Source organism: Sander lucioperca, chromosome 4 (assembly GCF_008315115.2).
Source record: "Sander lucioperca isolate FBNREF2018 chromosome 4, SLUC_FBN_1.2, whole genome shotgun sequence".
Classification (NCBI taxonomy): Eukaryota; Metazoa; Chordata; class Actinopteri; order Perciformes; family Percidae; genus Sander; species Sander lucioperca.
Window position 1 is genome coordinate 4,614,660 of NC_050176.1, and position 124,781 is coordinate 4,739,440.

The 124,781-nt window shown below is 39.8% G+C and overlaps 8 protein-coding genes and 1 long non-coding RNA gene across 19 annotated transcripts in view; 6 read left to right on the forward strand and 3 right to left on the reverse strand.

Moving 5' to 3' along the window:
* si:dkey-237i9.8 (platelet endothelial cell adhesion molecule) overlaps window positions 1-13,234 on the forward strand; it is a 23,258-nt gene extending 10,024 nt beyond the window's left edge. The window contains exons 9-16 of one of the 9 annotated variants that reach the window (XM_031284580.2): window positions 653-754; window positions 875-905; window positions 2,612-2,691; window positions 5,094-5,147; window positions 6,848-6,937; window positions 7,490-7,546; window positions 9,334-9,356; window positions 12,960-13,234. In XM_031284580.2, the coding sequence (XP_031140440.1) occupies window positions 653-754; window positions 875-905; window positions 2,612-2,691; window positions 5,094-5,147; window positions 6,848-6,937; window positions 7,490-7,546; window positions 9,334-9,356; window positions 12,960-13,061 (539 nt within the window). In that variant the 3' untranslated portion in view covers window positions 13,062-13,234. Of the gene's footprint in view, window positions 1-652; window positions 755-874; window positions 906-2,611; window positions 2,692-3,179; window positions 3,776-5,093; window positions 5,148-6,847; window positions 6,938-7,489; window positions 7,547-9,333; window positions 9,357-12,959 lie in introns of those variants that run through there. The other 8 variants (XM_031284581.2, XM_031284583.2, XM_036000330.1 and 5 more) reach the window with 8 other exon arrangements.
* LOC116039663 lies at window positions 1,242-2,032 on the forward strand. The gene is made up of 2 exons (XR_004102477.1): window positions 1,242-1,730; window positions 1,763-2,032. It is a non-coding gene; the product is annotated as an uncharacterized LOC116039663 (long non-coding RNA).
* A 15,550-nt stretch (window positions 13,235-28,784) lies between the features above and the next one.
* p4hb (prolyl 4-hydroxylase, beta polypeptide) lies at window positions 28,785-63,890 on the forward strand. 2 transcript variants are annotated; one of them, XM_036000341.1, is made up of 12 exons: window positions 28,785-29,114; window positions 31,417-31,623; window positions 33,353-33,486; window positions 33,816-33,953; window positions 40,069-40,173; window positions 40,286-40,411; window positions 40,659-40,859; window positions 40,968-41,088; window positions 42,317-42,498; window positions 45,855-45,965; window positions 48,801-48,898; window positions 63,857-63,890. In XM_036000341.1, the coding sequence occupies exons 1-11, from the start codon at window positions 28,976-28,978 to the stop codon at window positions 48,867-48,869; spliced, it is 1,533 nt and encodes a 510-aa protein (XP_035856234.1). In that variant the 5' UTR covers window positions 28,785-28,975; the 3' UTR covers window positions 48,870-48,898; window positions 63,857-63,890. The 2 variants fall into 2 exon arrangements, with proteins under 2 accessions (XP_035856234.1, XP_031140461.1); XM_031284601.2 differs by lacking the exon at window positions 63,857-63,890 and having other exon boundaries at window positions 48,801-50,368.
* Window positions 51,843-54,768, forward strand: ppp1r27b (protein phosphatase 1, regulatory subunit 27b). The gene is made up of 3 exons (XM_031284611.2): window positions 51,843-52,446; window positions 52,579-52,729; window positions 53,954-54,768. Exons 1-3 carry the CDS (start codon window positions 52,200-52,202, stop codon window positions 54,075-54,077), a joined length of 522 nt encoding a protein of 173 aa, XP_031140471.1. The 5' UTR covers window positions 51,843-52,199; the 3' UTR covers window positions 54,078-54,768.
* On the reverse strand, window positions 61,036-63,470 carry LOC116039662 (anaphase-promoting complex subunit 11). The gene is made up of 3 exons (XM_031284612.2): window positions 63,239-63,470; window positions 62,991-63,108; window positions 61,036-61,580 (listed from the first exon to the last, which is right to left on the reverse strand). The coding sequence occupies exons 2-3, from the start codon at window positions 63,097-63,099 to the stop codon at window positions 61,435-61,437; spliced, it is 255 nt and encodes an 84-aa protein (XP_031140472.1). The 5' UTR covers window positions 63,100-63,108; window positions 63,239-63,470; the 3' UTR covers window positions 61,036-61,434.
* A 1,133-nt stretch (window positions 63,891-65,023) lies between the features above and the next one.
* On the reverse strand, window positions 65,024-68,704 carry LOC116039570 (anaphase-promoting complex subunit 11-like). The gene is made up of 2 exons (XM_031284453.1): window positions 68,700-68,704; window positions 65,024-65,188 (listed from the first exon to the last, which is right to left on the reverse strand). Exons 1-2 carry the CDS (start codon window positions 68,702-68,704, stop codon window positions 65,035-65,037), a joined length of 159 nt encoding a protein of 52 aa, XP_031140313.1. The 3' UTR covers window positions 65,024-65,034.
* Window positions 68,705-74,591: 5,887 nt separating this feature from the next.
* LOC116039652 (excitatory amino acid transporter 3-like) lies at window positions 74,592-96,576 on the reverse strand. 2 transcript variants are annotated; one of them, XM_036000340.1, is made up of 14 exons: window positions 96,363-96,576; window positions 93,716-93,856; window positions 91,798-91,890; window positions 84,358-84,475; window positions 84,040-84,082; window positions 83,890-83,952; window positions 83,603-83,784; window positions 83,181-83,288; window positions 81,834-81,956; window positions 80,441-80,635; window positions 79,834-79,965; window positions 79,262-79,357; window positions 78,778-78,779; window positions 74,592-75,387 (listed from the first exon to the last, which is right to left on the reverse strand). In XM_036000340.1, the coding sequence occupies exons 1-14, from the start codon at window positions 96,484-96,486 to the stop codon at window positions 75,221-75,223; spliced, it is 1,587 nt and encodes a 528-aa protein (XP_035856233.1). In that variant the 5' UTR covers window positions 96,487-96,576; the 3' UTR covers window positions 74,592-75,220. The 2 variants fall into 2 exon arrangements, with proteins under 2 accessions (XP_035856233.1, XP_031140458.1); XM_031284598.2 differs by lacking the exons at window positions 74,592-75,387; window positions 78,778-78,779 and adding an exon at window positions 78,801-79,053.
* Window positions 96,577-99,825: 3,249 nt separating this feature from the next.
* Window positions 99,826-104,370, forward strand: LOC116039657 (THO complex subunit 4-like). Its single transcript, XM_031284608.2, has 6 exons — window positions 99,826-100,137; window positions 102,288-102,446; window positions 102,543-102,690; window positions 102,807-102,873; window positions 103,620-103,818; window positions 103,925-104,370. The coding sequence occupies exons 1-6, from the start codon at window positions 99,946-99,948 to the stop codon at window positions 103,937-103,939; spliced, it is 780 nt and encodes a 259-aa protein (XP_031140468.1). The 5' UTR covers window positions 99,826-99,945; the 3' UTR covers window positions 103,940-104,370.
* A 1,121-nt stretch (window positions 104,371-105,491) lies between these two features.
* LOC116039659 (rho GDP-dissociation inhibitor 1-like) lies at window positions 105,492-121,568 on the forward strand. Its single transcript, XM_031284610.2, has 6 exons — window positions 105,492-105,640; window positions 109,531-109,719; window positions 113,205-113,288; window positions 117,371-117,447; window positions 118,724-118,787; window positions 119,551-121,568. Exons 2-6 carry the CDS (start codon window positions 109,533-109,535, stop codon window positions 119,748-119,750), a joined length of 612 nt encoding a protein of 203 aa, XP_031140470.1. The 5' UTR covers window positions 105,492-105,640; window positions 109,531-109,532; the 3' UTR covers window positions 119,751-121,568.
* The last annotated feature ends 3,213 nt before the right edge of the window (window positions 121,569-124,781 follow it).

Here is a 124,781-nt window from a genome sequence, read left to right on the forward strand (position 1 = left end):
CTTGTTTTTGGTGGAACACAATACAGTAACGTGAGCCATTTAAATAAGCTGGATACATGGTTAAACGTAATTTGCTCTTGCCAGTGTAGCATTGCTGTGTGTATTTTGTCGACAGCATATACCTGCCAATCTGTCCCAAAACGTCCCAGTTAGAGAGTAAATCCCGTAAACATATTCTTTGTAAAACTTTACAATCATTCACCAAAAGAACCAAGCAGGCCTGCCTTGTTGCACGAACCACATTTTCTTCAAAACATGACATTTTCAGCTTGCTAGCTCGGAGGTTCTGGTTGTTGTTTTCCGAAGCTAAGGGAGTTAAGAACGACAACACAAAAAAAGCAGAAGATGAGGGACATCCGGTGGAACTTCCGGAGTCGCTGGAACTATCCTCTAAATGAACCGTCGATCCAGACTAGGGAAAACATCAAGCTTTGCAAAAAAGAGCAGAAATGTTGTTTGTTACTTTGACCTTTGTGCCTTTTTTTGTATCTTTTCAAACCTTTTTTAGTCTTCTCTTCCTTTCTCTGTCTTGAACAACCTTTGTCAACCCTGTCCCATTTTATTCTCTCCCCTTCTTTCCCCTTGTGTTGTGGTTTGTCACTGACTCTCTCTCTCTCTCTCTCTCTCTCTCTCTCTCTCTCTCTCTCCGTAGTGCGCCTGGCGTTCTGGAAGAAAGTGGTGATCGGGGCGTTCTGTCTGCTGGCGGTGTCTGTGTTGGTGGTGGTCTCTGTGCTGTGCTTCATATCCAAGAGAGGTAGAGAGACCTACAGTCCTCCAGCAACTCAGGCCGTTTATCTCTAACTGTGTATGAAAACCAACCTTCCTCCACCTACTTCCTCCTGCTCTTCTTCTCACCTCTCCTCTCTTATTGTAGGTAAAAGAGAAGCAGCTGCTGAATTATCAGTGTGAGTTGGCTCGACTACTTCCTCTGCTTCCTCTGAATGTGACAGATGCTGTAGAAGTTAGTGACAGCCTATGTAGTTTTGTAAACTGGCTTAGATGGGGGTATTTGAGTGTTATGTTTCTGTTATTTATAGTAATAATAATAATAATAATAATAATAATAATACATTTTAATTATATGGCGCTTTACATTGTACACATTGTACAACACTTTACAGTAAAACCAGCACATATAGCACATTAAAAACAGATAAGCAATAAAACCAACACATAAAACAAGCATATTAGAAGCAATTAAAAACAATAAAACCAGTAACCATCAGGTGAGAAATGTAAGATTATTGTATGTGGAAAGCTAATCTGAAGAGGTGTGTTTTGATTAGTGTTTAAATGTGTCCAGGTCAGTACAGTCACGAATGTGTACGGGTAGGGCGTTCCAGAGGGAGGGGGCTGCAATGGTCTTTGAAAAAACACATACTGGTTGTTTTGCATGTGTTTACTCTAAACCCAAGGCCAAGAAATAATGATTTTTTTTTACCTAAGTTTTTGTGCAGATTAAACAAACGAGACATAACGTGTTAATTAGTGAGCTGTTTGGCAGATTACCTCAGGACCGAGCCCTGTCTCCTGAGACCAGCTTCATATTTAGCGTACACACACATAAGAGTGGTATCGATCAATCAATCAATCAATCAATCAATCAACATGACACGAATCAACACGAATAAAACATAACATACAGTAAAATCAGAAAAGGATACATTAAAGCAGGAGGAAGAATGGAAAATGTCACAGCGTGACTATGTATTAAAAGCCATTGTAAAATTGTAAAAAGTTTTGAGGTTAGATTTCAAAAGAGCTACGTTTATAATAGTGTCAATCTGTTGGGTAACCTGTTCCAAAAGTATCGGAGCCAAAATCCAAAATGCTGGGGCCAGGCCATTGATGGCCTTAAAAACAAAATCTGAAACTCGGCTAGAAAGCAAATAAGCATATTTATTATCGTTATTTATATTATTATTAAGTTATGAATCCCTACAGGATATTGCAGTGTTACAGTAGCCAAGTCAATCAATAAATCACAAAAAATAGATAAATACTGGTAGGTAGGTGTGACACTATATACAATTATTAAAAATGACAAATAACTATAAAACCTAAAAAATAGGGACTAAAAGTAGGACCATGACCTTGTGTCAATTTAAAAAAAAAATATATATATAGTACGATGGAAGTGTTCGCCATATCAACTTAGAAGGTGATCATATGTCAGGGTCGTCTTCACGGCTAGTTTCTCTTTCCCCCCAAGTGGCCAAAATCTACTATCTATTAACGTTAAATGAAGACATTGATGACAAATGAGCACAAAAAGCATAAAACTAGCTAGGTTACGTATACCATGTGGGAATATTGTGTGCACATTAGTAGTGCAAGTCATGAAGATAATGTTAGAGGTGCTTGGATATTAAAATACCCACTGGTAGAGGTATGTTATGTATTAACTAAAAAGGAGTTGTTTGGCAGAATAAAAGTGCATGAAAAACTCCCAAACTTAAAGGCCACCAGTATGGTTATTGAAGTTCATTCTTAGCTTGTATCAGAATGTATTGTATATAGTTTTTCATGCTTTAGATCATTTTGGCATTTAGCAGATTTTTTTGTTCACATCACTGCTGCCCGAGTTGACTTTATTTTCACCATCTCTCAGAAAGCCTTCGAGCCCTAAATCAGATGACTCTTTAACAGTGAATCTAACCCACGACACAGAGGTTTATAAAGCAGCCACAGGTAGCTTGGTTTTACTATTCTCCTGTGTACCACTGACTGTCATCACTCAGTCATCATCTTAACAGCCATGTCTCTCGCCTCAACAGTCATAGCATGTTTCCTGTTGTAGCCACGGCAACCCATTTTCATCCAATGATCCATGTTCTAATATGCATGCAGGGCCCATGTTTCTGTTTATGTAACTGTCTATGTCGCTTTCCTGTTCAAGTTTATGTGCACGCACAACATGGGTATGTTTAAGCGTATTGCCTTCGTGTGTGTCTGACTTTTTTTGCATGTACATTGTGTTTGGGTCTAAGTATGTAACATAACATATCTGCAGAGGCAGGACGAGTAGGATGTTGTTAGAATACAATTGTTGTACTGTGGGAAGTAAACTCTCTGAGGGACAGGCTGTGTTTATGGAGGAGCAAGCTGCTTGAGTAGTTAAATTATTATTTGTCAATTGTTGTAAACTGCTCAGAGCGTCAACTATCATCTTCTTCCAGACGCAGCGCCACTCTATGATGGCACGGAGGGGAGAGTGACCAATGGGGCGCGAGATAGTGTGGCGTCGCTTCCCGTTGACATCAGCAACAGGAGCAGCTACAGTATCCCAGCCACAGTGTAGAGATGCCCCACAAGTGACTTGAATTCAATTTTTTTTTTTTTTACTTTCAAAGAAAAGGAAGTTCTAAGAAAGGACTCTGAGGGCAAACATGGAAAGGAACACAAGAGGCAGTAATCCTATTGATGTCCGGTGTTGTGGGATTTGAACACTTTCTTCACTGACGACTTTCCTCAGTGAAAAGGAGGGGTGTGTTATAAACAATTTAAACTAGGACCCGCTGCTCCCTCTCCCCTCCTCCTGCGCCTATGATTTTCAACGTACCATTACTGTCTTTGTTTCTTTCGATCACCATGTTTGTGTGATTTCATGTCCTTTTATTGTTGCAACAGCTCCATTTGTCTGATGTGCATGTTTAAATGGCCTTGGTGACAGATTGATTTGTATATACATTTTATCACCATCACAGGAAATGTGTGTATATATTTTTGGTTCATCTCAGAGACACCTGTAGAATAAAGACGTTGGTTTTATTTAGAAATGTGTCAGTACCATTCATTTTGCTCCAGTTGTTGTATCTGAAGCAACTATTTATACTGCAAAAAAAATGCGGTCCAAGAACATTATTATTATCATCATGCCTGTATTAAACTTCCATTACACTATGTGCTGGATGGTGCACAGACCCAAGTGCACCATCCAGATCCAAGACAAGAATACCAACATAACATGAAGTTGATTCATTTCCTAAAAAAGGAACATACCACAGAGACTTCCTTGAAAAGTCGAAACAATAGAGTCTGCAAAAAACTTCCTATGTTGTCACAGAGCAGATACAATTGGTGCTGTTGGGAAGGGCGGGGCTTATTTGGTCTCAGGCCAGGCAAGTTTTGAATGCATGCAGCAGGTGGAGGAAATTAATCACATAAGCCTCGCTTGAGCTGTTTGTGAGATTACGTTACCAACTGGGAAGTTGTTTTAGCCAGAACTTATTGTGCAGCCGCTGCCATATTAACGGCCTATTGTGCACAAGGCAGCAGGAGTATTCTCTACGTACCAGACCAAGACTTGGAATCTACTCCTTTGTTACTGGTTTTATTTTGAGAGCAAGAAAGCCACCACTGAAGGCCAGGTTGTGGAGATGTGCCACAAAAAGTGTGTCTTATCTCTCCATTATTGCTTTCAGAACAAAACATAATCCTGATATCTGACTTTTGGTCATGTAAAAAAGTAGTTAGACATGTTGGGAAAATAATGCTTAGCCACATGCTTGCCGAGAGTTAGATGAGAAGACTGATTCCACTCTCACGTTTGACTGAGCCAGGAGACGCTTAGCTTAGCTTAGCATAAAGACTGGAATGGGTAAAGTGCTGGCCTGGCCATGTCTAAAGAAAATCTAAAGTGTAAAAATGACAAGTGGCCTCCCTGTAAAGCTGCACACTTTACGTTTTCACAGCCAAAAATGAATTAGCTGGGTTCAGAGACTGGCATTTGTTTTTACCTTTGAACAGAGCTGGTTTATCTGTTTCCAGTCTTTATGCTAAGCTAACTGCTTGCTGGCAGCAGCTTCATATTTAGCACACAGACTAAGAGTGGCATCGTTCTTCCCATACAATTCTCAGCAAGAAAGCAGAAGTGTGTTTCCTAATAAAATTCTTAAGGACTGACTCAAACACGCATCACCTACTACCTACGGTGATATTCATCATACATGTGGCTCTGTAATGTGTAATTATAGTGCTAAGTAGCCTACCTATTAAGGTATATGTAATATGCATAATTCTTACAACATAATTAAAGTCTGTGTTTTGCAGCCCACCTTATGACCTGATGTTTGTCTCTCTGTGTTTCACAGTAAGGGTGAACCGAGCTGCAGTCAGCGTGTGGAGCGAGCGACCACCTGAAGCAGGTGAGCTGGGCTTGTAATATGTACCATTATATTAATGCTTTTCCTGAAAATGTCTCCGTGGACGCATGCTTATTTAACACAGGTGGACCTATTGAGCATTGGGCACCGAGAGCTTGAACTTCTCTTCCTTAAAGCAACATGTCAAACAATTGACATTGATGTGATATAGGTAAATGTTCAAATGTAGTGTAAAAGATGCACAAATATAGAGTCATAAAGTCAGCAAACTGATTCAGTAACATCAGTTGCATAGCAATATCTATCTGAAGTGTGTTAACATTAGCTAACATTAGCCACTGGTTATACTTTCCATTTGTAAGATTCAGAATGTGTCATTGTTTTTTCAAAAGTTACATAGTCTTGCTAATAAGTTCCTGAACCAGTTCTGGGAGGTAAACTCTATCCACCTCTGAAAAAGTAGATAAAGAAAGAAGATACATGAAAACAGTATTTTCACAAAACAACACCAACTCAAGATCCACTTAGTAGCTTTTTCCAGAGCTTTCAAATTTCAGTAGGTGTTATAATTTTATCCATAGCTCTTTTAGGACATCTCTCCCATGTCCATGATAAGCATAACGAATCATTCTTGACCTAAAGTAAAACTAACACAACTCAAGGTCTTTAGCACATACAGTCAGTCATATGGTTGAAAGCTCGGGAAAAGACTAGTAAGTGTAGTAAGTAATCTGGAAGATTTTCATTTAAATAAATGTCTGTTAAGTGCATTTTATTTCTATGGTTAAGTCACTATCTATCGCTGAATGAGGTAACACAATGGTGATTGAGCCCATGGTCCACTGATGAAAACCCTTTGCATTTGCAGTATTACTAACTGGGTGTCTGTGGCGACATTACCGGGGAAAATCACAAGTGGTACACAGTTAGTGACGCATTTTCCGTCACGCCAACTGTGCTGTTGGTATGTAAGAGAGGGTAGGCGGAGCTAATGCAACAGACTCGCTTTTCAACTCACATGTGTGTGAAGCGGTGTACTGTTTTTGATCGCGTCTGCTATCGTTGCAAGCAAACAGCCCAGGTGCCAACTGCCAACTGACTGACACAGGCGATACTGTTTGGATCAGTGGGGAGAGACATCCAAAAACACTCCTGCAATTACTGCTTATCGCCGCAGGTGTCACCAAAGAGAACGAAACCGAGATCTTCAAGATTGTAACTTTAAGAAAACAGTAAAGCCTATATCGACGATGTTTCATTTCTGAGATTGTCTGGGAGGCCAGATGTCCATCACCTTCTGCTTTCTTTGTGTTGGCATTTTAAACTCTGGTGGATTTATGAGGACTATGGTTAACTGCTCCTCAGATCTCTGCAGGGTAAATCCAGACAGCTAGCTAGACTATCTGTCCAATCTGAGTTTTCTGTTGCACGGCTAAAACAACTTTGGAATGTACACGTTCCACCAAAACAAGTTCCTTCCCGAGGCTATTTTGCAGCGGCACCGTTGCTCCGTCCTGCACTTAGCGACGCCCAAGACAATTGTAATTAGTTTAAAGAAATGCCAATAAACCAGAGCACGTTTTTCTCTCATCCCGGAATGCTGTGTAGACTAGCCAGACCCTCCTCTGCAGCGCTGTGGAGGAAGGTCTGGCAATGCGAGACTAAGTAAACAGTAAAATAATATGAAGTGCAGAGGGTTCAGCATGTTTTACAGAGAATTGTGTTCATGTGTTTGGGTGCAGCCAATGACGAGGAGAGCAGCATGGTGTCCAAGGAGCCTGATGTGGAGTACACTGAGGTGGTGCATCCCCGGCCGGTAGATCCTGCCAGAGGTGAAGAAAAAAAATGATGTTGTTTTGAGTCCATCTCTCAGCCAATCTTTTTTTCCTGGTTTGTTTTGTTTCTTATTCTCCAAACTCCATTATTTTGATAACTTTTTGTCCCTCTATTTATTACCATATTGCACATTCTCTCCCCTCCATTCCAAACCTCCTCGTACATTTTTTTTTCTCTGCTGCCCACATTCCTTTACAGTTGATAATGCAGAGCAACACTTCCTGGGAGGGGCTGTATAATTACCCATCATTTATACATCTCCTAGTTGGTGTAACTGCAGAGATAACTGCTGGGATTTCCACAACCATTGTAGACTTCATAAACAGGAAGGGCTGAGCTAATTGCTAGGCTGGTTTCTGATACTGGCCCCCTCTTCGTTATGGTCCTGTGCTCAAGGTCCCGACAGGCTGAAGATGGCAGAGACAGAATGTGACACAACCCGCCTTCTTTTAGATTTCTGCCAATGATTGAATAAGACAGACAGTATCTGCTAAACGTTGTCTTTTGATGTTCATGAAGGCTAATGTGTTGCTTTTTTACATTAACAGTCCCACTGAGAAAAGGCACAGACACAGTGTACAGTGAGCTCCAAAACTCTCCACATGGTGAGTTTAACATCTTTAAAGCTGCACTGATGACTATTTATATTTTTCCGATGGATTAAATGACGCTTGTAATTGCGAAAGGGGGTCGTTCGTAGTGGCAAATGAAAATGATCACGCAACTCCAACACAGTATCACTCCCAGCGCGTCAAAAACCGAGTCTTGGTCATGTGTCTTTTGCGTTAGTTACTGACGCAAAAAGTCTCCTTTAGCATCTCAGTCAGACGCAGGGGGCTTTCAACTAATTCCAATGCAACCCTGTCCGCGGTGATATTTGACGCTCTGGGTACCCCTTTGGCGTCATTTATTTAACGTGTTTGGTCAGGACCCCTTGGCGCAGGGCTGAACTCTATATACTCTAATACCCTCTATATTGACAGTATTAAATTGGTCCAGTCTGACGGCCACGCCAGAGCTCCGATTTGCGAGGTCTGCGGATGTAAGAGCCAGGCCAGCCCATGTCACGGCTGAGGGCCGTACTGTCACCTGTTAGCATACGTCCATGACTGTAACTAACATCTGAAATTGAAATGTGACCGCTGCTCTGGAAATCTCCCGAACCTCCCGATAGCCAGTCCGCCTCTGCCTTGGCGTCATTTTTAATTTTAATTTTTAAGTGATACGTGGGACAACAACTCTGGTCTCCTGGATAAAAGTCCTGTGTTGTTCGACCCATCCACCACCCCAACCTGTCTAATGGGGATTTTCGGTTTTTCATACTACTCGCTACCGTTGTCGATCTTCATACTATGTCATCTTACAGCGCCGTGGCGGTAGAGCTGCTGCTATGCCCGGTGTGTCCCATAAAAGGGGCCTTTAGCGTTGTATCTGACGCTGACAGCCACTGACCATGCATCGCTTTTTGACGAGTTGGGAGTGAGAATGGGTTGCCAACTCATTTCCCTTCAGCTCTGCAGAGCGTTTTAGCTTCTTTCGGCTCATTGTTTTGGTTTTCAAAATGTTACAGTCTTGGTTCACGCTAACCGCTCACAGTTTCTAGCCACAACCAGAGGTGGAAAGAGTATACAAACATATTCTACTCAAGTAAAAGTACTATTACTTTGATGAACTTTTACTTAAGTACGAGTAAAACTACGACTCAAGTGAAAGTTTTTGTTATCAGTAATGGATGTGATTTTAAAAGTAGCAAAGTACAATACTTCAAACAGAACATACTTAAGTCAAAGTAAAATTACAGATTTTTTAAAAATACATATAATTAAAAAGTAAAAGTACACAAAAAAACTACTTAATTACAGTAGCGTGAGTAAATATAATTTGTTACTTTCCAACTCTGGCCACAACAGATTAAACCCACTGACTACACTACCTGCCCACAAGTTAGCAACTAGCTAGTGGAGATAGTGGAGCATCTGGCAGCTAAAGAGCTAGGTATTTGGATGGACAGTTTACCCAGGCCAGCTATAGAACCGTGACCATATCCTGTTACTGCTGGCAGGAACTTCCTGTTATTAAAACAGCAGCCAGACACTGGATGTGTCTATCAAGCAGTCCATCGTAGTCCTAATGTTTCCTGTTCAACAGTGACAAAAGAATCCCAAATTGTTGAAAGAAGCATCTGTAAGAGTATGAGGGAATATTCTAAGTATTGATTCAGTCGACAGAAACAGGAATGGCTGAAACAAAGGCCTCTGTAGTGGAGGGAACAAGTGGGTCAGCAATCTCAGCCACGTCATCATAACTGTCAAATGACTAATGAATAACTCTGAGGTGAGCCAGTGAGTTAGCAGGATACGCGTTTAAACTGTGATGCTTTTTTTTCCTTTAGGTGCTGCTGACCATCATGACTATGTGAGTAGTCGCTGCACAATTACACTCGTGTACTTCTCGCTTCTTATTTTCATTATTATGCTTCTGTGCCTTTTTTGCTCACACGTAACTTAAAAACGGTTTACACTACCTTATACCTATAGACATATTTAATTTGATATCCCTAATAAACAGGATTTTTTTTAAATATAGATGAAATTCTGTATAACTGTTATACACTGTTTAACTTGATGTGATTTGCAAACTGAAAATCAATAAACACATTGTTACAAAAAAGCTAGATCAAAGATAAGATTTGCATTTCCTACTACAGTTTAATGCTATCATAACAATTCATGTGTCAAATCTGCCTAGAGATGTTGTAGATGCTATGACTTTTCCAGATTGACAACTTTTTAAAGAATTCAGTTTCAAAAGCTATCCCATATACAAAGTTTAGTTTTTAAGTTTAGTTTTTAAGTTTAGTTTTATTGATGTGTCATGCCAAACATTTGGCCCATCCCATGGGATTACAAGACACCACAAACTTATTTAGAAAACGTCTTCCTGTCGCATATACAAATCATTTGGAGAAATACATGAATACAAGTATACAGTATATATACAGATATACACACATATATACATACATATTGTGACAGTTTGTCTTTATCCGTTTCATGTTTTGTTTATGCGGTCATGGGGTGCCAGCCAGGTCTCTCTCCTGACATCTAAGATAGTCTTAGTTGGTTATTAAACATAGTTTTATGTCAGTAGTAATTTGTTAGGATATAGATCAAACCACACAAGCGTGCACATATAAAAATGTACACCCTATACACATTAAACGTAAAGATAAACCCAACAAAACACAAACACACAATTCAAGATTCAAATCAGATTTTTCTATATTTAACACAAAATTAAGCAAAGCACTCAAAAATCCCACAGAAAAAACAGCTGATACAAACTGGTGATATCTTCCAAGTTGTCACAATATACACACATACAGTATGCATACACATATACATACACACAGCACACACACACACACACACACACACACACACACACACACACATAGTATGTTTACTATGTGTGTGTATACGAAAATAGGATGTTCTATCCTATTTTCCTTTATTTTACATTGATTTGCATAAAATGAGCATAAACACAGGGTTTATGCTCATTTTATGCACTTTGTGCTGCATTTCTTGTATAAAAAGATGCTATACAAATAAAGTTATTATTGTTAATATTATCCATTGTATTGAAATCTCGGACCATTATATATAGTGCAAACTCCTTTTAATTTAAAACAAAAAGCCCAGTATAACACACTAATGAACTTTACATAAGCTTTTCATGATAGCATACAGTTTGTGAGTTATTATGTATTTTTACCTGTGGTATATTCCTGCTGAGATTCAGAATCTCTTTTACAAGGGAGTCCTGGCTGAGACAGCAGCACATAAAAGAACTTTAAAAGAAACTTTAAAAGCACTTTCACCAAACACAGTAAGGGTTCGAGGAATCAGGTACATAATTGGTCCATGCGTCCGAAGGTTGAAACTACCCATAGTTTTAGGCGTTAGTAGAACAACATAAATAAAGAGGCAGTTTTTGTAATATGGCTTTATAAAGAAAAATGCACCATTGTTCCATTCTACGGTTGTATAAGGAAGACAAACCAACTTTCTCATAAAAACTGCAATTATGTGTGCGGAAATCAAAATCAGAGACAAATCCTATCCCAACATGGTACACTGAATCTAACATTTTCAGATTATGAGATATTACAAGTTATATAATGCATAAAAGACTCTGAAGGCCCCTTTCAGTCCCATTGTATTTGTAACTCAGCACCTGTATACAGTACACACTCCATTCAATTTAAAATAGCCACTAGTGCACAATTACATATATATATATATATATATATATATATATATATATATATATATATATATATATATATATATATATGCTGTAACGCTTTGAATGCTAATGCTAATGTGTTTTAAAGCATCTAATCACTTCCGTTACATCTATAACTCAGGTAATACATTCGAACCAAAGTCAATGAGTGATCATTATAAACTCGTGAAAAAATCAACCAGTCATGTATTTTAACAGGAAACACTTCACTAGTTCCACCTTTTAATTCGTCCTGTATGTTTTATTCAAAGGAAATTATACATTATATAAGAAGCCTTTTGACCAAACCTAATTTACTGCTGATTAAAGTGACATGTTAGGTGGTGATACAATTGTTCTTCACCATTAACTTGACTTAGAAAAGGAGTTTTATACAGTAACAGTACTCATGTATGCAGTGGTGAAATGTCACTAAGTACATTTACTCAAGTACTGTACTTAAGTACAAATTTGAGGTACTTGTACTTTATTTGGGTCTTTTCTTTTCATGCCACTTTCTACTTTTCAGAGAGAAATATTGTACTTTTTACTCCACCACATTAATCTGACAGCTTGAGTTACTAGTTACTTTACAAATTAAAATGTTTGCTCACAAAACACATGTAGTTTATAAAAAAGTGTTTATTATAAGATAAACTACCCAACAATATAACGGCCTACAAGTCCAGCTGAAATGATAGGCTGATTAAACACTTAATTGATTGACAGAACTGTTTGGATCGTTTCCAGTTTCTAAAATGGGAGGATTTTTCTGCATTACTACATGTACTTTTGATACTTTAAGTACATTTTCCTGATGATACTTTCACTTAAGTAACATTTTCAATGCAGGACTTTTACTTGTAACATATTTTTACAGTGTTTTATTAGTACTTTTACTTAAGTAAATGATCAGAACACTTCTTCCAGCACTGCATGTATGTTACTTGTATGTGACTTAAACCATCGCTGTCTCTGCGCTGGCCGCCTCCTGGTCACAGGGATCCTTTGCAGGCCGATAATCCAGAGCAAAAGGGAAACGACCGTCAAAGTTTCCAGACAAGAACAAAGGCACTTGGGCTGGGGCTTCCTTCCCTATCGCCCGATCAGATCAGCGCTGTGGCCCAGTCAAATTACCTCCAAGCCCATCTCAGTCAGCCTACTGTCCCCCCCCCCCAGCATGCCTTAACCACCGCTGACTGCACTGTTTTATCCCTACATGGTGTTAGAGGCAGTTAAAAGAGAGGAATGTGAAATAATAAGCTAAGGATGTGACATCATGATCTGAAAATGGTTGATCCTTTCATCAGTGGATTCTGCGGTTTGGCCTGATAGTAGTCTTATAATGTTTTTTCTGCTCCTCCGGAAACTGATATTCAGTGGACAATTTCAAGTTTGTGTTATGGAGAAAAAACAGAGCATCCTCCAGGAGTGTGTTATTGGGTTTCACTTCAGTAAAAATGAGGATTAGCACTTAGGTAGTTAGGGAGATGGATGCAAACAAAGTTTAAAATCCCATTTGAACTCACGCAGGAGCGGTTGTTTTTTGCACATATTACCAGAAGCTACAAAAGTTATTTATGACCTTAATGCCTGCGATAGTTTTAAATATCACAGAGGACTGAGACAGCCTTAACTGCTCTGTGTTGTGTGCCAGGGTCTAAGGATCAGGATGATAAATGTATCAGCCGTGACAGGGTTTAATGGCTCTGCTTTGTGTGTCAGCAGGGTTCAGTCGAGTACGCTGAGCTCAACAGTGAACATCCTGAGACCAATCACTACCGTCCAGAAGTCAACGGCCACCAGGAGCTGCCAGCGCCGGTGGATTAGTGACAATCGCCTTCTTTTGTTTCCATTCCCATCTCTTATCCACTTTTTTTCATTGCTACAAAGTACATTCTCAGTTTCCAATCTGTGAAATAATTGACTGCTAAAATAGCTATTAACCCTTGTGTTGTCTTCCCGTCGACCTGCAACTTTTTGTTTTTCTGGGTCGAACTTTAAAACTAAAATTGGTCGACACTTTTTCTCACTTTTCCTGTCGTTTTTGTCACTTTTTTCCAAGTTTTTGTCACTTTTTCCGATGTTTTTGTCAGGGGTTTTTTGCGTTTTTTGACGCTTTTGTTCTTTTTTTCCCACTTTTTAAAAATGGACATTTTGTCCATTTTTCAATGTTCAATGTTGTTTTTTCTTCAAAATGCTATAAAATTGAATAAAACACCCAAATGCAATGAAAGTAGTGAACTGATCATGTATTTTACGGAACCATCCATGTTATTTTATTTTTTATTTTTTTGACAATGTGGTTGAAAGAAACCCCAATTTTCTAATATAGAAACTTTTTGAAAACGGGTCAGATTTGACCCGAGGACAACAGGAGGGTTAATATTGTTTTCCATAAATAAAGGCATGTCACGTATTCTTACTGTTTGTTGGTGTGTTTTTCCTGTGTGTGACGGCGGGCCAGCATAGTACAGCTGCAAAGAAATTTGATTAGCAGAAAGTAACTCGGCTATTACCGTCATCAGTAACATCCAAAAGTGCTTCTTTCTTAACTTCAGTTCAAGTGACTTTATTTGCCATTTGCAGTGGCACAGAGTACAAACACTGGAATACCTGCATGGCTCTCTTAGTCATGTCAAAAAGGAAAATGCAAGCAGAAGAGGGTGGTGGGTATAAAATGAAATTAAGGTTAAATAAAAATACAGAAACAGATATACATTATTATTACACAAACTTTGTAATACCACTTTGCAAACATATATTGTGTACATTATTTTTTATAAGCTATTGTATGTGTACTGTCCAGGTTTGTTTTTGCACTATATGTTGAGGCCATGTCTAAGATGATTTTCTGTCATGACAGACAATACATTTTCTGAATCTAAATACTATTATGTACTTTGTATATTGATTCAGAATACTTTATTACCAAGGGGTATTTCATTTTTACAGTCTATCCCATCCATGTAAATAAAATAACCCTGCCAGCCCAACATGCAAATCACAAGTGCACATCAACGGGTTATGTTAAGTATAGCTGAAGGAATAAAATCATTTTGAATTGATTTGTTTTTTCGTGCAGGCACATAATAGCGCCGGCCTGACGGCATAACTAAGAAAAAATAAAATAATGTATTGTGCCTTTGTGGTGTGAGCATGTGCACTAGCTTGCACAGGTTTCACCAGTAGGCTAATTGGACCTTACATGGACCGTTGCGGTTGCTCTATTGCACCAAAATGCATGTGCTTTGCACCGGGACAATTCCGGGACAATTTCCTGAGGTTACTTAGATATATGTGACACGACGATGATATATTACATACACATACAGTGTACAGTGCACAGCATAAATGAGTACACCCATGCTAAATTTGACTAAAAAGAGGAATAAAATCTTTTGGAAATTGATCTTAATGCCTTAATTAAAAAATGAGGAAAAATCAAAATAAATAAATGTTCTTCCTTATAATACAGGGAGCATAAGTCAGTACACCCCTATGTTAAATTCCCATAGAGTCAGGCAGATTTGTATTTTTAAAGGCCAGTTATTTCATGAATCCAGGATACTCTTCTTTCTTCTTCTCCCTGTCTCTGTCTCTGTCTGTATGTTTCTGTTTCTCCCTGTCTGTCAATTCAATTTGCTTTATTGGCATGAACAAAGAAAACATGTTGTTGCCAAAGCAGTTTACAGAAAATGCATATATAGTACATATCACATATTAAATACTGTCTCTGTCTGTCTGTTTCTCTCCATCTGTCTCCGTCTGTCTGTTTCTGTCTGTCTGTTTCTGTTTCTCCCTGTCTCTGTGTCCGTCTGTCTGTCTCTGTCTCTGTCTCAGTCTCTGTCTCTGTCTGTCTGTTTCTGTTTCTGTTTCTCTGTCTCTGTCTCTGTCTCTGTCTGTCTGTTTCTCTCTGTCTCTGTCTGCCTGTCTCTGTCTCTGTCTCTGTCTCTGTCTGTCTGTGTTTGTCTCTGTCTCTGTCTCTGTCTCTGTCTCTGTCTCTGTCTGTCTGTCTCTGTCTGTCTGTCTCTCTCTCTCTCTCTCTCTCTCTCTCGCTCTCTCACTCACCACTACTGCAAACCCTTAAGTTTAGGGTTAGGTGCCTTGGAGGCAGCGGTCGCAGTGCTGCCTGGAAGGAGACGTTGGGGGCAAAAAAACACCATTGAGCTCCGGAACTCGGCAGATAGTCAATATTTTAAAAACTGGATTGGGATCGGGGGCCAAAAAAGCTGATTGGGACATCCCTAATTACAACTTTATTCTCAAAATATCACAACTATTCTCCAAATGTCAGAGAACACAGATGGTTATAGCCTATTTTGAATGTGCAGAACGTTTTGAACATGAACAGACATTTTGCTGAAACACATTAAAGACCAGAGGTGTATAAATTCATTAAAGGTCCAGTGTGTAACGTTTTTAGTTGTTTATTATCAAAATCATGAATATCGACCACCACCATCAATTCCAAGTATTCCTATTGGTTTGAAATTTTACATTTGTGTTTGCATGAACTGGGGTAGACGCTCCATATTCATGCACCTTGATCAAACTGTGCATCGTGAAATACGTTAGACGGTAAGGGACATACAGGACATACTGCTCCGCCTTTTGTGTTTTCGCTGTCACATGATAAACTCACAGGTGCTGCTAATGGGTATCGTAGGTTCCCAGCCCCGGCAAGTTTGAAGAAGGAAACATGGAGGACCACACATATTCAAAATCCAGTGTCAAGAACAGGAGTCTTCTTCTTCGCCCAGAAAAAGAAAAAGGATACTGAAAAGAGCAAGAGAACAGTGTCATCAGAAAAAAGCGTGAAGGCTACCGTAGCTGTAATACGTACTTTGAACTGCGTGGCACAAGAGAGTTGATTGCGATATATGATCTCAACGCTAGATGGGAGAAATTCCCACACATTGGACCTTTAAAATGTATTTCAGGCGCCATGTGCACATTTAAATTGGTTACTTCCCCCAAACAAAAGACGCAATGGAAGACAGGGAACTAAATCATGCCTACATGTGTGTTGGCTCAGCAGAGAGATAACATTAAATGAGAAAAAGTTTATCTACAGGAGAAAAAATATTGGAAAGCAATACAGAATGCCTGAGAGCCTTATACTGCATTGTATTCCATTATATTATTTTGAATTAGCGCCTAAATGTTGTGTTTACCCTTTACATAATTAAAGACATTTCCACCATAAATATATGCAGAGAAGGCAGACATTTGTGCATAAAAATGAACCAGAATGCAAGAAAATAGGTAACCCGTCCTTGGTTTCAATCAATGTGATGTATGCTTCCACAGTATGATTTCCCTTGTATTCACCACTAGGGGACGCCATTATATCAATAATGTTCAGCAAGTAATTATTCTTCCCTTACACAGTTTTCAGTGTAGGTGGCACATGTGCATGGATCCATGTTGTGGCAGAAAATTGAAGTCCACAACCGGATGTAATGATGAATCAGTTCTTATGATATATGAACTTGAAAACTTTGCAAGGATTGCAATTAGCATCAGCTTTGAAGGCCCCTTTCAGTCCCATTGTATTTGTAACTCAGCACCTGTATACAGTACACACTCCATTCAATTTAAAATAGCCACTAGTGCACACTTGCATATATATATATATATGCAGTATATATACAGAAAACCTACACTGATATCAGATAATCCACAAAATCTTTTATTGTTGTCATAGGGATTTTATTTAAACTTCAACCCTTCATTATTCAGTGTCATTAATAACCATTTCTAACTTGTAATGATGATCTGGTAAATTTCTCATATTTGTTGTCTGTTGACAATTGACATTTTATGTCAATTTTTGGGGGCAGCTCGTCCTTGAATGACAGGACAGTTCACCTGCCTTTAAAACATCAGTCCCTCTATCAATCATCTTCATGCGCTGACGTTCTGCACTACACATCGCCGTCTGGAGCATGTTTCAGGACATCACCGCCGACGTCACAGATGACATCAATGGATTCACTCAATCTGTGGTAGATTTAATTTGCAAAACAACAGAAGCAACTGTACCCAAAACTACAGTTAAATCATTCTACAACCAGAAACCATGGATTACCAGAATCATCCTGTAGGCCATAAACACACACACAGCAGCCTACTGCAGTCTCAAAACATGGACAAATATAAAGCAGCAGCCTATAATTTGAGAGCAGTAAAGGAGGCGAAAAGGGACTACAGGAAGAAACAATTCTAGGAGTGCAACCCCAGAAGCATGTGGCAAGGTCTAAGAACTATGAAAAATGGACTCTGCAGGATGTCCTGGTTAATGTTTCTCAGGACTCTTTTGGCACTAGACGATTACTATGCACACCTCTTCCACCCTCATCCCTAACACTGGAGCACCCCAGGGCTGCATTCTGAGTCCCCTGCTGTACTTCATGTGACCCGCTGGTGTCTACTACTACTCATGAATGACTAAAGAGACTAAAAAAAAAAAGACTAAAGAGATGATGGTGGACTTCGGGAAGAAGCAGGGAAGTAATTACGCACCCCCCTCAATATCAACAGGTCCTTAGCGGAGAGGGTGGACAGCTTCAAGTACCTTGGTGTCTACCTAACTGAGGGTCTGACCTGGGCGCTGCATACTGACTCATTGGTGAAAAAGGCAAGGCAGTGACTGTTTCACCTCAGACACAAAATTCCATGTATACCCTTAAATGCTCAAGAATGTATGACTTCACGTTCAAAAGCATGACTCCAAATTCATTTTAATGTTGCTTTGTGTCTGCTTGATGTGTAATTAGGCAAACACACCAGAACAACTTATAATGTGATAATATGTCTGTATTGTTTATTCTGCTTGTTCTGGTGCCATGGAGTGCCCAGAAAAATCTATTAATGCAGCCTAAAAGTAGGACTTACAGAATTTGGTTATTTTACATGAACATAGTTTCTAAGATTAGAATGTGCACATAGGCCTACATTATTATTGTAAGCACCTTGTTCTGTGGGAAGCTGCAAACATCCATTTAATCACAAATATCATATCACCTTTATTTAGTCAGGGAGGGCCAATTGAGAGCAAGTTCTTATTTCCAATGATGCCCTGATTACATGCCATCTTAAATTACAATACACACAACAAGTACTGAACATAGTAATTAATATACCATTGCAATACACACTACACACAGTTTTCTCTCTAAGACACACACACACACACACACACACACACACACACACACACACACACACACACACACACACACACACACACTTACACAATTCAATTTGACTGCATCATTTTAAAAACTAAAAAACCCAAATGATTATCTCACAACAATCTTATGCTGTTGTGTCACTGTATTTACGCAAGACCATTGAGCAAACAGAGCAAAAAGTAGAAGAGGCACACAGATATAGTGATGCAATGCAATATAACCCTGAGAATCTGTAGGATGTCCTTGTTAATGTTTCTCAGGATTCTTTTGGCACTAGACGACTACTATGCACACCTCTTTCACCCTCATCCCTAACACTGGAGCACCCCAGGGCTGCGTTCTGAGTCCCCTGCTGTACTCCATGTGACCCGCTGGTGTCTACTACTACTCATGAATATTAGCAAGACTAAAGAGATGATGGTGGACTTTGGGAAGAAGCAGGGAAGTAATTACGCACCCCCCTCAATATCAACAGGTCCTTAGTGGAGAGGGTGGACAGCTTCAAGTACCTTGGTGTCTACCTAACTGAGGGTCTGACCTGGGCGCTGCATACTGACTCATTGGTGAAAAAGGCAAGGCAGTGACTGTTTCACCTCAGACACAAAATTCCATGTATACCCTTAAATGCTCAAGAATTTATGACTTCACATTCAAGAGCATGACTCCAAATTAATTTTAATGTTGCTTTGTGTCTGCTTGATGTGTAATTAGGCAAACACACCAGAACAACTTATAATGTGATAATATGTCTGTATTGTTTATTCTGCTTGTTCTGGTGCCATGGAGTGCCCAAAAAAATCTATTAATGCAGCCTAAAAGTAGGACTTACAGAATTTGGTTATTCTACATGAACATAGTTTCTAAGATCAGAATGTGCACATAGGCCTACATTATTATTGTAAGCACCTTGCTCTGTGGGAAGCTGCAAACATCCATTTAATCACAAATATCATATCACCTTTATTTAGTCAGGGAGGTCCAATTGAGAGCAAGCTCTTATTTCCAATGATGCCCTGATTACATGCCATCTTAAATTACAATACACACAAAAATTACTGATTAATAATTCATTAATTATTATAATAATTAATATATACTATTGCAATACACAGTACACACAATTTTCTCTGTTAGACACACACTCTGCAGGATGTCCTTGTTAATGTTTCTCAGGACTCTTTTGGCACTAGACGAGTACCATGCACCTATTATACACTCTTGAAAAACATTATTTTCATCAACCGCATAAAATAATAATCTATCAATCAATCTATCAATATATATATAGCTCATCAATCTATAAATGTAATCAATGTCATTTGTGAAAACATACATCTGATGATTTTCAACACAGTGTATATATTCATAACCTCGTGTTCATCCAATGTGTTGAAAATACAAAACGTGTGCTGTCAGACACATTCACAAATGTGCTCAAATGTATTCTTTAGCTCATAATAGTTTTTTTCATGCCATCCTCTCACATGGTGCACATTATGAATGGAACACGGCAGCACCCACTCATTTCAGCTATGACATCAGCGTCCACCTTGTTTATAACAAACTGACCTTATATTTAGAGTTCCCTGTAATTGAATGTTCTGCATCCAATAACCTCAATGACTCCAGGGGCCTGCACTGATAGTGTTGGCATGACAACTGCACTTTGAATAAATGTATTTAAAGGTGAACGTTTCTCTCTCTCTCTCTCTCTCTCTCTCTCTCTCTCTCTCTCTCTCTCTCTCTCTCTCTCTCTCGCCGACAACATCCTTATTAAAATCCCATTAAGCTTTAATGACCTGTATTCATCCGTTTTGGTGAAAACATGAGCTCAAACGCGGTGTACGCCGATTAGCGTGTACTCGTCTTTCATTCGGTCCTGCTCTGAATTCATCCAGCTTATTACTGAACTTCCTGGTGCAGTCATTCATAAGAACAATTACATTTCCTCTTTGCCAGCTTTTTTTTTGTATGTCCTTTTGGGTTAGTGCAGCTCAGAATCTCCTGTTGTTCATCCCTACTGAGAACAAAACGCAGAGCTGATCAATCTTTCATACATAGAATATTTTATTTATCTTAAAATTACAATACAAAAATTAAAAAAAGCTTATTCCAGTGTTAATATTATACACACACGGGTGGAAGGTAACTAATAGAATGTTATATAACAGTCGTATTTCTGTTATAAAGCTTTATTGCAGACACAGGTCCATATAACACATAATACAGTATACATAGTATAAAAAGGAGATACAAAAATACATAAAAAATTGCATATTAACCTATAGGATACACAATAATACATAAAAATTGCATTATGGTTAATTTACATTTCAAATTGCATTATGGGACCTTTATCTGTGTTTCGACAACTTTTCGCGGCTGTGGAGGAGAAAGCAACAATTTTATCCGTCTGCATTTCAACGGTAAGTAGGCTAATTGGATTAGTCAAAAGCATCAAAAAAAGCCTCAAAAGAGCAAAAAAAGTGTTGAAACAAACATAAAGAAGCCCTTCAAATTATATAAAAAACAGATGTCTTTTCAGAAGTTTACTAACGGAGCAGCTGTGGCTGAGAGAATTTTAAACAATAAAGTTTCTGTGTTTTACTGTAGCTACACACAACATATCTGTGTTTAAAGACCAAGTCTGGGTAATAAACTGCCAGAACTTTTTCTGTTATTTTACGGATTTATTTTTTAGAGTGCAGCACACTCAGTGACTGCACAAAATATTAGAGACATTCAAAATGAACCTCTAGCGCCTGTATCTGGATTCATTTGATATGATTACCTCAATATTTAATCTAATCAGTGCACATCTCTAATCTGGAGGTATCCAGCAACACTTATTAAAAACAACATTATTGTGAGTCTCACACAGCCTGAAAAGCCACACCCACATCAAGATGTTGGGTCTGGGAACTCACCATTTAAAGGGCTCAATCCGGTTGTCTTTCAAATTCCCTCTGCACGCAATAGGATAGCGCTACAACCAAGCAGAGCAACGAAGAAGGTAGCAGAGCTAGTTGATGGATTAAACTTTTGCCGTATCCGGTTGGCAAAACTCCGAACACATCTTCCTTTTTTAAGAATGATTTCAGTGCCGTTCTTTGTTCTTTTCTCAAAGAAAAGCTTAACTCCAAGTCTTCCAGAAGACCGCTGTTCCCAGCAGCAGCAGCAGCCATAAGCCCGCCCACCGACTCTATACACAATGTGATTGGCCTGACCAGAGTTTGGTTTTTCCAGCTTGCAAGCCAACCCTGGCTGCAAATTAAATTTGCTGCCGCTAGGGTGCGTCTAGATTTCTAGGCTAAGTCTCATGAGTTTGGTGGCCTAATAAGGTCCCATTCAGGTTGGTATTCATATACTACACTATACTTTCCCTTCTTGCACCTTATAAGAAGTCACTCAAAAAAAAAGCATACTGACATCATTTTATTTTAATCTTCTTCATCTCCCATCATTACACACAGCAGACTGTTCGGGTTGACCTGCCTGCTACATAACAGTTAAGAAAATTATAAAAAGGAGATGACATTTGCTGAACTGCTGTTAGGGAGGGCAATATTTGCATTTAAAAACCACCCCTGATAAAATAAACAGATAGCCTCTCCCTTTACCACACTTCATTGTTTCAGTGCAGTAAAAAAGACCATTCACCAGGATTACTTGCTGTAAATCAAATTTTACAATTTGTATTCATTTCATAATATCAGTGACTTTATTACTATATAAATGTGTTGTGTTTTATGTATTTTAGCATGATGAAGATATTTGGGTTTCTCTTCTGTGACAAATTGGAGGCTGTGGTTAAACCAAGTGTAAGAGTGACAAACTGTTAGATTGCTTCAGCCAATCGGCTCGCAGAGCTCGTCGCTTTGTCATACCGAGCAGTGCCAGGTGTTCATGACTCGTACGGTTTGAATTTAACGAGGAGAGGGAGGCCATTTGTCTTTTTGTCCTTGCTAGTAAGAAAATGTAAAGCTGGCACTGCTTTATGAACACTGTTATTGCATCAGCACACACCAAATATTGACAGAATCTAGTTGGAGCAAAGTAAACACCAGTTCACAGAGTACTGCAGTAATTTCATGAACACCTTGTGTACAAAGACTGTAGGTAAACATGATATTAGCAACCTTAACTGATAACTTATCCATACGATTCTATGGCAACCATGTTATATCACATTTCACAACAGCTCCAAAGTCAGAGAGGTGGAATTAAGGGGCTCTGAGGATGAATACTAATTTGACTTAACACTGCTGTTGCTTCATTTAGAAAAGCGTGTTGCCAGGAAACTGAACCCACTTTTGATCTTCACTCACACTTTAAAGCCCACCCAAACAAAATTTGACCTGGTGGTGTGTCTCAGCCAAATAGTTTAAACCAATCATTCATCGCCCATCTTCTCTTGAAATGCAGTAAATTGGGGCACCTTGGTAGCTCACCTGGTATAGTGTGTGCTGCATGTACAGAGGCTCAGTCCTTGCTGCAACAGCCGCAGGTCCGATTCCAACCTGCAGCCCTTTGCTGCATGTCATTGCCCCTCTCTCTCCCCCTTTCCTATCTTCAGCTGTCCTGTCTAATTACGTAAGGCCTAAATGCCCAAAAAATGCAGTAAATTGGATTAACACAGAAATGGTCTTGTAGTACTTGTGAGGCAGTAATTATTCAGGAAAGTATAGTTGGTCTCCACTTTTATTCAGTTGGATAACATGAGCCAGTTTCCAAATAGTGTAGACGTTATATGCAATGTAAAGATTGAATATATATAATACACTTTATAATATTTATCACGTTCATAAAATCTTGTGGGACCTTTAGTAAAACAGTTAAAGGCTGAATAGAAAACAGAGAGCTGGCGCTGGCTGCATGCCCAGAACTGCTGTTTGCCAGAGGAGTCCCTGAGTAATCATACTCCAACACAAGGCCTGTGGCAGCACAAAGTCTTTTGAAGTCTTGATGTGATGATTAACGTGTCAGATTTAATCACTGGAAGCAGCAGGGTGTGAGTAGGAACGTCTAAGTTCATCTAGTATCCTGACTTAATTGAGTTCTGACTGCAGTTGTGCATTTATCCCTTAAAATACCTAAATACTGAACAGCTGGTTGGATCATCCAGGTTATATCCTCTACTTAAAGAGTACTACTAAGTCCGGTGGTCATGCAACATTGTCGTATGTAGTTACAGTGGCACTCATAAGTTTATGAACCCATGCTAAAGTTGACTAAAAAGAGGAATAAAAAAATCATCTTTTGGAAATTGATCTTAATGCCTTAATTAAAAAATGAGGAAAAATCCAACCTTTAAGGACACAATTTTCTTTGTGAATGAATAATGTATGGGGTACTTTCCATAAAATCATCTCTCAATGCAAATCAAACCAGTTTTTAGGTTAACTGAAATAAAACCATGCTAATCTCTAGGTATGGTGAAGGGGATGTGATGATGTGGGGCTATTTTAATTCCAAAGACCAAGGGAACTTTATCAGGATGCATAGTATCCTGGATATGCAACAAAGCTAAAAGTTGACGTCAACTCCTCAACTCCTACCTTATTCGGCTCTACCTTCTATCTTTGTAACGCCCCAAAATTTACATGGGCCACTGAGTGATCTGGGACCAGTTTGTCTTGTGAATCTAGGTCGCGTAGATCTCAGAAATGTTATACATTGTTCGTCTGCTATTTCATCACTAAATTCACTTCTGAGACTTTTTTATGCGAGAAATCAACTATGTAGAGGTCAAATATGGGCCGTTTTACAAAAATTGATGGCTAATTGCAAATTTTGTCCGACTGTGTGTTGGAGTTCAGGAGCTCCACAGGCTAACGTGACAGCGGCCGGTGCTGCCTGGGTTGCTGCCTCACCGCCCGGCCTGTCCTCCTTCACAGACCCCGGCCCGCTGTGAGCTAGATGGAGCTCTATCACTGCTGGCCATTTCTGGGTTACTGGACTACCAAATGCCGAGGCCCTGATGGAGCTCCAGGGCCTGCAGCTCACTGCTCTCCCTCCCCTCTTCCTGCTAAATGGCCGGTGTGTGTGAGTGAGAGCGCGGTCAGCGAGCTTGTTACGTCCGCAATCTCTTACCACAGGTTCCAGATAATCTTATAATAGATATGTGTGTTGAGTTATTTAAACAAATGATCGGGGAACTAAAACCTCTTGTCCGTGAGTCTCATTGATAGAGCCTGCGGTGAGCTGGATGGAGCTCCATCAATGAGAGCTAGCTAGCCTCCTCCTAACGAGACCCCTCAAATTCACAAAAATGCATTAAATAGAAATTGGACAAAAGTGTTAGCTTTGTAAGACCTTAGGGTAGCTGAGATATAAATGCCGTGACGAAATTCTAACTGTAAATATACTATAGTTATGCCAAAAGTGTACCTGGGGTCTGTGAAAGGACAGGCTGTGCGGCGAGGCAGCAACCAAGGCAGCACCGGCCGCCGTCATGTTAGCCTGCGGAGCTCCTGAACTCCGACACACAGTCGGACAAAATTTGCAATTAGCCATACATTTTCGTAAAACAGCCCCGTGGAGCCCCAAGCTCCAGTAACCCAGAAACAGTGACTTTGCCTTGGGTATGGAGCGCAGCGGGCTGCCGCTGTCTCGTCAGACTGTGTGGAGCTCCTGAAGTCCGACACGTCTTACCAAATTTGCAATTAACCATAAATTTTCGTAAAACGGCCCATATTTGAGCTTTATATAGTTGATTTCTTAAATATCCACAATATGTCTTTGATCTCCTTTAGTATGTCGTCTTTCACACTGTTGTACAGTTGTGGAATTGCCGTTTGTGACACGTATGTTCTCCCAGGCAATTCGTACTGGCTGTCAAATGTTTGCAGCATTCGTCGAGTGTTTGTGCGATAGACTACAGACTCTGTACTACATTTAACAATTATTTATTAAACACTAAATATTACATTTAAATAATATATAATTAATACATTTTATATATATATATATATATATATATATATATATATATATATATATATATATATATATATATATATATGTGGCTATCTGCCACATGGCGAGTATGTTTGTATCAAAATAGTTCTGTTTTTCAGTCTTCATTTTGGCGAAGGTGCAGCTACTTTCTTCTGCTCCTCTGCTGTCTGCAGGTTGGAGTTTCGTGGGGGCGGGCCGACACCCACACACACCCACACCCACCCACACCCACACCCACCCACACCCACACACCCACACACCCACAGCCATACCCACACACACACACACACACACACACACACACACACACACACACACACACACACACAAAAAAACTGGTGCACACACCAGACCCCAGCCACCAGTCACTTCTGTTTACTGATATCTATTGTTTACCTCCTGCTAATTAATTAGCTAGTAAGTGGCGATTTTTGGCAGCCAGCCTTCCAAAAGAAAGCACCATGAAATTAAATAACCGATCATTAACCGTTGAACGACAAGCAGGTAACAGAGACTCAGTTCACCGTCTGGGAGCCTCTGACACACTTTCCGCACTCCGTGTTCGCGGGCAGCTATAGGCTTGTACCAGTTAATGTTCTGTGCATTTGTAACAGAGTTATTTAGTGATTCCACTTGCCAGGGTTTAATCGTCCAATACCAAGAGGTTGCATTGACATTCTGTATTGTGGTTGGTCAGTGGGCGTCCCCTCTGTAGATATATGCCCTTGTATGTGATTTAGCGGTGCCAGTGCACGAGGAGTGTGCCCGTGGTAGGTTGGATCGCACCCAGTCATAAGCACATTTGAATTGTTTCTTTTAATAATATTTAATTTACATGCCATGCTTTTTTTTTTTTTGGCATCTTAACTGCAAAGTGCTGCGGGAAACCCTGCTCCAACAACTAGCGTTTTCTCCGTCTCTCTCTCTCTCCGCCAGGAGTCCCGCCTCCCCACACAAAGACCACGCGACTGACAAGAGGGTTCACTCCACGTTATGCTAAGGAACTGAGAGTGGTCATCCAGTCTCTTTGGTAGAGAGAGAGAGAGAGAGAGAGAGAGAGACACAAGGAAAACAAACAAGCATGCAAATGGAAATTATCGCGGCCGGAGAAATTATCGAGCTCATTTTTTTTATCGTGCGATTAATTGATTTATTGACTATCGCGACAGGCCTAGCCTAAATGCATCATGTAAAATGTCACACCATCTCTCCTTTCTGTACAGTCTACAGGGCATTTCCCTAAACCAGCAGTGTACTATAACTGGACCAACAGACTAACTGTCCCTATATAGATCATCAGGGGCGGACTGGCACTGTAGTCACACCAGCCCACATTACCATGCAGCCCCACCCACGGCATTCACTAATTACATTTGTGTACAGATGGTGAAATAATATAAGCAGTACCTTATGTAACAGATTTTTAAACATTTAATGTAAGTAACTGGCAAACAATGCTTACTACTTTTTAAAGAGCACACATTTATAACAAATCTGTTTATGCCGTTTGTATGCTGTTACTGTCATTCTCTACAGTATGTTGTTCTTTGTTGTCACTGTCTGTCTGTTTGGTTGTCCGTGTTTCTCTCTGTTGACACTGTACATATTGTCCGTCTGGTTCTCCATCTTTTCATCTGTTTTAACTCTCTAACTCTGCCATTTTAATGTTTTTATGGCTGTCTGTGATTATACTTCAGGGTTTTTCCTTGCTCAGAATTGGCCTTTGGGGGACACATAAAGCAGGGGGGTCTGGTCTCCTCAGGAAATTTTGAGGGTAAAAGACTTCAATTCCTGCATTCCGATACATTTTGGGCACCAATTTATGGTACAAATGTCTATATTTATGGCAAGGAAATCACAAAATTCTGGTGGCAGGTAACAATTTAAAATACAAAATATAATGGAATATTATAATAATCAATAGTCCAGTAAGGGGGCTTTCACGTCCGGGACATGGGCCGGACAGACAAAGTCCAGTTGTTTTATGGGCTTTATGGTAACCTTTTTCCCCCAAAGAGCACGTTTTGCTCCCAAGTTGAAAAATGTAGGATTGACTTTCAGAGGCTACTGCTTTTACTGCTAAATTGTAGAATAACACAATCATGTTATGGATACAAAACGTTATGAAGTGTGTTTTCTACATTCTATTGATCAAAAATTATCAGTGATGGTGCATGGATTTTGAGACTACAGTGTAACGGACCACCACAATTCATGCATACATGTGAACCGCGGATTAATTGCAGAGTTAAACCTACAAAGTGTAAAATGTGACACTACGTGAACAGGGCACAGCAGAAAGACAGAAGAACAGAAGACAGCAGAACGACGCTGCTTGTTCAGGGTTGTCATGTGTAGGCTACTCCTCTTCGCATCAGGTGTTAAAACCAACTGTACCAAAACACTGAATTAGACTACTATTTAACGCGACAACGAGACGTTTTTAACCGGTAATGAAACTGTCAATTTAATACTGATGCCGTCAGACGGTCGCGCGGACCGACAGCAGTCGGAGATCCGGCGGAGCTCTCTGCCCGTCAGCCGGTCCCCCAGAGCAGCATGATCACTGGGAGAGTCCGGTACAGCCTGAACCCTGCAAACGGAGATCCCGTTTGAAGGTGAAGTACTTGATTTTGACTGAACGTCCCAATTTGAGTAACTTCTGATTGGGTCGGTCGGTCCATCTCTGGACCAGGCCGACATTTGGCCGACTGGCCAAATGCTTAATAATAATAATAATAATAATTAATATTAATATTATTATTATGATTATAACCATAGTGAAATCGCGCAAGCGATAAAAAAAAACGGCCTATGCGCTGTCGGTCTGTAAAGACAATTCATTTGTATATTTTTAAAAAAAAAATCTGACCGGCCCACATTAAAAAAATTGGTCCAGCCCCTCTGGCATTTGCCAGATTTGTCAATGGCCAATCCGCCCCTGAAGATCATATTGCAAGGAGATGAAAAGTAGTAAAACAAAGAGAAAAAAAACCCTAATTCATTTTTTACTAGAGTGTAAGCAGAGTTGTTAATAAAAACGTCACGTGGCATATGGTGTGTAAGTTAGACTTTGGCCCTTTGCAAACACAACACACACATTTCCAGACACCTCCCCTCCCCATAGTTAGGAATACTGCATGATGTGTAGGCTATACAATATGATTGAAACTGTGCTTAAATATAGATTAGCCTACTTTGTTCGTTTAAATAGTGTGGGTGTTTAAAAAAGATTTATTCCATGCAGTTTTCCACGCTCCCTGTGTGTTATCACCCAGGCCTGATGTGTGTGATGTGTAGGCATGCCAGCAGCCGCTCATTCACTTCCAGGTACAGTCTGCTGCGGTCCAGTCACATTTCAACACGAACTGCTTTCGGCCTGATAAATACGCATGCGCACTACGGCTGACCCCTCCGGTTTCTGCGTGCAATGCCACGTTAGTAGCGGTAGACACAAAATACCAGCTACTTTCCCAACCCTATCAAGGAAGCAGAACAAAACTAAGACCAATTTCACAGCTAAACCTTAGCCGACCGTGTCTGCAGCTCTCGTCTCTCTGTCAAGAAGAATACTCGACGGCAACTATGTTGAAGTTTCTGCTCATCTGCACACTGGCCGTGGCCAGCAGAGCTGAGGTCGGCGAGGAAGAAGATGTCCTGGTGTTGAAGAAAAGTAACTTCGAAGAGGCTCTCAAAGCTCACCCTAACATCCTGGTTGAATTCTGTAAGTAACATCAGCTACAAAATCTCTCCAGCTAGCGCTAGCCGTCTTCAGCAGGCTCACCGGTTGCGCGGCTAGCTAGCTAACTTAACGTTAAATGCAGCCTGGGTTAATGTTAGCATTACACTTGGACACTTTTGACAAGTTAAAGTCACTGCTGTTGGTGGCGAACTTAATGATGTCGTGCTCAATTTGGCATCTATGCGTGAATCTATTCCACCTAGTTTCACACCAGCTATTTCTCTGTAACGTTAGTTCAAACTGAGTAAGAAATGTACGGGGCATTGCTTACAGACTGCGTTTTCTCTTTCTCAGACTATGTTCCATTAAATTTGACTAGCATCCTCAAAGTGTGAACGTATTCTGATGGGGATACGGAATTTGGCACAACGCATTAACCCCCCAGCGTCATTTACTACTACTATGTTAGCTAATCATATTGCAAATTATGTTTATCCATATGCTTGCTTTAACTTGGTTATAGTTAGCTCCAGGGTGTTATAGTAGAGCAGCGCACCATATTGCATTTTTAGAAATCGGCCACGGCGTGCATTATCCCTTTTGCCGTTGGGATAAGACTATTAACAACATAACCATTAACGCCATAAGTAGCCATAACCGAAAATGGTTAGGTTAGGTGAATCCGTGCGTGGCTATTATTTTCGATTGCCTGCTGTGGTTTCATACTACATGTTTCAGTTTTAGTGCAGCCCGGTCGTCTCATTTACTGTAATTCCCATGCAGTTATTGACTTATTTTCAATAATAATAATAATAGGAAGCATTTGTGTCATAGCACAGGCTGTATTAAGTCATTTCTCCTTAGCCTGCTGGCCCATCCCGCTATGCTTCGTCAGATTGTTGACCTGCTCACATACTGTGTGAAAAATCCGTGGACCAGTCAGAGATGGCCGTTGGGAAGATTATCCAATGAGCTCAGGATGGGAGGGATGAAGGCTTTTTTTTTTTTTGCCCTCGTATTTGTCAACTGGGCGGGATTTTGAGTGTGATGTGGAGCTAGGTTGACGTGTACTTTACAAAAGTTCATCTGTACGTTGTTTATATTGGCTGGACTGGAACAAGGAAGTTTTGTTCTTTGTCAAGAATTTTAGGTGATGCAATGCAGGTCATTTTATTCGACGTGTCGTTTTTTGATTAGGAGATTATGTGTTTGATCTTTGTGCCTGTACCTTTTCTATGTACAATTGGACACCATGGCTTACAAATCAACATGTGAAACCCATAGACTGTAGAAAAATAAATAAGGGGGAACCACAGTGGCAATTAAATTATACCTCATTTATATGACAGCTTGCTCTGGTTTCCCCCAGTCACTAGTCCTCAAATGAGTTATTTTTTTAAGTTGAAACTTTTCCTTTTTAAAAAGGTTGCAAATGAACTTCACCACAAGTTGTCTGGAAACATCTGTGTGTGTGTGTGTGTGTGTAGTTTAGTTTATGAAATGTCAGAAAATAGTATAAAATGCTGATCGCACATTCCCAGATCCCAAACTGACATTTAACTTACAATTGAAGATAATGGAGAAAAACAGCACATCATCAGTTGTGTTTGGTGGTGAGCAAGTAACCCTTTATCAAAACAGCTGGTAATGACTTCTATCCATTGACCGATCGATTAATCAACTAATCGTTTCCACCACTTTATTCTGCTCAGTATAAGCAGTGTCTTGGTCCAGTGCCTTTTATAAATAAACCTGTTTTTCAACAATATTATAAGAGAATTTAAGTCATCCTGAAGGATTTTTTTTTTTGTCCCAAAAACGATCAACCCTCTATAGCAGGGGTTTTCAACGTTTTTTTTAAGCCAAGGATCCCTTAACTGAAAGAGACAGAGCAGGGACCCCCTACTACATATATTGTATAAAATGAAGTTGCATATTGGGCCTACAATAACTTATATGGCAGCCTACGGCCTTTATACCTTTTTTTTTTTTTTTTTATTTTTTTTTTTTTGCATAGAATACTAAGCTATTAAAATAATTGTTGGCATGAGTATTTTAATCATCTTTCAATGTTACACATACATGTGGCACAGTGAATCCTTACAATTAACTATATTTGTGTATGGCTGTCTTAGTGAATACCTTACCTATAGGCCAGTAATATGTTGGAATTAAGTCAAGACATTTTAATTTTTTGAAAACTTTCAAAAATTGACTAATTTGGAGGGGCCCTCCCCTGCAGTGACTCTGGGGACCCCCTAGGGGTCGCGGACCCCCTGGTGAAGATCTCTGCTCTAGAGCAACAATGTAAACGTGCGTGTGTGTCCTCCTCACACTCCTGCAGATGCCCCATGGTGTGGTCACTGCAAGGCCCTGGCTCCAGAGTTCGCCAAGGCCGCTGGCTTGCTGAAGGCCGAGGGCTCCGAGGTCCGCCTGGGTAAGGTGGACGCCACAGAGGAGACCGAGCTGGCCCAGGAGTACGGCGTCCGGGGATACCCCACCATCAAGTTCTTCAAGGGCGGAGAGAAAGAGTCACCCAAAGAGTACTCCGGTGAGCATTTATTGGGATTTTCATTCGTACAGTTTTGCTTGCATGAGATAGATTTTCTTAGAAGTTAGAGGCAGTGGTGGGAAATTACCTCCCGTTTATATACTGCAGACGTGTGGATTTGGTGTTCTATATTAGTATGTTAGGTTAAGATTTGATGTTTATAATGTTACCTTTCTCTTATGCTTAGTCTCTTTTTCTCCTAAAAAGGTTTGGTTTCTCTCCAACTTGGTTTTTCTTTACCCATTGCACTTTAATGAATGGGAGAAATTTTTCTCACAAAGCGATGTAATCTTGAGTAACTCCTGCCATAGGAAAGTGAGTGAAAATTATTTCATAATACAATCTCATGAAAGCCTTCATGGATGGCATCAATAATCCGTTCTGACAACTAAAGGAAAAGCCCTATTGAGTGATTTTTTTTTTTTTTCTTTTCCCCCCCTCATCCTGGTAATATGATCTGTACAGCTGCATAAACTGTGAGTCAGCCAGTCAGCTTTGTGCAACACCACTGAGACAAAATGTGGGCTGGGCCTACCCTGCACGTTCCTCTCATACTCACTCTGAGCCAGCAGAGATATGTGCAGTCCTTCACGTCGCCTTTTCTCTGCTGGCCTAGGCCAGTCTTGGTTTGGAAAGGAGGGGAGAGTAGGTTGGGAAGTTATTTTTAGTTATTTTTTTTGTGTGTGGGAATAACTACCACAAAACCTCACAGCACTGACTAAATGCTGTATCACTTCATCAGTGTGCGTTTCTCAATGAAATTGCTACTATGTTGCATCAGCGGTTCAGTCTGACAGCTAGGTCCATCCTAAGTCCAGTTTAATTGCAGCAGTATTACTCCAAAGAAAGATGTTTTTGCAGCTTCAAAAGGTTGGCCTAGTGATTTTAAAAAAAAAAAAAAAAAAAAAAAAAAAGCAAAATCAAATAACAAATAAGCAGTGTTTTCTATTGCCGTCGGGCTATCAGCTCTTACACCGTCAGAGGTTTCACAAATGCAAATACTTGGTTTGTTTTTGCTGTAGACATATTTTCGCTTTCAAAATGCACCTAAACTTTCACACCAGAAAATGTGCGAAGGGCGTCTGTGTGTCTGCACATATTCCATTTGACCACAGTAAGGCAGTGTAACTTCACAGAACATCTGCGCAGTAAGTATTTAAGTTGAGGTCAGGTATATCCCCATCTGTCTGAGTCAAGATGTCGTCTCTTTGGCCTATTTGGCCTAGGAAAGCTTTTATTTTACCAGGAATATTCCCATTGAGACTCAGTCTCTTTTACAAGGGAGTCCTGGCCGGCAGACGGCAGCATAAAAAGTTTCAACATAAAAAAGAAACTGACTTAAACAGCAAATTACAATCAATGATTAGAGTTCAGTAACGGGACATGTGCATTCAGTGGTCAGAAAGTCCTTAATCCTGTTTTTAAAATCTTCCATGCTAATAAAATAATGTAGTTTACGGTGACTTTGTAGCTCACACCAAGATGACGGAGTAAAAACTTTAAAAGCACTTTGACCAAACACAGTACGGGTTTGAGGAATGACATACATAATCTGTCCGTGTCATAAAGGTAAAATAAAAAAACTAAGAAACATGTACAGTTCTCTACGTTCCTAATATGGACGAATGAGGCTGTTTTTAGCATTTGACTTGTGGCTTTTGACCAGACCCATGCTGTCTGTGCATACAAAAGTGCTTGAGTCATTGTGTTCTGTTGTGTTGTGTTGCAGCTGGCAGGCAGGCCGATGACATCGTCGCCTGGCTGAAGAAGCGCACAGGCCCGGCTGTCGCCACCCTGGCCGGAGTCACCGAGGCCGAGTCTCTGATCGCTGACAACGAGGTGGCAGTCATCGGATTCTTTAAGGTACGACTCTGATCTCTCAAGGTCTGAAAATAACAAGTCAAGATTTAAATAAAAGACATTTCTGTAAATAAAGCCTGCTTTTGTTTATATTGTATACACACTGAGTTTATTGTTGGGCAATGCTTTGTCATCTCAAAAGCACAATTAATACATGTTTGGCTATTTATTTAATGTCTTCATTATTCAAATATGATTGTCTGGCATATTTCTCATGCTATGTTGCTTTCAAAGCATTGAAAGAAAAATGCTGCTGTTTAAAAGTTAGTTTAATAATTGGGGATCACTTGCACAGTGCTTTATCTTAAGGAAGGTTTTTTTCATGTGTGTAGGATGCTGACTCTGAGGGGGCCAAGGCCTTCGAAAAAGCAGCTGAAACCACAGACGACGTTCCCTTCGCCATGACCGCCGACGATGCCGTTTTCGCCAAGTTTGAGGTGTCCAAGGACAGTGTTGTCCTCTTCAAGAAGGTGACTTCAAGTTCTTAAGTTTAGTTCTTCAATGTAGCATAATAATTCATGTAGATGTCTTAGTGACACATAGAGCATCAATCTAACAGCACACACATTAAATATATACGTACTGTATATTCATTAGGGGTGGGGGGGGGGGAGAAATCGAAAATTGTATGTATTGCGACAAAAAAAATTAGCGACGATTTTTAAAATCATTTCTTTTCCCTAGAATCGGTATTTAAATTTTTTTTTTTTTACCAATGATTCACCTAAATATGCATTCTTTTTAGAAAACAATTTTTAGTTTTTAGAAATGTCTCTGGATATATTCTCTAGAAGTGTATTATTCAACTTTTGTTTTCTTTAAAGAAGGAAAAGAATATCGCGATACTCAAAACTATCAAATTGCAGTACTCGTAGAATCGCAATAAATGAAAATCGCAACACAAATCAAATCGACACCCATGTATTGTGAAAGAATCGAATCGGGACAAAAGCATATCGTCCCAGCCCTAATATTCCTACCTATGAACAAACTGTGGTCACAGGACATCTCATAAGATACAAATTCCTTATTGGTTGACATCGTGATTATTTTAAGTGTTTACTCATTGCCCCAGTTTCAGTCATATCATATTGTGAACAGGTTATTAGTGGCCTTGCATCAGCTTATGAAACACGCTCACATGTGTTTACGAGCCGCTGAAGACACCCCAGTGTTTTTGATATACATTTTGGTAATGTGATGCCTTCGACCTCACAGTATCCGCTCACCGTTGCTAATCTTGGCTCGTCTAAGGTGCTTTAACGTTTTAGACGTGCCTTTGGGCCCGTGGCTCCACTTACCCGGGAAATGACCTCAGCATGTTGAGCTAACGGTGATGATCGGTGAATGTTGAGCTAATGGTGATAAATGGTGAAGAGCTGTATCAGGTGATCATTAAACTATCCCCATTCGGCTATGAGCAGAATGAATGGCAGCTGTGTGCTCTCTGTCTAGCCTGAATGGGCCAGCTTTCATTCCTCCCGTGTTGTTGCCAGACTTCCAGGAATTAGGCCGGGCATTGAAGCCAAAGTCTTTAGTGTTCCTGTATTATGGGCAAAACAGTGCGGACGCAGTGCCGATTCTTTCGGGTAATTTTATATGTGGCAGTTAACCTTTTTTGGCTTTATGTGCCACTGAGCAACTTTTATGGGAATGAACAGGGCCTCCGACTCTGTATCCAGTTCTCTTTATACATCCATGGTTGTAGCTCGTTGAAACATACACAAGATGTTTTTTAAACGGAGGTGATGCTTGTCTTGAATCCCAGTAACTGACTACAAAGTCCCTTGCGTAATAGGTTAGAAATCATTTAGCTTACTTATCAGCACAACAGTATCTCAGTCGACGTGTGGGTTTGTCAAATTGGGTCAAGGTCCAGTATGTCAGTCAATAAAATATTAAGCAACCGAGCGATGTGTAGGTGTACTTCTAATTCTTGAAATCCTTAGTTCACAACAGCAAATATCCCCTCATCCTACAGCCTAAGGCTATGATGGTTGCTTTACTCAGCAGCAACAATAGGAAAAAAAAATCCATTTCTTTTTGCCATTTGTGGCTCCCAATTAGGGATGTAACGGTATGAAAATTTAACCTCACGGTTATAGTGACCAAAATTATCACAGTTTTTCGGTATTATCGCGGTATTTTTAAAAGTGTGTTCAATATGTTCAGAAAGCACTGATAGGCCTACCCAAGCTGAAATGGTTTCAGAAAGTACAACTGAGCAAACGGTGTAATACACCTTTTAATAGCTAAGCACGTGGCTCCACAGCGCTAGGCTGTTTACCTTTCTTTTACAGTCTATGCCGTTTACTGGCGATTGCACCTTGCTAGCAAACACAACCTGAATATCAACACGTGGCTTCACAAGTAATATTAAACAATCTGCACATCTATCAGCTATGCAATAAGAAACAAGAAGCAATATTATCAAGACGATAATATATATATCTCTCTCTCGCCAAATAAATGTCATGTCGTAACACGGGCAAAACTTAATCCACATCGTAGCTGAACACTTATTGAAATATGAAAGTAGCTTTAACATTTACACAGATAACGAGGCAGTAAAACCCATGACAGTTTAGCAAGCTACAGAATAGTTTAAACTTACGTTCTTACGGCTTCAACAAGTCCGAAAACAGGAAAGGAAAAGTCCGTTTACAGCTGTTCTGTCCCCTTCTCGAGTCTGAGTGCGAGTGATTGGCAGGAGATCAAAGCGATGACTCTCGGCAATGATTGGTCAGTCATCTCAGGAGAGAGAGCGCAAGTGTTACTATGGCTTTTTTTTACAAGGCTGATAAATGACCTGAGCACTGTCATCTCCTCCTCACGCCATGATTCCAACTTGAAGAAGCGCACTGTAGGCTCCGCAGTGCGCCCGCGCGGCAACTTCAGGAGCCTTGGATTAAGCTGGGAACACGCGGTTTCCACACCGTGGTAATCCACCGTGATAATAATCATATTTCAAATGAAAACGGTAATTGTTATCTTCAACATTTTTACCGTGGTTTACCGTTACGCCGGTAATCGTTACATCCCTGCTCCTAATGCTCTGAGCTGGATCTGCTTAAATATGACCACATCTCTTAAGTGTTTCTTGTAAGAAGCTTTGAAACTTACAAGCTGCTTCTCAAATGCAAATAGTGACCGATGGAATTAAAATAAATATTCAAATGACAATGTGAAAGGGGTGATAAACCTACAGACTTTTCAGCTCAAAACTGCAGCTCCCTGGGCTTAAAGGTCCCATGGCATGAAAATGTCACTTTGAGGTTTTTTGTGTTTGGTTCAGTGGCTAGAAATGGTGATAGGTGTAAACCGAGCCCTGGGTATCCTGCTCTGCCTTTGAGAAAATGAAAGCTCAGATGGGCCGATCTGGAATCTCCTCCTTATGAGGTCATAAGGAGCAAGGTTACCTCCCCTTTCTCTGCTTCGCCCGGGCAGAGAATTTGGCCCGCCCATGAGAAAGAGAGAGACATCATAGCTTGCAAAGAAGCAAAGCATGGCAATTGGTCAAGGCCGCCCCCCCTTCTCCTCCTCAATAGCTACAGACACAGGCCGTTTCCCAATACCAAGAATGCAAAGAACAGACTTGTGTTCTTGGGGAGGACGTTCTTGCTAGTTGTACCTGGAAGAATGAACTTGCAAGTTCACAAGCACAGAAAACACTGTTAAGAGTTTGAGACGATGCATACTTCCTGTTATTGCTCAACCCCCCCAGCACAGAGGCTACCAGCAGGGCTCCAAAATAACAGCTAGAAATAAAAACCACAACAATATAACCACTTTATATTAAAACAATCTCCGGACAAGAAAACCTCACAATGTTACAACTATTGCAATAATATTGAAAAATAAATCTTATTGAGCTTTAATTTTATTGTTTATGGTTTAGCTCAAACACTCCTTACTTATTCAAAAGAGTGGAACGTGATCCCTACTATTATTAGTGTATAAGTTTAAGTCAGTTTAAATTAAAAAATAAGTAGGCATGCACTGGTGTGTCCTATGTGTTCATGATCGTGATCATTTCTATATTATTGTAGTGCCCTGTATATGCCCAGGGAGATGGACATTAGCAATTCAAATTATAAAGGTTGGTGTCTCCCCTTTAGTCTACATAACATGTCAGCATGTTACCACTTTATGTACAACTCTTAATTTATCATACAGACTGAAACTCAACTTCTAATAAATCAGAAAACAAATACACCAAAAAAAAACTAAATCTATATATACATAAATGTATAGCCTATGGCATAATTTAAACAAGTCTCCCGAAAAGAAACGTGTATATATCTCTCCCCCTTGTGTGTGTGTGTGTGTGTGTGTGTGTGTGCGTGCGTGCGTGTGTGTGCTTGTGGAGTTTAACTCTGAAAAGACAGTTAACCACAGGTTCCCATTAATCTTATGATGGACATGTGTTGTGATATTTAAACAAACGATCCGTCAACGGCGAAATAAAAGCCTCTTATTTACGGGACCGGTCTAAAAGACCTCCGGCTTCCAGCGGGGTCTCTGAGCGTGACTATCCGAGCGACGAGCTAGCGGCCGGGGCAGGCGCAAGCTGGCGGCCGCCTCACTTCACGGAGCTCCGAAAACTCCGAAAACCTTGGAGCAAATTGTCAATTCGGCAAAGATTTTCGCAAGACTGCCTATATTCGAAATCTAAACCGTTCATTTCTCGCCTAAAATGTGGTCAGAAGTTAATTTGGTGATGAATAAGATGGCGAAAATTGTTAAAATTGTCCCATTTTTGGGCTGTCTATGTACCGGAAACCCGACCATCATTGAATGCCGAAATGAATGTTGGGATACGGTTGCAGCGAAGTTCATACAAGTTACCAACCAATGCATCCTCGGTAAAATGGGCGTGTCAAGAACATTTCCGGGAATCTTAACTGTTCTTGGTGAAATGCGAACTTGTGTATTGGGACAGTACTTGGGCAACACGAGATGACGTTTCACAGGGACACAAGAACACAAGTCAATAAAAGAACACAGATTGAGAAACTGCCACAGAAATGGCACATCCTAAGGAAAGCTCATTGTGGGACTGGCTCTAGTGGCTGTAATTCTGCACCAAGGCTGAATTTTGGAAAATAGACTTCAGATACAGTATTAGGGGACCACTAAGGCCTATATAAAAGAGACTTCAGATACAGTATTAGGGGACCACTAAGGCCTATATAAAAGAGACTTCAGATACAGTATTAGGGGACCACTAAGGTCTATATAAAAGAGACTTCAGATACAGTATTAGGGGACCACTAAGACCTATATAAAAGCATCCAAAAAGCAGCATGGCATGGGACCTTTTAACAGAGCTTTATAGTCAGTTCAGCTCATTGGTTAGCTGTCCACAACTGTGAACACTGCTGTTTTCAGTGAAAAGCTTCTGAAAGCTCACTGCACACTACCGTGCTGCACCAAACGGAATCCGAATCAGAAGAGGATTTATTGCCAAGTAAGTAACACTTACAAGGAATTGGCTTTGGTGGTTAGTGTGTAAATAAACAAATATATTAAACATTAATATGAAATAAATGATAAATGCAGAACAAATAGCTGTTTAACACTAAGAGGGGAAAAAAGAGGCTGTATTGAGCAGCAGACAGATGCAGTTAGAGACTAGCTGGTGAACATAGCATGCTTTTAGCAGCTGAAGAGTCGGATACTTCCTTCATCAGTTGGTAAACTGTGTGTAATTAATCACTCACAGGGTTTGTGATTCAATCACTGGCAAGACACTGAACCCCTACCCACACCTCCTAACGTGCAGACCAGATCCTTGCATGGCAGCACTGCTCAGTGCATGTGAGGCATTGTAAGTGCTTTGGACGGCTTTTAGGTGCTATATAGTTATAGTCCAATCACCATATGTTTCTTATTGTTTCACACGTGATTTCTATATACCGTGTACATAGTGTTTATTTAACAGTCATGCCTTCAGTCACTTTTTGCTGTGGTGCCTCATGACGGGCATCATTTTATCATTAAACTTGCAGTAGATCAGTAATGAAGTAATAATTTCATGCAGTCCCAGCTGCTTCAGAAACAAAGAAACATCTCTGTGTTTTCTGTAGTCCTTTTGAGCTATGGACGATCTTTCATTTTGGCACACGAACCAAGGCTCAGTCCTCCCACTGCTATTGTCTGGCCTCTGATCCGTGCTGGTAACTTTACCCTGATCCAAACACCGCTGACATGTGGGCTCGTTACCTACAGTGAGACAAACCCTCCCACAGCAGGGGCTCAGTCCCAGTAAACAGCTGGGCTCTTTCACTTGTTGATTGCAGCGGGGTTTAAGGTTTAGGCTACGTTCCAAAGCCTTGGTCAGTGGCCGCAAGGCTGGCAGTATGCCAAATGTCCTTTTTCCTATTGTATGCCAGTAAGGGTTGCTTGGCAAGGCTGTACCACTGCTATTCTTAACACTTAATAAAAGCTTGTTTGTCAGCTTGGGGGCTACTAGGGGATTTTTTTTAAAAGTGGTTTGTCTGGTAAATCTATTTGTGGTGTTCACAGGCAGACTAGATGGGTGGTTAATATTTGTTTCTAAATGTTTCCATGTTTCCCGTACAGTTTGATGAGGGGCGCAATACCTTTGACGGAGAGCTGACCAAAGAGAACCTCCTGGCCTTCGTCAAGGCCAACCAGCTGCCTCTGGTCATCGAGTTCACAGAGCAGGTAATGACCGGGGCCATGCACATCTCTTTTCCCCGTGACTGTCCACTACAATAAGACGTACTAGTCCAAGTGTTATCCCCACATGTCACATGTATATCTAATTTTCCTGCAGACCGCCCCTAAAATCTTCGGTGGAGAAATCAAGTCCCACATCCTCATGTTTCTGCCCAAGACTGCTAAAGACTTCCAGGACAAAATGGACCAGTTTAAGAAAGCCGCAGAGGGATTCAAGGGTCGGGTAAGTGAAATGTATAAAAGCACCCACCAATGCACTTGTCTTTAACCTGTCAAATGTGATTGATGTGTTATTCTGTGTAAACACACTGACTCTGAGGGGGCCAAGGCCTTCAAAAAAGCAGCTGAAACCATAGCCGACTTTTTTAAATTGAAGACTGCTCCGACAGGATATTTTGAATGACCTGTGAAGACACAATCAAATATTGATTTTTATTTATTTTATTTTTTTTTTTGTCTCCCCTGTCCAGATCCTGTTCATTTTCATCGACAGCGACGTGGACGACAACCAGCGCATCCTGGAGTTCTTCGGCCTGAAGAAAGAGGAGTGCCCCGCCATCCGCCTCATCACCCTGGAGGACGAGATGACCAAGTACAGGCCCGAGAGCGACGCCATCACAGCAGAGAGCATCATCAGTTTCTGCGAACTGTTCATTGAGGGCAAACTGAAGGTGAGACCCAAAGAGAGGAGTGGTTCGTTATGGCAGCACATGCATGTCATAGATATATGTGATTTAATGTTGAGTTGACTTTTTTTTTTTTTTCTTTCTCTCTCACAGCCCCACCTCATGAGTCAGGACATCCCTGAAGACTGGGACAAAAACCCCGTCAGGGTTTTGGTCGGCAAGAACTTCGAGGAGGTCGTCTTTGATTCGTCGAAGAACGTCTTTGTGGAATTCTGTAAGAGCCTCCTCTTGTCAGCAGACACATCCGTTTCAAACAGTAGGGCTGAGTATCGCCACTGGTTTTTCCGATTCCAATTCACAAGGTCCGGCTTAGATAACCAATCAATTAGATTTCCGATTCAATGTTGATTTGGGATATTTCACTTTGTGTAATCTCTTTAATTTCCAAGCAATTACAAGTACAAGGTTCCCTCTAACCTGGTGAATTAAAAGTATCAATGTTGACATTAAAAATGTAACCCCTTTCCCAGCAAGCTAGCATGACATAGTTGGTACCAATGGATTCCTTAGGTCTTCTAGTTTCATATGATACAGAAAAAGATTGATTCTAGATTGTATGAATCCTAATTGGTTCAAATATCGATTTAAATTGGTTATTTCTTTAAATATATTTTTAAACCCAGCCCTATTAAACAGCATTAAAATATATTCATGAACAATCTGTTTGAGGTAATAAAGGGGTTCACCTGTTTAAAGGGGTATTTTGCAGTCAAAGCTCAGTTGCTAATCTGATTATGGGCCTCAAACTCAAATGGTTCCCTTCTTTACTTTTCCCAATGCTAAGCTCTTTTCAAATACCAAGAGGTGATGCTAGAGGCACACCCCCTCTCAGACCACTCCGCAAATGACTTTGTCACCAGACACTGAAGTTTAAAATATCCGGTTAAATACAGCTGTTGGATTTGAGGAGGAATTTTCCATCGCTGGCTGTTAAGTACAGATTATGTCCAGTCATGCACAGCAGGGTCGGCCCGTATTCCCCGACCCGTGGAGAGGAGGGTGGGGGTTTCCTAGCCCGTCAAAAGGGGAGCGGGGTCATGAAGGCTAAGGCTGCATGGGATATGATCAGTGTGCACTTGCGTGCTTCCAGCTATACATGGCAGCAGAATGTACAGACCTGTCTGAAATCAAACCTCCACACTCCACTCCAAAATTCTGTGGTTCATTAGTACAGTTGAGCAAAGCAAAAATGTCTATTTTGAAAAGATTTAATTTAGTAAAATATTAAGTTATTTAAAAGAAAGTATTGCACATTTTTTTGTGGTATTTACTGCTTTTTCCTTGATAATCAAGCAAGTAGACTCGTGAAACCATTATATCGCTAACGCAGTATGACTTTTTCTTCAAATCATGCAGCCCTTGTCAATACGTAACTGAGCTAAAACCAATCAAAGTGTACTGTATATGTAGTCTGTAATGGCTTTGTTTGTGTGGTATTCCAGATGCACCTTGGTGTGGACACTGCAAACAGCTGACTCCCATCTGGGAGAAGCTCGCAGAGAAGTACAAGGACAGCGCTGACATTATCGTGGCTAAGATGGACTCCACAGCCAATGAGATCGAGGCAGTTAAAGTCCACAGCTTCCCCACTCTTAAGTTCTTCCCTGCAGGTGAAGAGCGCAAGGTGAGTGTTTCTTTTCTCTGTTACATTTGCTCCATAAGCAGAGAGAGATTAAATGTGTAGTTGGCATCGTCTCTCTCATCTTTACAATCTTCTGTAAACATCTACATTTGTGTTGACTGAGCTATAAGCCTGAATCTCCTTTCCACCCCTTTTGGGATTTGTATATTCCCTTTATTCCTTCAATACTGTAATAACAGAATCCTTTTAATTAAACCAAAAGACGTGTTGCAGCGCAGTGTTTCCATTTCAGCTCAGTGTTGAGAGTCTGGTCTACAGTAACTTGTTGCTCTCGCTACCAATATTAGCTGATCCGTTTCAACAATGTGAGGCTGAAAAAAACGTTCATGCAGGCTAAATTCCACTGTGGTTGTCGGGATGAAGCCGCTAGCTAAATGTCCGCCAGCCCTCTGGCTAATTTATGCAGTGTTATTGAAACACAGCAGCGCTATGCCTTCCAGTTCAGCCGAGAACGGAGAGATGTTGAGTTCTAACCGACCAGTCTGATGTGTGTAGAGCTGTGTGTGGTTATACTGCAACAGCCTGGTGTAACTTTCAGGCGATTTAACGAAGGTAAACGTAGCACAGTCGTGCATAATGCAGCTGTGCTCTGGTGCTGCGCTTGGCTGGCTGAGTCCTGATCAGCCGCCGCTGCTGTTTGGTCAAGTGGAGAGTTCCGTACAATGCAAAACGACATTAGGGTGACTCCGTCACGGGTGGACCTTGATCACAAATTAAATCTAATCTTATTTTACCCTTGTAAAACAACGTGGTTACAACAAGTGATATCAGAATTTTCTAAATCGATATTTAATTGGGACATTTTTTTTATTGCAATGCGTTGATTAATCAATTTTTTTTTTTTTTTACCCAGCCCTAATAATCAGGTTTGCCCGCTTATTCATTACACACCTTTGCAGTAGTGAGTTATGTTAATCTGGGTGGTTATTTGGATCCAAAATCATTGCCATACTGGCCTCCCAAGTGTCATTAGTGCCTCTTGATTTAGCAGCGTTAACCATTGACAGGAACCTGAGCTCGCTGGCCTCGTAAGGTTCTGCACCATTATGTTGGTGTTTGGTTCTTACAGATTCCTGCTCGATGACTTCACTCGCATAAGACTCTCCACTCAGCCTGCGCCCGCCTCGCTCCATAGCGCTCCTTTGACCAGGCATTCACGTGCCAGCCTTCATGTTAAGCAATCTTAAATGCGTGGTGTGTGCACCGGGGCAACCCCATAGTAAGTCTGAGGATTATCCCATGACCCCAACTCGGATGAAGCACGCAGAGGACCCAGAAGAAGGCTAAGAAGGGATGGAGCTGCAGTGCTGTGGAGCAGGCCATTATGGCCAGGTTCAATAGCTAAAAACTGAACGTGTTGCTTTCCAGATTAGGGCTGTGAATCGTCACTGGTCTCCCAATTCGATTACGGCTTTTTTTTTTTTTTTTTGGTCAATATTGAAATCACGATTATTAAACACGATTACTTGTTAGCGATCCATCTGATTGGCTATTCAGCTTTAGTGAATTAGTGCATGAGAAGAAAAGCAGTAGTGAGAAAAGCAAGCAAGATTTGTTTAGGGGCCAGTAAAAATTGACTTTGGCCAAGTAGAATTTCTTTTCACTTGCTAGACCGGACAAGTGGGGGGGAAAAAAAAAAAACCTTAACGTTGAGCCCTGTGGTCTGCCACTGCATCGGTGCAGAATCGTCCGCATCGCGATGCATCTATGCAATGATTAATTTCAACACCCCTATTGCAGATGTCCTTTTGATTGTCCCTTTCACATGCTAACTTATTTCAGCATTTATCCCACTAGCTTGTTGCTGTGCTACTGTTCATAGATCAAGCAACAACCAGGTGACTGTTTTTGTGTGTGCCGATCTGACGGCCACATTCTACTTTATGCAGAGTCATGCAGCAAGTTGAAGGAGCTGATGGGATTACATTTCACTGGAATTGTACCTCGTACGATTTCATGTGACAAATAAAAATTGATTTATTGATAGACTGACCTCTGGAAAAGTTATTGGGACAGTTTTGAAGAGAGAGTGCCAAAGTTTATTGGCTGCTTTTAAATGGCACAGTTGGGTGTCAAAGGCTCAGTGTAGGGGTGGGCGATATAGACCGACTCTTCCATTACGTTATGTAATCGTTTATCACTGTAACGGTAAATGTCAACCATACCGTACTTAATCACATTTAATTATTTTCTTCTTTATATTTGGAACTTCCATACAAACAAAAACAACTCCCCCACGTGAGACAACACTTGAGTTTAAATCAAAAGTACTAAAACTACAATTCTTTCAAAATGGAAGCTTTTAGGTTACCGAGAACAAAAATTACTTGTAAAAAAAAAAAAAAAAAGTGTTACAGGTTTTAAGGTTAACAGTGCAAATAAATACCAGCCTGACTTCAGTTAGTGCAATATAAAAATCACACATACTGTATTTGTATTTTAGGAGAAGGAGATCGTCGGGCCATTTTGGGCCGACTGTGATCGTCATGGTGCTAGTCTTTGCGGTGTAACACGCACCGCCGCTGCTCGTCGACGCCTGACGGCCCTCTTCGGCTTCTTTGCATCCGGTGTCTATGAGAGAGCGATCCATCTGATTTGGCTATTCAGCTTTAGTGAATTAGTGCATGAGAAGAAAAGCAGTAGTGAGAAAAGCAAGCAAATAACTGAAGTCAAGAGGGCACACACAGAAGGCTCTTCAAATCTTTCATCTTTATCTCATCAATCCAATACACAGAGCTGTCAAAACTGGCCAAAAAGGATGTTTGAATGTTCCTTCTATAAAAACACAAGTTCAAACTATTAGAATATCTGTTTTTGCACATTATGTCCATAAGAGGGCAAACGTACAACAAGATGCGTAACTACTTGCATAGGTATATTTATTTCAACACAAACGTGTCTTTTGAAAGATCTACATACCTACACATTACAAAACAAACTAATAAAATAATGTCCTGTACCGTAAAACTTAATTTAAAGTAGACCGTAGAAATCTCTCCCTCTGTGGTTGGCCGTGGTTGGTGCTAGACCAAGCAAGCCAAATCGGTATGAAAATGAGTAAATTAGGCAGTGAATTCACGAGATCGTAAGAGAATCAGGAGATCATGCAAACAAGAATGAGTCCCACGGTGGAGACTGTACTGCCAAATCTCTACCGGTGAAAACATTTCTACTGTCGCACGTTATATGTATCGTCATATCGCCAACCCTAGCTCAGGGATATTTTTGTTTCTGCAATTAAACCCATGCAATCATGTTTCTAGACGTTTTTTGTTTTGGGGTGGGGATAAAACGTAACACAAAGCGGACGTTTATCAGAAATGATGTCTGATCAACAGGTGATTGATTACAACGGGGAGAGAACACTGGAAGGCTTCACCAAGTTCCTGGAGAGTGGCGGTAAAGAGGGCGGTGCCCCTGCCGAGGACGAGGACGATCTGGACGCAGAGGTAAGATCGTCTCCACTGTCTCCCAGATGCATTGACACAGTTACAGCACAGTTGTAGCCTCATAAGAAGACACTGTCTGAGCTTTAATAAATGTAGCTCATCTGTTCAGGCCATTATTATTGGTTCCTTTTTGAGAGAACATAAAATAAGCAGCATTCTTAGTAGGGCTGCACAACTAATCGCAATTTTAATCGAAATCGCAGTATGAACTAGTGTAGGGCTGCAACTAACGATTATTTTCATAGTCGATTAATCTGTCGATTATTTTCTCGATTAATCGATTAGTTGTTTGATCTATAAAAATGTCAAAACATGGTGAAAAATGTGGATCAGTGTTTCCCAAAGCCTAAGAGGACGTCCTCAAATGTCTTGTTTTGTCCACAACTCAAAGATATTCAGTTTCCTGTCACAAAGGAGAGAAGAAACTAGAACATATTCACATGTAACAAGCTAGAATCAGAGAAATCTTATTTTTTTTAATAATAAAATGACTCAAACGATTAATCGATTTATCAAAATAGTTTGCGATTAATTTAATAGTTGACAACTAATCATTTAATCGATTCATCGTTGCACCTCTTAAACTAGTGCAATATCCAAATCGCAGGGGGGCGCAATATTTGTTGAAGGCAAAATATATGTCGAACCATTCTAAAATAAATGATTGTGGTGCTGCAGGGAAGTCCCGGCCTACAAATTGTATCCTACAGACTAAAGCAAAAAAATCTTTATTTCAATGAGAATAATGATACAAAAATGATCATTCCCTCCAATATCGTGAATCATATCGCAATATCAGTCAAAGTAATCGCAATTAGATATTTTCCTCATATTGTGCAGCCCTAATTCTTAGTATTCTAACCGCACAGCAGTGCTCTGTTGAACTGTAATGACTGTGTCCAAATGAGTATGTATACTCAGTAAAGCTTTGTTTGTGTACTGATACCCAACACCAGTGGGGACATATTAATAATGAGGAGGTAGCCATAAATGAGGGAAACTGGAGATGATGGTGACTAAAACAAGAACAACAACAACAACAACAACAACAGCTGCTGCATTGAAAGAGTAGTTTCAGTGTGAGGACTTAAAGGCTGATTGTTCTCATCTAGAGTTGTTTATGAACAATTAGTGTTTAGGGAATGGTTTTATTACATTTAGGTTTTTTTTTTTTTTTTTTTTTTTTAAACCCAAAAAATCCAGCCAAAGCATATCAGAAAAAAACCTTGCCATAAAGTTAATCTGCTTTAATATGGATTCATTTTCAATAACCTGTGCATTATTATTCATTATATTATTGACATTCCTTTTCTTTTTTTTTATAGTCGAGTACTAATGTATAATACTGTGACAGTCAAGAAATTAGATTCAGGTGCATGCATATGTCTCATTGAAACCTCAGTGCTTTCTGGAGGCATATTCAGCATCGTGTCTGAACGCTACACAAAGTAAAGTTCAGACTCATGAGGATTTTATGCTGTAACCTTAGAACTAACCCACTTGGCTTAACTGAACATTAGCAGGCATTATAAGGTCTCTGGGTTAAACAGCTGTTTGAAGAAAACCTCCATGCTGTTTTTAGAAAATGTGCCAAAAATAGCACCTCTCCTAAACTTACTCTCGGTGCAAAATGTTAAGACGGATGTTGTGAGCGATCCCTCGGGAGATACTTGCCACCTTATCTTGGTTAAAGATGTAGAGGATGCATCGTCCTGTGTGCCCCCAACTCGGCTGCATCCAGCGCGCATTCGAAGGGTATCCTCTCTACTAGTAGCTTTCCACTTTTCACCGGGCCGTGCCTGGAGACCTGATCAAAGCGGCATGTGCAGCGCTGCAGGCAACATTAGGGCCTTCCTGTATCGGACTTATCTCCTCACACACCGGTCCTCAGACTAGAGGAATTATGAAGGAATGGCTGCGCGGAACCAAGACGTCATCTATGTGTCGACTGCGAGCTGTGGTTGTGACGGTGTTGATTACACATTGTGATTTGATTTGTTAGACCTCACGACGGCCCCATGCTACCACAAAAACATTGTCTTGTAGCCTTGCAAAAAAGAGGAAATTGATAATTTGACTTCTCCACTCTGTTAAGAGCGTGAGAGATGTTCAAATGTCCCTTGGCCCTGAAGAAGGTAAAAAAAAAAAAAAGTAAAAAGATAAGTCCCTAACCCACAATTGTACCCAAAGTTTTGGCGTTGTCAAGGTATCGTAATGTCGCAGCCATGTGCTGTCCATTCCCATTTCTACCGTTACGTACCCTTGCAGCCTCTTGCACTCCGCCTACAGGTGACGACCGTACAGTCAGTGAGGGTTCAGGGCTTAATGCCTTAGGGTGGAGATTGGGATCGCTCCTCTGTCTTAATTAGGCCTGGGTCTCGTTCAAAACATTTCGATACAGATACCAATACCGTGACTTTGATACCGGTTCCTGAAGGATACTTTTTTCGATACCAATTTTTTTATGAAATCCATTTTTAACAAAGAAGTTACAGCATTACACATTATGGCTCAAATGTTTTTCATTTATTTTTCAGCCCCGTTTCTCTGTGCGTAACGTAGTGTTTTTCCGGCGTGTCTCTATGACTATGACGTGTAACGTTAGACAGCCAATCACAAACATCATCTGATCTTGGTAGAAGCACGCTGCATGCTTATTGGCTCACTGACGCTGATGAGAGTTACTCCCTAGGTATTGGAATTGGGTAATGAATGACGAGGCATCTTTCAGTACTTAATACTAAGGAGGCAATTCAGTCGGTGCCTTCAAAGTATTGAATTCGGTAGCCAGCCCTAGTCTTAATAAACGACCCTCTTTTCTCCTCTGCTCTCCAGGATTTAGAGGATGTGGACGATGAAAAGGACTTGGACTCTGACGACGACGACGAACATGACGAGTTGTAAGAGCTGGCAGAGGAGAGAGAGAGAGAGAGGAGACGAGTCCCGCCCCGCCCCGCCCCAACCCTTCCAACCAGTCACCATCACCCCCTTCACTTCTTTGTGGACCTTCCCAGTCCTGTGAACATTAATACTTCCCCTTTAACTGCCTCTACGTCAGTCAGCCCGCCAGCCAGCCAGCCAGCCAGTCAGTCCATCAGTAGCGTGGCGGGGCCTTTCTTCGCCAGCCACATCTCTAACCTCGCAACGTCTGGCCAGACTCGTCTTGTCCCACCTGGGGGGGGGGAGGACTCTGTGGAGCACCACCTCTATGGGAGACCTCAATGCCTTCTCTACGAAGCTCCACATCAGCTGTTTGCCTTGTATATTTTAAACCAAATGTAAAAATGGCATTGGGATTCAGTTTTCAAAAATGTTCCTTTTTTTTTCCTGTTGAATTTGCTCCCCTCCTTTAAAGAAAAGAAAAAAAAGCCTTGCCATTGTTCAGTGTGGGTATGAGCTAAATGAGTGTTGTAACCTGTATTCGTAGGTAAGTGGGGGGCTGCCAATGTTCTTTTCCCTCTGATAGAAATCCAGAGGACCAGAGTTTTGTGTGATGGTTTTGTAAGGACTGATCTCTCAGGGGACAAGGGGCCATCCAATAGATGGGGTTATTTAGCAATGTCTTCACTAAAATAAACCCCACAGTTTGGCCAGTGTAGCACAAAGGACACCCCCCTCCCCCCCCCAGCATCTGTAGCTAAGACCAGTTGTTTTCTTTCTTTTGGTGGGGGGGGGGGAGAGAAGAGAGTGTTCTTTGTTTTTATTTCTTCATTCCCAAATAATCTCAGTTTAGTCTCCTCATTTCCTCACGGCTACTGACTATTTTTCCAAAAGGAACTTTTCAGAGAAACTCCTATTTTATTTAATTGCTTTCACTATTTTTTTTTTTTGTTTTGTTTTCTTTTTATTTAGGATTTGTCATTTTTAATAATGTACCATAGTCTCAGACCTGGGAGGGTTTTTGGAGCCAGTTCTGATAGGTCGCACTGCATTCATGCCTAATCAGAGATTCACTGTGGTTACTAAAGCAGACAGAGATTGGTACAGTTTACTGGTCAGGTTGGTCTGAGGGAAGGGTCTATTATATCTGAAGTGGGGAGGGAACAATTGCACAGCCCCACCCCTCACCCATACTGTACCTCCTGCATCCCTTTTGGCTCTACCCAACACCCTTGTTGCCACAGCAGTGTGTGTGTGTGTGTTGTGTGTGTGTTGTGTGTGTGCGCATATTGTGTTGTGTGAATGGTGTTTAAATGGTGTGAGTTGAATGACTGACTAGTTCATGTTTTTGGTCGTCCATGAACAGGAGGATGAATGTACTGCGTGTTTGGCAGGGAGGGGAGGCATGAGTAGAGCAAGGTGATGGGTTTGACAGCTGCAGCAGTGGGGGAAACTTTACAAAGCATTCCATCATATCCAAATTGATGTGGAAAACGTGAAATGGTGGCCAATAAACAAAAAAATTAGAAAAATACATTTGTCTTCAGTTTTGTTTTTGTTTTTTGACGTGTACCTCCAGATTAACAGTATATATATATATATATATATATATATATATATATATATATATATATATATATATATATATATATATATATATATATATATATATATATAAAAAAATATATATATATATAAAAAAATATATATATAATTTAAATTATAGGGAAAATGTCATTTCACTCAATTGGAATTTAGAATTCATATGGGTGGACAGTTCTACAACAGAAGCTTCTAGGCTACATTTACATTGCTACATTTTGGTTTAAAATTGAATATATTTTGCTACATTTACACCTCGCGTTCACACTGCCGTAAATGTCCCCGTCTACATTATTGTCACTCTACAATTTAGTGTTGTGGGACATGGCAGTGGTGGAATGTAACTAAGGACATTTACTCAAGTACTGTACTTAAGTATGAATTTGAGGTACTTGTACTTTCCTTGAGTCTTTTCTTTTCGTGCCACATTCTACTTCTACTCCACTACATTTCAGAGAGAAATATTGTACTTTTTACTCTACTACATTAATCTGAATGCTCATTACTTTACAAATTAAGATTTTTGCATAGAAAATGTATTTATTTAAAGTTTATTGACGCCTTTTACACTTTTGACGCTATCTACCCTTTTTTCATTACCAGTCTCTAAAATGTGAAGGTATTTCTGCATTGAGTACTTTTATTTATTTATTTATTTTTTATATACTTCAAGTACATTTTCCTAACGATATTTAAATACTTTCACTTAAGTGAACATTTTCAACGTAGGACTTTTACTTGTAACTGAGTATTCTAAACACTGTGGTACATAAGTAAAGGATCTGAGTACTTCTTCCACCATTGGCCAATGGAAATCAGGGCTGAAACGAACAGCTATTTTTCTTGTTTTTCTTTTAATGTGTAAATATATATTTCTTTAATCCTTAGTCTATAAATGGCAGCAAACAATGCAATAAACTACAGAAAATTAGCAAATCTTCACATCTAAGAAGCCTGAACCAGACAATGTTGGGCATTTGTGCTACTTTGAACAATCTGTTTTTTAAATCTAACATTGCTGATTTCCCACCAGTAATAAAGAACATGATGCAAACCATTCAGTCACTTGACAATGACCCATACTGTGTCTCTCATAGAGATTAAGATAGAATATGACTATGAAGACATGAGCCTTACTTGACTGTTTATGTCTGTGCACTTAATGGGCAACAGCCTACACATTGACCCATCCCTGCCCCTGCAGCTGGCACTGGCACACTCCAGCAGTAAAACCGCTTTTATCCTTCCTGGTGTTTACTAGAAGCTACCCCCCCCCCCCCCTCTCTCTCTCTCTCTCCCCTCCCAGCTTCTGGGATATCACCACTATCTTTAGGTGGGCAGCATCTGGGTATGTGGGTGTGACAACCAAGGCCGGGGGTTACTGGCTGTCGTGTCTGCAGACGTGAGTTGTATCAGAGACTTGTGACATGCCAGTTGGAGGGACCTGGCCAGAGGGCTACTCATCTTCCAAATCTCGCCACTGGATCTGTGAGGTGTCGCGTCCAAAAATAGCCCGACAGAGAGCATAAAGAGACTCACGAGGGTGGCCTGCGGATACACAGGGGGGGACGACACTGGATAGCAAGAGAGCCACACTAAGAAGCACTACTTGATCTTTCTGCAGGAGAACGGCTGAGCTCTTTAAGAAAATCTGCTGTGAATTTCTGAAGACTTGAAGAAAGTAGAAGTTAATATTTGTGAAAGTGTTGCTGGATTTGACCAGTTTTTTTTTCCCAGCGAGACCCAAGGTAAATGGATATTCTGAACAGGATGAAGTACTACAAATGCCCCGGGTCCCAGACCATGGGAATCAAGGCTTACAGCCAGGACTGTGGCATTCCAGTCAGCTGCAAGAGCTCCGCATCTCTGAAGCCAATCCGCAGTGTGCACTTCCCCAACGACATTGTTTTCCAGGACTACGTGCGACACGGCGAGCTGGAGAGGATTGGACTTTTCATCCGAGCCAGGAGAGTCAGCCTGGACACCATCTACCCCTCCGGTGAGAGCCCCATGAAACATTTAACACCACCCTGATCTAGTAAACGCTTATGCAGTCACAAATCTTTGCTTAATAAAAAACAGGATATTGTACTATGCTGAACTGATGGTTATTTCTCACTGCCGTGTGCAGGCATGGCTGCCATCCATGAGGCCGTCCTGTCGGGGAACCTGGAGTGTGTGAAGCTGCTGCTCCACCACGGAGCCGATATCCACCAGAGGGACGAGGAGGGGTGGACCCCACTGCACATGGCCTGCAGCGACGGCTTCCCTCACATTGCACGGTGAGCATCTGTTTGTTTTTGTTTTTTACATTACGCAAGCAAAAGGTCACTAGACAAATCTCTATCTCAGTTTAAAGCGAGTCTATGTGAGTGTATTTAAACAGTATCCACTGTTATTACTAAGTGAAACGGGATAATGGTAAATGCTGAAACATCGAGAAAATGAGGAGAGTCTGCAAAGTGGCTTAGTGATGTGTACATCACTAAGCCACTTAGCAAAATTTAGCTAGTTTGGAACCGCTAATATTTAGCAAACTCGCTAAGTAAGGCTGTCCAAGTCACCTTGGATTGTGGTGGCACCTGGATCGTGGTTGCAGCTGCCTCCGTGTTTAATGCCCTGCACCGCTACTACTATTACTTCTAGTCATAGTTCAATTGTCTTTATTGTTACTATAATTGTAGTCTATATCCACAACGCTCTACTCTTGGGATTGCTCCATTGCCAGATTTCACTCTTTTTGCCTAGATGTCCGTTACCTTCAGCTTTCTTTGTGTTGAAATTTTAACTCTAGCCGATTTCTCAGGACTATGGTTAACTGCTCCTCAGATCTCTGCAGGGTAAATCCAGACAGCTAGCTAGACTATCTGTCCAATCTGAGTTTTCTGTTGCACGACTAAAACAACTTTTGAACGTGTTACATCTGTCAAAAGTTATGTAGTTACCGCTTTAAAGCCTACACTTTTGGCCAAGGCAAGGCAATTTATTTCAGCTTTATTTGTATAGCACATTTCAGAAACAAGGCAATTCAAAGTGCTTTACCTACAGCAGTTAAAACAATTAAAAAGAGATTGTAAAAACCGCTCAAACAGGTATTTCAGACAGGTATGAAATACAAGACTAAAAGTTACAGTGCAGTGTAAGAAATCAGTAACTTAAAAAAGGCAGCATAAAAAAAAAGAGAAAAAGAAAAAAAACCTTTGCTGCATGTCATCCCCCACACTCCCCTTACCTGTCTATCACACAAAAAGGCCAAAAAAGAATCTTTAAAAAAAGTAGTAGCCAGTAGAAAGCAGCTTACATAACATGTTTACACATTTGCAAGCACATACCAACACATACACACGTACACACACACACCACAGCTCTCCTACGCCACAGAGGTAAGAGAAGCTGGAGGATCCATTGGCCTTCCTAACACTGAAGTATGGCAGAGACTCGCATTGAGGCAAAGCAGCGCAATTTCAACTCTTTTAGTAAGCGGGGTTATATTGTGTTTCTTCCAGCTACCTTCTGTCGCTGGGTGCCGACCCTGAGCTGGAGAACGACTGCGGGGAGAAGCCTGCCGACCTCATTGAGCTGGACAACAAGGAGCTACAGGAGCTCTTCGGGCTGGCCATCAGTGACTGAGATCAGGGGTGTCGGACTGGGGGTGGAAGGGGGACGGAGTACCCAGGGCCCTCAGGTGAGGAAGGGCCCAAAAAGATTCAGAATGAATAGCTGTGGATGTGGGGAGGGGCCCATAGAGAATGTCTTTCTACAGGGCCCAGAATTTTGTGCTACACCCCTGACTGAGATCATGTTGCCTTTTAAAGCCACAAACTGGTCTGAATGCTACTGGCCAGTCAGCCGACTGTTCTGTAGGGATGGACACAAAAGGACACAGTAGGTCCAGCATCCTGCTTTAGTGAGCTGCCTGAGCTCTGGGTGTGGAAGGCTGTGGATGTCTGGCGGACGTAGGACTGGCAGCCTGTTGGCTGCCTCCTGAATGGAGGGAACTTCTGCTGGCAGGGGCTGTCCCCTGATCTCCAGCAGTACAGATTTACTGTATCCTGCAGGAGCTTCTGGTCCTTTCATACTGTAATGAACTGAAGGAATCATTTTGATTTTTGATTTAATCTGGCATGTCGCTTCTGAACGCTGTGAAACTTCAAACTGTTGTTTCAACGTCGGCTCATTAGCACCTGAAAGCTAACATTAGCTTGGGTTGACTGCCTTACTAACAAATTTGTTTACACATTTAATTAATTTTGGACTTAGTTTACTGTATTCATTAGTCGTTGTTTGTATAAGGCTTTTTAAAATAAAAAAGTGTATCAAACAATTTCAGCTTGTCTGCCATTTCCTTTTGGTCCCAGCACTGTGTGAGAGCAAAACTGACCAAAGCGCTGCCATTAACATCTGAATGAGCATCACTTTTAGCTCAAAGTCAACAGATCTGAAGGTTTCTGGCACAACTTCACCTACTAGCAAGGGTGGTCATCTTCAATATCAATATCATCTTCTTTTGTTGTTTTTTTTCTGCGCACAAACACCACTCTCATCACCCTCTTTTTCAGCAGCATTCAGAGTAGGGGTGACCCCAAATAGTCGAAGATTCGATGCGTCGATACATGGAGCCTGATTCGACCACCAATCTCACAGTCGAATCTTCGCAGGTGTTATTATGAAACGAGGATCATACCATTTTGGCAATATGGGAGTGCTCAATGTCTAATTTCACACAGAACTACTGGTTTTGTACGGTTATATTAAGTTATATACAGCCTTTAATTATGATAATGCTGTAAAAAAAAACGCTCCACACTATTTTTTACGTGTGTGTGTGTGTGTAAATCCAACCACCCCTGTGACAGATTTAAGTTTGACTTTCCCTGATCCATGACAGACGAGGAGCATCTTGGCGGCAGGGATTAACGTTACTTAACAATGTCTGGAAAAAGAAAATCTAAAGTGTGGATGCACTTTGAAATGGTAAAAGATGATCCAAAAAAAGTAAAATGCAAGTTGTGCCAACAGCTCATGTCCTACCACTCGTCAACAACAAACATGGCTTTCCACTTAAAACGGGTAAGTTTATTACCAATAAAGACGGTTCACTCTTTCATATATAATGGCGCTTTTAATTTACAAATAGCAATATCATATGTTGGGACTTAAAATATGTTCGTCTTTTTTCTAGATCCACCCACAGTATCAGACTGACAGTCTGAAAAAGAAAATAAAAAAATTGTTTTACCCTCCTGCTGACTAGTGTCGTGCCCCTCCCAACCCATTCACACACACACATAGATGATTCGACTATCAGTCGACTATAGAAAGATTCGACAATTCTGATTCGAATGAGTAAAGTAATGAGTAATGAGTAAATCCTTAGTCGGGGCCTCCCTAATTCAGAGTATTTTTTATTTTCTAACATAAAAGCTCTGATCAACCCACTGAACACTACCTGAAAAAGCGAAACAGTGACAAATCATTAAGTTCACCTTCACTCTTCCTCTCTGTCACTCTTTCTCTGTGCTGTGGCACTCAGTACTTGTCTCAGCAATCGGCCCCGGCAATTGTGCTACTATAATGCATAAAGTTGGCAGTTTGCCTTGGTGGTCACCAGCTCTTAGTTATGCTGCTATAGTTTTAGACTGCCAAGGATATCTTTTGACACATGTCCCAGTAATGCTTGTTACTAACTTAGCTTAGCTTAGAGTCTTTAAGTTTTCTCGCCTTGCAGATTTCCTTGGCTTGTGGTGGCACCTGGATCGTGGTTGCAGCTGCTGCCCTGCACCGCTACTACTATTACTTCTAGTCATAGTTCTATTTTCCTAATTGTTACTATAACTGTAGTCTATATCCACGACGTTCCACTTCCGGGATTGCACCGTTGCCAGATTTCACTCTTTTCGGCCGGATGTCCTTCCGTTTCCTTTGTGTTGGAATTTTAAACTCTGGTCATTTAATGAGGACTATGGTTAACTGCTCTTCAGATCTCTGCAGGGTAAATCCAGACAGCATGCATGCTCTTGGGGGGAATTGTTGGGTCTTGGTAAATCAGGGTTTCCCGCAGCACGGCAGCAAGGCGGTCGCCTAAGCAACACACGCCTGCTGCCTTAACTACGTCGTCAAAAAAAATAAAATAATAATAATAAATAAATAATAAAAAACATGCCATGAACTGGAAAATAATCAGTTTTTACAATCTTTAAATATGTGATATGCCTCCGAATCGAGTGATGCGTCCGAACAGCGGCATCTGGTGGTTGAATGTCATCGCGCTGTCATCGTTCGCCAAACATTCTACAACATTCTTTATCTGGGGAAAAAGAAAAAGAAAACATTTTTGGGGGAAGACGTTCATCTGGTATTTGGATAGCCGACAATCAAGCTGTCGCATCGAGGTAAGATAATTATTCTAAATGATCTAAATCTATAAATTCTAGAATAACATGTCAACTGTTCGCTCGAAGTATCTGAAATTATTATGATAGGCGTAATGTTTTCTTATCAAGGCTAGTTGCGTTTACACGTGGTTGTCTTATAGCTATACGTTTGACGATTGCACGTGATTTTCTCTCGCATTGTACACAGCAAAATGGACCGAAAAACACAACCTAAAATTGCGGGCTTCTTCATACGATGAAGCAGGCCTACCTCACCACCCGCACCTAAGCTATATTAAATGAGTTATTGCATTATTCCTAGGGATGTTTTGCAGACTGTGCAGGATGCACCGTCAAAGAGCATCAGGTGGCCCCTCTCAAAGGCCTTTCATAGAGGTCCCCTGCACTGAGTTGTTCAGGAAAAACAAACTACGGTGATTTAATTACTAAATTTAAACTAACAGTGACAGCTTATTGAATGTTTGTTTATTAGGTCTGCCAATCAGTGAGGCATTTCAGCCCATGAATGTGGAGCACAAGGCCATAATTGGTGGCTTTAAATGTCTTTACAGACTGGTAAAGCATGAAATCGTGCACCATACAAATTACCTGGCATCTGGCAGACCTCCTAGGCTGCAAATATTTTGCCAAATTGAAGGTAAGAATTTTATTTCATTACAGTGTACATTTGCTGTCATGGATTTGTAATGAAATGAACTATAATTTAAGAATATATTTTCCTAGATTGATCAAAGGACCAACTACAGGTCCCACAGGATTGTGGATGAAATGCTACAGATTCTGGGTGAAGTGGTTGAGGAGCCCATTTTAGAATCCATTAGAACATCAAAGGTTATTGGCTTGGAAATGGATGAGTCCATAGACATCTCTGTGACAAAACAATTAGATATCCATGTCAGGTACAGTAGCGGTCACCTTCTTATTCATTTTTAAATGGGTCGTGATGATGTCCTGTATGTGTAACAAAACCAGGATTAGACACATTGTTTTTCGTAAATATTTCAGGTATACAGACAAGGAAGGACAGCTGTTCTGTCAATTCCTGGATCTTGTATCCATTCCAGATGGCAAGGCCAGAACTACTGCAGAAGCTGTGAAGCAAGTCATAATAAAAAAAAGAAATGCCTCAGGACCGCATCTTTGGCCTTGGCACAGATGGAGCAGCAGTGATGACCGGTAAAGTGAATGAATGAAGGAAAAGGACAGTTAAGTTAAAGTGCCCATATTATGAAAAAATCACTTTTTCTGGGATTTGGGGTGTTATGTTGTGTCTCTGGTGCTTCCACACACATACAAACTTTGAAAAAAATCCACCCATGCTGTTTAGAGTGAGATACAGTTTCTGAATGTGTCCTGCCTTCAGTCTCTAGGTGAGCTGTTCAAAATCAGCACGGCTTGTGATGTCACAAGCCGAAACGAGCTGGCTAACCGCAACCATTAGCTCGTAGCGTTAGCATGCTAACGCTAGCATGCTAACGCTAGCATGCTACCTCGTTCTCAATAGCAAAGCACTGCTACAACACACACAAGTTCACCATAATCTACAAAAGAACTACTTACATGTGCGCCCTCATTTAGAAGTCTCCCAGCTAATCCTGCCTTGTAACTGAGCAAAGTTGTAGAAACAGCCTTTCTTTTACTGTCTATGGAGCTAGCTAGCTGACATGATCTACATCTGAGCTACTGGGCATGTGCAGTGCAATCAAAGATAGTACAGAAGAAGAAGAAGAAAAGAGGTCTCACTCTGTAGCTAAAACAGAGACCAGCTGAAAAGAGGATCTGCAGCAGTGAGAGAGAGCACTGCAGTACAACACAAATATGGTGTTTTTTGAAAATTAAACCATGTAAACCTATTCTGGTACAACCTTAAAATACAATTATGAACCTGAAAATGAGCATAATATGGCTGCTTTAATGTCGAAACTACTGAATAGGTTGCCTTAAGCTAAAACTTTTTTTAATTTTTATTTTAGGAAAACAGAATGGCACAGCAAAATTGTTGACCGGCACTTGGCCAGGATTAGTGTCGGTGCACTGTGCTGCTCATCGCCTGGCCCTGGCATGTAAAGATGCAGCAGAGGGAGTGCCATACATGAAAACTTTCAGAAAGCACCTTCAAAACCTGCACCTTTATTTTCGGAATAGTGCAAACCGCACTAGTGCTCTAAAAGTGTTCTCCAAGAAAGTCACATTATGTGAAAACATTGTAGGCTACACCAAATTCCTTATAAACTTAGCACAAAAAGTAAGGAAATTTGTGTTTGGTAGATTATTTCTCTGTGGTAACAATGCTTTTTAGCAATAAATCTTATACCGTTGGAAAGCCTGTTTAGTTCCCTTTCAAATGGTGCCCCATTTGAAAGGAACATGCATTTGTGGGATGAGCAGCAGCGCTGAGTATGTGGGTTGCGCCCATGAAAAATTTGCCAACTCTTCTCTGCCAATGCCAAACAGCTTATTCTGCCATTGACTCGTTTGGATTGGTGGAGGATTGGATGATTGAAGTTTGAAGAAACAAGACATATTGGCAATTGAACAATTTATTCATTTCACAAACAGGAGCCTCAGTAGCGTGTGGAAGAACCATACACAGCCACAACAGCCTGGCACCTCCTCCTCATGCTGGTCACACAGGCCTGGTCACACACTGTTGTGGGATGGCATCCCATTCTTCAACCAGCATTTGTCGCAAGTCAGCCAATGTGGTTGTGTTGGTCGCTCTGGCACGAACAACTCTGGCACAAGCTGATCCCACAAGTGTTCAATGGGGTTGAGGTAAGGACTGCAGGTGCCAGGCTGTTGTGTCTGTGTATGGTTCTTCCACACGCTACTGAGGCTCCTGTTTGTGAAATTAATAAATTGTTAAATTGCCAACATGTCTTGTTTCTTCAAACTTCAATCATCCAATCCACCAAACAAGTCAATGGCAGAATAAGCTGTTTGGCATTGGCAGAGAAGATTTGGCAAATTTTTCATGGGCGCAACCCACATACTCAGCGCTGCTGCTCATGCCACAAATGCATGTTCCTTACAAATGGGGCACCATTTGAAAGGGAACTAAACAGGCTTTCCAACGGTATAAGATTTATTGCCAAAAAGCATTGTTACCACAGAGAAATAATCTACCAAACACAAATTTCCTTACTTTTTGTGCTAAGTTTAGAAATATGGATTTGAATTAATTGCCCTACCCCCACCCCAGAAGGTTAAGGACACTAGGTGGCTATCACAAGAGAAGGCCATTTCAAATCTTCAAAGAAATCTGCCTGCAGTGTTTGCTACACTTGCTGAGGAGGCAGATATAAAGAAGGACCCAGTGGCACGAGGGTTGTACACATACTGTGCAACTTACCGATTCGTTGCAGCTGTTCACCTGCAGGCAGACATCCTGCCCTACCTGGCACAGCTTTCCAAATTGTTCCAGAAGGAAGATGTCAATTTCATGGCCATGTAATCAAAAACCATGTAAGTTGTGATGTCAGATTGATTTTTATTTATAGAATTACATGTCAGTTTTCCTCTGTAAATTTAATTTGCATGTCTATTTAGGTTCCTGTTACCATTGAGACATTAAGAAAAATTAAAGCAGCTCAGGTCAAATAGAAGGTGACCCATCTTAGTATCGACGCCGAAGAAGAGAGGGGGAGACGTGGGACGCCCTTTTTCCAACCTCACCTTACGGGCACGTTTTCAGACACAAGTAAGCAAGCTCAAGAATGAATATATATGTATAGCTTGTATAGTGTTTGTTAAAATAGCACAAATTAATTCACTATTCTTGTTTCAGTTGTTGCAACATCCCCTCCCCAGTCTGACTTCAAACCCTATCCTACCACCTTAACTAACATTTTCTGCGGGAAACCCTGGGTTAATTATAGTGTGGTCTAGACCTACTCTAATCTGTAAAGTGTCCTGCGATTAATCCTGTTATGATTTGACACTATAAATAAAATTGAATTGAATGCTAATATTGCTCTGTGTCTGCCGGATGGACAGATAAAAAGAGAGCTGTTTGCTAACAACGCTATCAATGTTGTTTTCATCTTGCTCCACTGCCCCCAAGAGGTCAAAAAAAATATATCAACTATTGCAGTTTTATAGATACAAAAGATGAAGTCTGAATGGATATTTGAGCCAAAATGATCAAATATATAAAAACTCCCAATTCCATTTCAAAGGAAAAGTTTGACTCGTATCTATAAACAACTTATTAAGAGCCTCTTGAGGCTCATTAGTGGAAACACAAAACAATCTGGTTAATCTCACGGAGAGGGATTAAAGTCAGAATCAGTCAGCAGCACGCTGACATTCAGGTCATATGCTTCAAACTGCTGCCAGAGGCTTCTAAGGGAAATCAACCATTCTGATGAAACACTTTGTCACTCACATGTACCGTGCAAAGCAAGAAGCATACAGTACAGTGTAGGTTTTTTCCCCTTCCATTTAATCACATACTAAATCTGCAAACGGGATACAGTAGGTTTCAAGTGTCCTTTGCATTACATCAAATAGAGAAGTAGAAAAACATAGTTATGTACAGCTGATATAAAAATGATATCCGACAAGAGTCTCTGCAGGCATACTCCACAGGTTCATTCTTTGAACTTCCACTCCTGTCGGCACATGGGGCACTGCTGCTGGACCTGCTGCGAGTTCAGCCATTTCAAGATGCAGTGCATGTGGAAACAGTGAGAGCACTGACCCCAGACCAGTGGGCAGTCATCCCCAGGCACTTTACCTGCAAAATAAGTTTAAAATCACAACTCAGTTACAATAGTGAGAAAAGAATCTTAACCATCAATTTTCCATCATGTTTTTTATTCTTAACGGAATATACTGTTATGCCTTCATTACGGCAACTTACAGTTCAACGTAGTAACTGTAATGAAAGAAAGCTATTAGTCATATATTTTGAAAAAAAAGAAGAAGCAGGTTTATAAATCATCTTTAAAGTAATGTATTGAAATTGAAATCACCCGTTATTAATACATGTCATGTATGTTCTGCAGTACTTTTCCAAACAACTGTAATGTTGATTTATTTGGTTTACTAAACCATGGAAAAGCCCAAGAGAGGTCTGGCTGCAGACTTCCACTGTGGAGTCGATTCTGGTGCAGGCTCCACTGTCTGAACACCTCCACTGTAGGGACAGGAAATGCACGCAGAAAATACAAAATAAAATCGTGTAAACGCTTCCGGTGATAGTAGTTTGGTTGTTGATTTATATCTAAGTATTCAACATTGTAAAGTGCAAACAACTAATTCCGTTAATGCAGCATTTATTTCGCCGATCCTGTCCACACTACACATAACGTGCAACAGATGTCTTATTTAGACGGGATATATTTTTTATCAAAATAAAATAATCTCTGTGTAGCAACATCGTCAGAACAATATAAAACTTTCCTTGTTTACACGTGTTGGTTATGTATCCTCTTCCAGTAATTAGCCTCTTATGTCATGAGTGTCAACATGTTTAAAAATATTTATCATGTATATAAACTAGGGATGCACGATATATCTGCAATCATATCGGTTATCGGTCTGTTAGTCACATCGACAACGGTCCAATGAGCAAAACTGGCCCATGTCAACAACCATGGTTATTATATTATTTAATGATTTACGGGCTTTTTGCAAATAAAGAAAGACATTATTTTTTTTTAAATTCAGTGTTTTTCAGTGCAAAATATGATTATCATAGAAACTTTTTATACAGATAATATCGACATTAGTAAATATCGGCCATAACCGCAATGTTAATACCGGTTATCGGCCAAAATGTTCAAATTGGTGCTATTCTGTTGTGTGCTATTACAGTAGATGGTCATATGGATCTAAAAGCACAGCACAACATATTATGACGCATTATTAACTTCAACATGAAAATAAAGTTGTGTTAGTACAATAATGCTTTTATTTTTTTTCTATCGTTCTTTTAGGAACGTATTAGCTAGCTACGTTAGTCATTTTAATGCTGACATCCTTCTTACTGTGTTGCTAATTGTATTTAAATACAATATGTACTGAACAAGACAAAGTGTTGTGGCAGTGACGTTAAAAAAGTCCAACTGCAGAAGTTCTGTACTGGATATGGATACAACGTTGTCACCCATAGCATCCCGTTAGCTTGGTTAACGTTACTCACAGTCTGGGCAGCAGCCATTGAAGGGCATCCTGCAGATCCCACAGTTTTCGTCATTAGCCACCCATAACCAAGAGGCCACTCCGTTCCACTGTCGGATCTTTACCTTCATCCTCCGCGTCTGAAGATAGCACAAACACTTAATTACACTTTCCCATATGAACCGAAGCAGCAGCTAACGTTAGCATGTAAGCTAATGTGTTGACAGGCGACTTCTGAAGCTAGCACGCCATGTTAGCTAGCTAACTTACTAGGCAGCGTTGAACGTCTCCTTCAGATATCCAACACGAAGTAAGTTATAATGTTTTTTTGCAAACTAGAAATCATGTTATGTCAACAGCACAAAGCTACGTCACGTAGCTAGTATTTTAGAAACCCGGGGAGAAAAAAAGAAAAAGTTCCTTCTTCTTCTATTGAAATTCCGGCAGGTTGTATATGCAGGGAGGAAAAACGCTGCCCTCCACTGTCAATTTAGGTAAGACGTTAGAGCGCAAATAACTGAGATTACAGGGTTTCTCTAGATAACAACGAAGAGAAAAAACTAATTCCTCATGTAGTAGGCCTAAATATTACAGAGTAATAGAAACAACGTTTTAAATTCACATTTAGATTTTTGACAAATATAATTCATGCTCAATATAGTCCTACAATATCTGTTAGTTTATTGCTGTCTTATTATCTGCTCTTTTTTTTATCTGCTGTTTTTATTTTATGTGACAGGACAGGAACACTTTCTGCTGTTCCACCTCTATGTATGGTGTTGGGAATTTTTTATAGGTAAAAGATAACACATGTAATACTGTTGCATTTTGAAAGTATTTTGGGAGGCATTCTAGCCATTGGAGACAGTAGAAAGAAGACAGGAAATAAGAGAGAGAGAGAGAGAGAGAGAGAGAGAGAGAGAGAGAGAGACCAATCCATTCCTTTTTTCCACTTGCCAAACAGTGATTGCCGCTTCTACCTTGTCACTGAAAGGTTGTTTATGCCTCAAAATGACTTGATTTCATTCATGAGACTCAGATTCAGAAAACTTTGTCATGACAGAAAATCGTCTTAGACGTGTCCTCTACTTATAACAAACTCAGACAGTAGCTAAACATACAATAGCTTATACAAAATAATTTACACAGGATGGAAATTACAATAGTGCAAAGTGGCATAGTGTTTGTGCACTGTAAAAAAAAGTCTGTGGAATTAACAATGAAATGCTGTAAAATCACGACATTAAAAAGCTGTAAATAGAAAAACTGTGTTTAATTTACAGTAATATTTTGCCAAATACTAAACCAAACAAAACTGTTAATTATAAAGTAATAATATGTGAAAAGAATCACATTTATTTGTACAATTTACATATAACTGTAGTTTAAACACAAGTAAATTGTAATATGACAAGCAATACAATGCAGTAAAAAGTGTGTTTAAATTGTGTTTTTGTCATGTAGATTTTTTTAGGTACAGAAAAACACTGTAATACATTTGACACATTTATGTCTTATAATTTACAGGTAAGAATACAAATACAGTAAAATTATGTGAATTTGAAGAGTTAAAATGGGATGCGATGCCTATGAAATATTTCCCAAAGGTTTCTCAAAAGAACTCAGGAGTAAACTATAATAGCCAATTAGGGTGACCAGAAGTCCCAAAAATGTTGGTACAGTCCGAAATTACAAGCAGTTGTACTGAATCATGAATCATGTCCTGTTTGTCCTGAAAATTAGACAAACAGCTTAGTAATTGATTTGATTAGTTACAGACTATCCATCCAGCCATCTTCTAACCAAGGGGGTAAGCCTCTCCCCGCAACGCGTAGCTCCTATGGCGCCATTTTGATGCTAACAAGCACTCACCTGCCGTTAGCATCCCATTAACTGCCATTGATTTTGACAGCGAATAACTTTACATCTGAAGCGTTTAAAGACTTTATTTGTCCATTGTTTGTTTCTAAAGAAACATGACAATGTATAAAAGGCTCCATTGCCTTGTATCTCACGTTATGGCTCCGTAGCAGACGTTTTTGTAAAAATAGGCATACTCCACAGGTTCATTCTTTGAACTTCCACTCCTGTCGGCACATGGGGCACTGCTGCTGGACCTGCTGCGAGTTCAGCCATTTCAAGATGCAGTGCATGTGGAAACAGTGAGAGCACTGACCCCAGACCAGTGGGCAGTCATCCCCAGGCACTTTACCTGCAAAATAAATTTAAAATCACAACTCAGTTACAATAGTGAGAAAAGAATCTTAACCATCAATTTTCCATCATGTTTTTTATTCTTAACGGAATATACTGTTATGCCTTCATTACGGCAACTTACAGTTCAATGTAGTAACTGTAATGAAAGAAAGCTATTAGTCATATATTTTGATAAAAAAAAAGAAGCAGGTTTATCATCATTATCATCTTTAAAGTAATGTATTGAAATTTAAATCACCCGTTATTAATACATGTCATGTATGTTCTGCAGTACTTTTCCAAACAACTGTAATGTTGATTTATTTGGTTTACTAAACCATGGAAAAGCCCAAGAGAGGTCTGGCTGCAGACTTCCACTGTGGAGTCGATTCTGGTGCAGGCTCCACTGTCTGAACACCTCCACTGTAGGGACAGGAAATGCACGCAGAAAATACAAAATAAAATCGTGTAAATGCTTCCGGTGAAAGTAGTTTGGTTGTTGATTTATATCCAAGTATTCAACATTGTAAAGTGCAAACAACTAATTCCGTTAATGCAGCATTTATTTCGCCAATCCTGTCCACACTACACATAACGTGCAACAGATGTCTTATTTAGACGGGATATATTTTTTTGTAAAAATAGGCTAACGATTGTGTCATAACCACGGGACTTACTGTCGCATAGTAGAGGAATTACCGTACAGTACAGGAGAAGCTTGCAGGCAGTTTCAACTCACATTAGCTGTTTAAGTTTAATTACTAATGTTAACTAGCATTTTAGTTAGCAATAATTAGCCTGTGCCTATGTTATCTCCGTACATATACCTACGCTCTCCATCTCTGCTAGATTGGGAATGATTGAGATTTCTCTTTGCACAGCTACCAGAAGACTACATAACCACCACATAACTTTCAGACAGGTTGTTCACGTCACATTTACGTCGTCTCTCTCAGTTGGAGGCTGCTCAGTAACGCTCAGCCATCACCGGAAAAATGCTTCTAATATACTTCACTGGTCTCCGTGCAGTCTATGCTTATAAACCAATCCCAGCTAGCATTGGGCGCAAGGCAGGGTACACCCTGGACAGGTCACCAGTCCATCGCACACAGATGAACAACCACTCACACACACATTCACACCAATTATCCTATCTGCATGTCTTTGGATGGTGGGAGGAAGCCAGAGTAACTGGAGATAATAGACATGGAGAGAACATGCAAACTACACACAATAAGGCCCGAGGCAACCCCCAGGACCCAAAACTGGATTCAAGCATTTAGAGGAAAATAGACCATAAAGCAGGGTATTGACCTTGTGATTGACAATTCGCTGCCATAGCGACCTCAACCTGTAATTCATGATAGAGGTGACTGGTATCCACTGCACTGTTTAAATTTAACCAGCACCACTGAAGCTTATTAGGCTGTTCATACTGTATTTTGTTTTAGGCCTGTTTTTTTGCTAGCCAAAATTTGCATCAGTGTCAAATTTATTTATATAGCACATTTAAGAACAACTACGGCCACCAAGTGCTGAACAGGATAAATATCAATTACATAAATTAGAGTACAAAATTACTAACAAACAAAAGCATCACAGTTAACAGGAATTACAGATGCACCTTGCTAACCAAGATCTTCAAGTTTATGTACAATTTTAGGATATTGTGACTGTTGTGACTGTGGTTTGAAGAAATTGTATATTTGTTCTCCAAATGGGCAGTTAAATATTGACCAGTTATTTATTTTTATCAGTTGTTAATCAATTGTAAATGACCAAATATAAATGTAAAAAAATGCAAATAAAAAAGCTTCTGTTTTTCCATTAAAGTATAATGTATTACCATTCAAATGTAATTTGACATTCCTGCAAAAATAAACGCCAAGGCAGGTTTTCAAACTCAGCCTTGTCCACTCACATAGCAGCAGAGCTTGTTTCTGTCCTTTCATTGGACAACGTAATAATTGCGGTAGCAGCCAGCCTGGCAAAGTTCACGTTAGTGCGCAGTGCACCACCGCCCAAACTGCCAGCGAATGGAGCATGGAGGAGCTGTGTGTAAAGTGACAAGTGACAACGTGGAGAATCCTCTTTTATGAAGTAAACGCATGCTTTTCTTTAAACTTGAGGACTGTTATTCTAAAGGAAATACTCGCTTCTGTTTTTGACCGAGGGTATATTTTACAGCAAAGCTGACTGGTTGCTGGTTAATCTGCTAGGTTTCATGCTAACGTTAGTAGCAAATTTCTTTTGAGTGAGTTACGTTAACGTTAGTTTTTTTTCTTCTTCAAGCTGTGGTTTTGCAGCACCACGTTAAACATTTAAAAAACAAGTGGTTTTATTATTTTTTTCTAAAAATGATTACCTGCCGTTTTTGCAGCAAAATAGTAGATACATTAAAGGAGAACTCCGGGCAATTTTTACATCAATCTTGATCGCTATACGTATGTGAGTACTGTCGATAGCAAAAAAAACAAGCTGAATCGGTGCTAGCAACCAAGGCGGTAAGCTTCTTCTCGGACCACGTAGCTCCTATGGCGCCATTTTGATGCTACCAAGCCATCACCTCCCGTTAGCATCCATTGACTGCCATTCATTTTGGCGCCACTTTGACAGCAAATAACTTTACATCTGAAGGGTTTAAAGACTCTATTTGTCCATTGTTTGTTTCTAAAGAAACATGACAATGTATAAAAGGCTCCATTACCTTGTACCTCACGTTATGGCTCCGTAGCAGGCGTTTTTGTAAAAATAGGCTAACGATTGTGTCATAACCACGCGACTTACTGTCGCACAGTAGAGAAGTTACCGTACAGTACAGGAGAAGCGCGCAGGCAGTTTCGACTTACATTAGCTGTTTAAGTTTAATTACTAATGTTAACTAGCATTTTAGTTAGCAATAATTAGCCTGCGCCTATGTTATCTCCTTACATATACCTACGCTCTCCGTCTCTGTAAGATTGGGAATGATTGAGATTTCTCTTGGCACAGCTACCAGAAGACTTCCTGTTTCAGACAGGTTGCTCACGTCACATCTACGTCTTCAAGCTCAGTTGGAGGCTGCTCAGTAACGCTCAGCCCTCACCGGAAAAGTGCTTCTAATATCCTTCACTGGTTTCCGTCCAGAGCAACGGGATCTGTTGGTCCATTACATATATATGTCAATGCTAGCAACACGGAGTTGCTGTAGCTAATGCCCAAAGCTCACATTGCTAAAACGGTAGTTATGGGGGCATAATATAAAGAGTGCATTTGTGCCTCTTAACAGACACAAAATGCAATTAAAATGTCTGTGCAACATGAACAGGGCCCTTACATGACAACAAGATTTGTTTTCAACTCAGACATTGTTTAAATTCACCTACCTGCTAGCTGCCATCTGGGATGACTGAGTGTGTTCAGCCAGGCTTCGGTAATAATCATCACGCAGCAGTTCCTTGTGTTTATTTGTAGCATATATATCCATTTTGTGTGATCCATCTGGTGTTGGTGAGTAGGAGGCTATTCAGCGGCGATCGGTGTGGTAGTGTCCTACCTCATGCCTTCGCAGCGATGAACTGTAGTTTATTTCCACCTCAAAAATAGGTAATTGAGCTCTGTAGTGGTTATGACCATATTAGTGACTATGTAACTACATGGAAACGGACCAAATTATGTTTGTGCCTTGTAAAGTAAACTAGTGGACATTTCAACCTCTCCGTTTTCAAAAATAACATTGTGCACCGCTGTCAGTTTTCAGAAAAGTGTTCGTTTACATGTACCTGTGAATATATATGCCGTCAATGCTGTCAAGAGCATGCCAAACCTCTAGGTGGCAGTGTAACAAGAAGCTCAAGCTCACGTTAGCCAATCAGAATCCCGAAAATAGCAACAACAGCAACGAATCACTAACTCTTTCTCTCTCTCGGTTGCCTAAAGCTCCGTTTGTCTCAGTTTACATGGAAATTTTCAAAATCTCCACTCTGGCCGGAGGTTTTAGAAAGACTCGTTTTCAGAGGCGAATTCTCCGTTTGCGTGTAAACGAAGGGCACAAATGAAAGGAAATGTCTCCGTTTTTCAAAATAACCATGTACGTGTAAACATGGCAGTAAGTAATGGAAAAAAACTTGTAAGTCCAGCCAGTTCTTCATTTAAAATCCAGGATGCCTAAAGCTTATCCTTTACCAGTATGCTTTTGAAATAGTAAATCCACTTGGCTCTGCCAAGAAGGAACACAAAGTTGTTGCAGTATATCTTTCTGTGGCTAATCTACCTGCTCATGTGCGGTCCAACACAGATCCCATGTCCCTTGTCCTATTGTGTGGAGAGAATGACCTAAAACAGTTTGGAAGTGCTAAGGTTTTCTCAGACTTGTTGTTGGATTTAAAAGATTTAGAGGAAAATGGTGAAACTGTCAAAGGGGCTCTGTACTGTATTGCTGGTGATAACTTGGGTTCGCACAATATTGGTGGGTTTACTGAAAACTTCAGTCGTGAAATCACGCTAGATGAGTTTCATGGTGATAATCCAAATGTCTGTGGCCCACAGTGACCCCTGACAGTTACGATTCTGCTGTTGGTGATTTACAAGCTGCAGACAGTCAGCACAACAAAGGCATAAAGGTAAACTCTGTTTTCAATGCTCTGAAATCTTTTCATGTTTGCCAGCCTGGTCTCCCACCTTGTTTAGGCCATGACATATTTGAGGGTGTCTTATCTTATGATGTTGCCCTGTACTTAAAGTATTTCATTAAGAAAAATAAATGTATATAACATATTCACTTTTGAACCGGCGCATCAAGCAGTTCAAGTTCAAAGGATCTGATGCTCTCACAAAGCCATGTGCTGTCAACCCAGAGGGGTCCAAGCTTTCAGGTCAAGCCATTCAAAACTGGAATTTGTTAAGGTTGCTACCTGTATTAATTGGTGACAAAGTACAAAATCCAGAGGATGATGTGTGGCAAAACACTCCAGCTTAAAGATGTTGTTGATTTGATTTGTGCACAAAGGATTTCACTGTCACAGGTAACCTATCTTGATATTTTAATTCAAGAATATTTGGAATCAAGAAAGTGTTTATTTCCTGAGATTCCTCTAAAACCAAAACACCATTTCATTCACTATCCAGGACTAATCATGAAATTCGGCCCCTTGATCAGAGTGTGGACGATGCATTTTTGAAAGTAAACACAGCTACTTTAAGAGATGTGCCAGGCATTTGAAAAACTTTAAAAACATCTGCCTACCTTTATCTGAAAGACATCAGATGCTTCAGGCATATCTTTCAGCTGGTCAGCTTCTGCAAGTCAAAGATAGTTGCACCTTTTACCCCAGCCTTTACAGTGACGCAATTAAACACTCAGTGAGAGAGTTTGGCTTTTCAGAAAGCAATACTAGTGTTTTCACAGACATAGAGTATAAAGGTACAGCATATAAAAAGGGCATTTTCTTGTGTCCAAAAATGACGAATCCATGGAGTTGGGAGAACTTCTCATTGTTTTAATTCACAATGATGCAGCAGTGTATTTTGTGATGGATATACATAAAGCTGACTATCATTCTGAATACCATATGTACTCTGTGACAAAACAGAATACAAGGTTGGAATGCCTTAACATTAACGATTTGGTAGATTTTTATCCGTTGCCATCATACATTCTTAACGGGCACCAAGTCATTCCGCTGAAACAGTGTGTTGTCGAAATAAACATGATCTCAGCCACTGTGCGGAGAAACCAAACAAAATGCATATATATGCGTGTAAAAATTATAAAAATACGATCTGAAAAGTATGAAAGTGACCGCAGTTTTTCCCTTTTTTTTCAAGTTGAGGTCACTTATTCTAGGTAATGCAATTCTATTCCTAAACACTTTCAATGAATATCTCCTTATATCTCCTATATCTGTTAGATTTCTCCAGAATCACTTACCCAAACCAGTAAGCAATACAGAAATAAGAATAAATCCTCAATCATATTATATACTCATGGTAGAGGTACGTATATGTGTAGTGTTACTTTACAAAGTCCACTTTAAGGAACTCACCGGAGTTGAGCTTAAAGAAACCTTCACACAGAATGTGGATCTAAAGGGGAAACGGCTCCTGAATTCAACTACATGAATACGGTTTGTATGAACAAGAACAAAAAGTTCCTACAGGCTGTAACAAAGTTTAAAGTGATGAGGGGAGAGCTGTTTGGTTGCACTGAAGACGTCAAAGAGATGGTGCTGCTTCTGCTGTCTTACTTTGATGAGAAGGAAGACGTGATGTTCTGCTATGTGGAGGACACTTGCCTGGCTGGGGAAGTACAGATGGACCAAGTTCACTTGACTCCAACCATTGTTGTTTGTGGTAAGTAAAAATGAATTGCTTGCTTTCATTCTTCCCTTTCTTTCAGTCTTTTTTGAAACATCCATGTTGTACAGTGCTTTTTTATTTAAGTTATTGTTGAATTGGGAATATATGAGTGTATTTACCTACAGTAGAGGGCGGTCAGCACACCCAAAATTCAGAGAAGTAGACAGGAGTACCAGCACTGAAGCTAAGCAATGCAGTGTTGTGGACTGCAAAATGTATTATAGCCCCGTATCATGTGTACACTATTTAGAAAATATTCACAGGTTTACCTCATTGTCAGACAGTGTTTTGAGGGTAAACTGAAGTGTTTCATCTTTCCAAAGCAAAATCTCGTAAATTACCCCACTAATAATGCCCGGAATGATACCATGATAAACTTCTACAGTAGTACAAATAGTTTCTTTAGTTATAAAACGAGGCAATAGAAAGTTTGTAACTCCCCCAGAAGTATATTTAAATAACACTTGCCTGATGGAAACTCTTCTCGGCTGCTACCGCGCTATCGCGCGAGATCCCGCAAGATCCCGCACAGAGCACAACATCTATTGCCGGAAGAGACTACTGGTAAAGAAGAATCAAGAAGCGAGTGAACAGCAGAAGCAGCTACTGCAGCGTGAGGCGATAGGACAAGATGCCACACGGTTGTATATATCCCGGCTGCGGTTTAAAAGCAATAGATGTTGTGCTCTGTGCGTGATCTCGCACGATAGCAGCCAAGAGGAGTTTCCATCAGGCAAGAGTTATTTAAATATACTTCTGGTGTAGTTACAAACTTTCTAATGCCTCGTTTTATAAGTACAGAAACTATTTGTACTACTGTAGAAGTTTGGTATCATTCCAGGCATTATTAGTGGGGTAATTTACGAGATACAAACGTGGATCCATTAGCGCCTGCACTAAGCTAACCAGCTGATAACGCTAACTCGACCAACGTTATAACAAGGGAAAAAAGCTAATGGGGGGGTTGTTTGGCTCGAGGTCAAGGTGCAAAGCAGCCTAGGGTGAAATTACTCCGAACCATCACTTTAACTAGATATGCATGTTCGGTTTCCTGTTAGAAAGGACTGTGACGGCGAGGTAAAGTGGTGAAAATATTCAAATAGCGCAAACACTAAAACTGATATTTATTTTAATTTTAAATTTTTTGCTTTCCCCATCCACAGCAGTACTTTGCTTAACTTCTATGCTGGTACTCCTGTACGGTTTATATTTCTTTCCCCTAAGCCTGTACATTAAGTAATTTTTGTTCTGATGGCAAGCAGTCTCAGTTAGCTTGGAAATTTAAAAAAGTATATGCTTGTTGTTTTGTGAAATGTTTAAGAAGACAAATCTTGTTTGTTTTTTCTTTTTTCTTTCTAGGACAATCCTGCTATTCTTTGAGACGGTTCATGCTGACTGTGGATCGAAACATTGTCCCCTCCTTCAATTCTGCCCTGTGCCTGATGTTTGGGTGCTATTATTGCTTCAACATCCATTATCCATCAGAGCTGGCTTCAACCCTGGAGTTTCTGCAGAGGTGGGTCTTTTTGGATTGGCTTTATCCGACATTATAGCCTGAATAAAAAGAGAGTGATTTAAGTAATTGATTCATTAATTAAACTATTTTGTTGATGCTGACATTTTTTTTTTTTCTTCTTCTATTTCTCAAGGTGTTTTTTCTGCATCAACCCAGAAAAGGGCACTAAAGTGGAAAAGACATGGACATCCTGTCTTCATGTGAACCTGAGAGTCCTTACCTTGATTCAGGAACTCTCCGATCATGAGTGGCGTGACGCCTGAATATGGACTTATCTAAGAGACTTGTGAGTGGCATGTGAGGTTGCGCATCAGTCATAATTTCAGCTCATTTACCCAGTTCTTCATGCTTAAAAGGCAAGTCAAAGTTTCACACAAAATTGTTTGTATGCAATTGTTAGTTGTCTTGCTCTTGTATTTCCTCTAACATCACATCTTCACTTTAGTCCTTAACTTGATTCAGGAACTTTCTGATGTGGCGCGATGTTTGAACATGGACTAAATACAGTAAGACTTGTGGCATGTGATGATGTGCATCACCCACTGTTTAAAGTGGCCATATTATGCTCATTTTCAGGTTCATAATTGTATTTTGAGGTTGTACCAGAATAGGTTTACATGGTTTAATTTTCAAAAAACACCTATTGTTGTTGTACTGCACATTGCTGCAGCTCCTCTTTTCACCCTGTGTTCAGGTCTCTGTTTTAGCTACAGAGTGAGACCTCTCAACTTCTGTAACATCTTTGTTGGCAGTCACACATGCGCAGTAGCTAGGTAAGATCACATCATCTAGCCAGCTGTTTGTTTCTACAACTTCAGTTAGTACAAGGCAGGATTAGCCGGGAGACTTCTTCTAAACGAGGGCGCACTTCCAACTTTGCGTGGAATACCTGCAGAACAGGGACATGTAAGTAGTTCTTTTATAGATTATGGTGAACTAGTGTGTGTTGTAGCAGTGTTTTGCCATTCAGAACGAGCTAGCATGTTACAGTTAGCGACCTCGTTTCGGCTAGTGACGTAAAAAGCCCTGCCGATTTTGAATGGCTCACCCGGAGACTGAAGGCAGGAAACCCATGCATGTGGAAGCACCAGAGACACAAAATATAAAAAAAAAAAATTTCATAATATGGGCACTTTAAAAACTTTCAGCTCATTATCTGCCCATCTCTTCACACAAGGTTTCACACAAAGTGTTTGTATGCAATTGTTACACTGCAATAGTTTCATTGCTGTTGTCTTTTCCCCATCTTTTAGTTCTAGTAAGATGGTCACTAATCTGTCGCAAGCTCTCTATTCTGTTTATAAATTACATACTGTATTACAAATATGTATGTTAAGAAATTAAGGTTTTTGATATTTTCTCTGAGGCCAATAAATTATTGGAAAGGCAAGTTTTTTAATATTTCAATTGGTAAGGTATATCTAGCTTTGTTTTTAAAACAGTGTTTTATGTTTAATCTATGTACACGTTACATTTCTGGTAAAAGTCAAATGTCTATAAGAAGGCAGTGCTGTAGGCATTTGTTGTACGGATCTACCAATTATCGGCCTGGCCGATTATCGTGGTCGATATTTGGCAATTTGCAGATTATCTGTATCAGTGTTTTATTTGACTGATAACCAGTAAAGTTAATTAACTATAAAGTGTGCTACTTTGGCTCCGCTACAGCTCTGTGAGCAGTCTGCAACACCTGCAAACAGACTGATAGCATGTTAAAACTTCAGGAAGCTATTTTAGTTTTTATTTATTATTTTTTTTTAATGTATTATGTTTAAAGTTTCAGTTTTACCAAATAATTGCTTGAAGCATTTAACCAAAATTTTGTGTTGGAGTTTGTACCGTTCCAAAATGTTAATTTTGACTAAAAGATTTTCATTTTTACTGTAAATGCATACTGTATCAGTTCCAAATATCGGTTATTGGTTTCATTAATAACTAATAATCGGTATCGGCGTTGGCCCAGAAAAAAATCGGTCGACCCATAATTTATTGACCATTAAATACTGAAATAAATCCAGGTTAGTTCAATTTCATCAAATCAATAACTACACTGTACAAAGTGAAAGTGTCATTTATTTTAAGTGCATTTTTATGTTAGTCTTGTCGGAAAATCTGAAATTGTGTTTTTCAGTTTGCCTTAAAGCAGATTACACTCCCCATAGAAAAAATGAGAGTGTTTGTCCCTGTTGTACTCTGAGTTGACACTACACATTCTGGTCATCGCTGTCTTGGTCTGACAGATATTCTGGTGGGGTGCGCAGAATCTGGAGACCAATGTCCTCGCTCTGGGACACATCGCTGTGGAAAATGTCCTCATCAGAGGCCTGGCTGCTGACGTTGACCTGAATATTTTCAAGATTTGCAGCATCCCCTCCCAGCCAAAATCAAATGTTTCCCAATTTCAAATGATGTCCCCAAAAGGAAACTTTGTCAACATCTGTTTTATCTAACAAGATGCATTTCATTTTTGTTCATCTCACTTTAATTTTATTGCTGCAAAATGGGATTGTCAAGCAGACACACTGACCAACACATATATAATAATAGATCGATACTTGGCGTCTGTGTATCGGTACAGTATTGCCACGGAAAATATTGCGATACTATGCTGTATCGATTTTATATAAATCTATCAATGAATAAATCTTTGTCATCAAAACAAAAGGTTCCTTTATCATTGCTTGGACCAAGATGATTGTCAAATGACTGAAAGGGTGATAGTTACCCTCTGTAATATTGTCCAATTGCTAACATTGTATATTTAGGCAGCTGAATAGTATTGTTGTCAGCCATGGCAAACACTGTACTTTCAACAAAACATTCATTTCTCATTGTATGTACACACCAGCCAACCCGCAAATACATAGAAACATGACAACACAACGTACAAGAAAGCTTGTACAGAAAAAAGATATACAACAGCAAAATTATCAGGAACTACTGTACAATATGTTCAAGAAAAAAGAAAATAGGCTACACTCTCCGACCAGCCTCTGTTATACTTACATACCATGGTTGATTACATGGTCTATAATTGTTTCCCGTATCTCATTTGATATTTCCCTGTGCCTTTGCCTTTCTCCGGCTCTTCCTTATCCTCTGTTCCCCCCTCTCCCTCTCCCTCTCCCCCTCACTATGCCGCCCCCTATCTAATGCCCCTTCTTCTTGCACTGGCAGGCTCTTGCCCCTGTCTGACTCCTGCATGCTCTATATTCCACAGCTGTAAAATGTAGTCTTATACCCTTGCAGTATATAGTAAATGTGTTTGAGAACTGATTGGTTACAGTATGAGTTTCAGCTAAATTGGACAGCATTTGCGTTTGGTTGCTCTAAATTGTGAGGAAATTGCATTGTTCCCCATCTAGCCTAAATCTATCAATATGACAACTCTTACAACAATACCAGATCATTCTTAAATTACCCTTTAAAGCAAAATCACTATCACTAATCACTAGTGTAGTAGCCTATATAAGGCAACATAAATGGGCACTAAGCCATATTAAATGTTGGCATTGATTTACATGAATTTAAAACATTTTAAAAGAAATATCAATAAGGACTTTTAAAAAATGTGTCACTAATCAACATCAATGTGTCATCAACTCTTGGAAACATAAACCTACCATGTTAACTTTTAAGTAAAACTTTAACATTGATGGGTAAGTTTTCTCACTCATCTTCATCATCTTCATATGTAGTCTGAGATGAATTTGCGAACCCCTATCCTGCAGTTGCTACATGCAACAGAGCACTCAATGTCATGCCTCTGGCATGTGCACCTTAGGCCAGAGATCTTCAACAGGGGTTCCGGGGCCCCTAGGGGGGCCACCAAATTATTGTTCATTTTTGAAGTTTTTTTCCAGAATAAAATGTCTTAACATGTATCCAACACATTATTAGCAAATATAAATCCCCACTGATGATAGGCTTACTGGCCTATAGGTAAGGTAGTCACTAAGATAGCTATCCACAGATACAGTATATCCTAAGGATTCACTGTGCCACATGTACATATGTGCAACATTTAAAGATGATTTATAAAATCATGCCCACAATTATTATTTTAATAGCTTAGTATTCTATGCACTAAAAAAGTATAAAGGCTGTAAACCGCCCTACATTTTATTGTAGGCCCAGTTTAATATGCAACTTCATTGTATACAATATATGTAGTAGGGGCTCCCTGATCTATCTCTTTTTCAGTTAAGGGATCCTTGGTTTAAAAAACATTGAAGACCCCTGCCTTAGTCTGCTGCAGTCTGTCTTGCAGGAGCATCTAATGACATGTTCACATGAATGTTGCAGATCACTCAATTTGTTAACCCTTAGATGCATGAGTGACTGGAACCTACACTCTTCCATAAGTGGAAACCCCCCATATTATAACCAATGTGTTTTATAGAATAAAGGTATGCCATTTTCATAATTTTGGTTTAGAATAATGGTTTGTATTTTTTTTGGAATTGGTCCACATAACAATGATTTCACATTTCAAATATGTTTATCACTTTTTTTAACAGATTTTGAACATCAATAGGATACTAGGCTACCTAACATGTTAGGTGTCATTAGAAGCATGTTAGGTGTCATTAGAAGCAAGCTAGAATCATAGCAAGAGTCTGTCTCTCCATGTTTATGCGCATCAAGCTACTCAGTTATGTCAACAACAACCAATACACACATCCGCTTGTTAAGATGTGACGTTTCAACGTTCTGATAATGCTGTTTCTGGGTCCAGGGTCCAAAACTACAGCTTTGAGACTCGTCTTTTCAACATGCCGCAGTGCTGTGTCCCTTGTTGTTTAAATAGATCTGAGTCCAGCTAACATTAAACTATAGAAACTAGGAATCCTGAAATACCTGAAAGAAAATCTAATCATTTATTTAACAATAAATACTGAAATAAATCCTGTTCAATTCAGTTACAATACCGTAACTACATCCATTAAATCAATGCAGTTCAATTCAATACTACATCTATAACATGAATTCAATAACTACATTTTGTGATGGCCACAGCTGTGGCCACACAGCCATCTTAAAGGCGGTAACTTCATACACTAACATTTATCTTAGTTCATGCTGTTTTCCTTAAGATTGGTTTCTATATATTTTCAGACACATTATATATGTTGTTGTAAACAGTTATTTAGTTTAAATAATGTACAAGACACTGGATTTGGTTTACATGTATACTTTATTAGTTTTGGATTGTCTTTTTACTATAACGGTTTTCTTTTGAGCTTACCAGTGTTGCGGATTCCACACCCTGGAGTGAGGCATGCAGGCTGCTGGGACAAAGGGGTAGCGTCTGGAACAACAGCAGCTTTAAAGGGGTGGTGGCCAAATTGGACTCTACCAGTACTTGTTATGTCTGGGGGGGGGTGTAGCTTTATTTTTTCCCAAGATATTTGAGTTTTGATTTGTGTTGTATCTAGTACATTTATTCGGTTAATGTTAATTAAGATTACATTTCTTTTGGAATAAGTGTTTAGTTGTTTTTTTTTTGTTATTTGTAGTTTATGTATTAGTGTTATTGTTAGTCTTTCCCTGGGTGTCAAACCTGGTCTGATCAGCCAGTATATAAGTCCCTTTTGTTTCTCTTATAGGAGGTCAGTTGTATTTTTGAGTTTGTTATGTTCAGAGCTTAAGTTCGGTTTGTTTGTTTGACCTCTTTTAAGGGCCCAAACTTTATCTCTATTTTGTTGTAATGATATTGTGGGTAAAATAAAAAAAACCTTTTTTGAAATCCTCTTGTGACTCCTCTTGCCTAACTGCTTGGTCCCTGACAATTTATTACATCAATTCAATAACTACCATTTATTACATCAATTCAATAACTACAGCACATCTGTTACATCAATGCAATTCAAATGAAGTCCACCCTATTTGTCCCTGTTGTACTCTGAGTTGACACTACACATTCTGGTCAGGACCAATGTCCTCGCTCTGGGACGCATCACTGTGGAAAATGTCCTCATCAGAGGCCTGGCTGCTGATATTGACCTGAATATTTTCAAGATTCGCAGCATCCCTCCTAGCCAAAAAAAAACACAACACGGCCATCAATGGTGTGAGAAGATCAGCATAATAGATTTGATTTAGGGAGCAGATTTCTGATCCTCCACTCTGCTACTAGCCTCATATTAATCATTTGTATCAGATTGAAAAAATTAGACATTTTTCTGCAAATGTACTGGGTTAAAAAACAACAACAAAAACACTAAGACCATGTAGACCTGTACCTTGTCATGTGTTCCAGTTCTTGTGTCGACACTCTGTAAATGAGTGCTACGCCATAGCAGTTTCCCATGACATTGACAGCAGTGTTGCAGGGGTCTCTGAAAGGCAGAAACATCAGCCATGACCATGAAGAAAAAAGGAGGTGACAAGAACTGGTCGACAAATCTGGCACATGATCAAAATGCTGATAAATAATTATTTCAATTGTGAAGATTTTAAATTGCATTTCAAAGCAATTACACAATATAGCTTGAATTACAAAACATGCTAATAATGTCAGATTGAATGACCAAACATTAGTTACAGTGACAAACAAAGAAGCACCTATATTTACAAAGGATTGGCTATTGAAGGGACTGTACTGGAAATGCTGAAGAGACACAGTGGGCTGGGACTGCCTCCAAGCAGCTCTCACAGGCTGTTCCCCAATATGTGAAATATCTAAGTTTTTTTCACGGCCACATGCACTAACATTTACGCGCTGCTGAAATGGCTATCTAAACAAAGAACAGAGTCCTGTAGTAATCCATTTATTACATTTTGTATCAATTTCTTAACTGCTGATTAAACTTACAGGAGCCATTCTACAACCACCAGAGTGGAGGCTTCCTTTGCAGGTAAACCAACCGCCACCAACACAAAAAGAGTGGTCACTGCTCCTGTAGCTGGAAGCCCTGCTCCTGTGCTGGCCACTGCTGCCGTCACACTGCAGATCAAACACAGATACTGTCCTCATTAAACTGCACCATGTATTTTTAGTAAGTCACTCGCTTTTTCAAAGGCCTCATATTATATACTTTTAACCACTATTAAAGCGTAACTCTTGCCAAAATGCAACCTATTTACCTTTACCTTTTTGTGAATGTACCCGAGTCAAACTTTCGTTGGTGATACTTCGAGCAAAGTTTCATGTTGTGTCGAGCCTTCTTAGTGTTTTAAAAATAGCTATTTTGAGGCTAGCATATAAGTGCCCCTATTACTCCCATTCAAAAGGCCATTTGACCGAAAAACAAAAATACGGTAAATCTTAAAAGTATAAATATGCTTTTAAACGAAAGTTTGACTCGGTTACATTCACAAAAAGACCCTAGGTTGCATTTTGGCGAGAGTTACGCTTTATTAAATGCATTAGCTATGAAGATGATGCTATGATTTGCTTAAGAAAAGAAAGAGTGGCTTACGCAACGGTAAGTAAGTGGGCGAAATCCAGGTGAATTTTGTTGAGTTGGGCAATGAAAACTGCTGCGACCACTTCATAAATGGCAGATCCGTTCATGTTGAGGTTGGACCCAATGGGCAGCATGAAGTGAAGGATTCTTTCGTCGATCTTCAGTTGCTCCTTACAACATCTGAAAGTGACTGGACTTATGGCAGAGCTTGGAGAAACACAATGCATCCTCTGTTAGTGCACTACTCATATGAAAATAGTATGAATGTAAATCTCTCAAAAATGTTACTGATCAATTAACCAATAGGCAGAGAGGATGGAGTCACAGCTCTCTGTGATACTACCAGTGCTGTAGTCAAGACCCCCTTGGTCAAGTCCAAGACCAGAGGCCTGTACTACGAATCCAGATCAACATGCCCTGGATTTCTTTCAGTTACCCGGCTTCACCTAACCTAACAACCACTTCCCCATCAGTCAGGACCAATATCTGACCATAATTACATTTTGCTTTAGCCTGTTATTTCAGTTGCAACCCTGGCAGTGGTAAGCAATCGTGAGAGCAAATATAAAAACATAATTCAAACCAATGTGTCGCATCGGCAACACACGGCTCAAGAAGCCGACAAATAGCCTATTACGTATATTCACTCTGCTGAAAATCTATATCTTTCATAAAAATGTTGATCTCCAACATAACCTGCTCCCGACCAGGTTAGGTGTTCAGCATAATACCACGGCGATTGAACCTGTTAACAAGTGATCCACCGTCATGATACACAAAACCCTGGGTTGAACCTGAAGTTACCTCGTTAACGCCAAATCTTGCTTCGTAGTTCAGGCCTCAGGACTAGTCTAGAACAAGTCAAGTCCGAGTCCGAAGAGGTTTGAGTCCAAGTCAAGACTGAGTCCACATGAGAGACAGTAAAGACCGAGACAGAAAAAAAAGAATCCTCTTCAAGATCACTACTTACCTGTTTGTAATGTATGTAATGCGAGAGAAAATATACCTTCTATTTCAGGATGATCATTTTGCATTGTTTGGAATGAGTGCAGAGTAACACCACTTTAGGAACAAATTAGGCCATATTATTTACTTTAAGTAGATCTATTTTACTTAAGTCACAAAAAGCAGAAATACAACAATGTTGAGTCTTTTTGTCATGGTGTAAAAATAACATTTTGTACTGCCAATGGAAAATGTAACAAATAACAAGCAACACAGGTATCCCTAAAACAATTGATGTTCCCATTCTTGAATGTTTTACTTGTCCTGAAGAATTCATAGTGTAGAAAGTACTCGCCGACATTGTGTCTGTGGCCGAAATGAAATGAGACAATAGAAAAACATCTTGAGTCTCGGACTTGAGTACTACAGCACTGGATACTACTGTGTTACATCATCTTACCTGGATGAGGTGACCAGTGCAGCAACTAAGGCAGGAAAAACCCCCCTGATAACAGCCAAGGGGCTACTTCTCGTAAAGACAAAATAGATCAGTGGTAAAACTACTGCTGCATGGATTACAAGCCTGAAACACAAAATAAGTGCACAATCAGTGTCTGATATATTAAATACTAACAACAGCAAGAGTTTACTATTACAATGCAGCTGCTAGGAAGGAGACATAAAGTGAGAAAGAAAGAAATTACACAAAACAGAAAGTTGAATTCATAAGCAGCAAAATGCACCCTCCCTTTATTACACCCAGGGGTTTCACTGTTACAGTCTTATTTGGTCATATTGCTCTTTGTTGCTAATGTTAGCAAACTTTAGCTAGATATTGCTCACCTTTCTTTTATATCATTCTTGCTGGGTTTCTGTTACCTACATGTCTCGCGGGGTCAAGCGCAGTCATTTATTATTTCTGTATAGAATAATAATTTTGACACTGAGTCTTGTGCTTCTCTGTGGAAATGTGCATGACCACTGTTTTGTTTTGAGAAGGCCTACTTGTTCATATTTAAATATGGCATTTGGAATGGTTTTGAAAGAAAGTGATAAATAATCACATGTACATTTACTATATGTTTGGCATAAATGGCGCAGATTCTTCTTTTTTTTTCCTACAAACTTATTTTATACAATTTCTACAACTTTCACAAGCTTTTAGGTCAGTCAAGTGGTAGTCTAAATCCACGAGGTTCCACTTCCAGGATTGCTCGGTCCGCCAGATTTCACTCATTAAGGCCAGATATCCATTACCTTCCGCTTTCTTCGTGTTGACATTTTAAACTCTGGTGGATTTATGGTTTACCATTTCTCAGATCTCTGCAAGATAAAGCAAGACAGCTAGCTAGACTATCTGTCCAATCTGAGTTTTCTGTTGCACGACTAAACCTGCTGTGTGGACTAGCCAGACCCTCCTCCGCAGCGCTGTGGAGGAAGGTCTGGCAATGCGGGACTATTCAAGTGAATACTTGACTGACCTAATGACTCTTTCACGCTTTAAGTGAGTAAAAGTAACAGACCTGTTTTATATATATTTTAATGCAAGACAACTTTTATTGAACAACTGCTGCTGTGGCCTAAAGTTACAATTTTGGGGTAATGCTAATGCTATGACACAGTGTAAGTAACAAAAATAGGGAAAACTGATAAAGCCAACATAATCCGTTATAGGGCAATGGCCTAGCTAAGTAAACTTTGCTAACATTAGCTAGCATCAATAAAACTAGGAGCTTATGTGGGCCCCGTTTTATAGATATATTTTTGATGTGTTATTTCGGTGCTAAAACAGTAAAAATAAACTTACCCAATCATAACCGTTAAAACAAACTCTCCCAGCTTGAAGATAGTTTCCCAGTCGTAAATCTCCAAAACATTGCTTGCAATCATGAACATCACTCCAACTGGCAAGTAGCTGGAAAGAAAAAAATGAAATGAAAAAATGAAAGAGAAACTTAGTAAATGGAGACAGCTGTCTGAATACCATTTATATATTAGCTTAAAAAAGGCTATTTTGCCCTCATTTCCAAAAAATGGAAACATCAAAATGATAATGAAAAAAAACGTTGGGGGACAAAACTTGAAAAATGATCTGAAACTCCTTTAGAACACAAATAAACAGACGAGAGAGTGAAAGACTGCTATGTTTTAACAGATTTTTTTTTACTGTACTGTATCACTAAATGTTTTCAATGTGCAGAAAGACAATAAAATGTTGTTTGACCTTACCCCAAAATCAAGTCGACCAAACATCTTGTTGCATCATTAATGACATTGACAAGCTCAACAAGGATTTTCCCCTTTTCTCCCATCTTGTTGAGGATCACGCCAAAAACAAAAGACCAGACAATCAGACCCAATGTGTTGACTCCGTTAACATAGTGGCCCCCCTTTCGCACTTCTGTCGCATTCTGTAACAAGACCAGAAACTCATTAAGAAAAATGGTCTTAGAGCAACTTCATGTATAAAAGATAATCACTGCAAATGTAAATAGTGACAAGGGGAAAATATTTACCGTCATCATGCTACTATTGTTATCATAGACTTCAACTTCAATCTCCGTCCTATCAGTCTTGAACTATGAAAAAAGAAATAATTAGAATAATCAGAAGTATTACATGGAAAGAGAGGAAATGAGGCAATGAAAGCTTAATGAAAAACATACCCGTTGGAAGCAAGCCTGAATCAGGTTGTGTGGGACCATGTTCCTATAAACAATAAATAAAAGTCTATCACTATCAGTAGACTTGGAAATGTTAACAAACCACTCAAGAATTGCAGCTTTATTAAGGACATAATTACACATTAGCGGGATGTTTGCGTAGAACACCTGAAATACCAAATTATGTCTGCTTAAGCATAACAAGTGGATGTCAATTATCTTGTTAGATGTTCCAGCACTTTCTGAAATTGCTTGACTGACCTAAAGACCTTGCTGAACTGATATACAGAGAAACCAGAAATTATGTATCTTTCTTCTTACCTTATAAGATCCATCAGGGCATCGGCAGTGGAGAAGGCCTGATCTTTTTCTTCTTCTTGTTCTTCTTTTTTAACAGCATATTCAACTCCTGGCTTGATCAACACTACCAGTGTTATCCCTATGACACATAATCCGTGGTTGAGCGTTTCATACAGTACAGAGGAGGCTGGTTCATAGAGGCAGAGGAGGTTGCTCCTCTTCTCTCTCTTTGAGAGGCAAAGGGAGATCAAAATAAGAGTAAATTTAAGAGTAAAAAAAGAGTAATTTGTTGAAATAAAGGAAAGTTGAACAAAAAAGTATTTTTTCGGGCATTGTTGGCCAAAACCTTAGTTTATCTTCTACGTAGGAGATAGTATCTCGTACATACAAAGTGTGAAGTTTTTCTCCTGGGCTAGTTAGCCACATACCATCCGGTCAGATAGAGGTTCTAATTTTACATCCAAACTGTATAAGCAAGCCATGGCTGAGTTGAAAATAGAGCCCAAGTATTTATCTGCGTACCATCCGCAGTCACAGGGAGCTATAGAGCCGTTTCTTAGCACATTACAGAGCATGATAAAACCATTTGTTGAGGCGCAGCCGTAGGAATGGGATGAGGCCATCCCGTTCTTGTTATTTGCTGTTCGGGATGCTCCCACTGAGTCTCTGGGTTTCAGTCCTTTGAACTTATCTTTGGAGGGGCCCGTTGCACTTGTTTAATGTTTTGATTTTTGATTTTATTAGGATCCCCATTAGCGGATGCAGAACATCAGCTACTCTTCCTGGGGTCCACACAAAACAATAATAACATTACCACAGATAAGACATTTTCAGACAAAACAGCCAGGCATCTAGTTTCATTAGCTGCCTGGCTGGGGTGGGTGGTGGCCTATCTGAGTCACAGAGCTCATAGCAGAGGTGAAACAGAGGGATGGGGGTCAGTCTGGGGACATGTGACGGCAGAAACAGGCTGCATGAGAGGATCAGCGTTTCCTGAGCTAATTGACGTTTCCCCCTCAACACAGACTGATTTTAGTAAGTGGCGTATGTATGACACGCCAATTCGTATGCCATTTTGGCGTGTTATTAAGACGTATAATCGCTTTTTAGCGTGTTTATCAACGCCGTTTGGCCTCCAATGACTTAAATTACCTTGCAATTGCGTGTGAATTTATGCCAAGCGAGTAGTACGAAAGCCCGAAAATCTGCATAGGGAGGTTGGTCGGGATGGTGGATGGGTCAAACACAGGACTTTCACCCAGGAGACCGGGGATCGTGTCCTGTGTGTCACGTTTCCTAAACCCAACCGTCGCTTTCTTCTTTCACTAAACCCAACCGTCGCTTTCTTCTTTTACTAAACGCAACCGTCCCGTTCTTCTTTTCCTAAACCCAACCCGTCCGCTGTATACGGCGTAGACATACACGCGGACAGCTGAAAATGCGTAGAGATAACACGCCAAGTGGCGTGTATGTTAACACAAAGTCATGATGTCACATTGCTCAACAATGTTATTGTTAAGTCCGCATCTTTAATTGTTTAACAAATGAACTGTGAAGCGAGTGGGAAGTTGCATCGTTTGATGAAAGAAAGAGGAGTGAGCTGGCCAGCACCGAAGCTGAGACTGCCAAGCCGAGGTCCCGCTAAAGGAGGAGCGTGTCGGCCGCAGAGCAACGGAGGACGGCGCCTGATGTCAAAAATCCAGGTAGGCCCAAATCCTTAACTCCAGTCTGGCAGGTCTAGCCTTAGCTTCTGTAGTTTTCAAATGTGCAAGCACAAAAAAGCTCTGTTGTAGAAACCTAGACAACACGAGAGTAAGCTGTCCAGGGTTGGTTATGTTGTGACACGGTCACCGTGCTACATGGGCCTCTTTTTACTCTCTTCCAGCGGTCCACATGGCTAATTAATATTCACGTAAATTACATCATAGGACTACATGTAAGTGAATATTAATTAGCCATGTGGACCGCTGGTAAGGGATAAAAAAGAGGCTGGTTCATCTCAGGAGTTGAGTTTAATGGCCTGAAAGAGATTATAGCGATAACTACCTAAACAGTCCAATGAGTTCGGGACATGCAGACTCCTCACAATATGATTTCATATACTTAGCCTATCTACACTGTTAAACCCAAGTCGGCGCCAATACACAGTTCCATTATGTTTTACAGTAGACATTTGTTAACGTTTGTTCTTTTGTTTTTTGTCTTCTTTATCCTATTTCTATGCTGTTTTACTGCACCTTTTAATAGTTATCTCTAGTTGTTACTGTTGTTGTTAAACTGATCCTGTTACCGATCAGTTACTGGTTTTTTTCGTTGCCCTTGTAAGGTGCCTTTGAGTACCTTTTAAAGCGCTGTATAAAATAAATGTATTATTATTATTATTATTATTAACTAAGAAGGTAAAACCCTAAATGCAGCATAAACACTGCATTTAGCTAAACCTTCAATTCCCTTTGTATCATGCAGTAAGCGCTTCAGCGAGGCTTTCTCGCCCTCAAAACAGCCTGATTAAGAAGTATTTACGACGTACGAGATACTTTTTTATGTACGTAGGAGATAAACTTAAGTTAAATTTTCACCTTGCCTTTCAGGGCTTCCTTAATTACCAAATGTCAGTATCATCCCATCCATCTTCCATCCATCTTCTTCCGCTTATCCGGTAACGGGTCGCGGTATCATTAATACAATATTTTTTTTCTCTCTTCTTTGTAAAAAAAAAGCCATTATTTAAATTCGGATTAAAATGCTTCAACAGCAGCAGGGCAAAAGAGCAGTCTGGGGGGCAGAGGAGGCAGAGGAGGATGGTCTCCTGCCAACTCTTTTTTTATGCTCATCTATTATCGGCCAAAACAAGTAATATAATGCTCCAAGGGCGGACGTCCCTGGAACCTTCCCACAGGCAGAAGAACTCATAACACACTTCATTTTCGCTTTGTTTTTAATATTTCCAGATTTTCATGGTTTTTGTTTTAACGCTTTAAATCAGAGGGTGTTGTGTTCAGTGGCGTAACGAGCCAACACTGGGCCCTTATGCAGGATTATCAAGGCGGGTCCCCCTACTACAGCACGTGATGACGGCGCAATGTCCGCTAGTAGGCCACCATGAATAGGACAGGATAGGATCATAGAGACACAGCATAGCAAGAGATGAGATGACTGACAAAATCAGGAGTAGCCTACGCGCACCACAACAACAAAAAAACACTGGTGAATGCGCACCCTAACACATGAAAAAACACACAAGGGCAGTCCCTCCATGATTTCGCGGCCTTTTTTTTAGATTGTTGCGGCCCAAAATGCCTGATTTCGCGGGAGCTTTTGTAAAAAATTGCGATAAAAGTTGTGATGCCTTTTGTATGTTTGTTGCAATGAAATTGCAGAAGACAGTGAAAGTTGTAAAAAAAAAGTTGCAATTTGCAACTCCCCAAACTTGCTTTGGGGAGAATAATAATTATTACTATTAATTAGGCTAATTACTCTGGGCTGAGTTTTCCTAGTAACCTTACCAAAAAGGCTCAGGATGCTGCAAATGTTGGTATAATATGAAAATGGCTGGTGGATTTAAGACAAAAAATAATAATTTATTGAATGAATCAAATATGAACATATCTGTCACTGTGAGTGGCTTGTTGATCTTTACATTGTTAGTTAATTTCCTAACCTGGCCTGGGTGGGACACACATTCATATGGTTTGATAAAGTACTTATTGGACTTTAAAGGTCCCATGACATGGTGCTCTATGGATGCTTTTATATAGGCCTTAGTGGTCCCCTAATACTGTATTTGAAGTCTCTTTCCCGAAATTCAGCAGTGCAGAATTACAGCCACTAGAGCCAGTCCCACAATGAGCTTTCCATAGTATGTGCCATTTCTGTGTCCGTAGCTTTAAATGCTATTGAGGAGGAGAAGGGGGGGTGCAAGGTGGAAGGTGGGGGTGTGGCCTTGACCAACTGCCATGCTTTGCTCGTTTGAAAGCCATGATGTCCCACAAATTTTGAGCATTGAGCACTTCATTTCCTGCATTCAGGTGAATTTTTATGCACCTATTTCTACCTTTTTCTGAATCAATTTATGCTGGAAATATCTTTATGTAAAGGGAAACATAGATTACAATCCAAATATAAAAACATAATGGAATATTTAGCAGTAAGGCTCTCAGGCATTCTGTATTGCTTTCATCTATTTATTCTCCTTTGGATCGACTTCTAATTATATCTGAGTCACCACACACGTCGCCTAGCATAATTTACTCCTCCTCCTCTTTTGCGTCTTTTGTTGGGGAAGTAACCTCCTTAAATGTGCATATGACAATTATTCACCTCAATGATACATTCATTCATTTTAATGAATTAATAAACCCCTGGACTGTAATATTTCTGTAACACTCACACCACGCAGCCAGTCTGTCGCCGGCCTAAGGGCTCCTGCACACTGGCTGCGTGGCGTGAGCGTGTCAGCTGCGTGGCGTGTCCGTTTTTATTTCGGCTTCCATGTTAACAGGTTAGAGCTTACACACTGCCTGCGTGACACGCACGTCTCAGGCGCGCCGAAAACGAGTGCATGCTAGAAATAGGACCGGCGCCTATTTTTCACGCCACACGCAAGCATGTTGGAAGCGTTTCCAGGCAAAATAGAATAGGAAAAGATGTTTATATGTCATTTTGACGAATACATTTAATAAATAACATTTTGATGTTTGAAAGTCTCTAGGTTTTGACATAAATGCAGATATGCTAAATATTCTGTAGCCTATTTTGCCGTCAATACTGCCGATGTTGTCTTTGCTGTAATCAAATCAATCTATATTTATGTTTAACATAAAGTATACTACTGCTTGAGTGCAGTACATTTCCACAACTCTCTCCTATGCTTTTAACATTTTAACAATTTAGCAAAATCTGTTGAACTCCTTTTTACTGTAAATTGTATTTCAATTGGATTCTGATAAAACAATTTCATGGACTTTATTATCTCAGGAAAGGGAATTGAAATATAAAAATATATATATATATATTGAAATATGTGCAAACAAATGTACAAACACAAAAATATTGACAAAATACAGTTGAAGAACACACTATTATTTCATTTTATCAATGAGAAACCTACAAGGCTAGCAGCAGCAGCGCCGCGTCAGACACGTTTCTGGTGTGCAAAGACAGAAAACGCCACTCAACTGACACGCAACAGAAACGCCACGCTCACGCTCACGCCACGCAGGCAGTGTGCAGGGGTCCATTTCAGAGAGCAGTTTTAGAGAAAACTCTGAGTTTGTTAACCCTGAGATGAGGTAAACTCTGGGTTTTCTGTTTCAGAAAGGGAGGTAACTTAACCTCAGAGTCAGTTACTATGGTAACTGAGCCTGTGAACCTAACCTGGTCGGGAGCAGGTTTTCTCCTCCCTCTGACACAGCGCTCTTTCATTTCATCATTCATTCATTCAGTCTGTATCAGGCACATTTTAGACCATTTTGTTATCGGCATGAATAAAAAAACAGGGTTGGTTTATTAACCATGTTAGGCAAACTATAAAACATTTTTTCTCAAAACATGGCATTTCCTTTTGTTGACGATCCCGTTGATAAAGAAGCTGTATTACTTCGCAGGGAGATGAAGTTGAGGCCCTGACTATAGATGCATTTCATTTCCAGATAACTACCTATTTGAGCGGTATGGTTTTCTTCCCAGTCTATCAGTTATGTAGCTTACATAACCTTATCCGTCTTCATATCACTAACGTCACCCATCGTGGACATGCTCTACATCCCAGCACATTCTTTGTGTCGCATTACGTTTTTTCGCAAACAGCACTTTTCTTTACAACATTGGTGATGCGGAGCATATTAGTAAAGCCACTGTAGCGCCGTGAGAAGAATGTGACTCGCTCTGAAACGTTTTTTTAAACGTTTTTGTAGTGTTCCCTGGACACAACCCAGTAAGAGCCATTAAAAAGGAGTTCCAAGTGTATTGCAGGTGAATGATGTAAACCCTTTGAAATAAAAGATTATGAATTATAATTCTGTTAATGATGGTGCTGCAGCCTCAGAATGGGATTAGTAGGCCTAGGACTTTTTCGCCCGCAGGATTGTACCTTAATGAAATAGATTATAGGTTCAATACCATTTCACCAGCAGTGTTGGTCAAGTTACTGCCTAAATTTAATACATTATAGATTACTAGTTACTGTCATTTGAGATTATTACAATATTACTGTCTCTGAATTGTAATGCTTTACAGTACTTTTGCATTACTTTTGAGTTACTTTCACCAAAATAACAGCGGAAGTTTGACTTGGCAGGTAGCTTGTGAATTTCACCACCGGATCAATAAAGTCTCCTCTTTATCCACTTTAATACATCGTAGATTACTCATAATATTTTGTATAATTAATGTGAATATGCAAAGTAACTAAAGCTATAAAAATAGAGAAGTTAAACGTACAATAGGCAAGTAGGAGAAAATGAAAATACTCAATTAAAAGTACCTTACAGTTGTATTGTAGTATGTTACACCTGATACTCACGGCTTTTTTTTTCCAGTGAAGAAATGTTTTGCGGTGTAATGCGTTATATTACTGCGTTACAGCAAAAAGGAATACATTACTGTAATTGCCTTACTTTTGTAACGCGTTACTCCCAACACTGTTCACTTAAGATTAAATTAAATTAATACACTATATTGGAACTTACGCATTTAGTCTTGCAGCAATTTTCTCCCACGCAAATTCTCTCTCTTTTGCAGCAGCTGCTGTGTTGCTTTTTTTAACAAAATATATATTCAAACTCGCTGTATGTGTGTGTGCGAGTATTTCCGCCGACCAGTTTGTTTGTGGTTGTTACCATGGTGAATCGTAGTATCATCAGGGGCCCCAGGAGGAAAAGTTCCGTTGTCACTTCCGTTGTCGCTTATGTGTTTGTGTTGTGGCTTTTGCATTTGTGTTGTGGCTTTTGCATTTGTGTTGTAGATTTTTGTGTTTGTGTTGTAGATTTTTGCGTTTGTGTTGTAGATTTTGCGTTTGTGTTGTGGCTCTTGTGTTGTGTTGTGGTTTTTGCGTTTGTGTTGTGGCTTTTGTATTTGTGTTGTAGCGTTTGCGTTTGTGTTGTGGCTTTTGTGTTTGTGTTGAACCGTCTCGGCCACCATACCACGCAGAGCTTTCGCCGTAGCCTACGAGGTGGCCTGAAGTTTATACTTGTGTGTTGGTGTGTGCGTCGATCTCTTTAAGAGAATAGCAGGGCCGGCGTGTGCGTGTGAGGAGTGAGTGGTAAAGCGAGTGAGAGAGTGACGGTGAACGAGTACCGACTCTAGAGGCATAGTGTCTCAGTTATCTATGTAAATCAGCCTTAAGTTAGAGCGAGAATGTCAGGTGCGTTGAGTGAGTGACGTCCGAGAGTATGTGGAGCAGGTAATGCTGCTGTGCGAAGGGAAAGCGAGAGGGAAAAAATAGCTATCTCTCTCTCTTACCTATAATCACAGCTATCAGAGTAGTGCACAAAATGTATGCTGTAGAACGTAGAATGATTTTCCTGGAAGAGTGAACGCCTAGACCAGAAACACCTAGGAAAAACAACAACAACATGAGCTACAATCTGCAGACTACAGTATGGAGGGTCAAGGTAATGTATTAGTCTTACATAAGAGTAGTTAATGGAGAGTGAGGGGAACACAGTTAGGTAGGTAGGTAGGTGGGATGCCCCCCCCCCCAAAAATGAAGAATGAAATGAAGAATCCCCCTAAAAGTGACCAATGCTACTTCACCATAGACCATATATTAAATAGAAGTATTTTAAACTAAGTAAAGCGCTGTAACGTGAACAGTCTACAGTGTGATCGAACAATAAAATCTGAGCAGCAGTTGCTGGTTGTTTTTTAGCCGCTACAGAGCTCTGGGACGCCGACTACATAGCACTACCAGCAGCAGTTGTTTAGCTGCCAATAGGTGACTGCGAGCCGGCTACATGGGCTGTGGTTGTGGAGTTTAGCAAGAAAAAGTGAGCATCATGCCGCGATGACAGTGTAGTTTAGGCAGTGTAGTTTTTAGGATAGATAGATATCAATCAATCAACTTTATTCAAGACACAAAGGTCCATGGAAACAACACAATACATATATATATATAAATATAAAACAATACAAAACATTTAAGAATTGTGCCAATGAGGCATCATTTATCAAACATATACAGGCTTAGATAGATAGATAGATAGATAGATAGATAGATAGATAGATAGATAGGTAGATAGGTAGATAGATAGATCCCTGATCCCTTTACTTTATTAATTCCACTGTTAAAGCAATTTTTGGCAAAAAAGAGGGAAAGATAATGCAATAGTGCTAATACTTAGCAATTGACAATACTTGTCGACAATAGCTTAAATAAATGAGAGTATTTGTACTGTTTGTATCAGTCTAGTAATTCATTAGGGTAGCTTGAGGCTTCAGGGAGGCCATAAGGTGTAGCCTCAAGCTTCCCCCTGGAAATATACACATTTCATCCTGAGATGTGTCAACTTAAAATGGACATGTTCTTCTGTAATGACAGGTAACATGGTAAAAGCATTATTTACAGCATCCAACAACAACATATCCCAGGAGTTGTAGCTGCAGGTCTAAGAAGAGGATCAGAAGATCAGATGATAAAGTCACTATCCACCAAAGATTCACCAGAATCTCATTTTTTTCTGGATGTTCCAGTTATTCTAGATAATCCACAGAGCAAACAGTAGACAGTTTTCTTTGGAACCATTTTCTAACAAAGAAATAGTCCCTGCTAAGGAATAGAATGTGTCATAACAGGTGTCTGTGTGCCAATTGAGGACAAGAAGAAGAGGAAGAGGAAGACCACAAGCCAGTGTTGTAGATCTCAAAACATAAAAGAAGGCTTTGCAAATGTTTTAAGAGGCAGAAATACATTATTCATGATTGTTAGACCTCAAAGCAAGACTATGTAAATGTTTTTGCTAGTTTTAGTTTAGTTTCAGTTTTTCAGAAAGATATACTGTAGTTTTAGTTTTTTTTTCTTCCAATACACTCAATACAAGTTTTTCTGCTGCAGCCTTACTTGGTCTGGTATAACCAGTAGCTGTGGAAGTGACATTAAGAAGTCAGTTTGTTGACTTGATGAAGATGATTCTTGAATTCTTGAATCGTCTATACTTGCTACCTTTTAGCATTTACCATTATCCTGTAATTGCGACTTGTGGCCACAGTGGCTGGTGTTCATTAAAAGTTACAAAGACTCGCTTGAAGGTTTAACACTCTATATAGGTTTAATAAGTTTAAACTTGTCAAACCACCAGTGTGTTCTCTTTAAATGCAGTGTGCACAACATGTATAACCAAATGTAACAGTTAACAGTGTGAGCATTACTTGTGTGGCTTACCTAATATCATATTCACAATAACGCGAGGGACGGCAACCACCTTAAGCATCCGCATGAGTATTTCTCCTGGAAAGCCGATGTGGAGATGTTGGAGTGTGTCCAACTCGGCAGAGGCCTTGAGAGTCAAGCCCAGGGCAATGCCTGTGAGACAATAACAAAGAAATCTAAACAGAGGTAAAACAAAACCCAAACCGTTTCACAAAAAGGGATTTTCTATTCAGTCAACCATAAATCATAGGTGGAAATCCATAAAGCAAATCAAATTGTTAAGCAAAGACACACTGATCAATAAAAACCTATGTCGTATTTAGGCTAAAATGTGGCTGTATTGGGGTTTTTTTTGCGTATCCCTATGTGCTTTAAACACATTTAGACTGATTGTTCATTTTTAAGATAAAATTCTAAACACCTAATAGAGTGAAATGCTGTCAGCTGGATTCTGAGCAGATATTTACTGTAGGTGCTATTCTAACACTCGTTTCATGAATCTGATAAATCTTTATTGATTCAATAAACAAAAACTTGTGATCAAAGTTGAATTGCTAGCAACATTTTGAGCAAATATATACATGATGTAGGCTATCTGTGCCATGCTTGCTTTTTAAAACCAAATTCATAATCACTTGTAAGGAAATAAATAATTCTAACCTGTCTATCAGAATCCTCCCATTCACCTTAGAAAGGACACTAGTGAGCATAGATATAGAACAATTGTTCTATATCTATGCTAGTGAGAGCTGCAGACCTACAAACATTACTAATAATGCCACCTGTTTTATCTTTTATAACAGGAACCAACAGCACTAAGTTTATAAAGTTACAGTCAGGCAGAATGCATTCACTAGAAAGTCAGATTTAAGCTGTGTTATCCTGCTGAGACCATTTTTGGCAACAGTTGCTATCAAACTCAAGTATGCACCTATGTGATAAAGCAAGGGTCTTCAACATTTTTTAAGCCAAGGACCCCTTAACTGAAAGAGAGACGGATCAGGGACCCCCTACTACATATATTGTTTAAATGAAGTTGCATATTAATCTGGTCCTACAATAACTTTTAGGGCACCCTAAAGCATTTTTAGATAATTGTTTTTGCATAGAATACTAAGCTATTTAAATAGCCTAATAATTGTTGGCATGATTTTATAAATCATGTTTTAATGTTAACCCTTAAATGTGAAACAGTCAATCCTTTGGGATGAACTGTATCTGTGGATGGCTACCTTAGTGACTATATTACCTATTGGCCAGTAAGCCTACCATCAGTGGGGATTTATATTTGCTAATATGTTGGAATCATGTTAAGACTTTTTAATTTTTGAAAAAACTTTTAAAAATTAACAATAATTTGGAGGCCCTCCTGGAGTGACTCTGAGGACCCCTTGGGGGTCCCGGACCCCCTGATGAATATCCCTGTGATAAAGTATGAAGAAAACGCCAGGGCACAACATCTGATGGGTCACAGAAGTTGGTGTACGTTGGTGTACCGTTCAAACAAAGATCAAATCACTACAAGACTGTATGGCTGCAGCCTGGAGCCTTCTGTCTCATGCCCTCCCGCCTTGTGCCATCCCCGAACTTCTACTTTTCAAAATAAAAGCTTGCATCTGGTCCACTATGTCTTCGTACTTTGGTCATTAAGGAGAATGAAAGGATGCTGTGGTTGCCCTGGCAACGTGTTAATGTAACTGACTTGTAATTTTTTTCGGTGTAATTTAAACCTTCAATTAAGATTTTTTTTTTTTTAAGATTATTTTTTGGGCTTTTCTGCCTTTAATTTTGATAGGACAGCTAGGTGAGAAAGGTGAGAGAGGGGGAAGACAGGCAGGAAAATGTCACAGGTCGGACTCAAACCCTGGACCTCTGCGTCGAGGTATAAGCCTCTCAGTATATGTGCGCCTGCTCTACCCACTGAGCCAACCCGGCCACCTTCAGTTAAGATTTAATTTCACTTTTAATCACTTGAAATATTTTTTGCCAATATGAACTTTCCTGTTAGGTTAACTGCTAACGTTAGCTAGCTAACTAGTTAGCTAGTTTAAATAGGCTATATTTTATTCATTAATTCAATTATCAATTACAATAAAAGCCAGATAGGTTACATACGATACACAATACAATGTCCGAGAGCAAAAACCAACAAAAAACATAAAACATAAACTATACAAACACATAAAGAACCTATATAAATAAAAATATTATCTGATTAGAAATCAGAAAAAAGTTTCTGATTCCTAATCAGATAATACATTAATAATAAGTAAATGTAGAAAAGTAAGTAAATGAGGTATGAAAACGTACAAAAAAATATATACAATTGTATCAGGATACACAATCACACTATAATGTGTAAATTCATTTCACAACAATATTAAATAAAGGATAAATAACCGATATTGTGTTAAGAGGCTCATCAAATACATTCTTATAACAGTCAGTCAGTATAAATGTTTTTTTTTTTTTTATTTATCAAATAAAGTGATTTAAGAAGTGACTTAAATTCCACAAAAAAAGACAGACACACAAGCTAGGTCTAATCATGAGGTCTAATGAGGTAGTAAGCTTTAGTCAGGCTGACGTTAACTAGCTATAAGTTATATATTTCTTTCCAACTAACATTAGTTAACTTAAACTTGTAGTCATCACTTACCCAGGACAACAGCTGCTTGAAATGTATTCCGCAGCAAGTAAGCCCATGCTTTTTTCATGAAACCCCTCCAGCCTGTGGTGCCAACATGGTTTTCCTCCTCAGTAACGTCTTTATCCATTTTCATGCAGCCTAATTAGCTAGTAAGCAAACACATTAGTTATCTAATACTGATGTTAACCAGAACAGTTTAGACAGTTTGGTACTCAACTTTTGTTTTGATTCAACCGATTCTGGATAGAACTCTGACAAATGTCATGACAATCACAAACTACGAAAGTAAACAGGTCAGACTCCCTGGTCTGTCTGTCTGTCTGTCTATCTATATATATATATATATATATATATATATATATATATATATTGATTGAACAACAACTTGTTTCAGCTCTACATGTTATAACTGTCAAGTATTAGCACTATTGCATTATCTTTCCTTCTTTTTTGCCAAAAATTGCTGTAACAGTGGAATTAATAATAAAGTAACGGGATCAGGGATCTATCTATCTATCTATCTATCTATCTATCTATCTACCTATCTATCTATCTATGTAGATAGATTGAACAACAACTTGTTTCAGCTTTCTACATGTTATAACTGTCATAATTAATTAAATCATTAATTAGGGTGCTTAAGAAGAACCATTTACAATGCTATATTTCATACTTCACTTTGTCATATACTAGAAAAATGCATTTTAGTGGTTTTATGAAATATGTACAGGATGCTAAACTGATTGGAATGCAGTTACTCCACTCAGTGTTTCCCACAGAATTAGATTCTATTTGTGGTGGTAGCTGACCCGGGGTGGGGGGGTGCACACACGGAAAGAGGTGCAGGCTTCTTATATTAATTGTACTGCAAATATTTTTATACAAAATTCTGCAGGTAACAATTCAAAATTTTAAATGTAATGCTATAATGCAGTAAGGGTATAAGGGTAAGTATGAACAGGGCACAACCGTATCTTTTTCACCAAGGAGCACGTCTTGCTCCTCAGTTGAAAAATGTAGGAGTGACTTACATAAGGTAACTCCTATTACTGTTGTAGCTAATTTGTACAATAATACAATAGTGTTATGAATACAAACCATTATGAAGTGTAATGTTTTCTATTTTGAAATATTGATAAATAAATTGTCCGTGATGTAGAGTAACAGACTGCACCTACAGTTCGGCATGCATGTGAACTGCAGATTGTTGCAAATGTAACCATCATAGTGTGAAATAAAGTTTAACTGATGTTGTTACGTGAACGGGCCTCAGCAGAGAGGCGGAGCGAGACGACGTCTGCATATTCAGGGAGTCAGGTCAATGCCGCTAAAGCACTCAAAACTTTGAGTTTCATGCGTAGTCTACTCCCATATGGCTCGCATCAGGTGTTAAAATGAACTGTACCAAAACACGGGGGAAAGTATTTAACGTGACAAACAAGACGTTTTTATTTTTACAGATTATGAAACTGTCACAATATAATACTGATAGACGGCACAGACACAGCAGTCGGAGCTCCGGCGGGTGGAGAGCTCTGCGTCCGTCAGCAGCGGTTTCTCGCTGTGCCGCTGGTCCCGAGAGCAGTAAACCTGTTTGAGTCGTGATTCGCTCGGATCTTTCACCTGTGTCTTTAAATAAACTCATGAGTCGCGAGTCTCTAGTATCATTAACTCGGATCAGTTGAGTCCTACTACAATTCGATCTAAAATGATAACAGTGCCACACACAAACCTGATGATTATCACCAAAACCTGGAAGCCGCTGTGCAGCTAGCAGGCTGAGCTAGCTACTGGCAGGATTGAGACAACGTAGGTGACAGTACAAACTTTGAATTTAAACGGTGTCTTCATAATATCTGAGTTGAAAACGCATCTTGTTGTCACGTAAGGGCCCTGTTCATGTTGCACAGAAATTTTAATCGCATTTTGTGTCTGTTAAGAGGCACAAAGGCACTCTTTATAAGATGCCCCCACAACTGGCATTTTAGCTAATTAGCTGCAGCAACTCCAGTTTGCTAGCACCGATTTTGGTCGTTTGTTTTTCCTATCGACAGTACTCGGAGACATCTAGTGATCAAGATTCAGGTAAAAATCGGCCGGAGTTCTCCTTTAACTGTTAGGTAACTTGTTTTTGAGTGTCATACTGTATGCTCTCTCTGCCAACAAGTTAGTTGTTAAATGAGTCAGGTCATTTAGATACAAGAGTAAAAGTTCAATACTTAAAAAAATAGTGAGGTAGCCAGTTGACTACCTCATAGGGGTGCAAGATATATCGACTCAATATCGTTATCGCAATATCACGTTGCGCAATATTATATCTAGGGGTGCAAGATATATCGACTCAATATCGTTATCGCAATATATCTAAAGTGTTGCAATAAGTATGCAATATTTAGTTTATTTTGAGGAGCACAGCGTCCCGTCTGTTGGCTGTGTGGCTTAGTTGTGTTGGATTTAGAGCCTGCTTGAAACGCTATAATGATCATGTTTCATTGGCCAGTTACCGTGCCACTTGCACATGTTAGTACACGTCAGCGCACCAGTCCACTACGTGACAAACCCTATGGAGCATACCATGTGTGTGCATATTTCAACAGAGTGACAGTGTAAGTGAAGAATTTGATAGAGACAACAAAACGGAACGAATCAGAGAAGCGAAAGAAAAGTTGTGTCCTGTTCTCTTTTATTTACTGTTTTTATACTGTACAACCAGTAAAACATGTCCTGTTCTGTAGACATGGTCCTTATTTATTTATTCATGTTGTACCAGTCCAATGTGACAGTCAGTTGAAATAAACCTTGTGTTGTAAGAAAACTTGTTTAATTTGTTATGAATCTATTTTGATGCATTTTCCTGTAACTTTTGTAATTTTACATGTTTAAAAATATCGAAATTAATATCGATATCGCAATATTCATAATCGATATCACAATATCACATTTTATCAATATCGTGCAACCCTACTACCTCAACATTGTTTTTACGTGCAATTGCTACTTTATGAATTTTGAAAAAGTGGAATGAACTGTTCAAATGATATGACAGATGACAAATATAAAAGAAATGTCACTAAAAATCTTATTATGATTTTTTTTTTTAATCAGAGTGGGGTTTCTTTTATCATGTAATTCAACATTATATAGGCCTACTGTAAAAGTACCAGTCAAGTTCCAAAGTTAACAAGGGGCCAGGCTGTTGCCTAGCAATTGAATTCCATTGAAAAGGTCTAATACATTACCAGTTAAACTTTTTTAATGTCAAATGTTGAATTCTTGGAAATATGCTTTTCAGTAACAAATTCATGTGTAAAACAAGAAATGTTCTTAATCATAAACGGCCTCTTGGCTGACTGCATAGATTAGCGCTTTTTCTTCCTTACAAGTGACTTTTTTTTTAACCTGTTCAACTTTTTCAATAAAGTTTTCAGAAAAAAGGGCGGGACTTCGGGTATATCGTCACTTCGTCAAAGTATGTACGCAATTTCCGCTAGTTTTAACACCGCGCCACTGGAGAGCAGCTGATAAACAACCGCGTCTCGATATCGACATTCCTTTGTTCGTCTTCAGCGTTAGATAAAACTTAGCTACGACGATGGCTGATAAGATGAGTATGTCTTTGGACGACATTATCAAGCTCAATAAGAAAGGAGGAAGTGGCCGCTCAGGAGGATCGTCCAGGACCGGTGGAAGTTCAGGTCGGGCCGGTGGATCGTCGAGGCCGATGCGGAGTCGACAGAATAACTTCAACCGTGAGAGAAACAACAGAGCCACACCGTATACCAGGGTATGAGAGAGAATCCTTTGCAGTTGAGCGAAAATTGAAATGAAAGTAACGTGGCGAGGTGTTTAATAATGTGTCCATAATGCTTCCAAAGCACGTTAGCGTTACATGCTAATGTAACGACGTGTGGTTAGCAGCTAACGGTTAACTAGCTACAGAAGCTAGGAATCCTGAATTACCTGAAAGAAAATGACCATGCCCCGCCTGTATTACTTCATGTCTACGTTACTTTGTCTACATTGTGTTTTGTCTGCGCTTAACTTCAGCTGTTTAGAAACACGGTAACGTTAAGTCGGCGTCATTAAAACACTTCCCCCATGTGAGACCGAAAGCTTCTCTATAACGTGCTGCTTTGTGTCTGAAGCCGTTCAGTGAAAAGTTGTCAGTCCTGAAATGTACACTACCCAGCATTTAAAATGATTTAATAATGATTTACAATGGAAGGAACCGTAGGAGAAAGTGAAAATGCTGTTAATAGAAATTATTTACTTTTCTAAGGACTTGGCTAGTTTTCATCCACTCCAGTGAAAAGTTTCTCAGGAAGAATTTTTTTCGTTTTTCTCATTGAAGAAAATACATTATGTCTTTATTTTTTTTTCTTTGGACTATTTCTCTGTAAGAACTGGCCTGCACCTGGCCGGAATCCCAATACTTTTTAATGACAAATTACTAAACTGATTATATAAGGCCATTGACCTTTTTAAAACACCACAATGACCACATACGCTATACACACACACACACACTCACTCAGCTTTATCAGACCTACAACTAGGCCGAAAGCCTAGGATTTTCATTGCCAACCACTATTTCTGTTATTGTTGTGCACATGACAAATAAAGTCTACTGGAAAGTCTACTGGACTTGTGTGGTTCCTCCCTGGCATCTCAATCAAGTGTACATTTCAGCCTTTATAGCCTACAGGTGTGACATATTTAGTGTTTAACTAAGGGCGTTTTCACACCTACCTCATTTGGTCCGGACTTTTCAGTTTGATCCGAACCAAAATTACAGGTGTGAAACCTCCCCCGGACCACGGTCCGGATCAAAAGACCAAATTTTGGTCCGATAAAAAGAGTTGGTCTCGGCCCGGACCAAACTGAACCATGGTCCGGTTCGTTTATAGTGTGAAAGCATTTTTTGGATGGTTCGGACTTTCGGACCAAATTCAAGAAGCTCTGGCAGGCTCTCCTTGTGTTACAAGACCGGGGAAGCTCCTTTAAGGAATAGCTCGGTGCTTAGTGTATAGGCTACATGAGAGTGTGTGACGGTGAATGTGCTCAGAGCAGACAGCTGTCTGCTATCAGAGCAGAGAATACATCAGCATTTTATTTAAGTGGTAGTAAATATACAGTGTAGGTTTCTGTTTGTCTCTGAGTAAATGCTCCAGAAAGAAAGTTCCAGTGTCTTGCTTCTCAACATCACAACAAAACAAAAAGAGCCGCAGCAGTCAGTTGAAAAAACTCAGACACAGAGAGGATACGAGAGGACGGGGAAGTCCGTCTACAAACCAATCAATTATAAGTATCTGGAGACGCAGCTCACGTATGTGATGACGGCAGGATGTAGTTTTGTCACGTATAGATCTTTTGTGCGCTTGCATAACTGCAGTGTGAAACCAAAACTTACCGGATCAAATGTTACAATGTAACAAAAACATGAACCTTGGTCTGGACTTTCAGGTGTGAAAACACTCTAAGAAACACCCTGTTCATCACTCACCTGTATTATAATTTGTGGTCAAGAAGGGCTTGGCAAAATTGTCTTTTTGGATATCGTGATATGACTCAAGTGTTCTTTTCCTGGGTTTAAAGGCTGCATTACAGTTTAGTGATGTCATTTTCTGAACTTAATAGACTTTCTAGCTGTTCTTATTTTCCTTTACCCACTTAGTCTTTGTATCCACATTATTTGTGGTTATTTATCAAAACTCTCATTGTGTAAATATTTTGTGAAAGCACCAATCGTCAACCCTACAGTATCAACATTGATATATATGGTAAAAAAATATTGTGATATTTGATTTTCTCTATATTGCCCAGCTCTACGGTCAAGTAATATTCTATATTACATCACCAGTGCACTTTTTCATTGTTTTTGAGAGAACATGTTAAACTTGGGGACATTTGTTTTCTTTTTGTTGCTCTTTACAGCCCAGAGAGTTACCAGACAAATGGCAGCATGACATGTTTGAGGAGCACGCTGGTGGACGCAGAGGTCAAAGTGCAGGAGCAGAAAGAAGTGTAGAAAGTAGTAGTGGCAAGTTGCTGGTTTCCAATCTGGACTTTGGCGTCTCTGACTCAGATATCAAGGTAAAATACTAAACCCCATTAATCCACTTTGCTAGTCTCAACCTGTTGTGAACATGACTTACTGATTATTTTTGTTTTGTTTACTTTGCTCCCCAGGAGTTGTTTGCAGAGTTTGGGACATTACAGAAAGCATCTGTGCACTACGACCGGTCTGGTCGCAGTAAAGGGACTGCAGATGTTCATTTTGAGACTAAGGCGGAAGCACTCAAAGCCATGAAGCATTATAACGGTGTCCCACTTGATGGTGAGGATCTGGTTCTCATGCTACGTTAGCATTGTCATACTATGTTTGCTTGTTTAGAAGTACCTAAAAAATGCTCTCTCACACGTTTTCTTTTCGTTATTTCTTTTTTTTTTTAGGCCGTCCCATGAAAATCCAGCAAGTGACTTCAGACGTCGACACAGAGAGTAGACCGTCTACACAAAGGTAAGGCTGCGTTCACACTGCCTGCGTCGGCGGTCCGGCAAAAACGCAAGTCTCTCGATTAATTTTGAATGGCGGTAGTGCGTTTAGGCTGTGGCGGGGGTTGATGCAGGGGGGGAACACTTAAAAAAGAAACTAAGCGGGCCTGCAGCAAAAAAATTGAGACTGACTCAACTTTTGGAGAAACGCATCCCCGCGGCACACTGCGGTGGCCAATCATGTAACTGGCGATCAGGCTTTTACGTGTGTTTTGAGCTATGGTTTACAGGAAACATCGCTGCCACAAAACACTACAAGGGTTAAAAAAAAAAAACGAAATGCAAGCTCTGAACTGCTCGGCGTTTGTGTAATAGCTGAATGTTTCCTGCAACAACAAAGCACTTGCTATGTCACGCTCAATTTTTTTTTTTCCTCCTGTAAAATAAAGTTGCCTCTAAGTGCGGTCGGAAACGTCAATCTATAAACGATCTAACGGAAAACGGTAATTGTGAAATATATCGTCTACTTGTGCTTTGTTGGGGGGTTTAAGAACACAACTGGCCGTCGTACAAATGGGCCATTTCGTTGACATCCCCCCCCCCCAACCCAGTCGTGTGCATTGTGATTGCAGTTCGAGAAGATAGGTGATTGTGAACTATTAGAGAACTGGGCAAAATTTATAAAACGAGCTTGCTTTACTAACAGTCACAGCATTCATGTATCAGTATTTGGAGCTTATTGTAATCTAAAATGTCTGCTCTTTTTTGCAGTTCAAACAGAGGCTTTGACCGCAGCAGGCTTGGACAGCCCAAGGTTGAAAGGAATGAATGGAGTAAAGGGGGAGACCGGGGTGAAAGGAGGCAAGGTGGCGGCAGGGGGGGTTTCAGGGGTCGGGGAAGAGGAGGTGGAAACAGACCCCAACTTTCTGCAGAGGAGCTGGACGCCCAGTTGGATGCTTACAATGCCAAAGTATGTACTTGGGTTACATGAAACCATTTTTTTCCCCCTATATTTTGACCATACGTTTGACACTTTGCATTGCTAATTTAATAATCATGTTTCTCATAACTTTCAGATGGACACCAGTTAGAAGAAAGGATGCTGCTCCTGGTTTTTTTTTTTTTTTTTTTTTTTTTGGTTGATCGGATATGATGGATATCATATCACGATATTACACTTTTTGTTGTGTTTTTAAGCCATTTTTATTGAGATATTCTGTTTTTAATGTTTCTCAGTATTTTTGTAGCCATGTATTCTGGGGCAACTTTTTGTTTTGAGGATTTATTTCCTAGGCCACCAGCCCCTGTGCTCTTTTCTAAATGTATAGACAATTGCTATAAATCTGCAACAAAGCTTTTTTCTTTTCTTAAATCATATCAATGTGATTCAATGGTTTGACAAACTGTTTAATTTAATGTGAAAATGTTAATGTACATCAGTTCTATCATTTGGTACTGTATACTTGGCATATGGACATATTTCAAAGGGTTTTGTACATAAATAATTATACTGAATCGTCTTTCTGGTGTTTGCTTATTTAGAGATTTCTCTTCCCTAGAAAATGTGCAGTTGCTCTTCACTGTGACAATATCTGGCTTTTTTTTTTTTTTAAATGAATGAAAACCAAATGTGACCAAATGAAAAACAAAATGTGTCAATTTTTTTTCTGTTTCAGTATGAATTATTTCTTAAAATCTAAGAGGTCAAACTTCAGCAGCACTTGTAGTATATAGACCAACTTTTGTGTATTAATATATCAGTCAGGGCAGCTTGAGCTATTCAGAGTGTCGAAGTGTAATGTCAGTCACACGGGGTCATCAACCTAACATTTGCTTGCATAAGCTGGTGCAAGCCGTTTAAGACATTTAATACCTAACTGGATATGTATTGGAGATATCCGTAATTCAGTTCGTCCTAGTCAAAAAGAACATTTCAGATACCCACAATGCCATTCTTCCTATCCAGAATGAACGTTCTAGATACCTGGAATATAATTCTCACAGGGGAAAACTCCCAATTTCAGATAATTACAATCAAATTTTTACAAATTTTTATTTCAGATAGCTGATATGAAAAAATACCAGATTTATAATGTAATTTTGAATAACTAAAATTTATACTGGCACAACTGTCATTACAGATATCCACAATTGGTTATGACTACTAAAATGAAATTTCAGATATCTACAATTAGAATTATGACTAGAAAACAATGCAATTGCATATATCCACAAATGTATTGTGGATGTCTAAACTTAAAATTGTAACTAGTAACAATTAGATTGTAGGTATCTGAGATTTCTAGTAAGAATTCTGTCTGTAGCAGATTCATTTTTATTTGTAACAGGACTGTAGCAGATGTATTTTTATTTGTAACTGGAGGATTATTTACGTTTTAAAATCCCGCCTTTGTTAAACGGATGCCTGGACATTATATTAGGTATCGTTATTAACTTAGACATGTACCCCAATTAGGTCATTGTAGTGACCAAGAATAAAAGGAGACGCCAGAACTATTACTGTATTCAGAGTAAGAGGTCAAATCATAAAATTGTGTTTGTAAACTATGCAAGAAATAAATAAATAAACGTTTGGTGGAGCGCGGCACCGCCGGGCACCGCACTGCACTTTGCGTGCAGCGTGCACAGGCCTGTTTCCGGAACCTTGTTGCGCGCGTGCGCGGCACACGGGGCGGCGCCGTTCCCTTGTTCGCCATACTTCCACTGGAGCGACGAACGCACTTAACGCTACTGTAAAGGCACCTGAAACCACTACTGCATTAAATATAAAGGTAAGTCCCTCAGTTCCAAGGGCAGTCAATATCACATTTTTTAGAAAATTCTGAACTGGTTTACATCGCTGAAACCGGTTTGATTTCCCTCATGCTCTCCATCAACTGATGATAACTTGTCAGGCTAATGTTAGCCGCAGGCTCTGGTTAGCTTGGCTGAATTGTTCCCAGCGAACCAGCTAGCCAACCACTGGTCTCTTTCTTCAGTCCCACCCTTTATTAGAGGGTCGACGCGAAGAAAGGTTGAGTCCCTATTGTTAAGTATAACTCAATTAATCACTCAGGCTAGGTAACTTTTATGAAGCTGGCAGTGTGCTGCCGCTACCCGGGTGTGATGTCAAAAGAGGTAACGGTTTTCTGAGAAGATGCCAGTCTACAGTGGTAGCGTTAGCTAACGTTAGCTAGCTAACTTACCACAGTCATGACATGTAAGGTACCGTGTTAGCTGCGGCTAGCCTCTTGACAGCAATCTTAACTTGACGTAATTGTGGACGTTTCTAATTCAGTAGCATTGGCAAAAGGCCATACTTGTATTATCACATCTTTCCGGGAAATATTGTTTTATTCATTTACACTGATTTGTAACATGGGTGTGCCAGTAAAAACCTAAATAAGACGTTTATCACAATGGGAAAACACATTTCTTTTGTTTACATCTTTTCAATATAATTCTTTATTTTTGTGCCAGCCCAGCAGTGACCGAAAGGGATTGTATGTGTTGTGCCGCTGCCCTGTAGTTTGTTATTGTTAATACTTAAATAAATTTACTCAGAAGAAAACCATGCCAGACAGAAGAGGTAGACTTTAGTGAGACAGTGAGTCAAGCAGACTCCAGCCACCTGTGCATTTCCTCTGTATATGTGGATTTGAAGGTACTAGCTTTGTCTTGTTTAGGGAGCAGTTGGGTGGGGTGGGCCTGTCACATTGGATTCCAGTGCAATCCTGACATTTCTTAATGTTGATATTTTGCATGATGCCGCTTGATGAGGCCTCTTATACTAGTTTTGGCCAACTCCTTAATTCTTGTCTTTGAAGCCATTTGAACTGTAGAAACAAAGCACACATGATCAAGCTGAATAGGATGATCAAGAAATCATACTTCCTTTTCAAGTGGTATCTCCAAAAACAAATCATAAGCATCTCTCGTTAAGACCAACCTTCTGCCACTGCAGTCATGTATATGAAGACTTTCCACCTAAATAGAAGAGAAAGGGACCTTCTTGATTTTTCACCATAGTTACAGGTAGTTATAATGCCAGCAGTTACATAATGCATTCACTCTGAAGCCCCCTCCCCCACCAGCACCTCATTGTCATTACAAAAACCCTTGATCCCGATTTTGTCTCTTGCCGATATCAAAGTCAGTTATGCAAAACAGTGGAATGCATTTTGAGATCAAAAGAAAGTTCAATAAAAAATAGTGGACTCTTTTGCTGCAGTGTTTTGTTTTATGATCCATCCTACTGGGTCTACACAGTCATTTCCATAAAAGTTGAATTATATTTGAATTCACATTCCTATTATCCTAAATGTACCAGAGAACTTGCCTCAACTAAACCCTATTAATATAAGAAGGGATATTTGATCATAGAAAATCTGTGCAACCAGTTGAGGTAATAATATTTTACAGATGCTTCTTTGCACTTGTTAGTTCCTTAAGGTGCAATCATTTGTGTGTATAGTGGTGGAATAGTATAGCCTGGAAAGCCGTAGCCATCTTGCAATGTTTACTAATGACTAATGCCTCTGGCCCGCCTATATCAGATACATCGATGTGATTGGTGCAGCTCGGCTACAAGGGCATAGTTAATGAGCATCATTACTGAATGCCAGAGTGACTGGCTGAGCAAATTCAAATTGTGCTCTTGCGAAAACTCTGGATTTCCACGGTAGGAATACTAAGGAAGAGCAAAGGATTTTTGAGCGGTTCTTTTGGACCCTGCTCAGGTACGTATATGTGACTGCAGACTAAATCTCAGTCGGCAGAGTTTGTTCCATTACTGCTTGCTGCCATTCCTCTGATGGCGCTAGTTTCTGCAGGTCAGAGAAGAGACTCGGGAAGAGGTGTGTTCGGGAGGAATCTGTATAGTGATAATCACCACTGACTTTACAGTTGTTGACTGTAACTGAGTACTAGTTATGTTGGCTGCCTCATTTCAAATACAATTTTAAATTAGCCTTAGTAACGTAGTAATAAGAGAATCCTCCAGTTACGCAAGTAATGCCGAACCAGTCAGCGTCCTGTGAGGAGCTCGGGCAGCCAAGGGGCGTGTTTAGGTGCGTGTTTGGCAGCTGCAACCGTTCAAAACAACAATGGCGAACGCGATAGACAGATGGTCCATCCAATCACCTGCCAGGTATTTTTTTGTGCCCACCCTTTTCCAAATAGTTTCCAATTACATCTTCTCAGTGGGGCTGGATCCGATTATTTGAATGTTCGTATCAATTTTGGGATTTGAATATTTGTTTTGTTTTTTGAAAAATGCAGGCTGAAATTCACTGTGGTGTTTTGTAGGGATTAAGCTGCTAGCTAAATGTCCGCTACAAGCAAGCAGTCTGATGTGTGTTTGTATGGTTATACTGTAGCAGCCTGGTGTCGTTATTTTAAGGTAAAATAGTTACACAGTGTTGCATTTAGTGAGTTAAAGTAAACAACCAACACTAAGGTGGTGTAGGAGAATGTAACTTTAAGGAATGGACACAAATCATAGTGATTCAAATGTCTACACTGCATTGCTTAACAAAGGATTCAAGGCCTGTGTTCTGCAGCTGGGATGTCCTTAATGTGAAAGTCAAGTCTCTTGGCATGAACAAAGCTCTTCCTGCTTTTGTTACTCAGTATATTTCAACAGAGGGATTTTTTCCAACACTGACCTCCTTAGCAAGCGATGACCCTGCCATAGGGAAATGAAGAATGAATTAGAATGGCAGTCAGAGAGCTCAGACCTCCGCCAAGGCCAATGGTGCGTTCACATGCTCCTCGGATGGTCCCTTTTCCGAGTTGGGAAGTCATTTTTCCAACTCTGGTGTGTTCAAGTGCTTTTAGTTGTAATCTGAAAACAACATGACGCTACAAAGAAGATTTGTTGTGATTGATTGCTCAGTGCGTTTAAGCAACAAGTTGATAGCTGTTTCCAGTATTTGCATGACAACAAAGTCAAACATATAAAGTGCAAAGTCATTTGTTTATCTGCCCCGTGATTTGGATCCACTCCAAAATTGAATGGGGTTCTTCCTTGGCCCGTGCTACACCCTTCCTCCAAGTTTCATAAAAAATGTGGCCAGTAGTTTTTCCATAATCCTGCTCACAGACAAACAAACAAACAGACAAAAGGCTATTTACTGTCAAAATTAAACTTCATTTCTTCATATGAATTGTATGACCTCCTTATCCAGTGTTTTATGTGCCCAAAATAACCTTCAGATTGTTCTTCACCAAATGGTATTTACCATTCAGACACAAAAATAATAATACCCTGCCAGGGAGAGGCATTGTATCGTGATAAATGAAGCCTCATTCATGACTCTCAAATGTGTTGCGATGATATCACACAGCAGCCAGAGTTAGGTCAGCAGCATCAGGAGTGTGAGGAGAAATGCTGCTGCAGCCGCCTTAACAGCCTCTCAGGTGCACACCAGAGCAGCTACAGATCCAATAGGCTGAACACTTTCCATCAGCATTCCTCACTTAAATTATTGTTGTGGTCATCTGTTTGTCCAGTGATTTACAACCTCTTCCCCAAGAGGCAGGTGTTCATTAGGAATACAAGAGGATTTCTCTACATGCTATGCGTTTGAAATCTTTGTTTTTCTTCATTTTTCTTTCCTTTGTTTCTTTTCTTAACCCTACCTGCTTTATTTGTCTCCCCTTGCACCCACTCTGTCTCCAGACATGGCTGAGGATGATGTGACTCCGGAGCAGCTAGCAGCTATTGCTGCAGAAAATGAAGAGCCAGAGCCGGTGAACTACAAGCCACCAGCCCAAAAGTCGGTAAAAGAGATCCATGAGTTGGATAAGGATGATGAGAGCCTACGCAAATATAAGGAAACCCTGCTTGGCAATGGGGCCTCTGAAGCTGGTAATTGTGTGTGTGTGTGTGTGTGTGTGTGTGTGTGTGTGTGTGTGTGTGTGTGTGTGTGTGTGTGTGTGTGTGTGTGTGTGTGTGTGTGTGTGTGTGTGTGTGTGTGTGTGTGTGTGTGTGTGTGAAATGAGGAGTCCAGCGAGGTGTTCGTTTTAGAGGTTGGATGCACCTTCGATCCTAGCATGGAGGAAGCTTTTTTAACCAAGGTCATTAAATACCAACCACTCCTAAACACCATCTCAGAGCTAGGCTATAGGTGCTAACTATTTGTGTTCATATTTGGCAGCTTAGGACACATGCATAGGCTTGTCATAAAAGGGCTTCATTAGCTTGGGATGCCCAAAAAGAGGGCTAAACGGCACATATATGGCGTAGACGCTGTTACTTATACACATGAGAACGGAGGGAAATGCTAAATTATGAAGACCTGTTGTATGCCAATGGCCCATGATTTTGTATATGTATTTTACTGCATCTATAATATTTATGCCCCTGTAAAGTATTCCCTTCAAGTGGACTTAAATAAGTGTGTGTGAAATCAAGACAAATCAAGAAACAATCGTTTTTTTTCTTTTTTTTCTCAATACCGGTGAAAAATGGTGCTGGTGCCTGAAACGATACTTAGAAAAAGAAAATGCACAAAATGAAGGTTTGTGACATTAAAGAACGGCTTGTTTATTGCTAAGGCGATAGATCAAATTTAAATTATTTATTTAAAATGTGATAACAATAAAATAACAATAACTTATTTCACCAGTCCATTGCTGTTAAATGCCAAAAAGAAGAACCACTAGATGGCAGAAGGGTACTTTACAATAACATCGAATGCACCATGAGCTTACGAGGTACAATTGAACACACCATTAAGTCCCGTCGGCGTTGTTTATCTGGCAACTACGGCAGTGGCGGTGGTGTTCTCTGTGTCTTTAGCTGCAGGCTGTTGTACGTCCTGCTGTTGGAATCCTTTCCAGTGACACAGCCACACATTAGACTGTTAAGCTGTAAGCATTTTAACTATGTTTAAGCCAGCTTCTAGCTAACGGTAGGCTAACGTTACCTACTGTCAATTGTAGTGTTAACTAGCATCACATACATTGCTTTTGTTACCTGTAACATCCGTTCTGGAGCAGCAGAGAGCAGCGCAGACATTTATGTGGTCCGGTAGATACCGGTCATTTAGGGAATTTACCAGGTTTCCTTACCCAACCCTATTTCTAAATCACATGAGGTCCCCTGGTAACACTAGTCCCGTGCGTGTATGGCTAAAGATTTGCCACTTTGTTAGTTTAGTTAGTTATCATAAAAAGTGGCGTTTCTTCTTCCAGAATACCATCTTCTGCTAAATGTACAGTGGGGAGAACAAGTATTTGATACGCTGCCGATTTTGCAGGTTTTCCTACTTACAAAGTATGTAGAGGTCTGTAATTTTTATCATAGGTACTCTTCAACTGTGAGAGACGGAATCTAAAACAAAAATCCAGAAAACCACATTGTATGATTTTTAAATAATTAATTTGCATTTTATTGCATGACATAAGTATTTGATCACCTACCAACCAGTAAGAATTCCGGCTCTTACAGACCTGTTAGTTTTTCTTTAAGAAGCCCTCCTGTTCTCCACTCATTACCTGCATTAACTTCACCTGTTTGAACTTGTTACCTGTATAAAAGACACCTGTCTACACACTCAATCAAACAGACTCCAACCTCTTCACAATGGCCAAGACCAGAGAGCTGTGTAAGGACATCAGGGATACAATTGTAGACCTGCACAAGTAGGGTTGGGTACCGTTTGGATTTTTACGATTCCGATGCCACTCCGATACTTTTAAAACGATTCCGATTCCTAAAGAAAAGAAAGGCTCTTTTATGGAGTTTTTTTTAAATTGAAAATTATTCAAATGTAACAATATATTAACGTTTTAAAGTACTTAAATATATAAGTAAACCTAAGTCACCTAATAATAATAATACTAATGTATACTTTATTAATCCCGCAAGGGGAAATTACAATACCTAACACATAACTACAATAATTTAACAAATAACAGTTACACTATTAACAAGTAAGAACTAAATAAATGTTGAGTTGGTATGCCAACCAGCTTCAAACTTTAGCAGTTCTTTTGCAGAAAAATTACCATATTTGCCTTCTCTGGTGAGATACTACACCTCTCCTGACTTATGGCATGTCCTGCACAGGAGAAAACTCTCTCAGGTGGTGTCCAAGAGGCCTGTACACACAGGTATGAAAGGGCAGACAATACCACCAGGCTACAGGGTCTTGTCCTGAACGATAGACTAGCAGAGCGTAATATGTTTACTAGCATACATATATACACAATACAGCACCGAAACCTGAAGGATCTGGAGAAGGTCTGTATGGAGGAGTGGGTCAAAATCCCTGCTGCAGTGTGTGCAAACCTGGTCAAGAACTACAGGAAACGTATGATCTCTGTAATTGCAAACAAAGGTTTCTGTACCAAATATTAAGTTCTGCTTTTCTGATGTATCAAATACTTATGTCATGCAATAAAATGCAAATGAATTACTTAAAAATCATACAATGTGATTTTCTGGATTTTTGTTTTAGATTCCGTCACTCACAGTTGAAGTGTACCTATGATAAAAATTACAGACTTCTACGTGCTTTGTAAGTGGGAAAACCTGCAAAATCGGCAGTGTATCAAATACTTGTTCTCCCCACTGTAAATAGTACATACACTGCATGAAGAGATCATATTAACCAAACAACAGCCAAGATATTCTTAATTAACAGAATTAACAATAATATAAAATTGCACTCTTTCAAAATGCAACTATGATATAAATATTAATAATCGTTCAGCCCTAAATCAGAGTTGTAGCTAAAGTTTGAGATTTAAAGTAGTTCAAGTGTTTCTGTCACAGCATCTGTGTTTTTACCAAATAGCTTTACAGTTGTCTTAGACAAACAGGCAAGCAAAGTTTGATATCATAACATAAGATTTGATGTGGGTCATGTCAGAGATTTTATTTCAATTTAGATGGAGATTGACAGAGGGCTACGGTGCAATATAGGTTGTCTTTCCAAATTTCCACATCACGTAACTGTAAGTTAAATCAGACAGCCTAGAGGGAGTTGTTTGTATTCAACATGCATACATTCATGGCAGTCTGTTACCAAGTGTTTTCCACTAGGTACACATCAGTATGCTGTCTCTTGGTAAAGATCATTCTGAGAATACAGTTAAGTCTTAATAAATGCTGTGGGTGTCCTAACTACAGCAGAGCTGTCCTGATTTCACTTCCCCTGAGCCTGCTCACTTAGACAGCTGCTGGTTACAGGACACGCGTCATGTGCGGGCCTCTTGTTTGGAGCCTGGCCTAAGTTGTGTGCAGACAAGTGTTGTCACAACAGATACCACTGTTTGGTTTCTTACTTGACATCCTTACAATTTCTCTGGTTAATTGAACCATCTGTTTCTTTGATCCAATCTCAGATCCCGGTGTAAATAATGTCCAAGTGATCCGAATGTCTCTGATCTGTGAAACTGCCCCAAACCCCCTGGTCCTGGACCTGCAAGGTGAGTCCATGTTCGGGCTGGTTTATGAAGCAGAAATGGAGATTACTTACTTGTTAAGTGTTTGGCATAAGTGAAAACAGGATGGAACTTATCTGCAATGTGGGTGCCATCAGCTGATTTTGATAGTCGGCAAATTCGTTGTCAATTTCAGCACTTTGTAACTCGGTTTTGGAAACTGCTATACAAATAAAGGTATTATAAATTGAAGGGGTCATAAGCAGCTCTTGTTGATCCAAACTTCAGTTTTGATAATCTACAGTATGTTACTCCAGCACATTGTCCACACATCATCTTAACACTAATGTTTTCCGTATCTAGTAATTATGTTTGTCGCAGTCAAATATAGCACCACTATTGACTCCAGCACTGACTCTGACCTATTTTGATTTTCATCCAACATTGCTGTATTTACAGATCCATCTGTGAAGGTTTGAATCTGTGCTGAGCATGCTGTAAATGAATATGGACTCACTGATTGCCTACAGAGGTAGAGAGGCATAGATGAGGTACATAGATTGGATTTTTTTTTGTTTCTGTTTGGCTGATGGCTGTAAAAATGGACTTATGATAGTCCCAGTGGCCATTTAGCAGGTAAGTCCCTGTCTGTGGAGCTGCTTGTTCCCCAGCTGACCTAGATTTGAATCCATCCAGAACATTCTGTCCTGTGCCTACCTTTTTCTGCATCAAACATGATTCTCCTACTTTCTCAGCTAAAAATGATCACTTCCCACCCTGCAAATAGGATCAAAACAATTTAGACTTTGTCTGTAATCTTAGCCTAAAGTCACAGATAGCCAGTGATGCTGATATTCAGCTCCTTAAATCGGACCATATTCATATCCAAAAAAACATATTCTATAATCAAAAATGAACTCTTGTTAAAGTAGAAAATACCCTGAAATATCCCGAAATATTTATACTCTAATGGGATGCTAAAATTCTTTACAGCAATATCTTTTTTTAAGAATTCGAAACAGGAGTTTGTATTAACATCATAACTGTACGTACACACCGCCGGCGACTTGAGCTGCAAAGAAGCTCTGGCCGCCCTGTCAAGGACGCTTGTCGAAAAGTACGGGTAAGCTGTTTGACGCTTTGGCCGCTCTGACGTAGTAGCATTCTATGTTCGATCATGGAAAAGCACAAGCAGCCACTGCACGGCCAATACATTGACACTGGAAACCTTTTATAAATTACATATATAATGACAGAATTTGTATTGGTTGTTGGTCGCAGCGGTGTCTGTTAGCAGTTAACTCGCTCGTTAGCCACTGAACCGCAGCAGAATGCAGGCAGAGCGAGCAGCCGCCAGCTGTTGATCGTGCAGAACTTCACCGTGAGCGGACTGTTTAGAGACGATGTGACCAGCAGGTAACGTTAACTGGTCCCTATACGCAAATATCATAAATGATAGGGAACCCAGCGATGGCGATGATGAGCTTTTCCTCCTTTTTCTCGGAACTAATGTTTTTGTAGGAACGAAAGTTTACATCGTATGTTTCTCTGGAATCAGCCAGCGCGAAGGACGTCTATATTCTGATTGGTTGCCACTGAACCGCGTCATAGCTCATTACCATAAAGTTGACCTACTTTCAACTTTCTGATTGACGCTCTGGTCGCTCAAAACGCCCAAAACGCGACGCAGACAGATTTTCCGCTCCTTGCAGCTGAGAGAAGCAGCTTCCATTGAAAATGAATGACTTCTGGTATCTTTAGAAGCTTAACTCAGTGGCGGTGTGTACGTACAGTAATGCAGTAAATACTGTTTGACAGGGCAAACAGGAGCAGATCAGAAAAAAGCAGACTTCATATGCCCAATATATATATTTATATATGTATTAGAAATGAAGGCATGTCTCTAATATAAGCCTGCTTCAAATAAACCTTGCACTCTTCTGCATGTAAATGTATTTTAAATAGCTTGTTCTAAAACTGTTGTGTAGGCCTACCTAGCGTAAGGAAAAAGTGGTTCAAGACTGTTAATGTAGAAGGACGCTTGATTTTATATTCAAAGGTAATATGCAACGGGGAAACACAAAGCCATGTTTCCATCCAAGTATTTTTAAGCGAAGACACAAAAGGGACAAAACTTCCATTTGTTCCAGGTGTTTTTATCCTTTTGTCTGTAAAGAGTTCATGCAGCAAAGAGACAGTGAAAAAACTTTGTAGACTAAATAATGATTTTGCAAATATTCTGGGGTGTGATTTTTTTTCTCTCCATATTCATCTGGATTTGTGGGCGAAGAGTACCAATTTAGTTCCGGTTCTCAATACCCATCCCTAATTTTGGTACCATTCAGTATAATGCAATTCATTACAACTCCTCCACTAACTGTAGCTTTCACAATGTCCATAGGGTTGAACAAATCCTTAGACACACTATAAAAAAAAAAATCAACATCACAATCTTTACGTAAGAATGATCTCTTCAACTAAAGGTGTTCTAAAATAGAACAGAAGTTAAAAAGTTAATAGTTTTGACCACTGATTTGGCCCTCTTATTAGCATGGTCAGAAGTTGCAGTAGCACCAGAGGCTGACACACACTTCATGGAGGCAATTAAGGTAGTTTGAAACAACTTGTATAAAAAAAATCCTACTCCTTAAACTAATAACTCAGTCATAGCTGCACTTGATGCTTTCTGGGAATAGCATTATTTAGGTCTGTCATTAGTGCAGTGCCTGTTCAGAACAGCTTATCCAAATAATTTTACACTAAACACTGCGCTTCCTTTGGTCCTGAGCAATACACCTGTAATGACATAGGCCACGTTCAGACTGCAAAAGTGGCTCAAATCAGATTTTCGTTTTGCTCATATTTGCCTCGGATCTGTTTGGTTTTTTTTCTCCATAGAAGTGTGAACAACACAGTAGTAGGATGTCCATTATCATCTATGTTCATCACAAATTAATTCATAAATCCACTTAGAAATCATAGAATAAAAGACACTGCTTTTTAACTGCAGAACTTGCCTAAGAAGTTCTTTCAGTATCGAAGTAATCCAGTGATACACTGCAAACAGGAACTGTCAATAGCTAGTTCGGCATACTTTTAATATTTTTTTAAGTATAGGCTAAAAAGAACAAGGCTCAAGTTGTAGCCCACAGCATAACTTACTGACTCCATTGCAACATTATGTCTTTATACTGTGTTGGGGAGGGGCAGTTGTCTTGGTTTTGTCTGAGAGGGGGCCCACATTAGTGGAACAACCCGCCGTTAGCGCCTAATATGCACCCTGTGACACAGACGCTTAATGTGGTCATAAGCCAAAAAACCTTTAGAACCACTTGTATAGTAAGATTCAGGTAAATATGAAATATTGAAATGGACTTCATGTGCATGTTAATGCATGTTTGTGTCAGTGTGCAGGTGAGCAGGCACACATGCTATCATTAAAGTGGCGCTCAGACATTTTGGGAAATATGTTTAATTTTTACACTGATGAGAAGTTACGTATACCGGATACCGGTATTAATGTTTTACAAAATGTTTTTAGTTTGCTGGGGCTGAGCAACATTTACATTTCACATCATGATCTTAAGAAGAACTTGTGATGTACATTAAAAAATGATCTCTAGTTGGCTCAAAAGAAATGGACTAAACATAGGCCATCTGATAAAACAAAAAATGAAAATTATTTAATGGATTAGAAGCTTATTTATTATTGCTGTTTTCAACACGATGTTGAATATACATTAGTTTGAACATTTGAAGATAACATTTGTCAGATGATGTGTCAGAGTCTCTGGTGATACATCCCTGAGAGTCCCAACTCCCCAAACAGTGTCAAACACTCAGACCATCACTGATTTCTGTCGTATATTGTTAGTTTTTTTTGTTGCTAATGGCTGACCATTCATTAGCCAAAGGTATAAGAAACTTAGAATTTTATTGGCCCACCAAGAGCATTTGATGGTGACTTGGCCCTGAACAAAAAAAACATTAAAAACTCAAGTTTCACTTAAAAGACTTGAAAACATTGAATATCAGGTCAACCTCAGATTCCTTATAGCGTATAGCTGTTTGAAAATGTATTTAGAAAATATTGATGCCTGTGCATTTTTCCTTTTGGTTTGTAACAGGAGACCTGGAGGCCTTTAAGAAGCAGTCGTTTGTTCTGAAGGAGGGCGTTGAATACAAAATAAAGATCAGCTTTAAGGTAAGAGCTGCGCTAGATACAGCGATATACAGGTCATAGTCTGTCTCCATGGATTATGATTGGATCTGTTCTCGGTATTCACTGACATGAAAACGTGATTGTCCCAACACATCGGAGTTGATTCAATTTGACAATGATAATGTTTGAAAAATTCCGATAACTGTGAAGACACAACTTCCAGAAATAATTGTGGAAGATATTCTACTTGTTAGCAAAATAGAAGTTTATTGTTAGAAGCACAACACTAATGTGACGATATCTCTCACAGTAAACTGAAGCTGAGTTTGGTGGGAGCTCTGAGGCAAATGGCAAAAAGACGGAGGGAGTTTAAGACCTGTAAAGGAAATTGAAGCTGTATCATACTACATAGCAAAGATCCCAGGAAATATTCAGTCTCATGTCATAATATTGATTCAGTATATTCATGATATGTGTATCTGGAGCAGGACAGTAGCAGTAAAAAGAGCAGCACAGTCATGTTATCTTCCGATTTATCTCAATGAAAGCAACTGCATTTTTCCCGATTCTTTGACATTTTATAAAGTTTCAGGGACACCTTGCTTCAAGTCCTATCATTTCTAACCCTTGTTATTAGCCAAGCAGAACACATCTGTTGTAGGTGTGCATGATATATCGAATCAATATCGTTATCGCGATATCACGTTGCGTAATATTATATCAAAGTGTCGCGATAAGTATGCAATATTTTTATTTTGAGGAGCGCTGCGTCTCCTCCGTTGGCTGTGTGGCTTAGTTGTGTTGGATTTAGAGCCTGCTTGAAACACTATAATGATCATGTTTCATTGGCCAGTTACCGTGCCACTTGCACATGTTAGTACACGTCAGCGCACGGGTCCACTACGTGACAAACCCTATGGAGCATACCATGTGTGTGCATATTTCAACAGAGTGACAGTGTAAGTGAAGAATTTGATAGAGACAACAAAACGGAACGAATCAGAAAAGCGAAAGAAAAGTTGTGTCCTGTTCTCTTCATTTATATAGTTTATACTGTACCACCAGTAAAAAATCCTTATTTATTTAGTCATGTTGGACCAGTCCAATATGACAGTCAGTTGAAATAAACCTTGTCTTGTATTTGTTATGAATCTATTTTGATGCGTTCTCCCATAACTTTTGTAATTTTACACGTTTAAAAATATCGAAATGAATATCGATATCGCAATATTCATAATCAATATCGCAATATCACATTTTTTCAATATCGTGCAACCCTAATCTGTTGTTGTCTTTAACAACGTTTGTGTCTCCTCAGGTGAACAGGGAGATTGTTTCGGGTCTGAAGTATGTGCAGCAGACATTCAGGAAAGGAATTAAGAGTGAGTGAATTTCATGTCGACCTGTTTGAAATGATGTCCACAAACACACCAGTTCTTCCTTTAAACACTCACGGGCGTCTTCACAAAGAAGCGATTGTGGTCGCTCACAGCACCATGAATTACGTATCACTTGCAACCACTGCCCAGTCTCGAGGTCAGGTCAGGCAGAATAATCTATACTATACGGACGTTTTTATGACCTTTTTTCGACATACTATACTATGACTTTTTATGACATACTATGACTTTTTTCGACTCTTTTTGATATATACTATGACTATTTTTTTAACTTTTTATGACATACTATACCATGACTTTTTCGACATACAGTACTATGGCATACTATTCTGTGACTTTTTATCAACATACTATACTATGACTTTTTTTCAACATATTATACTATGACTTTTTTCCGGCATTCTATGACTTTTTATGATTTAATTTTTTCGACATGCTGTGTTGTGACTTTTCAACATACTATACTATGACTTTCTGTGACACACCATGACTACTTTGACTTTTTATGTCATGAGTATTTTATGACTTTTTATTGACATACTATACTATTGATATTTAGGGAATTTCGTGATATTTGATTTTCTCCATATCGCCCATCTCTATGACAGCCAACGGTTTAAAAGACAAAATACAAAAAGTCAATAAATTAAGATTTGTGTGTGTGTATATATAAGGATACTGTATAATCTACGCAAATACAGTCTTTCTCTCTCTGACGATAATCTCCATTCTCATCTGTTAACAGTTGATAAATCGGATTACATGGTGGGGAGCTACGGGCCTCGTCCCACTGAATATGACTTCCTGACCACGATTGAGGAGGCTCCTAAAGGCATGATGGCCCGCGGCACCTACGTCATCAAATCCAGGTTTACTGACGATGACAAGCACGACCACCTGTGCTGGGAGTGGAACCTCAACATCAAGAAAGACTGGAAAGACTAAAAGAGGCCTTTGTGTTCGGGGGCAAAGGGAACCAAAATCCCCCAGCCCTGTTGGTTCCTCAGCCGCACCCCCCATCTCCACCCTGTGTCCACCATTTCTGCCTTCTTTGTTTTGACTTTGTCGTGCATTTCATGCCTTAGTTAATGCCTCGCTGTCTTAACACCCTGGCATTCTTCCCACCTCTCTGTCAGCATCCGTAGCAGCAGCCCCCCGCCCCCCAACATTCACCTCATCCGTCCGTCCATACAGCACCTCCCTATCTGCCCAACAATTAATTGATTGCACACGACTTCTGTTCACCAACCTGCCATCCTCACTCCAAACCCCCCACTTATCTGTGCCATATAGCACCTTTCTTCCTCACACCTAGCCCTGTTTTTCTTTTGTCCCGGATTTTTTTGCTGCTTGAAGAGATTAACCCCGCCTTCCACCTCTCCAGAATGGTGTCTTCCTCTCTCAGTATGAAGTACATGTGGAAAAGCAACTGTACAATCAACTTTTGTTTGCCTTTTTTATATAATTGTATCAATGGTTGTATCAATGGTTGTGTAATGTGACTGTATTCACATCACTGTTAATCATAGCAGCCCCCCCCTCCCCCACCCACCCCTTCAGCTTTCCTTTGCTTGCTGTCTTTTGATATAATTACCAATACCTGCCTTGTAAAAACAATTCATTCAGAGCTGCTCTACTGAGCCTCTCTCCCTTCCCCAGGGTCCAAAATTAACTAATGGTGCTAATTTTGAACCCTGCCCTCCCTACATGTATTCACCCACTCCCCTTCAAATGGGGAGTGGGGCCAAAGTGAACAAGGGAATAACAAGTATAAGGGTAAAAAAAAAAAAGCTGCCTTATGTTTAGACTAATGTCTAAACTTATTGTCTATTTAGCATGCCTGTTGAGCACAAGCAGTGCTTGCTGTCTGTAGTGCTTACTCTCACTACCAACCAATAACCAATATGTAGCCCTGTTGTAGCAGAGACTGTTTATACAGTTTGCAGGCTCTGCAAAATAAACTTGTAATTGGAGCAGACTGAATGTTAAGAACTGGAGAAAAGATACCAAACCCAACGAAAAATCAGTATTGATGAATCTCGGCATCAATGTTCCTTTTAGCCACGAGGCCTTAGCACTAACTATGATCATGCAGAGAAAAACAAATGTTTCTAATTGAGCCTTTTTATTTGTTGTTCCCCTTTGCCTTAATGTACATCATTCCCCCTTCAAAACCCACCCCCCCTCGCTCGTTCAGATTGCTTTATAACTCGTAGCGTGCAGTCAGGAAATGTGTGGTGGAGTAGTACCAGAGAAAGCACAGGAGGAGGCTGAGCCAGGCACCGTCTGCTGCTGCGGAAGACCTCGACGGTGTCTGGTCCCACAGACAGACGCTGGTAGTAAAGAGAGAAAACTGACCAACAGTGACCCTCTCCGAAAGAAGAAAGCAGTGAAAGGAAGGGTCAGGCGACACTACCAAAAGAGAAACACATGCTTAATATTTAATGAGAGAGGAGGATTTGATTTTGAAACACAACTGACCAGAAACATTTAATTGAAATCAACTCGTACTGTAACAGAACATATGGATGTAAAACTTTTTGTTTATTCTGATAATGTTAACTATGTATTCCTGCTCCATACATTCCTTCACATTGTACAGTTTCTATGAAAACGCTGGCATCCTGGTGGGGTTGTATATTCTTTCATCATTTGTGACTGCTCTTATCGGCCAATAAAGATTTTGCTCAACTTGGCCTCCAACACTGGAGTCTCATATTTTAATGTGTGTTATGTGTGCTAATAAAAGGGATATTACACAAAGTTCAGTTTACTCAATGACTACTACACTGCCTGTGAAAACAGTTTTGATTTCTGTGGATCTAGTGAAGTTTGAGAAAATGATTCAGGGTTGTCTCAGTTGATCTAAACGTAACAGAAAGCCTGTGTTCTGGAGTCGTATTGGATGTCGAAAAATCATAGTACGTAAGCCAAATAAAAAAGTCATAGTATAGTATGTCGAAAAAATTCAATAGTATAGTACGTCAAAAATGTCATAGTATGTTGGAAAAAAGTCATAATATAGGATAAAAAGTCATGAATAGTCATGGTATAGTATGTCAAAAAAACAGTCAGTATGTTGAAAAAAGTCATAGTATAGTATGTGGAAAAAAGTCATAAAGTAATATTATTGTATGTTGATAAAAGTCATGCTATAGTATGTCGAAAAAAGTCGTAAAAAGTCAAAAGTATAGTACGTAAAAAATGTCATAGTATGTTGAAAAAAGTCATAAAGTAGTCATTGTATAGTATGTTGATAAAAAGTCATAAAATAGTCATAGTATAGTATATCAAAAAACACTCACAGTATAGTATGTCGCAAAAAAAGCCATATTATAGTATGTCGAAAAAAGCCATAGTATATTATGTCAAAAAAAGTGATAAAAAGCCATAGTATAGTATGTCAAAAAAACCATAGTATAGTATGTCGAAAAAAAGCTATAGTATAGTATGTCAAAAAAAAGTGATTAAAGTAGTCATAGTATAGTATGTTGATAAAAAGTCATAAAATAGTCATGGCATAGTATGTCATAAAATAGCAATAGTATAGTATGTCGAAAAAAGTCAAATTGGTCATAGTATAGTATGTTGATAAAAAGTCCTAAAATAGTCATAGTATAGTATGTCATAAAATAGCGATACAAAAGTCATAGTATAGTATGTCAAAAAACAGTCACAATATAGTATGTTGAAAAAAGTCATCGTATAGTATGTCGAAAAAAGTGATAAAAAGCCATAGCTTTGTCACTTTTTTTATACATACTGGCTTTTTTATAAAAAAAAAAATTGACAGTATACTATGGCTTTTTTCAATTTTTCAAATTACTATGGTTTTTTTTTCGACATACTATGGCTTTTAATCACTTTTGACATACTACACTATGGCTTTTGTATAAAAACAATTTCCACATACTATGCCTTTTTATCTCTTTTTTCAACATACATGTTTCGACATACTATGGCTTTTTTGGCGACATACTATACTATGGCTATTTTATGACTTTTTATCAACATACTTATACTATGACTACTTAAATCACTTTTTTTCGACATTATACTATGGCTTTTTTAATAATTTGTTTTCAACATACTACACTATGGCTTTTTTCGACATACTATACTATGACTTCTTTGACATACTATACTATTGTTAAGCTCTAGTCTTTTACTACGGACTCAGATGCAGAGAAACACACGGAGACAGAGAAACGGTTAAAGAGTTTATTTTCACACGGTAATAAGGCAATGAGGAAAACAGTTCAGGCTTGCGTAGCTCCGATGGGGAACGGGAGCTGGAGGTAGCAGACAGATGAGTGGCAGGCCGACTGAGACTGGAAGGAGGACGGCGGTGAGACCCGTCCTGACTCACCCAGGCGATCCGGTGGGGAGGCGATGAGAGCCGAGTGGCCAGGTGAGTAGGCAGCACTGAGAGCGGCGTGGCGAATAGGGCAGGCGGCACTGAGAGCGGCGTGGCGAGTAGAGCAGGCGGCACTGAGAGCGGCGTGGCGAGTAGAGCAGGCGGCACTGAGAGCGGCGTGGCGAGTAGAGCAGGCGGCACTGAGAGCGGCGTGGCGAGTAGAGCAGGCGGCACTGAGAGCGGCGTGGCGAGTGGAGCAGGCGGCACTGAGAGCGGCGTGGCGAGTGGAGCAGGCAGCAATGAGAGCTGAGTGGTAGGTGAGTGAGCAGCAGGCAAAGCAGGTGAGTGGCCGGGAAGCAGCAGGTTCAGAGCGGAATCTTGAACGGAGGAAAAACAGGTTACCTGAGGCAAAATGAGGACAATAGCAAAAGCTAGGATGCAGAGACTAGGAGTGAGATCGCTAGTGATATTGCAGAGCCAAGTTACCACGGGTAATGTAACGAACTTGCGCTGAAGAGGTGAACAGCCCGGTTAGATAACTGCTGGGTGATTAGTGGAATGAGCTGCAGCTGGCTGGAACAGAGCGGGAGATAGGGATGGGCGTATCGATCCTGTGGTATCGATAGATCGATATACTCACGCTACTCATTTGGCATCGATTTCCTTAAAACTAAACTAAAAACTAAAAAACTAAAAAATAAAAAATAATAATTGGGGGTGTATGCATTACTTTCAGCTGTTTTAGATTACTTACTTAAATGACTATGTGCCGGGACACCCCTGTACCTGGCGTATTGAGCTGGCCCATGTCACGTGACAGGAGACGAGCGAATGAGCGTCAACGTGCGACACAGCCGACAGCGACACAGCCAAGGGCCTGAAAATGTGTATGTTTTTGTTCATATTTAATTTATTTCATTCATATTTATGTTATTTATTTTACTTTTAATTTTATTATGTATTGACCATAATACATTTTGTATAAATGGTCTGTATTTGTCTTGTGATTTGTCTTAAATGTAATAATATTTTTACTGACAAAAATTGGCAATAAGAAATTAACGGTATCAGTATCGGTATCGATATCGATGAAAATGCAAGAAAAAGTATCGGTATCGAATCCTAAAAGTGTGGTATCGCCCATCCCTAGCGGGAGAGCGGGAGAGAGTGGCCACGCCCCTTGACCTAGATCCTCCTGAGAACTCGCCACGGCAGGTGAAGACAAACACAGACAACAAACACAGGGAAAAGGGAAGAGGACAACAGGCAGGGACAGGGAAAACAGAGTTATAGATATACTATACTATGTTTTTTTTCCGACATACTATACTATGGCTTTTTTATAAAAAAAATTCGACATACTATACTATGGCTTTTTTCAATTTTTTCGACATACTATATTATGGCTTTTTGTCACTTTTTCGACATGCTATACTATGTTTTTTTTCGACATACTATACTATGGCTTTTAATCACATTTTTTAACATACTAAAGTATGACTTTTTTCGACATACTATGGCTTTTTGTCACTTTTTGTACATACTATACTATGGCTTTTTTCGACATACTATACTATGGCTTTTTGTCAGTTTTTTTTACATACTATACTATGGCTTTT

What these genes read in the sequence shown, in the direction of transcription:
- LOC116039657 (XM_031284608.2), top strand. Translation starts at nt 99,946, where the DNA reads ATGGCTGATAAGATGAGTATGTCTTTGGACGACATTATCAAGCTCAAT. An exon ending in TCTCTGACTCAGATATCAAG is followed by an intron (nt 102,447 to 102,542) that starts GTAAAATACTAA and finishes TTTGCTCCCCAG; the next exon opens with GAGTTGTTTGCAGAGTTTGG. An exon ending in AGTAGACCGTCTACACAAAG is followed by an intron (nt 102,874 to 103,619) that starts GTAAGGCTGCGT and finishes TCTTTTTTGCAG; the next exon opens with TTCAAACAGAGGCTTTGACC.
- LOC116039652 (XM_036000340.1), bottom strand. Translation starts at nt 96,486, where the DNA reads ATGAAAATGGATAAAGACGTTACTGAGGAGGAAAACCATGTTGGCACC. An exon ending in GCCCTGATGGATCTTATAAG is followed by an intron (nt 84,083 to 84,357) that starts GTAAGAAGAAAG and finishes TATTGTTTATAG; the next exon opens with GAACATGGTCCCACACAACC. An exon ending in GTTTTAACGGTTATGATTGG is followed by an intron (nt 81,957 to 83,180) that starts GTAAGTTTATTT and finishes TTTGTGTTTCAG; the next exon opens with GCTTGTAATCCATGCAGCAG.
- ppp1r27b (XM_031284611.2), top strand. Translation starts at nt 52,200, where the DNA reads ATGGATATTCTGAACAGGATGAAGTACTACAAATGCCCCGGGTCCCAG. An exon ending in GGACACCATCTACCCCTCCG is followed by an intron (nt 52,447 to 52,578) that starts GTGAGAGCCCCA and finishes TGCCGTGTGCAG; the next exon opens with GCATGGCTGCCATCCATGAG. An exon ending in GGCTTCCCTCACATTGCACG is followed by an intron (nt 52,730 to 53,953) that starts GTGAGCATCTGT and finishes TGTTTCTTCCAG; the next exon opens with CTACCTTCTGTCGCTGGGTG.
- p4hb (XM_036000341.1), top strand. Translation starts at nt 28,976, where the DNA reads ATGTTGAAGTTTCTGCTCATCTGCACACTGGCCGTGGCCAGCAGAGCT. An exon ending in CAGAGGGATTCAAGGGTCGG is followed by an intron (nt 40,412 to 40,658) that starts GTAAGTGAAATG and finishes TCCCCTGTCCAG; the next exon opens with ATCCTGTTCATTTTCATCGA. An exon ending in TCATTGAGGGCAAACTGAAG is followed by an intron (nt 40,860 to 40,967) that starts GTGAGACCCAAA and finishes TCTCTCTCACAG; the next exon opens with CCCCACCTCATGAGTCAGGA.
- LOC116039659 (XM_031284610.2), top strand. Translation starts at nt 109,533, where the DNA reads ATGGCTGAGGATGATGTGACTCCGGAGCAGCTAGCAGCTATTGCTGCA. An exon ending in CAATGGGGCCTCTGAAGCTG is followed by an intron (nt 109,720 to 113,204) that starts GTAATTGTGTGT and finishes ATCCAATCTCAG; the next exon opens with ATCCCGGTGTAAATAATGTC. An exon ending in AAATAAAGATCAGCTTTAAG is followed by an intron (nt 117,448 to 118,723) that starts GTAAGAGCTGCG and finishes GTGTCTCCTCAG; the next exon opens with GTGAACAGGGAGATTGTTTC.
- LOC116039662 (XM_031284612.2), bottom strand. Translation starts at nt 63,099, where the DNA reads ATGAAGGTAAAGATCCGACAGTGGAACGGAGTGGCCTCTTGGTTATGG. An exon ending in CAATGGCTGCTGCCCAGACT is followed by an intron (nt 61,581 to 62,990) that starts GTGAGTAACGTT and finishes CTTATTTTGCAG; the next exon opens with GTAAAGTGCCTGGGGATGAC.